The sequence below is a fragment of the Lissotriton vulgaris genome, chromosome 8 (genome assembly GCF_964263255.1).
Source record: "Lissotriton vulgaris chromosome 8, aLisVul1.2, whole genome shotgun sequence".
Taxonomy (NCBI): domain Eukaryota; kingdom Metazoa; phylum Chordata; class Amphibia; order Caudata; family Salamandridae; genus Lissotriton; species Lissotriton vulgaris.
Genome location: NC_141696.1, coordinates 720,838,803 through 720,982,981, shown reverse-complemented (window position 1 = coordinate 720,982,981; position 144,179 = coordinate 720,838,803).

Below are 144,179 nucleotides of genomic sequence, written 5' to 3'. Positions count from 1 at the left end.
ATCTTCCCTGAACCCCCAGGCAAATAGTTTAGCCGGCGTGTAATACAGATTAAACACCGTTTTGTAGTGCTGGGCCCGCAGGTTTAAGGCCCGGAAGATTTTTTATTCAAGAGTAGGGCCAGATCAACATCCACATCGGGGTTTCCCAATTTCCTAGCCCAAGCTACTTCTATCTTATCCAGGTCATCTTGGATTCCCTCAAGAAAAATATTATATATAGTCTTGATCTACTTACAGCCTCTGGTCAATACATCTAGCAGGGGGATATTTACAGGAGGCGGCGGTTTAGGTCTTAATGCCTTCAGGGACCGTATAATTTGGCCGTACACAAACCAGTGATTAGCAGGAATTCCAAACCTACTTTGCAGAACATCAAAGCTCGATGCCCCTTCTCCCTCCATAATATCCCGGAAAGTCTTAATACCCAACCCCCTCCAAACCTTCAAGGTCCTCTCTACCCCATCTGAGAGAAGAGGCTAGAATTGCATATATGTATATAAAGATTGATCTTGGGTATGTTAAAAGCCTTTACACTAGCTTTCCAGACTCGCCAAGCCCCGTCCAAAACCTTAAATCTGGCCTTCTTATAAAATCTCCAGTCAACTTCGCACAGCATTAGGCCCAGAGCCTTCCTTCCTAACAACAACTCAAAGATAGATGGGTGTGACTGGACTTCAGTGCTTACTTCACCGGGGCTCGTCACTGACTGGAAGAGCAGCGACATTTGTGTCAAAAGGCACGTCCAATGATAAAGTCTTACATTTGGTTGGTCAGTCCACCCTTTTCCCTTGGAAGAGACATCAAATTAGTAGAACGCCTAACCTTCCCAAATTGCCAGATAAATCTAATAAAAACAGATTCCAGAATTTTTAATATTTTCTCCTCAAGAAATATTGGTATGGCCCGAAAGAGGTACAGCACCTTTGGAAACATTGTCATTTTAACAGCGTTCACCCTCCCTATCAAAGAAAGATGTAGCACATCTATTCTTCTCAAGTCAGCCTCTATATATCTGATGAGTGGGGTATAGTTTTCTTCTACTATTTTATCAACTGAAGCGTTAATTTTCGCAACTAAATAAATAGCAGCGTCCACAAATCTAGAGTCTGCCTTAACTATATTAGTGGTGCATATTATCTGAGTCTTTGATTCATTTAATAAATATCCAGATCGGCCACCAAATCGCTTTGCGAGTTCGGACAAGACCAACATTGACTGCTGAGGATCAGTCGTAAAAACAGCGAGGTCATCCGCTTAGGCTAGGATTTTATTTTCATAGCCGTTAAAGACCACTGGCCTAATCCTGGGGCAACCTAATATTACCTGGATGAGAGGATCGATATAAAGAGAGAATAGGATCGGGGAGCAAGGGCACCCTTGGCGTGTTCCTCTCTTTATATTGATTAATTCAGATTTCTCCCCCATGACCGTCACTCTCGCTACAGGATCTGAATACATTGCCTTGAGCGCTCTGATAATTTTATCCCCAAAGCCTCTCCCTGCCAGGATACCCCAGAGAAAGCTCCAGACCACACGGTCAAAAGCCTTCTCTGCGTCGAGCAAGATCATGGCAATCTCTCCCCCCGTGGCAGCATGGGCATCAAAAAGAGCTATAGCCCTGCTAGTATGGTCCGTCGTGCCACGCCCAGGAACGAGCCCATGCTGCCAGGGGGAGACAAGACCATCCATGATCCTGCCCAAGCTTAAAGCCCAAATCTTAGAATACAGCTTAGTATCTGCATTAATCAGCAAAATTGGACAATACGATCCCGGATTCTCGCTTGGTTTCCCCTTTTTGTGGAATATTATAATATTCGTTTCTTTCCACGAATCCGGAATCAGCCCTGAGCACAGTATCCCATTAAAGAGATCCACAAGAAGCACACTGATCTCTGATTCAATACGTTTGTACACCTCCAAGGGTATACCATCAGGTCCAGCTGCCTTCCCCGAAGCTAACTCCTGTAACGCAAATTTGACCCTCCATCTCGGTAATGTCCTGATCCAATTCTTCTCTTGCTGCTTCATCTAAACGCGGGCCTGTATCCCCACAATCTTCCCCCTCACCTCCATCCCGTTCATCCTCATCATACAATCTCTGGTAAAAATTTCGAAAGACCTGTAAGATCTCCTTGGCCTCTGAGTACTCCTGACCGCTCTCTACTATCTTTGTATTTACATTTTTGGACTTTTCCTGTCTTAAACGAAGTGCTAGGGCTCTACCTGCATGTTCTTCAGTTTCATATCGTTTAGCTCTTGTTGCTTGAAACTCCCCAATTGCCTTCTGGGTGACCACTTTCTGTAGTCCTGCCTTAATAGCCAAGAGCGTCGTTTGGCTATCGCTACCATCCCTTCCAAGAGCAATTACCTTAGTATGTTCTTCTTCCGCGGCGGTTAACTTCTCCGATAATTGCACTATCTCCTTCCTATCTTCTTTTCTCAACTTGGCTGAAAAACTAATTGATTCGCCCCTTAAAGCTGCTTTAAACGTCTCCCAAACATTATTACGGGATGAGCTATATCTATTAGCTGCAAAGAACCCACCAGTCCACTTCATAATATGAGCTACAAATCTTTTATCCTCCAATAATCTCCTTTCAAATGACCAAGATGTTATGTTATGTTATGTTATGTTAATGGGTAACTTATATAGCGCACGGCTACTCCAAGGAGTGTCCCGGCGCTTTCTGACCCATTACTGAAAAAAGAGAAGGATAACAGACATAACAGTATTATTGATTAAAAAGCCACGTTTTCAGGGCCTTTCTAAAGGCAAGCAGATTGGGGATGTGGCGGAGATCAACGGGAAGGGAGTTCCATAGTTTGGGGGCAAGATGTTTAAAAGAGCGTCCACCAATTCTGGCTTTCTTAATTGGAGGCACCATTGCCAAGCCGAGATTTTCGGACCGGAGAGATCTGGTGGGCTTGTAAAAGGAAAGCCGTTTCCGAATGTAGGAGGCCCCTACCAGATGGAGTGCCTTATGAGCCAGTGTAAGAGCTTTGAATGTGATTCGCTTTTTAATCGGAAGCCAGTGCAGGGAGGCGAGCAACTCAGATGCTCTGGCTTGCCGGGGTAGGCCGAAGATGGCTCTAGCCGCAGAGTTTTGAACAACCTGGAGCTTGTGCAAGAGGTAATCCGGCAAGCCCAGGTAGAGGATATTTGAATAATCAAGCCTGGAGCAGATCAGAGCTTGTACTGTCATCTTCCTATGGGCAACAGGGAGCATAGGAAGGAATTTACGAATCATTTTTAGCAGACCAAAACAGGTACCTGTGAGACCTGTGATCTGTGTTTTCAAAGCGAGGGTGTTATCTATTTTGACCCCCAAGTTTTTAGCGACCGAAGAGGAGGAAGAAGGGGGGGACATGCTCACTGGCCACCATTCCTGCCAGGGCGGCTCTGCCTGACATCCGAAGAAGAGCACCTCAGATTTATCAGGGTTGCATTTGAGGCTGCTTCGCTGAAACCAGTTGAAGACAGCCCCAAGGCAACCACGGATGCTCTCCCCGTCAAATTCCATGCCCTTCTTGCAGGTGAAGAGTAGCTGGGTGTCATCGGCGTATGATATGATCTGGGCACCCATTGCCTCCGCCAGCACCGCCAATGGAGTCATGTCCTTTGCCTTTCAACCAAAACCCTTTCATATGTGATTCCCAGCGGATTATGGTCCGAGATCAACCTTGGTAATTTAGATATATGCCTACTTTATTAATTTCTGAGGAGGAAATTAAAAAATAATCCAATTTAGTGTGCTTCTGAAAAGGGTTTGAGAAGTAGGTAAATCCAGGATTATGATGCTCCTTACACCCCCAGACATCCATTAATAAAAGTGACCCCCATAAGGGCCTTTATTGCCCTAAAGACTTTAGGTTTCCGCCCTGCATAATTTACCCTATCGACCCAGTTGGCTGAGATATTTAAATCTCCACACATTATTAAAGGTGTAGGCCAGCTAACTAGTTCCACTTCCAAAAAATCGTAGATCTCTGGGTCATCTTTGTTAGAGCTAGAGACTACACATATAGTGTAGCCCATTTCCAGTTCAGCAATTACCCATCTACCGCAGCCAGCTGCCTTAACTCTTTTAACCGCTCCCAGAGACTTCCTGACTAGAATTGCAACCCCCCTAATTGTTGAGGATTGTGAGGAGCAGGCGACCAACTCAAACCCATTAAGGAACAAGAGATTCCTCTTTGCCCAAGGAAGATGAGTCTCTTGGAGACACAAAACATCAATTCTATTAAATTTCACAAAAAAAGCCAATCTTTGGCGTTTTCTCCAATCATTTAATCCTCCCACATTCAGTGTACAAATTCTAACGTCTGCCATCCTGGCAATTAACTTGTCCGATCATAATGTTATGAGCCTTCTTCCCCCTGACTTTTGTTAAATACACCCTTAGTCTGAATTGACCATCACAAACAGTAATGCACCTTTTACTCCCATTATCTCGTTTTACCCAACCAAACCCCAGCCACCCCCCTCTCCTCCCCTCCCCCCCACTGAACCCCCCCACCCCACCCCCCTTCGACCCATCCCCTGCTGCGCCCCCCCACTCTGTGAGGTGCACAGACCTAGTCTATGCATGTGATGGGCGTGCAGTGTTTGCGGTGAGGACAATGCTAAAACCCACTTGCTACCAACAAAAGAGCCCAAACATCAAAAACATCAAAACCCGGCTTCACACCCAGAAACCAAAATATCCTGCTATAATTTCTTTGTACATCAGCTTATACCATTGAGTGAGGCTATTTGCTCAGGCTATCGTGATACTCTTTGGCCTTAATTTCTGAGGAAAAATACACTGTTTTCCCGTCATTAATAATTTTTAGCTGCGCCGGATTTATCAAAAAGAAAATTACAAAAAACAATTTGATGGACAGAATGTAGATAAATGTCTTACATTCACCCCAGTACAAGGATCTGGGCCTAAATCCATCGGTTTTTTGCACTCCACACCACCCTGGGTTAGATAATGGCTTTATGCAAATCAGCTCTGACCCTGTGCCCCATGGGAACAGTCCAGTCCGAACTACAAAGCCATATCTTTCCCAGACCGGAATCAAGCATCCGAGGACCGGACCGGTTTCGAGGTAACACCTCTCATCGACCCGGCTAGCTTGACTCCAGTGGTGTGGAGGCTCTGGGACCCACGTCTGAGCTACCCCAGTACACTCAGGGAGAAAATTACAAAAAACAATTTGATGGACAGAATGTAGATCAATGTCTTACATTCACCCCAGTACAAGGATCTGGGCCTAAATCCATCGTTTTTTGCACTCCACACCACCCTGGGTTAGATAATGGCTTTATGCAAATCAGCTCTGACCCTGTGCCCCATGGGAACAGTCCAGTCCGAACTACACAGCCATATCTTTCCCAGACCGGAATCAAGCATCCGAGGACCGGACCGGTTTCGAGGTAACACCTCTCATCAGCCCGGCTAGCTTGACTCCAGTGGTGTGGAGGCTCTGGGACCCACGTCTGAGCTACCCCAGTACACTCAGGGAGAAAATTACAAAAAACAATTTGATGGACAGAATGTAGATCAATGTCTTACATTCACCCCAGTACAAGGATCTGGACCTAAATCCATCGTTTTTTGCACTCCACACCACCCTGGGTTAGATAATGGCTTTATGCAAATCAGTTCTGACCCTGTGCCCCATGGGAACAGTCCAGTCCGAACTACACAGCCATATCTTTCCCAGACCGGAATCAAGCATCCAAGGACCGGACCGGTTTCGAGGTAACACCTCTCATCAGCCCGGCTAGCTTGACTCCAGTGGTGTGGAGGCTCTGGGACCCACGTCTGAGCTACCCCAGTACACTCAGGGAGAAAATTACAAAAAACAATTTGATGGACAGAATGTAGATCAATGTCTTACATTCACCCCAGTACAAGGATCTGGGCCTAAATCCATAGTTTTTTGCACTCCACACCACCCTGGGGTAGATAATGGCTTTATGCAAATCAGCTCTGACCCTGTCCCCCATGGGAACAGTCCAGTCCGAACTACACAGCCATATCTTTCCCAGACCGGAATCAAGCATCCGAGGACCGGACCGGTTTGAAGGTAACACCTCTCATCAGCCCGGCTAGCTTGACTCCAGTGGTGTGGAGGCTCTGGGACCCACGTCTGAGCTACCCCAGTACACTCAGGGAGAAAATTACAAAAAACAATTTGATGGACAGAATGTAGATCAATGTCTTACATTCACCCCAGTACAAGGATCTGGGCCTAAATCCATCGTTTTTTGCACTCCACACCACCCTGGGTTAGATAATGGCTTTATGCAAATCAGCTCTGACCCTGTGCCCCATGGGAACAGTCCAGTCCGAACTACACAGCCATATCTTTCCCAGACCGGAATCAAGCATCCGAGTACCGGACCGGTTTCGAGGTAACACCTCTAATCAGCCCGGCTAGCTTGACTCCAGTGGTGTGGAGGCTCTGGGACCCACGTCTGAGCTACCCCAGTACACTCAGGGAGAAAATTACAAAAAACAATTTGATGGACAGAATGTAGATCAATGTCTTACATTCACCCCAGTACAAGGATCTGGGCCTAAATCCATCGTTTTTTGCACTCCACACCACCCTGGGTTAGATAATGGCTTTATGCAAATCAGCTCTGACCCTGTGCCCCATGGGAACAGTCCAGTCCGAACTACACAGCCATATCTTTCCCAGACCGGAATCAAGCATCCGAGGACCGGACCGGTTTTGAGGTAACACCTCTCATCAGCCCGGCTAGCTTGACTCCAGTGGTGTGGAGGCTCTGGGACCCACGTCTGAGCTACCCCAGTACACTCAGGGAGAAAATTACAAAAAACAATTTGATGGACAGAATGTAGATCAATGTCTTACATTCACCCCAGTACAAGGATCTGGGCCTAAATCCATCGTTTTTTGCACTCCACACCACCCTGGGTTAGATAATGGCTTTATGCAAATCAGCTCTGACCCTGTGCCCCATGGGAACAGTCCAGTCCGAACTACACAGCCATATCTTTCCCAGACCGGAATCAAGCATCCGAGGACCGGACCGGTTTCGAGGTAACACCTCTCATCAGCCCGGCTAGCTTGACTCCAGTGGTGTGGAGGCTCTGGGACCCACGTCTGAGCTACCCCAGTACACTCAGGGAGAAAATTACAAAAAACAATTTGATGGACAGAATGTAGATCAATGTCTTACATTCACCCCAGTACAAGGATCTGGGCCTAAATCCATCGTTTTTTGCACTCCACACAACCCTGGGTTAGATAATGGCTTTATGCAAATCAGCTCTGACCCTGTGCCCCATGGGAACAGTCCAGTCCGAACTACACAGCCATATCTTTCCCAGACCGGAATCAAGCATCCGAGGACCGGACCGGTTTCGAGGTAACACCTCTCATCAGCCCGGCTAGCTTGACTCCAGTGGTGTGGAGGCTCTGGGACCCACGTCTGAGCTACCCCAGTACACTCAGGGAGAAAATTACAAAAAACAATTTGATGGACAGAATGTAGATCAATGTCTTACATTCACCCCTGTACAAGGATCTGGGCCTAAATCCATCGTTTTTTGCACTCCACACCACCCTGGGTTAGATAATGGCTTTATGCAAATCAGCTCTGACCCTGTGCCCCATGGGAACAGTCCAGTCCAAACTACACAGCCATATCTTTCCCGGACCGGAATCAAGCATCCGAGGACCGGACCGGTTTCGAGGTAACACCTCTCATCAGCCCGGCTAGCTTGACTCCAGTGGTGTGGAGACTCTGGGGCCCACGTCTGAGCTACCCCAGTACACTCAGGGAGAAAATTACAAAAAACAATTTGATGGACAGAATGTAGATCAATGTCTTACATTCACCCCAGTACAAGGATCTGGGCCTAAATCCATAGTTTTTTGCACTCCACACCACCCTGGGTTAGATAATGGCTTTATGCAAATCAGCTCTGACCCTGTCCCCAATGGGAACAGTCCAGTCCGAACTACACAGCCATATCTTTCCCAGACCGGAATCAAGCATCCGAGGACCGGACCGGTTTCGAGGTAACACCTCTCATCAGCCCGGCTAGCTTGACTCCAGTGGTGTGGAGGCTCTGGGACCCACGTCTGAGCTACCCCAGTACACACAGGGAGAAAATTACAAAAAACAATTTGATGGACAGAATGTAGATCAATGTCTTACATTCACCCCAGTACAAGGATCTGGGCCTAAATCCATCGTTTTTTGCACTCCACACCACCCTGGGTTAGATAATGGCTTTATGCAAATCAGCTCTGACCCTGTGAACCATGGGAACAGTCCAGTCCGAACTACACAGCCATATCTTTCCCAGACCGGAATCAAGCATCCGAGGACCGGACCGGTTTCGAGGTAACACCTCTCATCAGCCTGGCTAGCTTGACTCCAGTGGTGTGGAGGCTCTGGGACCCACGTCTGAGCTACCCCAGTACACTCAGGGAGAAAATTACAAAAAACAATTTGATGGACAGAATGTAGATCAATGTCTTACATTCACACCAGTACAAGGATCTGGGCCTAAATCCATCGTTTTTTGCACTCCACACCACCCTGGGTTAGATAATGGCTTTATGCAAATCAGCTCTGACCCTGTGCCCCATGGGAACAGTCCAGTCCGAACTACACAGCCATATCTTTCCCAGACCGGAATCAAGCATCCGAGGACCGGACCGGTTTCGAGGTAACACCTCTCATCAGCCCGGCTAGCTTGACTCCAGTGGTGTGGAGGCTCTGGGACCCACGTCTGAGCTACCCCAGTACACTCAGGGAGAAAATTACAAAAAACAATTTGATGGACAGAATGTAGATCAATGTCTTACATTCACCCCAGTACAAGGATCTGGGCCTAAATCCATCGTTTTTTGCACTCCACACCACCCTGGGTTAGATAATGGCTTTATGCAAATCAGCTCTGACCCTGTGCCCCATGGGAACAGTCCAGTCCGAACTACACAGCCATATCTTTCCCAGACCGGAATCAAGCATCCGAGGACCGGACCGGTTTCGAGGTAACACCTCTCATCAGCCCGGCTAGCTTGACTCCAGTGGTGTGGAGGCTCTGGGACCCACGTCTGAGCTACCCCAGTACACTCAGGGAGAAAATTACAAAAAACAATTTGATGGACGGAATGTAGATCAATGTCTTACATTCACCCCAGTACAAGGATCTGGGCCTAAATCCATCGTTTTTTGCACTCCACACCACCCTGGGTTAGATAATGGCTTTATGCAAATCAGCTCTGACCCTGTGCCCCATGGGAACAGTCCAGTCCGAACTACACAGCCATATCTTTCCCAGACCAGAATCAAGCATCCGAGGACCGGACCGGTTTCGAGGTAACACCTCTCATCAGCCCGGCTAGCTTGACTCCAGTGGTGTGGAGGCTCTGGGACCCACGTCTGAGCTACCCCAGTACACTCAGGGAGAAAATTACAAAAAACAATTTGATGGACAGAATGTAGATCAATGTCTTACATTCACCCCAGTACAAGGATCTGGGCCTAAATCCATCGTTTTTTGCACTCCACACCACCCTGGGTTAGATAATGGCTTTATGCAAATCAGCTCTGACCCTGTGCCCCATGGGAACAGTCCAGTCCGAACTACACAGCCATATCTTTCCCAGACCGGAATCAAGCATCCGAGGACCGGACCGGTTTCGAGGTAACACCTCTCATCAGCCCGGCTAGCTTGACTCCAGTGGTGTGGAGGCTCTGGGACCCACGTCTGAGCTACCCCAGTACACTCAGGGAGAAAATTACAAAAAACAATTTGATGGACAGAATGTAGATCAATGTCTTACATTCACCCCAGTACAAGGATCTGGGCCTAAATCCATCGTTTTTTGCACTCCACACCACCCTGGGTTAGATAATGGCTTTATGCAAATCAGCTCTGACCCTGTGCCCCATGGGAACAGTCCAGTCCGAACTACACAGCCATATCTTTCCCAGACCGGAATCAAGCATCCGAGGACCGGACCGGTTTCGAGGTAACACCTCTCATCAGCCCGGCTAGCTTGACTCCAGTGGTGTGGAGGCTCTGGGACCCACGTCTGAGCTACCCCAGTACACTCAGGGAGAAAATTACAAAAAACAATTTGATGGACAGAATGTAGATCAATGTCTTACATTCACCCCAGTACAAGGATCTGGGCCTAAATCCATCGTTTTTTGCACTCCACACCACCCTGGGTTAGATAATGGCTTTATGCAAATCAGCTCTGACCCTGTGCCCCATGGGAACAGTCCAGTCCGAACTACACAGCCATATCTTTCCCAGACCGGAATCAAGCATCCGAGGACCGGACCGGTTTCGAGGTAACACCTCTCATCAGCCCGGCTAGCTTGACTCCAGTGGTGTGGAGGCTCTGGGACCCACGTCTGAGCTACCCCAGTACACTCAGGGAGAAAATTACAAAAAACAATTTGATGGACAGAATGTAGATCAATGTCTTACATTCACCCCAGTACAAGGATCTGGGCCTAAATCCATCGTTTTTTGCACTCCACACCACCCTGGGTTAGATAATGGCTTTATGCAAATCAGCTCTGACCCTGTGCCCCATGGGAACAGTCCAGTCCGAACTACACAGCCATATCTTTCCCAGACCGGAATCAAGCATCCGAGGACCGGACCGGTTTCGAGGTAACACCTCTCATCAGCCCGGCTAGCTTGACTCCAGTGGTGTGGAGGCTCTGGGACCCACGTCTGAGCTACCCCAGTACACTCAGGGAGAAAATTACAAAAAACAATTTGATGGACACAATGTAGATCAATGTCTTACATTCACCCCAGTACAAGGATCTGGGCCTAAATCCATCGTTTTTTGCACTCCACACCACCCTGGGTTAGATAATGGCTTTATGCAAATCAGCTCTGACCCTGTGCCCCATGGGAACAGTCCAGTCCGAACTACACAGCCATATCTTTCCCAGACCGGAATCAAGCATCCGAGGACCGGACCGGTTTCGAGGTAACATCTCTCATCAGCCCGGCTAGCTTGACTCCAGTGGTGTGGAGGCTCTGGGACCCACGTCTGAGCTACCCCAGTACACTCAGGGAGAAAATTACAAAAAACAATTTGATGGACAGAATGTAGATCAATGTCTTACATTCACCCCAGTACAAGGATCTGGGCCTAAATCCATCGTTTTTTGCACTCCACCCTGGGTTAGATAATGGCTTTATGCAAATCAGCTCTGACCCTGTGCCCCATGGGAACAGTCCAGTCCGAACTACACAGCCATATCTTTCCCAGACCGGAATCAAGCATCCGAGGACCGGACCGGTTTCGAGGTAACACCTCTCATCAGCCCGGCTAGCTTGACTCCAGTGGTGTGGAGGCTCTGGGACCCACGTCTGAGCTACCCCAGTACACTCAGGGAGAAAATTGCAAAAAACAATTTGATGGACAGAATGTAGATCAATGTCTTACATTCACCCCAGTACAAGGATCTGGGCCTAAATCCATCGTTTTTTGCACTCCACACCACCCTGGGTTAGATAATGGCTTTATGCAAATCAGCTCTGACCCTGTGCCCCATGGGAACAGTCCAGTCCGAACTACACAGCCATATCTTTCCCAGACCGGAATCAAGCATCCGAGGACCGGACCGGTTTCGAGGTAACACCTCTCATCAGCCCGGCTAGCTTGACTCCAGTGGTGTGGAGGCTCTGGGACCCACGTCTGAGCTACCCCAGTACACTCAGGGAGAAAATTACAAAAAACAATTTGATGGACAGAATGTAGATCAATGTCTTACATTCACCCCAGTACAAGGATCTGGGCCTAAATCCATCGTTTTTTGCACTCCACACCACCCTGGGTTAGATAATGGCTTTATGCAAATCAGCTCTGACCCTGTGCCCCATGGGAACAGTCCAGTCCGAACTACACAGCCATATCTTTCCCAGACCGGAATCAAGCATCCGAGGACCGGACCGGTTTCGAGGTAACACCTCTCATCAGCCCGGCTAGCTTGACTCCAGTGGTGTGGAGGCTCTGGGACCCACGTCTGAGCTACCCCAGTACACTCAGGGAGAAAATTACAAAAAACAATTTGATGGACAGAATGTAGATCAATGTCTTACATTCACCCCAGTACAAGGATCTGGGCCTAAATCCATCGTTTTTTGCACTCCACACCACCCTGGGTTAGATAATGGCTTTATGCAAATCAGCTCTGACTCTGTGCCCCATGGGAACAGTCCAGTCCGAACTACACAGCCATATCTTTCCCAGACCGGAATCAAGCATCCGAGGACCGGACCGGTTTCGAGGTAACACCTCTCATCAGCCCGGCTAGCTTGACTCCAGTGGTGTGGAGGCTCTGGGACCCACGTCTGAGCTACCCCAGTACACTCAGGGAGAAAATTACAAAAAACAATTTGATGGACAGAATGTAGATCAATGTCTTACATTCACCCCAGTACAAGGATCTGGGCCTAAATCCATCGTTTTTTGCACTCCACACCACCCTGGGTTAGATAATGGCTTTATGCAAATCAGCTCTGACCCTGTGCCCCATGGGAACAGTCCAGTCCGAACTACACAGCCATATCTTTCCCAGACCGGAATCAAGCATCCGAGGACCGGACCGGTTTCGAGGTAACACCTCTCATCAGCCCGGCTAGCTTGACTCCAGTGGTGTGGAGGCTCTGGGACCCACGTCTGAGCTACCCCAGTACACTCAGGGAGAAAATTACAAAAAACAATTTGATGGACAGAATGTAGATCAATGTCTTACATTCACCCCAGTGCAAGGATCTGGGCCTAAATCCATCGTTTTTTGCACTCCACACCACCCTGGGTTAGATAATGGCTTTATGCAAATCAGCTCTGACCCTGTGCCCCAAGGGAACAGTCCAGTCCAAACTACACAGCCATATCTTTCCCAGACCGGAATCAAGCATCCGAGGACCGGACCGGTTTCGAGGTAACACCTCTCATCAGCCCGGCTAGCTTGACTCCAGTGGTGTGGAGACTCTGGGACCCACGTCTGAGCTACCCCAGTACACTCAGGGAGAAAATTACAAAAAACAATTTGACGGACAGAATGTAGATCAATGTCTTACATTCACCCCAGTACAAGGATCTGGGCCTAAATCCATAGTTTTTTGCACTCCACACCACCCTGGGTTAGATAATGGCTTTATGCAAATCAGCTCTGACCCTGTCCCCCATGGGAACAGTCCAGTCCAAACTACACAGCCATATCTTTCCCAGACCGGAATCAAGCATCCGAGGACCGGACCGGTTTCGAGGTAACACCTCTCATCAGCCCGGCTAGCTTGACTCCAGTGGTGTGGAGGCTCTGGGACCCACGTCTGAGCTACCCCAGTACACTCAGGGAGAAAATTACAAAAAACAATTTGATGGACAGAATGTAGATCAATCTCTTACATTCACCCCAGTACAAGGATCTGGGCCTAAATCCATCGTTTTATGCACTCCACACCACCCTGGGTTAGATAATGGCTTTATGCAAATCAGCTCTGACCCTGTGCCCCATGGGAACAGTCCAGTCCGAACTACACAGCCATATCTTTCCCATACCGGAATCAAGCATCCGAGTACCAGACCGGTTTCGAGGTAACACCTCTCATCAGCCCGGCTAGCTTGACTCCAGTGGTGTGGAGGCTCTGGGACCCACGTCTGAGCTACCCCAGTACACTCAGGGAGAAAATTACAAAAAACAATTTGATGGACAGAATGTAGATCAATGTCTTACATTCACCCCAGTACAAGGATCTGGGCCTAAATCCATCGTTTTTTGCACTCCACACCACCCTGGGTTAGATAATGGCTTTATGCAAATCAGCTCTGACCCTGTGCCCCATGGGAACAGTCCAGTCCGAACTACACAGCCATATCTTTCCCAGACCGGAATCAAGCATCCGAGGACCGGACCGGTTTCGAGGTAACACCTCTCATCAGCCCGGCTAGCTTGCCTCCAGTGGTGTGGAGGCTCTGGGACCCACGTCTGAGCTACCCCAGTACACTCAGGGAGAAAATTACAAAAAACAATTTGATGGACAGAATGTAGATCAATGTCTTACATTCACCCCAGTACAAGGATCTGGGCCTAAATCCATCGTTTTTTGCACTCCACACCACCCTGGGTTAGATAATGGCTTTATGCAAATCAGCTCTGACCCTGTGCCCCATGGGAACAGTCCAGTCCGAACTACACAGCCATATCTTTCCCAGACCGGAATCAAGCATCCGAGGACCGGACCGGTTTCGAGGTAACACCTCTCATCAGCCCGGCTAGCTTGACTCCAGTGGTGTGGAGGCTCTGGGACCCACGTTTGAGCTACCCCAGTACACTCAGGGAGAAAATTACAAAAAACAATTTGATGGACAGAATGTAGATCAATGTCTTACATTCACCCCAGTACAAGGATCTGGGCCTAAATCCATCGTTTTTGGCACTCCACACCACCCTGGGTTAGATAATGGCTTTATGCAAATCAGCTCTGACCCTGTGCCCCATGGGAACAGTCCAGTCCGAACTACACAGCCATATCTTTCCCAGACCGGAATCAAGCATCCGAGGACCGGACCGGTTTCGAGGTAACACCTCTCATCAGCCCGGCTAGCTTGACTCCAGTGGTGTGGAGGCTCTGGGACCCACGTCTGAGCTACCCCAGTACACTCAGGGAGAAAATTACAAAAAACAATTTGATGGAAAGAATGTAGATCAATGTCTTACATTCACCCAAGTACAAGGATCTGGGTCTAAATCCATCGTTTTTTGCACTCCACACCACCCTGGGTTAGATAATGGCTTTATGCAAATCAGCTCTGACCCTGTGCCCCATGGGAACAGTCCAGTCCGAACTACACAGCCATATCTTTCCCAGACCGGAATCAAGCATCGAGGACCGGACCGGTTTCGAGGTAACACCTCTCATCAGCCCGGCTAGCTTGACTCCAGTGGTGTGGAGGCTCTGGGACCCACGTCTGAGCTACCCCAGTACACTCAGGGAGAAAATTACAAAAAACAATTTGATGGACAGAATGTAAATCAATGTCTTACATTCACCCCAGTACAAGGATCTGGGCCTAAATCCATCGTTTTTTGCACTCCACACCACCCTGGGTTAGATAATGGCTTTATGCAAATCAGCTCTGACCCTGTGCCCCATGGGAACAGTCCAGTCCAAACTACACAGCCATATCTTTCCCAGACCGGAATCAAGCATCCGAGGACCGGACCGGTTTCGAGGTAGCATCTCTCATCAGCCCGGCTAGCTTGACTCCAGTGGTGTGGAGGCTCTGGGACCCACGTCTGAGCTACCCCAGTACACTCAGGGAGAAAATTACAAAAAACAATTTGATGGACAGAATGTAGATCAATGTCTTACATTCACCCCAGTACAAGGATCTGGGCCTAAATCCATCGTTTTTTGCACTCCACACCACCCTGGGTTAGATAATGGCTTTATGCAAATCAGCTCTGACCCTGTGCCCCATGGGAACAGTCCAGTCCGAACTACACAGCCATATCTTTCCCAGACCGGAATCAAGCATCCGAGGACCGGACCGGTTTCGAGGTAACACCTCTCATCAGCCCGGCTAGCTTGACTCCAGTGGTGTGGAGGCTCTGGGACCCACGTCTGAGCTACCCCAGTACACTCAGGGAGAAAATTACAAAAAACAATTTGATGGACAGAATGTAGATCAATGTCTTACATTCACCCCAGTACAAGGATCTGGGCCTAAATCCATCGTTTTTTGCACTCCACACCACCCTGGGTTAGATAATGGCTTTATGCAAATCAGCTCTGACTCTGTGCCCCATGGGAACAGTCCAGTCCGAACTACACAGCCATATCTTTCCCAGACCGGAATCAAGCATCCGAGGACCGGACCGGTTTCGAGGTAACACCTCTCATCAGCCCGGTTAGCTTGACTCCAGTGGTGTGGAGGCTCTGGGACCCACGTCTGAGCTACCCCAGTACACTCAGGGAGAAAATTACAAAAAACAATTTGATGGACAGAATGTAGATCAATGTCTTACATTCACCCCAGTACAAGGATCTGGGCCTAAATCCATCGTTTTTTGCACTCCACACCACCCTGGGTTAGATAATGGCTTTATGCAAATCAGCTCTGACCCTGTGCCCCATGGGAACAGTCCAGTCCGAACTACACAGCCATATCTTTCCCAGACCGGAATCAAGCATCCGAGGACCGGACCGGTTTCGAGGTAACACCTCTCATCAGCCCGGCTAGCTTGACTCCAGTGGTGTGGAGGCTCTGGGACCCACGTCTGAGCTACCCCAGTACACTCAGGGAGAAAATTACAAAAAACAATTTGATGGACAGAATGTAGATCAATGTCTTACATTCACCCCTGTACAAGGATCTGGGCCTAAATCCATCGTTTTTTGCACTCCACACCACCCTGGGTTAGATAATGGCTTTATGCAAATCAGCTCTGACCCTGTGCCCCATGGGAACAGTCCAGTCCGAACTACACAGCCATATCTTTCCCAGACCAAAATCAAGCATCCGAGGACCGGACCGGTTTCGAGGTAACACCTCTCATCAGCCCGGCTAGCTTGACTCCAGTGGTGTGGAGGCTCTGGGACCCACGTCTGAGCTACCCCAGTACACTCAGGGAGAAAATTACAAAAAACAATTTGATGGACAGAATGTAGATCAATGTCTTACATTCACCCCAGTACAAGGATCTGGGCCTAAATCCATCGTTTTTTGCACTCCACACCACCCTGGGTTAGATAATGGCTTTATGCAAATCAGCTCTGACCCTGTGCCCCATGGGAACAGTCCAGTCCGAACTACACAGCCATATCTTTCCCAGACCGGAATCAAGCATCCGAGGACCGGACCGGTTTCGAGGTAACACCTCTCATCAGCCCGGCTAGCTTGACTCCAGTGGTGTGGAGGCTCTGGGACCCACGTCTGAGCTACCCCAGTACACTCAGGGAGAAAATTACAAAAAACAATTTGATGGACAGAATGTAGATCAATGTCTTACATTCACCCCAGTACAAGGATCTGGGCCTAAATCCATCGTTTTTTGCACTCCACACCACCCTGGGTTAGATAATGGCTTCATGCAAATCATCTCTGACCCTGTGCCCCATGGGAACAGTCCAGTCCAAACTACACAGCCATATCTTTCCCAGACCGGAATCAAGCATCCGAGGACCGGACCGGTTTCGAGGTAACATCTCTCATCAGCCCGGCTAGCTTGACTCCAGTGGTGTGGAGGCTCTGGGACCCACGTCTGAGCTACCCCAGTACACTCAGGGAGAAAATTACAAAAAACTATTTGATGGACAGAATGTAGATCAATGTCTTACATTCACCCCAGTACAAGGATCTGGGCCTAAATCCATCGTTTTTTGCACTCCACACCACCCTGGGTTAGATAATGGCTTTATGCAAATCAGCTCTGACCCTGTGCCCCATGGGAACAGTCCAGTCCGAACTACACAGCCATATCTTTCCCAGACCGGAATCAAGCATCCGAGGACCGGACCGGTTTCGAGGTAACACCTCTCATCAGCCCGGCTAGCTTGACTCCAGTGGTGTGGAGGCTCTGGGACCCACGTCTGAGCTACCCCAGTACACTCAGGGAGAAAATTACAAAAAACAATTTGATGGACAGAATGTAGATCAATGTCTTACATTCACCCCAGTACAAGGATCTGGGCCTAAATCCATCGTTTTTTGCACTCCACACCACCCTGGGTTAGATAATGGCTTTATGCAAATCAGCTCTGACCCTGTGCCCCATGGGAACAGTCCAGTCCGAACTACACAGCCATATCTTTCCCAGACCGGAATCAAGCATCCGAGGACAGGACCGGTTTCGAGGTAACACCTCTCATCAGCCCGGCTAGCTTGACTCCAGTGGTGTGGAGGCTCTGGGACCCACGTCTGAGCTACCCCAGTACACTCAGGGAGAAAATTACAAAAAACAATTTGATGGACAGAATGTAGATCAATGTCTTACATTCAGCCCAGTACAAGGATCTGGGCCTAAATCCATCGTTTTTTGCACTCCACACCACCCTGGGTTAGATAATGGCTTTATGCAAATCAGCTCTGACCCTGTGCCCCATGGGAACAGTCCAGTCCGAACTACACAGCCATATCTTTCCCAGACCGGAATCAAGCATCCGAGGACCGGACCGGTTTCGAGGTAACACCTCTCATCAGCCCGGCTAGCTTGACTCCAGTGGTGTGGAGGCTCTGGGACCCACGTCTGAGCTACCCCAGTACACTCAGGGAGAAAATTACAAAAAACAATTTGATGGACAGAATGTAGATCAATGTCTTACATTCACCCCAGTACAAGGATCTGGGCCTAAATCCATCGTTTTTTGCGCTCCACACCACCCTGGGTTAGATAATGGCTTTATGCAAATCAGCTCTGACCCTGTGCCCCATGGGAACAGTCCAGTCCGAACTACACAGCCATATCTTTCCCAGACCGGAATCAAGCATCCGAGGACCGGACCGGTTTCGAGGTAACACCTCTCATCAGCTCGGCTAGCTTGACTCCAGTGGTGTGGAGGCTCTGGGACCCACGTCTGAGCTACCCCAGTTCACTCAGGGAGAAAATTACAAAAAACAATTTGATGGACAGAATGTAGATCAATGTCTTACATTCACCCCAGTACACCGGTCCGGTCCTCGGATGCTTGATTCCGGTCTGGGAAAGATATGGCTGTGTAGTTCGGACTGGACTGTTCCCATGGGGCACAGGGTCAGAGCTGATTTGCATAAAGCCATTATCTAACCCAGGGTGGTGTGGAGTGCAAAAAACGATGGATTTAGGCCCAGATTCTTGTACTGGGGTGAATGTAAGACATTGATCTACATTCTGTCCATCAAATTGTTTTTTGTAATTTTCTCCCTGAGTGTACTGGGGTAGCTCAGACTTGGGTCCCAGAGCCTCCACACCACTGAAGTCAAGCTAGCCGGGCTGATGAGAGGTGTTACCTCGAAACCGGTCTGGTCCTCGGATGCTTGATTCCGGTCTGGGAAAGATATGGCTGTGTAGTTCGGACTGGACTGTTCCCATGGGGCACAGGGTCAGAGCTGATTTGCATAAAGCCATTATCTAACCCAGGGTGGTGTGGAGTGCAAAAAACGATGGATTTAGGCCCAGATCCTTGTACTGGGGTGAATGTAAGACATTGATCTACATTCTGTCCATCAAATTGTTTTTTGTAATTTTCTCCCTGAGTGTACTGGGGTAGCTCAGTCGTGGGACCCAGAGCCTCCACACCACTGGAGTCAAGCTAGCCGGGCTGATGAGAGGTGTTACCTCGAAACCGGTCCGGTCCTCGGATGCTTGATTCCGGTCTGGGAAAGATATGGCTGTGTAGTTTGGACTGGACTGTTCCCATGGGGCACAGGGTCAGAGCTGATTTGCATAAAGCCATTATCTAACCCAGGGTGGTGTGGAGTGCAAAAAACGATGGATTTAGGCCCAGACCCTTGTACTGGGGTAAATGTAAGACATTGATCTACATTCTGTCCATCAAATTGTTTTTTGGATTTATCAAAAAAGCTTGAAGTTTTCTGTCCTGAAAAGGCTTGATCATGCCCCTGAGGCGCCAGCGCCTCTCCACGATCGTGTGGCAGAAGTCTGGGCGAACAAAGAAAGACACCCCGTCACTGCTTCTCCTGGTGTCTGGTCTAGCCCTTTCTGCAATTGCCTATCGCAGAATAAAGTTTCCAAGGAAAATTAGAACTGCCCTGGGTTTATTTCCTTCTTTGGCATTCCTTCATACTTTGAAGGGAGTATGGTGCACTCTTTGTAACTTGTTCGACCAGTCCCAACTAGACAATTCAGAAGAGCTTAATAATATACCCCCTAATGTCCGAGCCCTCCACCCCCTCCGGGATTCCCAGGACCCTCAGATTATTCAGTCAGAGCCTATTTTCTATCTCCTCCAGCTTCCATTGAATGTCCGATACCTGGGAGCAGTGGGTGTCGACCTTAGAGACAGCTTCAGCCACCTCAGCTTCCGTGGATACCACCCGCTCTTCCAGATTTGACGCCCTGTCCCCGTGTTGTGTATTGAGGGGGGGGTTTACCCAAACATAGTCACTGGGACCTGGATTGTAGAAGTACTGAGAGGAAGGGGTCCCAGCGAGAATAAAACAACGAATTTACAAATTAGAAAAAAGTCAAAAAACACACTGAATGCATCCGCATTGTTTTATTCACAATGGGGAAGGATATATTAAATATAATACCAATTAAATTACATAGTATAGTAGGTTGTACAGTGCCCCTGGGGAAGGGAGGGACTGATTATGTGAGGATGGTGTGATCGGAAGGATTTGTGACAGTAAAATCAACCAATTCTCGAAGAAATATTGGTACGTAAATTATCATACGCAAGATACAAGGACCAATGGTTCAAAATACAAATAAACAAATGTCATCCTTCACAAATACATTAAATGTAACAATATTGGCGTGAAGTTGACAAGCGAGGAGTTGTTGTCGACGTTTCGACCCTCAATGTATCACAGGGATTAGTTGTATCCTTGCTGGGGGGTCTTCATCAGGACAGTGTACGGGACAGGCAACCTAGTTAATATATATAGTAATGAGTGGAATTATTTCCATAATTTATTATGTGGTCATGTCATCCAGCACATATTAGGTTTTAAATCAAAGTCATGCACACACAATTAGCGTACCAAGTGGTTAATGCCGATTATCACTAATGAATTAAGTTCATATAGTAGATGAAGATTAAGCATAATGTTAGGTTCATTAAAAGACAGGATATGCCTGATTGTATCCGTGAACATATAAAAAGTGACTTGCAAAGAAGATATACTAATATCGCGGTGGAAGTTGATACCGGCCCGAGACTGGTGGATGTAGCCATGTCTGAGCCCAGATATTACTATAGGATACCTAAAAAGGGGGGGCCATGCGGGAGAAGATATGTACTCTGTGATCAGTTTAAATAAGACTTACCCAGAATATAGGTGGAGTAGTCTTACAAAACGACTGAATCTAAATCGGGGTCACTTCGGGAAGTCTTAGAGAGCGCTCCGTTTGTATCTATGAGTAGCACATAGAGCAGATCACATAAAGTTGAAATGTAAAACATATTGTTAATAAGGACACATTGGATGGAGAGACTCACCATACGTTATCTAAATAGTCGCGCGCGTCTGTGGCCGCGAATTGGGCTTGCTAGTTGGCCCGTTGCTATGGTGAATTCATCATGTGACCTAAAGAGTCACTCGATATGGCAGTGTCTAGAACGAAATTAGTTAAGGAGGATTAGACTGGGGGGCCGTGCAGGTCTAATATATTATTACCAACTAAATCTAGTAAGGCTTACCCTCGTTGCTAGTACATGGAAATATGGGTCGGTGTGTTGGTTTACAGGGTCCGCGAGGGTTACTCCGTCGGACCTGGAGAGACACACGAAGATTGGGTCTTAGATAATAGAGTAGATAACATATGAGAGGTGGAATAGGGCAGGGATCGCATAAAAAGTAAGCTTACCGATCGCCGAGTGCATCTGGTGTGTAGTCTGGCTCGTTGCTGTGAATGGCGAACCGAGCTTCCTGGTTAGGTAGTTACTATGGCGACCGCAGCACGTGACTGCAGCCGAGTGTGAATAAGGAAGAAAGACTATTGTAATAGGCGACATACTTGATGTCACTAATATTATTATTGATAGTGTTGGAAATTCATGAGGTGGCAATTTGGACTGCTAAACACGCTAATGCAGAGCAATCGTCAAAATTAGGATGACCATTGAATTAGTAGATGCAGTACTGGTGAAAAGTATAATAACACCATTAAAATGGGTCAATTGATTGTTGGAAGCATAATATTGATCGGGATGCCATAAAGCCCGCACTATAAAATTGTTGGTTAGACATCATGAGTTTTCATAATGAAAGTCATGTTGATGGATTGATACTATCAATGAACAATCACAAATATGGAAACAAGTACGCAACATTGCAAATGTAAACACATTGGGTGGTTACTGATGCCGCATTGTCGGTGCTGTGACATTATTCTATTACCACCCTGTAACATAGTAATGACAGTTATATCCATCAATTGGTAATTAAATAAACAGACAATTACATAAACAGTCACATGTTACGGAAGAAAATAATTGTTACTCAGCATGTATACATATTAGGTTATTTCTGGTATGGCGTACCTCTCACACGAGGGTATAAACCAATTCAGATTCCCATACTTATATACCCAGCAGTTGAGTAATGAACATAGAGGAAGTATGGCGTACCTCTCGCACGAGGGTATAGGCCAATACATGTTAGTATATTCCAAGGAGGTATTAACCGAAAATTAAGGCAGGATGGCTAGTTGAGAAAAAGAACTGTCATGTTAATTTAGACCTGTGAGGATGGAGTCAAAAAAGAGCATCCACTTTAATTCACGTGTGTTCAGGATGTTTGATATATTGCCACCCCGGGGACCCAGTGCTGCCCTCTCTAACACAACCCATCGGAGACTTTCAGGGGGATGTGCCGCGGACTTGAAATGTTCTACAAGAGGTGCACCCTGAACCTCGCACCTGATTCTGCTCATATGTTGAAGGATTCTTGTTTTTACCTTCTGTTGAGTTTGACCAATATAGATCAATTGGCATGGGCATACTATCGCGTAGATGATATTAGAAGTATTGCAATTACTGTGCGATTTAAGCTTGATTTTATGTTGTAAATGTTGAAATTCCTTTGTTTGGATTGTGGTGTCACAAGCCTTACAGTGGCCGCATCTGAAGTGGCCTACAACTGGAGGAAGGTTCCACATTGTAGTAAGGGTAGGATCATCGGGTGTTTGCAAAAATGATCGTACCACCTCGTCTTTGACACTTTTTGCTTTCTTGAAAGCATGAAGTGGGGCACCCATCTGGTTGATATCGTCAGCTATTAACTGACAATGTTGGTTGACAATTCGTTTGATCTGATTGCTTTTTGTGGTGAATGTTGTTACGCACACAATCCTACTCTCTTGTTGGTCAATGTTGTCTTTGGGTGTCAATAGGTCCTCTCGTGGATAGAACCAAGCTCGTTTTCTAGATTTCTTGACCAAGCACCGAGGGTACCCGAGGGTACCCACGTTCCTGAAGGTGATTGGCGAGATCTTCGGATTCTCTGAAATAATCTTATTTGTTTGAGCAGTTCCTACGGATGCGTAGGAACTGCCCAAATGGTAGATTGTCACGAAGGGCTCGTGGGTGGTGGCTATTGTACTGTAGCAGCGAATTTCTTTCAGCCGGTTTGCGATACAATGTGGTAAGTAGGGCGCCTGATTTCTCGTAAATGGTAATGTCCAGAAAGTTTATGGTCTGATGATTTGATTGAATAGTAAATTTGAGATGCGGAGATTGTTGGTTAAGCCATATGAAAAAGGAAGACAATCCATCAGAATATCATCAGTGTATCTAATCCAGAGACCGAGTTGGTCTCTGAATGGGTTGAGTTCATTGAGGACAGTATCATCTTCGAAGGCTGCCATATATAAAATGGCCACATCAGGAGCAAAGGGAGCCCCCATTGCTACACCTGATGTCTGGAGATAGAATTGATTTTTGAAGATAAAAAAGTTCTTTGTCATGGCTAAATTCAAAAGAGCCACTATAAATTCAGTAGGGACTTGTACTGGAGCCGGTCGTTGTTGTAGGCATCTATTTATCACAGCCAGAGCTTCCTGTTGGGGAATACATGTATACAACGAAACCACATCACACGTAGCCAATAATTGATGTAAAGGGTCAAAGGGCATATTTTCAACGATGTTTATTGTGTGCATAGTGTCACGAAGGTATGATTGGGTAGACTCTGCCAGAGGTTTAAGGAAAAAGTCAATGTATTTGCCCAAAGGTTCCAATATTGAGCCGCATCCAGACACAATGGGACGTAGTGTTGGCACAGGCCTTGAAGAGTTTCCGCACCACGCCCTGCATTTTCCTCATGGCGGCCTGTGATTTGCGGTTATCTTGGCGCGTCTCCTCTATATGTGCTATTATTTCTTGGTATATTATTTCCAAGAGGGACATTTGTGCATATTCCTCCCGTGGACTACCCTGTAGAGGTAGAGCAGATGAATGGTCCCAGCTCAGTTCGCGTTGTGTATGTACTTGACCCCTAAATGCCGCTGAGGATTTTAATGCTGTTGCTGGCTGATCAAGCTCGAGATCACTGCCTGAGTCCAAATCTGAGCTGTGCTCCTCGCCATCCTCTGACCACTCTATTCCATCTGAAACTGAAAAGAAGGCTTCACTCGGGGCATTCACCTTCTCTAGATCACCGCCGCCAACTGCTCCACCTTCTGCCCATCCCGACTCTGACACTGGGGGCTCCAAAGTAACCATCACTGTAGTCTGCACACTTGTAATGTCTTTAGCATCCCCAGTACCCTGAGACACAAACTGAAAGTCATCCACCAAATGTTCCATCTGGGGACTCACATTACTCTCAGGGCTTTCTCCAATGCCTAGTGTTTCTTCAGCTGGGGTCACAGTCTCTGGGGTCGCAACCTCTGTTAAGCATTCACCTTCAACCTGGTTTTTTACTTCGGGCACCAAACTAGCTTGTCTTAATGGAGGGGCTAGATTAATAGGAACTTCGCCCAAAGATACCATTTCTTGGGCTGCCGGCACGATTAAATTGCCCCCCCATGTCTTTAGACCCCTTCTCCTTACCCGCTTTGGAAAACAAGTCTATTATGGAAGCGGTGGCAAGTCGAGTCTTAGGAGCGCCTTGTTGCCTCTTCCTTAGTTGCTCCACCGGGGGCACTTCTTCACCCCGTGTGACCTCCGTTTCATCTGATTCAGCTTCTTCCCACGGGGATTTTTTCCTCTGGTTGCCCATCTTAGACCCCTGATTCAATTTCGAAGCCATCGCCTTCCCAAGTGACCTCCTCCTCTGTCGAGGTGTGCACCAGTCTCCTTGTCCGTTAGAGCCGCTGCGAAGCCCCGCTCCAGGCTCCGCTCCACTCCGCTGCCTTCGCGTCTGACTCCGCCCTCCCACACCGGCGCAGCGCACTCGGCTGGGAGAGAGAGCCGCCAACGCCTGCACCAGCGCTCGGAGAAGCTGCCGCGCCAATCCTCGACACGTAAGTGCCATCAGCATTTCCTTCTGTCCCCCCAGATGGATGTATTGATCCTTCTTCTTTTTCGAGAATTGCCGGGCGGTCCTGAGGGTTCCGCTATACCACCGACCGGCTCCTGCTGCTATGCGTCCTCACCGCAGCTCTGCACCAGCCTACTAAGCGGCCGCCATCTTGCCTTGAGCAGACCTCATGACAATGTTTGTCTCTTTGGCTCTCCCTAGTGAAAGGTTTTTCATGTAGTTTAAACAGTGAGCAGACACCCATGGGCAGTGTTTCATCTGATTGTGGTGCATTTGGCCGCAAGCTCCTCTCTACCTGGGACTTTTGGTAACTGATGGAGAATGGTTGGAGAGTAGAGTTCAAGGAGAGACTAAGAAGTAGAGAAGCCGAGTGAAGCATTGTGGACTGAGGCTGAGGTGCAGTAATTGGCCTGCCACAAAGGTGGTTGGGCGTAATTGGTTAGTGCTACTTAGAAGTGGGAAGTTGAGTGCCTGCTTACTCTCTTACTCACACTGCACATTCATTAAGATCTTTCTATGTCTCTTATAAGACTCCAGAAGCTACAGACTACTCTCGCTAGCTACTGTACTCTGTACAACATACCTTTACTGTGGTAGGAAAAGAGAGAGGCAAACTGTAAGTCATGGAAAAGTTCCTTGACTGCTTAGTTGGCTTGCATCGCGGGGTGAATTCCGGTGGCTTGTTATTATTGCTGTCATTGTAACTATTTCATGCTGTTACAACTAGGCAAGGAATACAGATAGAATGGGGATAGCCCAATGCACAGAAATAATTCAAACTAGGCCACTATTAGCGCGGGGGCACACTGACTAGTGTAACCAGGCGCTTTATAAGCTCAGTTAATAATAATAAATACATTGATAAAGAAATTGATACAAATGGAGGGAGGTGGGGCAAATACTACCTTGTTTGTAAGGGAAGGCCTGGTAGAGTCAAACGAAATTGGAACCTATAAATAAAGGCCCTCACCTGCCTACAATTCGAAAATATAGAGGCCAAAGTAGTTATAAAAAGGAATGAATTGAGGAATACAATAAGGAATTAGAGATCAGATGATGAAGGAGAGTATGAGCACACAGAACGTCCTAGCATTTGAACTGAAATTGGTAGTGAATGAGGCAAGATTGAAATTTGAAAAGGACAAAGGAAGCATTCCACATAAAAAAATATTTAAGAAGGTGACCCTAGTTGAACAATACTACATTAGGATGCTGCCAAGACACTCGGAACCCTCTATATATGGCAGTTCCAAGCATCCTAATGGCAAAGTAACAATGGAGTAACTCGGAGTCGTGGCCTGAGGCGTCAAGATGGCGGTCGCACTCTAAGGGTGCTACAGACCCCTCCGTCATCCACCTCTCATCCCAATGTCTGTGGCTGCCATCCAAACTCCTTACCTGCATGCTGGGAATCCCCGGAGAGGGAGCGCTGCTCTGGCGAGTTCAGACTGTCGACTTCGGGCTCCTGGCACCTTACCGGGCTTTGGAGTTGGTGAGGCCCTCCGGCCGCAGCATGGCGGCCTCTGCCGAGACCCGCTGGTGATCGCGGCACAGTTCATCAGGAGGTGCCGGGCAGTGCTGTAACTTCTACTCAGCAGGGAGTCTGCACAAAGCGGTGGCTGGCCTTGGGGAGCTGCCCTGGATGTCCCCCAGCCTATCCGTTGCTCTGCCTCTCCCATGCCCCGCACACACAAAATGGCGGCTCCCAGCGGCCGACGAACCTGATGGTCCTGACAGCCACGCGGGGGCTCTACTTATCCTCACCCGGCCCTTGGAGGATCGGCTATAGTGTGGACAGAGGCAGGCAGAGGAACTGCATTCCAGAGCAGTGAGTGGCATTCCCAGAGGTTAAATCAGTGCGCCGACTCCTGCAGCTGAGGCCTGCCCGGTGCCCCAGGAGGAGGTGCTGCCTGGTGAGTGGGGACGGGACTGGGGATCACTGTCATGTTGGGCAGCGGTGCGGAAGGTCATCGCCCAGGCTTCCCCCCCGCATTCCGTGCTGTGGTGTGCCTGGGCCTGTCTAGACAGCCGTCAACGAGACATCCCCTGCGCCTGGGGGTCCGGCCGATCCGGGAGTGGTGAACTTGCCTAGTGGAGTGTGGTGGGTGCCATTCGACTGCGCACTCCAGGCCCCCGAATAAAACCACCACCATCCTTCCACCCCGTCCTGTGCCTTCCCCGACCTCTGTGCTGGGTGTGCTTGGTACGGGGCGGCCTTGACACCTTGGAGACTGTGCTGTGGGGGTGAAATTCAGATCCTCAGTCACCCGCTGGGGTAATCAGTCGGGCTTGCCCATCCCCCATGGTCCTGTGGTCACCCACGAGTAGTGAGCAACAAGCCTGGCCCGGTCCTGCCTACATCACCTAGCCCGGGGAAGGGCCTAGTCTTCAAGTCCCTGTTCTGGTCCTCGTGGAGTGGGGTGCCCTTTCTCCTTCCTTCGACCGCCATTTCAGATTGTGGCGTGGGGTCTGGCCTGTGCCCTCCCGGTGACCCCTGTTTCCCAGAGCGGCTTCTCCTGGGTGCACCCCTCGGATTGAATGTCACGTCCTTCCAGGGGTGCCATCTCGAGGGAGGAGGACTCTCTGCACCCCTTTGCTTCCGGCAGCATACTCTCATTTGGGGCATTCTGACTATCCTTGGGCCCATCCATCCGGCACCTGGACCTGTTGCTGGGAAGCTACCTGGCATCGACCATGGGGAGAGACAAGGCATCTAAATCCACAACTACCCCTACGCCAACGAAGATGGACCGGTTTATCACTTCAGAGCATGATCCCCCCAGACAGACTGATGGGCCCACCCCCTTCCGGACAAAGACTTAGCAACCATCCTACAGGCAATCAGCGCTTCGCAGGCTTCGGTGGAAGGGAAGATCAGAGAGGTCAACGTGGATGTGTCCCTTCTTCAGCAAGACCTCCGCAATGTCATGGCCCGAATAGCAGAGGCTGGGTCTCGCCTCTCGACAGCCGAGGATGATATCCTTCAATTGAAAGAACAGGTGGCCAGTTGCGCTCACACACCAAGGAGCTACATCGACGCGTGGAGGATGCAGAGAACCAAGCACGCCGCAACAACCTCCGCCTAGTTGGGTTCCCTCAAGGGGTCGAGACGAACCAGGTATCCACCTTCATCGAGGCTTGGCTCATGTCATGGATGCCCAAGGGCGCCCTCTCCGTGTGGTTTGTAGTGGAGAGAGCTCATCGGTCCCTCGCACCAAAAGCGCCACCCGGGGCCCCATCTTGCCCTATCATACTAAAGATTCTTAACTTCAAAGACCGGGATGCCATCCTGTGCAAGGCACTTTCTCAGGGACCCCTCAAGTTCCAGAACCACACCATCATGGTATTTCTTGTTTATACCAAGGAAGTACAAAACCAGCGACGCTCCTATATGAACGTTAAAAAGAAATTGCGAAACTTGGGCTTGCAATACCAACTCCAATTCCCAGCACGCCTCCGTGTCATTTTCCAGCGCAAAGTACAATTTTTTGACTCGCCCTAGGCGGCCTAGACTTGGTTGACGGAGGAACGTCCCCTCCGACAGTGGCAAAACCTGTCCACATGCCATCGGGCTCTCAGTCCGCGAGGCATCAGTCACCTGGGCACCAGCGCTGGAGGCGCACACATTCTCGCAGGAGGCACCAGTTTCAGCCAGCAACACCTCAATCATCGAACCTGGTTGCCCATGGAATCCGGGACTCTTCAAGCCCATCGGGCTCTTCTCCCCGCCTCAGACACCACTGCACTGGCAGACCATATATGGGTCCTCCGTCACCGGCTCAACAGGGCTCACCGACGCCAGATTGGGATCTTTACCGCAGCCCAACTTTCTAAGGACCCGGCGGGCGCCGCCTGATGCGTGGTCTCTATGGGGACATGCTCCAACCTCCGAAGGGGCTCAGAAACATGGCAGACTCATTGCTGTATTTCATTGTCTTTCTGTCGGGACATTACACATCCGCCTAAATGGAGGGGTCCTCCATGCAACCCGAGCGTTCTAGTTTGGTTCTTGTTTTCACTAGTGGGCCAACAGATGCTTCTAGTATAGGGTGGGTGGAGTGGGTAGGAGAGGGTTTCGGATTGGTTTATCCGAGGTTGTTGTTTCTTATTGTGTTGTTGCACCAGCTATCATGAGACACTGCGATTTTTTCTCATGTGGTATACATGGCCTCTTCACACACACCCGTTCACACAGGCGCGACTCCCCGAAACACGCCACCACCCTGCTGACCACCTTGCCCCTGGGTCCCACCATTATCAGGGGGGATTTCTTTTTTAAACATTTTTTTTATTTTCAGAACCAGTAGAGACAGCAGTCATAATACAGAGTACATAATCAAATAATAACAGAACATACAGTTACAATTGCGGTTAAGGTATAATCATTAAGTGCGAGAGAGCAAATCAACTTGTCAAACTAAATATTATAAACACAGGAAAGAAAAAAGGGTGCAAGGCTAATTCATCACAGCTTTAGGATATATGTGACCGAACCCCAGTCTTCCAAATGGTTATAGGCGAACAGATCGCCTCCCCACGCTTAGCAACCTTGATCCCTCTAGTGGCATATATAGCGTTCTCAAGATTGAAAACAGCAAGGAGACGGGCGAGCCACATTTGAAAGCTTGGTGGATTGGTATCTTTCCAGCGTGCTGCCAGTATGATTCTTATAACGGTGGTTCCAATAAATAGCAATGCTTCCTCCTTTGAATTAAGGTTATGGGCCATATGTATAAAGCAAAAAATCAGTCGCAAACGCTGCGAATCGCTAAAAATAGCGTTTGCGACTAAAAAATCGCTAATCCCAATGTATGAAGCCAAAAACGCATGCAAAATAAGGAATCGCTAATAGCGAGTCCCAAACTTTGCGAAAGTGGGAAATAGCGATTCCAATAGCGATTTCCAAATTTGCGCTGAAACCTGTTAGCGAAATTCGCAAATCTGGAAATCGCTATTTAGAAATTGCAATGGAATGTATCAACCAATCGCAAATAGCGATTTAAGGAAAATCGCAAAATAAGGAATCGCAATTACCATCAAGTGGGAGCAGGAGGTAACCAGGTGCAAAGTATAAATTCAAGCCCAGAATGCAACACACTCTCTACCACAATGTCTGGGCTCTACATGATAGTGAGGAGGCGAAGACTGAGAGCTGTGGCGCAGAGGAGGAGACGGCAGGAGAGGATATTCCGGTTGCGCACCACCATCTTCCAACGCACTGAGGAGGATATCTACACCCATTACAGACTGGAGGAACAGAGCATACTTGATTTGATTGAGGAACTCAGGCCCCACCTAGAACACCCCACCCGCAGGACACAAGCCATACCCACACAGATCCAGGTCCTGTGTTTACTACACCTGCTGGCCTCAGGTAGTTTTCAGGGGGTCATAGCCTCTGCAGGAGGTGAGGAACTCAGGCCCCACCTAGAACACCCCACCCGCAGGACACAAGCCATACCCACACACATCCAGGTCCTGTGTTTACTACACCTGCTGGCCTCAGGTAGTTTTCAGGGGGTCATAGCCTCTGCAGGAGGGGTGTCACAAAGTGCCCCGTCGCGCTTTTTCCATGCTTTCCTCGACGCCATGACACATAGGATGCAACACCACATACACTTCCCCAGCACCCCACAGGAACTAGCACAGACCAAGCAGGATTTTTACAACATTGCTCAATTCCCCCACGTCATAGGATGTATAGATGGAACACATGTTGCCATTTCACCCCCTCAAACATAGAGTATGTATTCCGGAACAGGAAATGCTACCACTCACTGAACATACAGATGGTGTGTGATGCCAAAAACATAATCACCGACATAGTGGCAAAGTACCCAGGAAGCACACATAACGCCTTCATATTCCGTCACAGTGGGCTATACCGTAGACTCTCAAGAGGGGAATTTGGAGAGGGATACCTACTAGGTAAAAGCACACAATGTCAGCCCACATTTCTCATGGCCAGCATGTGCATCACAGTGACTGACCTTTAAACATTTCCACCCACAGGGGACAGTGCCTATGCAGTCCGGGATTTCATCCTGACACCTACCGGAATCCTGCCACTGCTGGGGAGCGGCGCTACAACCGGGCACACATTTCAACAAGAGGCACCATCGAGAGAACATTTGGCATATTGAAGAGCAGGTTCAGATGCATTCACAAAAGTGGAGGAGCCCTCCAATACAGCCCTGAGACGTGTTGCAAAATTGTAGTAGCTTGTGCCATGCTGCACAACATTGCAACCAGGAAAGGGACACCAATAGAGTTCAGTGACTCAGAATCCTCTGACGTGGAGGGACCTGGACCCATACACATGGAAGCTGGCGTAGCTGCTGCTGCAGCTGGGCGACAGAGGCGTGATGAGATCATGCGGAACTACTTCTAGGTGAGTAATAATGATACAATGAAAACTTCTGCCTTTGCTAATGTGTTTAATTCCCAATAGCAACAATGTCACACATCCAAAAAAACATGAATGAACTCTCCTAAACCAAAGCACATGTTTAAATCACAGTGCAACAAAATCAGTCATTAATACAGCAAGTGCAACACTGTTGCTGGCCCTATTTCTCCCCTGTGTGCAATAGTCATTTTGCTGCAGTCCCTATTGCTGTGTCGCAGGCCTGGTGCTCCGGCCACTACGGCGCCTCTCAACAGTGGGTGGTGGTGTGTTGGAGCTCCGCACTGACTGTGAGTCCTCCTCACTGCGGGTAAGCACCCCTGGTCCAGCAGTACGCAGTGCACGCAGTTCATCCAGGGTGGCAGTTGACTGCACTACCACAGTGGCAATATCCTGGATTCCGTGAGACAACTCACGCTGGGTCTCTATGGCATGCCTTGCAAGCATATTGGTGGAGGAGGCCAGCCGGTTAATGGCGCGAGTGTAGTGGTCCATGCAGCCCATTTCTTTGTGCCTGGCTGCACGTTCAGCTCGCAACTCTGCAGTCAGCTCCTGCACAGCCCCCCTGATTTCTTCGCGTATTCCTCTGTTCCCTGCCCTGATCTCTCTCTGAATGGCCTTCATATGTTTCCCTTGCAGGCGGTGTACCTGAAGCATGTACATTTCGAGGCCGGCAAAACAGATTCATTCTGGTGCACACTGGAGCTGATGGCCGTGCGGGGTCTACGCCTGCCTCTGGTCTGTGGTCTAGACTCCTGCTGCTGGGGTACTGGTACATCAGACTGCACATTTTCATTGTCCTCATCCTCATCATCCATGATTCTGAATGGCCTCACGTTCCTCCTACTGTGTCCCTGTGGTCGGATCTGTATCGTGGCCATGGCTGGCTTCTCCTGAGGCTTGGGGTCCTGTGTCACTTGCACTGGCTGTTGCCTTTCCACTTGCAGGTGCTGTGGATAGAACAGCACACATTACTTATTTTTTCATTTCATGTGATGTTCAAATAAATGATTTCACAGTGTACCCTGACTTTACTCGTGTCATTCACCTTTCCTGACATGCACATGTGAAATTTTTAACATTTGGATGCTACCTCCAACATTACAGACTATTGTGACTACATCTCCCATAATGCATTGCTGTGACTGCCTGTGTACTTGCTCTAGGCTGACATGTGGTTCCCATATTCCCTAGGTCGCTGCAGGGGGTTGCTGGGGGTGGTTTAGGGTCGGGAGGCATGCTTCTTACCTGGTCTTGCAGCTGATTGTGCTGAGCTGTCGAGCACGGACACGCCCGCAACACTCTGTGGGGGCAGTGGGCCCTCTACCAGCTCCTCCAGTGGTGTAGAGTCTGAGACGTTGGAGGTTCCCCCACCGGTGAGCTGGGACTGCTCCAGCCTGGCAGCCAACTTCTCCTTGGAGCGCTGGCGCAGATCGTACCAGCGCTTGCGCAACACTTTCACTGTCCTGTGTGTCACTCCTAGGGCATTCACTTTGGCTTGGATGCCCTCCCAAATCCGTCTCTTGCTGGCTTCTGGCACCTTGTGGGAACTCCTCCCCGAATAATGCCTCATGGTGTGGCACCATTTCTGTGATGAGGGTTTCTAGTTCATCCTCAGAGAACTTGAGCTTCCTCTTCCTGGCTGCTTCCCCTTCTTGCTGCTCCTGCTGGCTTGCTGGGACATCCTTATTTCCACCATCTGCCATGGCTCCTGAGTAGCAAACAACACTCTCACACTCTCAGTCTCAATCCTGAAGCACCATGGGAAATCACTCACTTCCTGGATGGTGATGTCATCATAAAGCATCAGGATTGCGATTGGATGTTTCCAGAAAATCGCTAATTTGCGATTTTTCCCGTGGGAACATCGCAATTTAGCGATTTTCTGGCTGCGATCTCGCTATATTGCGATTTTTGGAATGCGAACTTGCACTTTAGCGATTTTTGCAGATTAAGGAATCGCTATTATCCATCTCGCAAATATTTAGCGATTTTGGGCGAATCGCTAAATATTTGTGATTGCGTTGATGCATCCCGATTTGCGATTCTGATTTTGGGATTCGGTAACAATCGCAAATTCAGAATCGCAAATCGTTTTCTTGATACATATGGCCCTATGTGTATTGTCATATCCGAGCATATAAAGTGTAGGAGATTCCGGAACCTTATGGCCAAACACCTCTTCCCAGAAATCATACATCATTCTTTTAATTAGGGTTAGCTCCCTGCACTCGCTAAACATATGTGTTAATGTTGCTGGGCCGAGTAGACATCTGGGGCAGTGATCATTCTCCCTCTTGCCCCAAGCATGCAGTTTTGAGGGAGTGAAGTATAGATTGAATATAGTTTTGTACGTCTGGGCTTTAAGGCTAGCTGCCATAAGAAGACGAGATGTTAATTCTAGGCTTTTATCAATGTCTATATTAGGGTTAGCTAGTTTATCTGCCCAGGTTACTTCAGTTTTTTCTAAATCATCTTGGAGTTTTACCATCAGTAATCCATAAATTGAGCCGATTCTAGTCGTTTTTCTAGTAATCGCTATAACGATATCGATTCTACCCATACAGACACTAGGTGCTTTTAGTTTAAGTATAGTATTTACCTGGACAAATTTAAGGTAGTCCCCATTAGATAGATGAAATTTTGTCTGTAAATCTAAAAAGGTGGTATCGTGGTTTTTCAGCAGGAAGTCCCCTACAGTGTTAATTCCTAAAGATTCTCATTTTTTTGAGATGACGTCAAACCCTAGGCCAGGAAGAAGATTAGAGTGCCAAAGGGGGGTGTATCTGTTTATTTTTAATATTTGCATATACTTAGTCATTTTGGACCATATTCTCCAGGCATTGGATATGATTTTAAATGTACTCTTTTTGTAGTAACTTGCTTCCACTTGCCTCAGGAAAAGACCTTCAGCTTTCTGCCCTAGCGCGAGCTCATAAATAGATGGAATCATTGTAGCTTCGGTTTCATCTACAGAGGGGATAGAGTATAGAAGCGGGCCATTTGTTGGAGGAACGAAGCCCAGAATTTAAATAGCATATTTGGGATCGCTAGGCCTCCCCTGTTCTGGGGGAGTGAGAGGAGTTTTAAGGACCTCCTGATCTTGCCATGCTGCCACATAAACTTGGACATAAGCAAATCTAGTATTTTTAAGGTGTTCTCTTCGAGAATCAAAGGGATAGCTCCAAAAAGGTACAATACCCTAGGAAGGATATTAGTTTTTAGGAAGTTTCCCCTACCAATAATTGAGAGATGTAAACTGTTTACACGATCAAGATCTTTCCCTATATGATTCAATAATGGCTCGTAATTAAGCTTGGGGATTAGCTTAGTATCTGGGCTAATGCTGACACCCAGATATGTACTTTCTTAGCTTTCCTAGGGTCTGTACACACAATATTGTCAGTACAAACCATAATTGTCTTTCTTTTATTTAGGGAATATCCAGAGTAAAATCCATACGTATGTGTTAGGTTCTCTATTTCCAACATTGCTTCTGTGGGATCGGGTGTAAATATCGCAATGTCGTCGGCGTAAGCCAGTACCTTGTTTTCGAATTGGCCAGTTATCACAGGTTTAATTTTTTGATCTTCAAGGAGCTTTAGGACAATGGGGTTTATATATAGGGCAAATAATATTGGTGAGCAGGGCACCCTTGCCTTGTACCTCTAGAGACGTTAATTGTGTCTGATTCAGAGCCAAAAAATCTGTAGTTTGGCTTTGAGACCACTATACATTGCTTTTATGGATTTAACAAATTTGGGGCCAAAATTGTTTTGTGTCAGAACAGCCCAGAGGAAGTTCCAGGATACACGATCAAAGGCCTTTTCAGCGTCAAGAAGGATCATCGACATCTGGCCCCCCGTTGCTGACATTATATCAGTCAGTCAGTCAAATATCTTTATTTCGGTTAATTAAAACCATAAAAGCAGTACACAGTTCAAAATTTAAAATATCCACACAACAAGCAGAGATAAGATTACAATTAAACAGATATACACATGATTGCAGTTCCAATATGAATTCATTAAAAAAGGAATATAAAAACAAGGAATATAAAAACAAGGAGAGGGCGTTTTTTAAAAAGATTAGATACAAAAGGGAAGATACTAAGCAGCCAAGAGTCACTTAAGATGCCAATTCCTGATGTATTTGAAACGTTTCTCCAGTACGTATTCCACGAAATATCTACTTTAGTGATTATTTGTCTGGAAGGGACTCATATTATTTGAACGAGCTGCTGCAACCAGGAAGCTAGCTACACCAAATGTAACCTGCACAGAGTCAAGCATTTGCAAGTGTAGAAGAGCAGGCCTCACCTGGACAAAGTTTAGGTTTTTTAGGATTGGACGCAAAAAATTTTTACGGGCCAACAGATAACGATCGCAAAGCATCACTAGATGAAGCGTGTCCTGTGTGGAAAAGCTATCACAGGTACATGGTGGGATATTTTCCGGAGTCCCCCACTTAGTGTAGGATCCAAGCACGAGATGTATGAGGTTGAACCTAAACCTTACTAAGAGAAAACGGTGGTATGGTTTGGTTACATACTTAAGGTAAGGTTCCATGGCTAGGGAGGTAGAAAGTTGGTATATTGTCCTCACCATTGGTTTTCTGAGCTCAGCCTCTTCCCTCTCTGTCTCCAACACATTTCGGAAGTGCAACTTGACCCACCTTGCATCCTCTTTCTTAAGGCCCTGTGGTTGGGAATACATGTCCGGACATTATATCAAATAGGGTGATAGCCCTTCGGGTGTGGCTGGTAGTGCCTTTACCCCGTATAAATCTGTGCTGCAATGGGGAGACCAGATGCTCGACAACCCTACCAAGCTGAATGGCCATAACTTTAGCATATAATTTGGAGTCCGAATTAATCAGGGAGATTGGGCAATAAGATGTCAATTGGTCTGGGGGTTTCCATTTTTTTGGAAAGACGATTATGTTTGTCTCCTTCCATAATTCCGGGGGAGTACCACTCCATTGGATCCCCAGAAATAGATCATGGATGAGTGGACCTAGATACTGGCTCAAGGATTTCGTACAGTGCGAGGGGAATTTTGTCAGGGTCTGCTTCTTTTCCAGATGCAAGTGAGGACAGGGCCAGCTGTACTTCCGCAAGGGTAATTTCCTTCTTGAGATCTTCTCGGGTAATATCATCTATGAGGTTGCTTGCCTCGGGGTTATTGAGAAGATTAACCAGAAAGGTGTCTGATTCAGCCCTGCTTGCTGTACTATCATCCTGATATAAGTTCTGATAGTATTGCTGAAATGCATTAATTATATCAGGGGTCTGCGTGAATGTCTGCCCTCCTGCCTGTATAGATCTAATAGCATTAAATACGTTTTTCTGACGGGTACGCAGCGCAAGTTGCTTGCCGACCCTTTCGCCATTTTCATACACTTCCTTCTGGTGTACTTTAAAGGTCTCTGCAGCTTTTTGACTTAGGCCTGAGTTAAGTTCGGTATTTAACACTAATAACTGATACATAGCATACTTTCCATCATTTCCTTATGCTATTTGCATTGACTATATTCATTACTCCTTTGTTTCTGAACCCTTGCTTGATAACTCATTGTTTCTCCTCTAAGCGCAGCTTTAAAACAATCCCAAACCACACTTCTTGAGGCACTGTATCGGTTGGTATCAAAAAATTCTTGGGCCCAGCTAGTAATGTAGTTAATATAGTCTTTATTGGCCAGAAGTTTTCTGTCAAACGTCCAGACCCGGTGTTGTCTTGTTGTGGTTGTGATGCTGATTGTGAGGGTTAGTGCATTATGGTCGGAGATAATTTTAGGAAGTTTGGTGATTGTGGCTTGCGTAGATAGATCAGTTGATACAAACATTTAGTCTATTCGAACATGTTTACTGTGAGGGCAGGAGAAGTAAGTATAGCCAGGGTCTGGGTAGGTCTTGGCATTCCACACATCAACTAGGCCCAAGCTGTCTACGAGCCTACTAATGGCCTTAAAAACACGTGGTTTGCGGCCCTTATATTTTAAATGTGTATGTCTATTAAACATTGGGCCGAGCGAGATGTTTAGATACCCACATTTAATAAGGGGCCCCTGCCAGGCTGCGAGTTCAAGTTCGAGTTTCTCGAAAATAGCTGGATCGTCCTGGTTGGACCCATAGACTGAACAAATTGTGATACCAAGAGCAAGCTTAACAATAACCCATCTGCCCTGTAGATCAGCTAATTTCATGTCGCTTGGCCAAGAGAAGCTTTGGCTAGTATGGCTACCCCTGGAATGTTAGCAATGTCCTCTTATCCCAAGGCAGATGGGTCTCTTGAAGACATATAATGTCTACAGGGTTCTGATTTATTATTTCGCTCAGGCGTTGGCGTTTATCTCTAGATAAAAGACCTGCAACGTTCCAGGTTTGAATAGTCAACCTCCCCATAAGAATGTATTAGATATATTAGATGTTACCCAATGCCTCTGCTGCTTAAGCTCATACTGCTCTTCATGACATACTTGTTCTACCTTGGTTGACATACTTTCTCAGACTAGTGCTGGATTAAGAAAATTAATGACTCCTATGTTGAAACTGGTTCTGTTTTCAATTTTTTTAGCTGCACCCCCCTCCCACCCCTCCCACCCCACAGCAAAGGGCCGCTAGAGATTGATGCAGTGTCTCGTAATGCAGATACATTCATAGCTGACCCCCCATTCAAGGATAGGTTGGCAAGGTTAGAAACGTTTGCCTCCGCGATTTGATCTATAACAATAGCCAAAACCCCAATGTCAGTGAGTGTATCAGGAGAGGAGCTAGAGTGTATGCATGTAGCCTGTACAGTTGGCCCCACCGTACTTACAGTTGAAGCGGACGTTTCTGGCAGCTCGGCGTTGGAAACTGAGTCCTTTTTGTGCTTTCCTTCATTGATTTGAGAGCTAACCCCTTGAAGATCGTTATTGCCATTTTGATGCATAGATTCATTGACAGCCAAGGCAGATTCCGGTAAATAACTCGTTGATGCTGCCTGGCGCTTCTTATCTCGCTCCGGAAGTGCTCCGTGATTTTTTCGGAGCAGGTCGATTACAGTGTTACCCGGAGCGGCTGTGGAACCTGCAGTATCTTTCTTCAGAAGCTTCCTTCGCGCTGCCAGTGCATCGTGTCTTGGTGAATTACATCCTTCGGCCTCGGATGGGGTCATCTCTTTCTTTCCCCATGCTGCGGGTGTCAGTGCGTTGCCGAGTCCACCTCCGCTCTGTGCTCCACTCTGTGCTTGACGTTTGGCATTCTCGCGGAGTGCCCTGGCCACCCTGGCTCACGCTACCGCTGATGCTGAGGTTGCAACAACTTTAGGAGGTATCAGGGCGGGAGTGGTAATGGCTTCGATGAGATTGGTGCTTCTTCCAGCGTCCGCGTCAATGGGATCGCTTTAGTTCAGAGAATCAACCGGTGCTCTCCGAAGGCAGACCGGTGAGTTCAGCAGTGCTTTAACAATGGACCATCCGATCAGTGAGTATAATGACGATACAAGCTTGAAGTCTTGACGGGTTGGCTTCTGGCAGCTGCTCAGCATTTTTAGAGTCTATAATGGTTATATTTCAAGGCTCAGCCTCATGGGTGTGCGGGAGATCTAGGGGGCGACATCCTTCTGATCATGGAGCGGAGCTCAAGTGAAGTGCCTGCATTGCGGTCTACGGACAAACCGCCATCTTGCCTCTCCACCACATCGATTTCCTATCAGGTGTGATTTCAACACGGTTTCCTCTCCACACCTTGACATGACAGGCCCCCCGTCTACCACTAGACTTGCGCTAGTGAATCAATTTATGAATTGGTCCGAGTCTATGGGCCTCTGAAGCCTGGCGTACCTGGCACCCTCACGTCAAACAATTCACTCACACCTCTGCTGCACACCATACACAAGCATGCATAGATGTGATTTTTGTTCCTTGAACTAACTGCATTATGATTCAAGATGTCCGTATACTTCCCAGGGGTGTCTCCAAACATTCTCCGGTTCTTCTTAGCATAGGCCCCCCCATCGGCACATCCAACATGTAGGATGAATGCTTGGTTCCTTCAAGATAAATAATTTCAAAAGGTGGTGGGGATGGAGCTTAAGCAATACTTCCTGACCAATGATGGGTCGGTGTCCTCTCCAGGTACCCTGGGGGAGGAGAGCAAGGCCACTATCAGGGACTTTGCTAAGGGCCAACCCAAGCGTCAGTGACAGGCGCAGCTGAAGCAGATCACCTCGCAGGAAGCACCGGCATTGCGCATTGAATGTTCCCCCCTACTGCTAATGACACTTCCCGAGAGCAACAACTAGCTCATCTTCAGGTGGAGATCAGGCAGCTTTATTAGATGCCGCCAAGCTCCTCTGGGGATCCTCAGTAGGAAGAGTATATGGCTGGGGGGACAAGAATAGCATGATTCTCCATAGACTAACCATGTACCCTAAGGCGAACTGTATTATCCCCGAAAAAGTGGACCTGGACGGGTCGGCACACCGATCCCCGGTAGCAATGGCTAGCACCTTTGCCTCCTACTACCATCAGCCCTATGCGGAAAGAACCCCGGAATTGTTGCTCTCTGCCCCACTAGAAAAGGGAGGCGCTTGCCTTCCCCAGCTGGGTTCGACTGCGCATGTGGATTTGGCCTGACCGGGACCCGAAGAGGCCGGGCAGGGCTACCCCCCTTACATCTTGCACCTTTTGTGCTCTGCAGGGACGAATGCTCTACAACGCATATTGTATTGTTGGGACAATTGCCAATTGTATTGTATGGAATTCCAGTTGAAGCCCATGTTAGATGTGAAGGACATTTAACCTGAGCTTCAATTGGAATACCATTGAGCATATTATCAAGCCCATTATCGCTGTTTTAGCGGAGGTTTGCTGCAGCTAAAGCGGCGATAATTTTATCACCTGTCTTGATAATATGCCCCTTAGATTTACCAAAAGCACAGTACAGGAGGAGGAGTGGTATAGGGAGGGAATAAGGGTTTGCAACAGAGGCAAATACCTTGGGTGTCCCGGGACATGATCAAAATCATATTACACAGGGGGAAGTGAGACAAACTATATCGAGCACTGAAGATAGCCGGATGGAGGGTGACATATTAGAGGATGTAACTGCAAAGCAACACACAAGTGAACACAGACTTAATAAAGAAGAAATCCCGAGTGAGATAGGGAGCACGTTAGGAGCTAGGAAATAAGAACTCAGTAACAAGTAAAAACATGTAAAATAGTATTGTGGAACATTGCAGGGCTTGCATCCAAGGTGAGAGACCCCTCCTGGTTAACGTTCATAGAGGATTATTTCATAATCTGCCTACAAGAAACTTGGGTAATCGAAGAAATACATATAAATGGCTTCCGTACCTTCCATACCTCTGCCAGTTTTAGCACGATTGGAACTCAATAAAGGGGGATTATGTACCTATGTGTCTAACATGGTGGGGACTTGATTGTGAAGCTTGAGAATGGGTCAGAGTTTTATCAGATATTGTCAGTGAGTATTGGGGAAGAGAAGGGAACAGTTTTAATACACTTTTATAATAATATCCCGAAAACCCAAATCACAAAGGTCCTAGTGGATTTATGTCAAACCTTGAGACACATAGAAGAACACTTGCCAGGGGATATGTGCATCATATGGGTCGGTGATTTCAACTGTTCTCTATGTCCAAATAGCCACCAGGGCATTTGTGGCATATGTGAAGACAAAGAGGACTCACTAACCCATTTCTCCCACACAATCTTGGGGGACTTGTGGAATAAAATAACTTTCCAATTTGATTTCGGTTATGCGAACAAATTATGCACACCCCCTGGACTTTTTGAGCCAACCTTTATTGGGAGGGGGTGTAATTCAGTAATTGACTTCGACCTTATGTCAAATAGGTACTCCTGCAAGGTCTGTATCTGTAAAACATGCAAAATAGCAATGAGTGACCATTACCCGATTAGGCTAGACCCCTTTCTTGCAGGGGACACAAAATCCTTCAAAGTGAAAGAAATAACTTATAATTGTAAAATAAACCTCGCAAGGATAAATGGATATATTATAAACTGGACTAAAGTGGGCCCAGCGGTATTCCTTGAAACCGTAGTAAATAAGATGAACAGGGACTTTGAAACCTGTCTCTTGCAGACAGGCGATGATGTACAAGGCTTCTAAGCCTTCCTTAGAGTAACAGAGGAAACACGAAATTTACTTACAAGAGTGCAGAAACAGGGCATGAACAAGGCACAGGGCTGGTTTAACAGAGAATGTAGCAAAGCCCATGCACATTTAATGAAAGATCTAAAAAAAAGAGATCAGAAGTAAAGAAGAGGTGAGACTGGCCAGAATAGATCACCAACAAGCAATTAAAAAGCAAAAGACCCAGCTGAAAACAGAAGCATGGCAGGCTTTACATCAGGCATGTATAACACAGGATAATCCTGGTTTCTGGAAGGCTGATAATGCTCCCTTTTTCATTCATATATAGGGAAACCGATATTATCGATGTGGTAATCACGGAAGACAAATGTGTCAATTTCTTTAAGGACCTTTATAAGGATAAAGTTTTAACCCAGAGCAAGGGAATTGCTGCTGCAGTAGAGGGAGATGCTAACGCACATATTACATCTTTCCCCATTAATATTGTAATCTCCTATGAAGAAGTCCTAACGGCCATTAACGAGAGTGCCGCAGGGAAATCCCCAGGACCTGATGGCGTCCCCGTGGATGTATAGAAGTCTAATATTGAGCTATGGGCCCGCTCCTAACAAATGTTCTGAATAGTTGTAACCGCCATAGGTTTATCCCCACTTGGTCATATGCAATCGTGATCCCTATTATTAAAAAGGGAGATAGAAATGAACCTAGGTGCTATCGTCCAATCTCGTTGCTGGATGCACTCATGAAAGTCGCTGAGAGGGTCATTTTAAACAAATTACAACTCTGGGTAGAAGAGACAGGCCTACTTTCCAAGTTTCAATACGGGTTTAGGGCAGGGATGGGAACGACTGAACAGGGATTAAATCTAGCATTAATTATAGGTAAATATACATCAGTAAAAAGGGGAAAGCTTTTCCTAACGTTTATTGACTTAAGCTCATCTTTCGACTTTGTAAATTATGACAAACTATGGAGCATATTAAGAATGATGGATGTTGACACCAGTTTGCTACTATTCATTAAGGAATTGTACAGGGGAGCGGGGACGAGGGTTCGGTATTGGAAACAGGGGGAATGCTCAACTAAATTTGGTATAAATAAGGGGGTAGGACAAGGATGCATACTTGCCCCGTTTTTGATTTCCCTGTACATAAGTAGTGAAGGACTTTACTTGGCAGAGGACAGGCAGGATTACCCATTCCTTAAGAATACCCCGGTCCCCATTTTATTGTTTGCGGATGACGCAGTCATTTTGGCGCGGACACAGATAGGCCTTCAAAAAGCTGTTACCAAATTCACTACCTACATGAAAGACAGAGGTTTAAAAGTAAATAAAAACAAGACCTATACCATGAGCTGTGGGGTTAAGAAAGGTAAAACATGTAACATTTTAATTGAAAAGAAAAAATAGACAATACAGACAGATTCTTCTATTTGGATAAGTCGGGTTCAAGGACAGCGGCTGTGAATGCGAGAACATTTTCTTATTCCAGAGCCATAGGTGCAGTGCGTAATTTCTCAAAACAATTGGGTGGTAGACCAGTTCCGGAGCTATTGGACATGTATAAATCCAAATGCGTATCTACTGTGACATATGGGGCAGGGATCTGGGGAATAGCGGATGTCCAACAAATTCAACGCTGTGAAAACGCATTTTTGCGTTATCTTTTAACTGTCCTTGGTTCTACTGCTACGTTTGTATGCCATAAGGAACTTGGCCTGTCTTACATATCTGATATCATCAAAGCAAATCCTCTTTTATTGTGTCATAAGGTGTGGTCTTCTGCTGAGACTAGTTTTAATAGAGACGTAATTGTGGACTGTCTCAAACTAGACGGGGTAGCCAGTATACCATCGATTAACTATATTGTATGATATTGGCCATCCTGAATACTTTGATTCACCAAGTTGCCTGGAAAGGATATCAAGAAAAAACCTGAAAGTTACTTGTTTAAATCATTTAGAGAACACGCGTTGGCTTTCTGAAAAAGAAAATAAATCAGTTATGGAGAATCACTTGATGTTGCAATGTCAGGGTAGACAACCCTATCTGTTACAGGTTCAGAGTTGCTTTTCCCGTATGCTTTTAACACGGTTTCACTGTGGGTCCTTTTTCAGAATGGTCACCTTCCCAGAAGCTAAATCTGTCACCATGCACGTGTGTTGATACTTCCATCCAATCCACTGCATGTTTTTCTGTAAATTCTATGATTTACCAAGGAGAAGGTTTTTAATTCCTATTCTAAAGAAGTGGGGACTTAGACAATGCAGAATAGCATTCTTGAGGCTTCAAATCTTAGAAAATGAACTGATAACCATGGTCACGTCGTCTTTTTTAAAAGCTATTATCAGACATAGGAACACTATGTATTAATTTGTTTTTACCATCCATTGTCTTTGTCAAAGATTTCTTTTATAATTAATATGAGCTGTTTTTTTTATAAATCTACTGTATTTGGTATAACATGTATTATGGAGTGTAATATAAATGTGTTTGTTATTCTGTACTGTGCTTTTATGGTTTTTAAGATACAAAAATCGAATAAAGCAGTATTTGATTTGTGAGGGGTTAATAATGGAATACTCTCTTACAGTTAAAGTTTCACTTTCTATTGACATGTTGCTTACCAACACTCGTCCACACCACATGACAAACACATGACAAACAGTAGGCTAACCCATTTAGAGCAGGTTATCCTCACTGCAGAGAACATCACTGCTGAGGTCCTCCTTTCTCAACCCTGCCACACTGTAGCCTTTGCCTGTTACTGGTAAAAAATGATGACAGGGTTGCCCTTGATTGCCTGGACATTACAGAATTGTGTACCGAGCCAAGATACAACATTTAAGAAATGCCTCTGAAAGAGCCTTATTATATGTTATTTGTGGACAGTTCTTGTTTAAGATGTGAACGAGGGATTTTGAAAGCAGCCTATGCCATTTGCACCTTAGAAGGTGTACTGGAAGTGTCCTGTTTGCATAAGGTAACCTTTGCACAGCTGGCCTAACTGATCGCTCTTCATAGAGCCTGTTGTGTCTTTGCCCATTTAAGAGTTACCATTTATGCTGATAGTCAATCTGGGTTTGGCGTGATCCATGATTTGGCGCAATTGTGTTCCCAGAAGGGGTTCATGATTTTGTCTGGCCACTATCAGAAATGAGAATTATGTTATGGATCTATGTGAAGTTCTGTGATTGCCCACTGAAATATTGGTAGTGTAGTGTACAGCACACAAGAGCAGATGTGATGTTTTGATAACTACTGGCAACCGCTATGCGGATGAACAAGCCAGGTACTGTGCTCTTGGGTCTTGTACATTCAATGGAGACTGTACAAATGAGTCTGAAACTGATGCTGCTGAAAAGCTCTTTTTGACTTTTGCTGATACATGGGAAGAGATCAAGGGATTGTAGGAGGAAATTCCAGAAAGTGAACAGCAGTTGTGGGTCAGAGCGGTGTATACAAAGAATCAGAATGATATCTGGTTGTCAACAGATGGGAGGCCTGTTCTGCCAGATGCAATACTGTCTTCTATGGCTAGAAAGTTTCATGGCCCATCCCATACAGGGAGAGATGTAATGGTGCCTTTGTTTATGTCACATTGGTTTAATTCCTGTTTCCATGTTATTGCTGAGAATGTGTCACCTGCCAACACAGAAGTGTCACCTGCTAACAGTTAAATGTGGTTAGACTTATTATAGTGACCATGGGTCATATTAGAAGATCAGGTGATCCTTTCACTTGTATGTAACTTGAATTTGTGGAGATGCACATATGTAATGGACTCTCTTACATCTAACTGTAGTGTGTTTCTTTTCAAATTGGATGATGGCTTACCTACCAGGAGAAATGGCAGTCTCACTGTGGCCAAACTGTTATTGAGGGCGTAAGTCCCTTGCTTTGGCTTTCCTGTTTCTTAGAGTCAGATTAAGGAACTTATTTTAATAATTAGTCTCTGATCCACTAGCCCTGAAGTGGATAAGAGACTTAATTGTAGCTACAGGCCTGAAGCTTCAGGTATTGTTAAACAGATCAATCAGACGCTGAAGCTCCAATTTGCCAAAGTGTGTACATTCACATCCCTTAAATGGCCAATGTCCTCCCCTTGGTACTGAGTCTCCAAAGTAAACCTCACTGGAGGACAGGAATGTAAGTGCCTGAGATTCTCATCAGTGGAGCCATGATATTTCAGTGCTGCGCCTTCAGCTGTGCTTGTGAGTATTATAGATGATATGGTTCTCACCCATTGCAACGGATTAACTAACACGGTACATTCTGTCTCTCATCAGGTTGAAGCAGCAATTCTGCTTCTAAGCCAACAGTAATACCACAACTCTAGTCCAGGGACTGACTTCTGGTGAAGAAACAAGTCAGGAAGTCATGTCTGAAGCCTCGCTGACATGGGCCTTTCCAGGTCTTCCTGGTGGCCAACATTGCTGTGAATGTATTGTAATGATCTTAATTTGGGAATATGCTTCTCACACCAGAAGAGTAAGACATGTTGGTTATTTTGCATATTCCTAGGAAGTTGAACATGAGAAAAGCATGCCTCTTGGAAGAATTCTCTAGTAGTCATAAAGATACCAAGCATGATACTATATCTTGAAGTCTATTTTTAGGAATCTTGAATTAAAGAAATACGCTGTTTCACAAAACTTGTAGTTTAAGTGTGGACTGTTTAAGGTAGTTGAGTTTGGAGAGTGTAGTCTACAGAGATTAAGGGCCATTTGTATGAAGGTACCGATTTGCGATTCTGAAATAGCGTTTTTTAAGAAATCGCTATTTCAGAATCGCAAATTGGTATGTATGTACAAATTTGATTTTTTTTAGCGAATTCTTAGTATTCCTTAATTGCGATTAGCAAATTGCGAATCGCAATTAAGGAACACTTTCCCATTCATTTCTATGGGCCAGGAGGCCTATAGGAATGAATGGGAAGGTATTCTCAATTTTGCGATTCGCAATTTGAAAATCGCAATTTGAAAATAATTTCAAGGGTGCAGGGGTGTCCAAAGGACACCCTGTTGCACCCCTGAAATATGCATTGGTGCACATGTGGCGCACATACATGCCCTAAGGGCATGTATGTGCGTCACATGGCACTTTGAAAAATGCAGAAATTTGCATTTTTCAAGGAAATCGCAACTTACTACCAACTAGAAGTTAGTGGTAATTTGCGATTCCTTAAGGACATTTTGCACATTTTTTTGGCTTCATACATTGCATTTAAGGAATCGCAAAATTTGCGATTCCTTAAATGCAATTGCAAAATAAGGAATCGCAAATTTTGCAATTCCTTACTTTGCATCAGATTTTACTTCATACATATCATTTCGCTAATTCGCATTCGCAAAGGCCGAAATTCTGCGATTTTTGGCCTTTGCGAATGAGAATTTGCTTCATACATGTGGTCCTAAGCTACTGTAAACAAACAAGATGAAAGATGTGAGGTAAAATCTATAAAAGGTGTGGGAAAAGGAAACATTTCTACAGAAAAATACTTTCAGCAATCCTTATGGGAAGCACAATTTAGCTGTTTTCACTCATTTACACCACTATAGAAAACTTGGGATTCCTGAGTAAGCTAGCAGCTAGGGCGGTCCTTTCCAGGATTGATGGACTCAACCCACCTAGCCCATCAGCAAACTTGAGGTAAACGTCAGTCCTTTTTTTTAGACACCAAATCCAGTCCAATCAGTTCCACAGCCTGCGTTATGGGCCATGCCAACTCTCTGCACCAGCTTTCTACATTGAAGCAGCATAGTCGCTTGCAACTCCAAGTTAGCTGTGTTGGAGTTCTGCTTTTTCTGAAGATTGTGGCTGCATAAGTGTTATGAGGAACCTTACAGGAAGAAAGCAACAGTAGTGAAGTACGTTTCGCCAGCTGTCTCTTTGATCAGGAATGGTGTAAGACTCCACAGATACTAGGGCTACTGTTTTCTTGAGTGCAGTCATTTTAGGGTTCATAGGTAATGCTGGCCCCATCCCAGAAGAAGGCTTCTGAGACAGTTACTTAAATGGTAGAAGAGGCTTGGACTGCCTGCGCAGAATGGTTCCCATGCTAGAAGGGGACCAGTGACACTCCCAAGTTACCGTCACTTAATCATCCCATATTCCCTATGTCGGACTGGGACAGAAAATGAGCCTAGGCCCCAAACTAAAAAAAAAAAAAGGCTTTGTAAATAAACGCTGTAAAGGTGTTTTGCAAGGTATGGAAGACCATGCATTTCTGCTTGATGCAGGCGCATTTGTGGTTTAATAGCAGGGAAATCAACAGCAAGAACCAGTCAACGAGAGCATAAAAACGGGTCATAAACTTCCAAAAAACTGCTCGCACACTGAAAAGCCCCAGACATGATAGGTTTTTAGGTCGAGCCTGGGCAGGACATGTGCTGCACTGCGAGGGCATGCTGTATTCAAGTATGAACTTGAAGCTCAGCCCTCTCTCCGCCCATATTTTTTTTTGGCTTGTGTCATTATCGACTGTAAACTGTGGCTTTTCATTGGTCAATAGGCTTAGCAGTCTCTCCTTAGCACCGCTTTGTCTCATTGTGTTACCTCCCATGAGGACACCCCCGTTATGTTTGTTGTTAGTGAATAGGCTTTATTTACAGCCTCTGCGCACTATTTTCTGAAATAGCTTTGTCCTGCCTGCTGTGCAGGCAAGATTAGCTCTCTCGTAATGCTTTTTTTATAATCTTTATAACACTGGCACCAAACGCATTTGCAATGCAATAGGTCTCGCTTTTACGACAGTTTAGCTTTTGGCATTGTAAACGACAATTCTTTTTACATATCTGTTATAAAAGCAACAAATACATAAAAGGCATTGTCATTTACAATGGCAATAGCTCAAACTCTCATAAATGCGAGACTTATTGCATTGCAAATGCTTGTTACAGTAAATATTCAGCCTCTGAAATAACCAGCTGGTGCTGGACAGGGCCGGACTGGGAACCAAAACCGGCCCTGGCAAAGTGCTCTGCCACCCCCAGGGCTTTATGTGGGATAAAAAAACTGGGGGGTCTCTCAAAGGGGCATGGCCAGTGTAATTAGGGGCGTGGCTTTAAAACACTTACGCTAAAAATCTGTGTTTAGCATAGTGTGCCGCCCAACTTGTATTTTCCTGTTTCTGTCACTGCATCCAGATATGTGATACAAGTAACATCATACCTACAGCAAGTCAGGACTATTGGCGTGGACAATAGGTGTTAGTTGCATAAGATAAACAAGCTGCAGCTATGGCTTGTTACATATAATATTGAAAAAACTTCCAATTAAAGCCCTGGTGACCCTACCACAATGTTGCTCCTCTTGCGTTTCAGAAAGAGAAGGAAAATCCAGAAAGAAAATGACTCTTTAAAGGATTTCCCTTCCCCCACAACGCTCACCTGGCATCACGTCATGCCGTAACTTCTCCGCTAGTGAGAAGTGAAGGCAGCACACATCCATGTGCCTGCTGTCTGGAAACGGGTCTCTATCGGGCTGTTTTGCGCCCTGGCACTTTTTTCTGGACTGCAAACTGTTGTCACTGTGCCAGGCCTCAAAACAGAGCCCGATAGAGACCTGTTTCGAGGCCCCCTGTAAAAAACTGCAGGTGCTCAGACCCCTTGAGACCCAGCCCACTTAAAGCCCTGGCCACACCCACCCTCTCCCCCCGGCCCGGGGAGGGGGGGGGCTGTGCCGCCGGGCTCTTTACCAGGGCCGGTTTTCGGCCGATTTTGTTACAGGGCCGATTTTGCAGCTATGCTGCAATAACGGCCCTGGGACAAATTCGGCCCCCAGGGGCTGCAAACCGGTCCCCCCACCCGGTGGCATACCAGGGGATTGCCCGGAGCCCGCTACGGCCAGTCCGGCCCTGGTGCTGGACCAACTGGCTTTCTTCCTAACTCTAGGCCCAAGACCCACTGCACAGGCAGCACTGCTAATAGCTACACCTCTACCATACACCAGTCGATCCTGGCAGACTCCTTGGCTTCTGAAACTCGGCTCCCTCGAGCCGCACACCAAAGGCAGCTGCGGGCGTCTGCCTTTCATCTGTGTCAGTTTGACGTCTCCTGCAGCATTGATAGGGGCAGGTCGCCCGTGTACTCACCCATGGTGACTGCTGCATTTCTTGGTTCTGCTTTGTGCTCTGGCCACACTGTCCTGGAATAATGTACGACCCGCCAGTCCTCTGTCATGGATGAGGGCTTCAAGCTCCACTTAAAAACAGCAGGAACGTGCTTTAAACTTATAATCTCCCAATGACAGTTCCAGATTTTGCTTTGTATTTTGCAAGTATCAGAATTCAAATAATGAATAAACAGTGGATGAGAAATTCACAACCTACATGAGACGATTTAAGAACCACGCTCTTCTGCCTTCATTGCTTTAAAAGAGATGAAATAGTCCCGAAGAAGGAGTGTGGCTTGGGAAGCCTTTTACACGAGGCGTGGCCTATGTAATTAATTTATTTTAAATAGTGTCATATGGTTGACAAATATATATATCAGGTCTCACTTTGCAAAGCATGTTCAAAATCTGCAGTATATTTTATTCAACATTCACATGGCATCCTAATCTAGAGTCAAAATCAATAAAAACATTGCCAAAGTAAGTTTAAAGGCAGTTATTCAGTTGAAATGAAATTATGCTTTAGGCCCTGGAATACCAATGGTAAACACCAGTAGCAATCTGTCCGTTAGTCCCTATGTCACACAAGGGACTTCTGATAACATTGCGTTGCAGTACTAGCATGTGACAGGCAGTAAGGTTTGGATTTTTCTCCTCAGCCAGTAATTGACAGACATAGATGGCCCGGGCCAGGGTTAGGCAGGGCACTGGTTCAATGTCTATATTTTAGCTTTCCCATCACATGGCAGTCCATGGCCCACTTGCTGCACTGTCTGATCCCCTTCGAGCTGTGACTAGTGTAGAAGCATCTACCAGCTATATTACACCTAGTGCATGCCTCACGTAACCTCTCTGTCCGATGTCATTCTCCTGCCACTTTGAACAGCGGCAGGTATTCTTCTCCAGGGTTTTTCTTTTGCATTTTTAACTTCCTTCTATATTTTCACCTTTACACCTTATCTCAAGTTACCAAGGCCACGTTAGCTGTCTCCACACTCCTACTACTCAGCTATTTACATCAACTGTGCACCAGCGAAGGAGCTACTTCCTTTTTGGCTGAATCAAAATGGATATCCATTTCACACATTAATCATGGGTCAGAAATCGCTCTTCCCAAAATATATGGTGCAAGAAGCCTAGCTGTCCTTTGGTAAAAAAGAACTGTAGGAGAGTAGGGTCCCCACTTTTTGCTGTGCTTCACTGGTTTTTCAACTTTAGTATGGCTGTGGCTCTGCTAATCAGGCCCACAGCCTAGCTGTTCTCTCTCTCTAAATTGATACCATGTACTTTAGGTTCATACCAGATTGGTTATTGATGCACCCTTGTGAGCCCCTGTATATGGTACCTTAGGTACCCAGGGCATAGGGACACCAGAGGTCTACCAGGGTCTGCAGCATGTATTGTGCCACCCCTGGTTAGCCTTCCAAACTGACACCATAGGTCTGTACTTACAGCCTGGGTAAGGTGGTGTAAGCACCCCTTACTTAGATATAGTATACCAACATATTCCTTATATATAGACACATAGTAACCTATAATTCACTCCTATGGCAGGCCTTGACAATCCTGGAGGCAGAGTGCTTGGTTTTGTGTGAGAGGGTGCCCTAGCATGAGCTGAGCTCCTCTGCCGCTTTCAGAACCATCTCCTTATAGCTGTTCTATGATATAGCCATACCATATACTCTTAAGTGCATTATAATCCTCGCGGTTAATGCTAACTTTGGTTTGGCATTATCAAAACATGTCGTGTAAGGTGTCAAACACTTTGAAATACTATCCCCCCCCTGCTGCCAGTTCTGGCGGCGGGGGTAGCATTCCACCCTTTCAGAGGTAGAAGACATGTAGTTACTGGTAAACCTGGTTAAAGTTAAACAGAGCCCCAGCATCACAAAATGGATGCTGCTGCCACAGACATGAGTCTGCCCTCCTGCTGCTGGACAGAACTCCGGCAGGGGAGGCCTGACACTAGGTTTCCTGTCCAGGGAGATGCTGGCACCTCCCCAGACAGGGTGGGTTGCATTCAGTGAATGATTTTCAGACACTGCCTGGGGCACACAAGGTGCTCCATGAATTTCCCAGTTCAAACCGGTTGCTGGGGTGCTCAGCCCCAGCTCTGGCGTGAAATTAGACAAAGGGGAAGGGGTGTAACCACCCCTTCCCCAGGTCCACCAATAGGAGGGACCTTAGAGTTAGTCCAACCACTAAACTTACTATAAGTATAGAACCCCAGTCCCCAGGACTTTAGATTACCCTGGACGAAACTCTGCAACATATATCTTGGACCTTCGACATTCCATTTCGACTGGAAGATGAGAGAAATCTCCCTTGTGGTCAAGGAGTGACCACCCTGTTCAAACAGGCACCAACTGCATCTTTGCCAGTCTGCATTTTTGAGGCTCCCACCGTATCCCGAAGAATCTGCAACACGGGACACAGACTTTCAGACATCTCTGATGCTGACCTGCGCGCCCAGCAAAGCTGAGACCTGTAGCGGACACGAGAGACGTGGGACCGGAAACTCCTGGACATCCTGCATCTTTGCAACTGCACCTACTTCCCGAGGTATCTTGAAGTTGTGTATTAGGGTATTTGAAGCCCCTGCCCGAGCACCTTTTGCACCAAAGCTCAGAGGCCTACACTCCACGAGTGTCCCGTGGGCCTGCTTTGTGCATTTTCGCTTGAGGCCCCTTTGAGGTTCAGAGTCTGTTGGCTAGCGAGCCCCCATGAAGGGCCATCTTTGATTTAGTGAGATTTCCTGGTTGCTCCAGATGTGCTTCCACTCCTCTCCAAAGGAGGAGTCCCTCCGACCTTGTTGGTCTGCACCAAAGTCAATATTGTCATCTTGCTGTTGCCAAGGCCTGTTGGGTCCAATCCGTATTCCGATACAGCAGTCAGCTAGATCCTTTGTGGGACAGCTCGAATTTAGCTCCTGGTCATTGTCAACTCCTTCTGGACCTCATGGCTGAAGAGTCAAGCTTCACCTCTGTCACCTGAAATCACCTGACATAGGCTGGCATCTTCTTCTCGCCATCCTGGTCCCTGGCTAGTGACCCAGACTCTGTCCCCTCTGCTTTCAGGTTCTTCACATCTCAGATCCACCCTTGGATCCACCTGGACACTTTTCCTCTGGTCGCCTGCAGTATTTCTTCGCAGCTCTCCATTGGAATCGACGACGAAACCCAACACCAAAAGACACCTATGCAACCGACTTCCCTGGTGAGGTAACACCAGTACTCCGGTGCTCCTGTGGGTCTTGACTCTCGAAGTGTCCTAGTCTAAAAGGGTTCCATTGTAGTTTACCTGGAAGTTCCCTTAATCTTTAAAATTGTAACTTGTTTGTTCTTCATAGAAAGTCAATGGTGAATTTTTTTATTGATGCTTTAAAATTGCTGGGACAAGGAATGTGTCATCTGGGGCTTTTAAAACAATAAACATGGTGCCCCTCACCCCAAGTCAGCGCCCCATGCGGTGGCAATGATCGCACCTGGTACTATGAGTGTCACTCCTGCCTGTAAAGCTTGCAGTGGCAGCAGTGGAGAAGATAAGCAAATGCGTCTCTTTTACTCGCTAATCATTTTCTGACTTCTGCAATGACCACAGAAGGGACGAGAAAATAATGTTCACAGCAATCTCCTACTTGCACCATTAATTGGTCCATCTAGCGTACCATGTATAGGGGTGGGTGTAACCGACATAATTCTGGGTAGCGTGCACTTAGGGTAGGATTTTTCTACAAAGTACTCGCGGCATATAAAACTAGTTTCTTAGTGCAAAATGCACTCTTGAGTCCAAAATGGTTGCAAGGATGCATTTTGCAATCAGAAAATGTATTTATTGATTTGTACGTTTTGATAGCGCGAACATGACCCAAGTGGGTATCAGAGCGCTTTACATAAGGGTGGCGAAGAAATAATAACATAGGGGCATATTACCAACAACTAGCGATAATTTTTGTCTCTAACTTGTTTAGAGACAAAAATTATCGGCGCACATCGGCGATTTTTATCGCAGATAAACCTTGCTATTAACAAGGTTTATCGCAAATGCGATAAAAAACGGCCGAAATGCATGAATATCGCTGAAAAGTCAGCGATATTCATGCATTATCGAGCAAATGCTCTTAGCCATGTTATCCACCTCCCATTGGATAACATGGCTAAGAACTGCTCAGGGCAGGTGTTAGCTTTTGGAGATATTCCCGCTTAGCGCGAATATCTCCAAAAGTTGGTAATAGGAGATAGCGATGTTAGCGACTGTTTTCAGTCTCTAACATCTTGGCACGCCCACTTTGCATCTCATTAGTGATAAATATCACTGACATGCAAAGTGGGGCCCAAGATGGTCGCTATCTCCTACTAGCTGTCGCTAACTGGTGTTAGCGACAGCTTGGTAATAGGGAGATAATTTTATCTCCGCTTTCTTGGCTTTTAAAGCCAAAAAAACGGAGATAAACCCCCTTGATAATATGCCCCATAGTTCCATAAAGATCAAGAACAAAAGGGACATTATGGCAGGCAAACACTAGGTTGAGACAGATGACATGTAATAGGTAGGATATCCAAAAAGTCCCGAGGTAAGAGGAGCAAAGTTTCTAGATCAGCGCATTGATCATTAGTAGTGCTTTCACTTCCCTTTTGAACGCAAAGGTGGATGGAATAAGCCTGGTCTCCACTGGGAGGGCGTTCCAGATTTTCGGGGCAATGCCTGAGAATGTACGGTTGTAAGTTTTAAGCTTATTGAATTTCTTTGGCTTGAGCAGTAAGGTGCCGGTGCTCCTTGTGGGCCGGGAGCCCCCAGAAAGTTACAGCTTATTTGCCAGGTAGAGTGGGGTATTGACGTGAAGAGCTCTCTGGGTCATACAAGCAATCTTTAATTGGATCCTTGCCTCAAAGGGAAGCCAGTTGAATGATTTCAGGTCCAGCGAGATGTGGTTGGTTTTCTTAGAACCCGTGATGAGTCTCATAGCCGCATTTAGCGAAGCTCTGATAGGAGCTAAACTGAGTTTCGGCAGTCCGCATAAAGTAGCACTGCCATATTCTAGTCTGGAGATGACCAGTGATTGCGCTGCCGATTTGAAGTCCTCACGGGGCATGTATGGTGTGAGTTTTCTTAGGATGCACAGCTGGAAATTTGCTCCTTTGGTAGATGCTCTGATGTGCTCTTTCATGTTTAGGTTTTTATCAAGCAGAATTCCAAGAGATTTTGTAGAGTCAATATGGTGAGGTGTGCAGTTCAGCGCGGTGAGTTTGGAGATATATTTCACAACAGTGGGGGTTTGCCTAGCCGGTGCAATGAGGAGGAATTCAGTCTTGAGGGTGTTTAGTTTGAGGTGGTTGGAGGTAAGCCAGTTTAGGGTTTTGAGCAGGGTTCCGTTGAGAGCAAAGATTTCTTCGGTTGAGGATATTTTCATGTATAGTTGGGTGTCATCGGCGTACATGTGAAATTGGATATTGGAGGCTTTAAGAATTACTGTCAGTGGTTCCAGGAAGAGGTAAAGAGCGTGGGGGAGAGTGAGGACCCTTGGGGAACACCCAGCATGCAGGGACTGGGGTTGAATAGAGACTGATTGGATTTGATTCTTTGAGTTCTATTGTTGAGGAAAGAGGCAAACCATTTCAGGACTGTGCCAGATAGCCCCATTCTGCATTCAAGGAGGTGGAGAAGATTGTCATGCTTGACAGTGTCAAATACAGATGAGAGATCGAGAAGAATTAGTAGGCAGGCTTGATTCTGGTCCAGTAAAGTGAGAGCGTCATCGACTATATGAGTGATGGCTGTTTCGGTGCTGTGGCCGGAGCGGGAACCCGATTGGAATTGGTCGAGGAGCTGGAATTGTTCAATGTGTCTACTCATTTGCTCATGAACACATTTCTCCAGTATTTTAGCCAGGGTAGGAATGTTTGTGATCGGTCTGTCATTGTTCAAGTCTTCAGGGTCAGACAAGGGTTTTTTAAGATGAGGAGCACTAGGCCCTCCTTTAAGCAGTCCGGGATCTCGCCTTGCCAGAGAGAGGCGTTGATGATCTTGGACCAGAGCGGTGCTAATGAGCCTATCATTTCTTTATTGAAGTTGGGGGGAGGGGGTCATTGAAGTGGTTTGAGGGTTTAATGGTCGAGAGAATGTTGAGGATGGTAATGTCATCGGTGGTGTGAATAGGCTCAAAGAGGCATTGTTTTTGGGAGAGATAACAGATTGGCTAGGCGATGGCGTGGAGAGGGAGGAGGCCGGATGGGGGGAGAGTAAGAGTGCAGCCAACCTTAGGTCAGATTCGATCTTGTTGGACTTTTCAAGGAAGAAGTCCGCCACCGCTTCGCAATTTGTTGAGAAAGGGTGGGTGCGTTGTTGGATTGTGTTTTAATCAGCTCAAATAGTCGTTTCAGGCGATTTCTTGCTTTGTCAAGTTGGTCTTTGACGAAGGAAAGTTTTTTGGATCTAATGAGTTTGTTGTATCTACTTCTTTTGAGTCTAACGATTTTTAGGAGATCGGTGGAGGGAGTGGATCTCCAAGAGCATTCAGCTAGTCTGAGGCTACGTCTGACCTCGTTTAGGTTCACGTTGAACCAAGGTTTGGAAATCTTGGTGGGTATTCTTTTTAGTTGTAGGGGAGCCGCAGCATTTAGTGCCTTGTGCATAGTGAGGTCGTGCACGTCGGTCATGTTTGCAGTCGGTGGTAGGGAGTCATTGCAGTGCGCTATGAGCTCATTAGCGCTGGTGTTGAAAAGCGATCTTCTCAAGTGCTTTAATTTTAGTGGTTGTGATCTATTGGGTAACCAACATTGGATACAGAAGTTGATATAGTGATGGTCTGACCAGTCACAGGGAAGGATAGAGTCATCCTTGCTAAATGTGCTCTTGCAGTAAGCCCCCCCCCCCAAAAACAAATTACACTTAATTTGACGAACAGGGCATAATCATGTTATTACTGGCATTTCTGTGTCAAAGAGTAATGCAGAATTATAGAAAATAATCTGATGCTTCCTGCTAAATTGAAATTTTATCCAGCCCTAACCATGTAATGCTCGGAATGGAATACATATGTACTAACAAGAGGGAAAGGCTTATTTGGTTTCATTGGACCCCCACCTTCAACTCACCACAGTACTATGCGAATCCTTTTCTATTAAACAGCACAGTATAACTGGTGACTGCAGTTTGATTAATCCACCCACACCAAAACAGCCATGCCTTCCAGCAGCCACCCTCCGCATTGGTGGTAGTTGGATACTGTTACTTTTGGCACAAGTGGAAGGCAAGAGAGCAGTCTTGCAATAATAACATGAGACCCTTCTGGAAATCAGCACCAGTAAGCCACCAAAATATTTCCATTAGTACTATATATAACAATCATTCTAACACACTGACTAAAATAATCAACACACACTGGCCATCCTCAATACCAGGCCCTGATCTTATTAAAAATCACTCTTTGCATTTAAAAGTGGAAAGAGTCTTCAAGACCATGACTATGTATCAAGATATCGTTTTGCGATTTCTAAATAGCGATTTTTTGCGAATCGCTATTTAGAAATCGCAAAACGGTATGTATGGACAAAATCGCTATTATTTAGCGATTTCTTATCATTCTTTATTTGCGAATTCGCAATTTGCAAAATCGCAAATAAAGAATGATTTCCAATGCATTCCTATGGGCCAGGAGGCCCATAGGAATGATGGTGCAATAATTCTCAAATTGCGAATTCGCAATTTGCTAATCGCAATTTGAGAATTATTACAAGGGTGCAGAGGTGTCTCAAAGACACCCTGCTGCACCCCTCAAATCTACATGTGTGTGCATGTGGCACACATACATGCCCTATGGGCATGTATGTGTATCACATACCACCCTCACGAATGCCAAATAGGGCATTATTATGAGAAATCGCAAATTACCACCAACTACAAGTTGGTGGTAAATTGCGATTCCTTAACACAAATTCGCACTTCAAAAATGTATCATACATATCATTTAAGGAATCGCAAAATTTGCGATTCCTTAAATGCTATGGCAAAATAAGGAATCGCAAATTATTGCGATTCCTTAAATTGCGATTGTATGATACATTGGAAATAATGCAAAAAGGCCGTTTGCGAATCGCAAAGGCCGAATTTCTGCGAATTTCGGCCTTTGCGATTCAAAAACGGCTTCATACATATGGCCCCTAGTGATAATCCCTAGACCAGGCTTCTCCAACAAGTAGCTCGTGAGCTACTGGTAGCTCTCCAGTTACCTTTGAGTAGCTCTCTTGTGTACAGCCCAAACTACTAAATTTGAAGTTTTTTTGGACTGAATTAATATATCAATCAATCAAATGATCTTTATTTCGGCAAGCTGCCATAAAAGAACAGATAAAAGCAAAAATTACACACTAAAACATTTTTGAATACATTCATTGAGAAAAATCAGTTTTGTTGCAATAAAAGGAACGAGTGAAGAGGGAAAAAGACAATAAAAACAATTCATTATGTAAGGCACCAAGGGCCAGATGTACGACGGCCTAAATAGCTCCTTGCCCCGCAATTTGCGAGGCTCTATGATGTACAACAGTGTTTAACACACTGTTAGTGATTCCCAATTGGGTCGCAAATAGAGATGCTCATGAATATTAATGAGCCTCTCGCAATTTGCGACCCCATTGGGAATGGCAGGCCCACCCAGGTATGGTGGCCTGCTGGGCTCAGCAGACCACCATACATGGGTAGGCAGTGGTCCCTGACCACTGCCCGCCATTAAAAAATATATTCCCCTGCGTTTGCAAAGGGGAAGGGGTCCCCTGGACCCCTTCCCTTTTGCGACCCCATTACCACCCTCTTGAAGAGGGTGGTAATTTGTAAGTGTTTTGCGCCCACAATTGCGGACACAAAACATCTGTACATAGGGTTGCGCACGCTATTAGGAAGGGAATGCCCCATCCTAATAGTGAGTCGCAAAACCCTATTTTGCGAGTCGCAAAAAAATGGTGATTGACAAAATAGGGTTTGTACAAAACCCATGGTGTTTTTGCATGCGCAAACGGGTTTGCAAACCCGTTCGCAAATGCAAAAACCGTTGTACATCTTTTCCCAAATCCCCTGACCAGGTGAGAGTGAGATATTGTCTTCTCTCCAAAATCAGTTAAAAAGCTGTGCAAAGTTATGCAGACTGTAATTTTCACCCTGCCTTCATAAAGTGCAATAATAGCAAAAAGGAGGGCAAATCAGTTGCAACACATTTTCTTAACGAGGAAAGTAGGTGAAATACAGATCTCCTCATCTACATAAGGTGCTTAATAGTTTAAAAAAAAATAAGAGTTTAACAATATGCTGGCTCAACCTTAATGTCACCTGAGTTGATTGTTGGTGAACAATGTTTTTTCCTGATTCGCAACATTAAGTATATGTACCTTGAAACAGCAAATACCATGTGTTTATAAGTTTCCTTTTGCTAAATTCTATAAACTTCCATATGCTGCTTAGTTCCTCAATTCAGACATACTGGAATTAACCATTTTGCTCTGGCCTTCTTGTATGCTGGGCGAAAGAAAAGGGCATGCTCCCCTGATTCATTTGCAGTTCCACAGGATGGACAAGTCCACTCTGTTGTTCTTAAAGAGCAGGCCCAATTAACAGTAAATGAGTGCAGAGGCAAGGCCCCAAGTCTGAATAGATAAATAGCTTTCTAGTCTGTGCAGGTTCTCTCTCATCTAGGTACTTCTCTACTTTGCATTCATCCTTCATCTGCAGGAAAGTATCTGTCAAAGAGCCCAGAGAGGACCTAGTCAAAAAGAGAACTCAGTTTATACCATTTAAAGTTTCTCTTGAGGACCTCTTTAGAAGTAAGAGTAGAAGCATCACTTGGGTCCTCCCACAAACTTTCGTTCCCCATCTTTCTCAGGATCTTTCTTACATACTTTAACCAGGGGAGATCTCCAGACCCTGGGAGTCTAAGGGCCTTATTGCAAGTTTGGTGGACTTCGGCTGGGACCACTGCAGTACCAGCAAGACCACCAAGCATGTGGTGCACCTGCCTGCAAGATTACTTTAATCTAGGGTGGGTAAGCGGTGCTACAGTGGTCTCATGGCAGCAGTATGTTAGGGTCATAGGAGAGTCTAAGAAGTATACCACCGCCATGAGAGCGCCTGCAGCACATTCCTGCATGGTGTGGCATCCAAGATGGGTTGCATGCCACATCGTGCAGGAACAAAGGTGCAGCCTCGTGCAGGACTCCCCTGGCCAGATTTGACTGCGGGCTCTGTTAGAGCCCCTCTTACCTGCATTTCTACAATCTTTTTCATGACAGGCTCCCCACCATGAAATGGGCGGTGAAAAAGAAGGTCGTAATATGTTTGGCGGTCTCTGCATCGGCACCCCCAGCACACGCAGACCCATTGAAGGCTGCCATCACGGTGGGATCCTTGATCTCAGCAGAGGCAACGGTCTTGTGATGGTCGCACCCCCATACTCATAATATGGCGGACGGGTGGTAGTGGTCAGACTGCCACCACAAGTACGGCAGTCCCAGGACTGCTGTACTCATAGGGTGCAGCACCCAGGGCTTGGTGGTTGTGAATTTGAATCACCAGAGAGATTGGTCAAAAATAGAAACTCCAACAGGATTTTGACAACCCCCTATATTATGTTTCAGTTTGAGTCTCTACCTTGAGATGTGTCTGGTCCACTCTAATTGCTCATTGAGAGTGATCCTGAGGTAATCGAAGGTATGCACTGGTGTAGGGTGGTCCCTTCAGAGTAGGGTTAGATCTAGTTCTGTGGCAAGGATTAAAACCATATATTTGTTTTTTGCCACATTCATTTCCAAACCCCTCAATATGTAGAAACAGCTGAATTATTCTAAAATTTTCTCTATCCCCATTGGAGATTTAGACAAGAGGATCTTGTCATCTGCGAACATTAAGGCAGGAACCTTCATGTTAGCTAACCTTGGGAATTCGCTATCGCATTGATTTAGATGTACTACCAAATCATTGACATACAGTGTAAAAAGGGTTGGGGCAAAGACACAACCCTGTCTAACCCCTCTGTTAACAAGAAATTGCTCAGTCAACCGACCACATCAGACCTGGGCAAAATTAAGCCTGTGTAGCCTTACAATGATTCCGACAGGTAGTTGGGGACCCTTATGTTTGGTAGCAACGTGGGCCTGTGGACCAGGTCAAAAGCAGATCGAAGGTCTACAAACACCATGTACAGTTTTCCACCCTTAAGGGTTACAGTTTCCAGTATATTAACTGGAGCCTAAACACCTGATCAATGGTGGAGGTGCAGTCACAAAAGCCCGGCTGTATGGGGTTAAGGATATCATTAGCCTTCATCCAGTCCTGTAGTCTGTCTAACATGATTCTACTATATAACCTTTGTGTATTATCGGGTAGGCTTTTTAGGCTTATAATTAGTTGGGAAAAGAGATTGATTGATTGATTGATTGATTGATTCATTAATTAATTAAATTAATATATGTATACAAATATTGAAAAGTGTGTATTCAAGGCAGAAATGCTTTTATTTCCACATCTCATAAGTTGATGTGTGGAGAGAAATGTTGAAATTCCAAAATATTTTTAAATCTTAGTGATAAATCATGTGGTTCTGAGGACACCTATTACTACAATTATTACCTAGGTGCCACAAGTATTGCAGCTATGACTGGTATGTATTATTTATCTACAGGAATTCCAAATTAACAAATGCCATTCCTTCTACAGGAACTCAAATATCTGCAATTTTATCAGTGCTGATAAATAAACCGATTTAGAATTAGGTTCACCTGGGGAGTTATACAAACATATGGACTGCAACACTAATAATGCGATTTATGTGAGCTGATGCTCATTTACATTAAGATGACAATTAGAATAGCTAAAACACTTATTAAAAGCACACAAGTAACAAAAGCTTCAGAAATGCTCAGGTAAACTAATAGGCCACTTTTTGGAATTAACGCAGATAGAGAATGACCTCAAATGGCTGATCATAGAATGGCTCACCATTCCTTGATCCAGCAAGAAGCCAGCAATGTACCCTTTACCAAAGACGAGAGTTGGGTCTTATATAACGACCAATCACTTTCATTACAACAGGGTCCTTAGTTCTATAATCACAGATGTGGCAATTGCCACGCATGTGACGCCGTTATCACCACTACTGAACTTGTGTGGGGCAAGAAAAAGTTTATCTCCAGGGAAATGACAAACTGCTGTACTACTAATGTTGTCTACCCCCTGCTTTGCCCTTGCCGGAAGGGTTATGTCAGTGAAACTGGTATGCAATTCAGAAGGCGGTTCAGCGAGCATAAGTCATCCATCCGTATTCATCGGATGGGAGCGCCTCTGGTTGCTCATTGTAATGATTTTAAACATACCATTGAGGACCTCAAATGGCTTATTCTTGAACAAGTGATCTGCCCCAAGGATGGTAATGTTGATGCCCTGAGAGGGAAAAGGGAGGTGTTCTGGATTTCCACCTTGCAGACAGCAACCACAGGCTTGAATGGTGGAGAAGTGTGGCTCAGGGGTTAGAGGCGGCAGACCCGGAATCTGAGATCGGTCCTGGACCAGGGTTCAATTCCCCGCCTCGGCGGGTCTTGGGCTAAAAATTCCACGGACTTGATAATTCTCGCTCCGGTGCCTTCTCGACTCACGGGTTCACACTCTGCGACTCTGGGCAATAGCTTGCTTAATCTCCACAACGGCCCCTCGCGGCGGGATGCCTGACTTTCACCTTGTGGATACCCGCTGGGGCTATCACACAGGGGAATATCAGGACGGGTTCCCTAAGCAAGCGCCGGGACACCCACTGCGGGTAGCGGTGCGCCATATAAGCTCAACTACATACATACATACAATGAATGTCTCCCGTGGGATAATGCAATTATCTAAGGTTTGTGTGGCTTCTCGCCCATTTGTATGCCTTAGATACTTCCTTTCCTTCGCTTTATTTTGACTGGAATTGACCCCTAGTAATGTTTTTAGATGGGGGTCACGTTTTTCTGATGAATCCTCTTGTATCTTTTTTCTGTGGGTATTGATTTTTTCTATCTTTATTTTTTTCATTTTCCTTACGTATATTAATTTTTGTTTTTGTTTTTGATCGCTGTGATAGTTGGTGGTTAGTCCATAATACTGGGTCAGCTCTCATCTTTACTAGTTTATTGGACCTGGTTGTGGCCTTTTCATCCTTTATGCGTTTCATCACATTCACGCTGTCTTAGTTTTATTTCTAGGATGGCGGAGGCTTGTTATGCCCAATGGACAACTATTCTCTTTTGACGTCATTTGGTACAAACCCCGTGTCTATTCCCTTCTTTACTTTTAGACACTGTAATATGACGGACACCTTTTACTCCATTCTTCCAAGTCCGTCATCGATCTCTATGTACGGGACATGGTCGCTTTCGGATATGTTACTTGATCGTGTTGCAAAATGCCCAACGCGTGGATACCTCCTTTCGGCAGTTACAGATGGTCTAGTTTCCTCACCGTCAGCCCAGGTGGAAGTTGTTTGGGCTCATTACGCCAGGTAGGGACTGCTTTAAAAAGTGGGTTACTTGGGTCTCTTCGTTATCGACATTCCCGTCGGAGGGACGTTTTGGTCTATCTTCTTTAAAGGAACCTCTGAATAAGGTAAGCGGTATCTGCGACGGTCTTTTCTCTCTTAGGTTTTTGGTTATATCCTTTCCCGCTTGCCTAGCTTCTATCTTAGCTTCCGCAATTTATTTTTAGGCTTAGGTCCTGAATGTAATCGCGCCGACATACTTTTACTTTGTGGCTATTTCCGCACTTTGCTGGGACCATTAAAGCGAAAAAATGTACTATCGATTTGACTACCTGGGACTTCAGGAAGTACAGGCTAGGTAAGCATTGCCTGGGGTAATCTGTCTTCAATTTTCTCTGCTTGCCCCCTCTCTTTTTCTGTAATTAATTTCTATTTTTGGCTTTTTGTTTTTGTACTCGCTTGTATATGTAGGCAATTAGCATCACCACTCCCAGCTTTCGCCTCTGATATCGATATAGTTTCATTTTAGGGTCCATCCTTATCATGATAATTCCTATTTCTCCAGGGGGGTTGCGATCGTCTATAAGGCAGTAAATAACCATTCCCTGTGGCATGATGTTATTGGATGCGTATGTATTTCCTTCATTTTATCTTTATTACTATACTGGCCCCTTTTTTCTTTATCCTTGTCATGTTGCCGCTAATCTGAGATCGTTCTCCTCCATGACACTTAGGCTGCTTTTTGTAGGCTACTCCGTCCAGACCTTTAGCACTTTATGTTTGATGCCTTATATTCACACTACTATTTTGTTTCTGTGATGATTAAGTCCTACCGATACCTTTCTTTTCTCTCCGATTTAGGAATCCAAGTCTTTTAGGATGCTTATTTTGCACCTTTGAATCTCCAGTTTAAGGAGGTACCTGTACCCCTAGAGTTGTAAGGTGTGTATTTTTTTATTTTGGTGACAGATATATATGTTTTGACCCTTACACAATGGAGTGGGATTGGGATATAAGGTTCCCTTTTGGACTGTTTTGTATACTTTTAGACATTATGGGCCCGATGTAGGTAGGCCGTTACCGATCGGTAACGGCCGAAAATACCGATTTTCGGCCCTTACCGATCGGTATCCAGCCATCGAGATGTAGGGCAATGAAAAGCGTCCAAATCGGTATATATACCGATTCGGAATGGCTACCGAATCGGGAATAATCCGATTCGGAAATACCCCGAATCGGTAAGAGAACGAATCGGTGACATACCGATTCGATAAAAATACCGATTCGGTACATGTACCGAATCGGTAGTGACACCGAATCGGAAATAATACCGATTCGGTACATGTACCGAATCGGTAGTGACACCGAATCGGAAAAAATACCGATTCGGTCCATGTATCGAATCGGTAGAGACAGCGAATCGGAAAAAATCCGAATCGGATAACCTACCGATTCGGTAGAGTTACCGATTCGGTAAATCTCCGAATCGGACAGAGAGAGAGATGTAGGGAAGCATAGAAATACCGATTTTGGCTCAAAATCGGTATTTCAAAATCGGTATTTACCATGGATTACAATCAGGTGGTAACCAACTTCAACCTATAAAAATAGACCCAAAATGCATTGCAACTTGCAGGATGGCAGCTTTTTATGTCATTGCAAGGCGGCTACGGCTACAGCAGGAAGGAGAGAGGGAATGGCAAAGAGAGGAACAGGTCTACAGACAGAGGATCACCCTGTTCATGCTCACAGAGGCAGAGATCCTACAGAGGTACAGGCTGGACTCAGACACCATTCTGGAGCTCATCAGGGACCTCAAACCACTGTTGGACCACCCCACCCCAAGGGCACACGCCATCCCAGCCCCCGTGCAGGTGCTATGCAGCCTACACCTGCTTGCGTCTGGCAGCTATCAAAGTGGAGTAGCTGCGGTAGGAGGGGTGACCCAGAGCAGCCTGTCAAGGTTTTTCCACCAATTCCTTGACGCCATGATACAGAGGATGGACCAATACATCTCTTTCCCTGCAACCCACGCGGAACTGGTACAAACAAAAGCTGACTTCTACCAGATGGCACAATTTCCCCAAATCATCGGCTGTATAGATGGCACGCACATTCCGATTTGCCCCCCTACTGACACAGAATACATATACCGCAATAGGAAGTCTACGCACACCATCAATGTTCAGGTGATCTGCAATGCGAAGTGCACCATCACAGACCTGGTCGCAAAATTCCCAGGGAGTACCCACGACTCCTACATTTTTCAACAGAGCGGCATCTATGCACGGCTGACGGCTGGCGAATTTGGTGAAGGATACCTCCTAGGTGAGACACATCATCAGACCCCCATAACACAAAGTAGCTAAGTGAAATACATGTATGCATGTGAGTAATGTTACCCCTTTTCCTTCTAGGCGACAGTGCATATGCCCTCCGCTCATTCATACTCACCCCCTACCTCAACACCTCTACACCCAGCCAAAGGAGGTATAACCAGGCCCACAAAAGCACAAGGAATGTAGTTGAATGGACCTTTGGCATCTGGAAAAGCAGATTCAGATGCTTGCACAAGAGTGGAGGTGCAAGGCAGTATACCCCCATCACCTGCTGCAAGATCATAGCTGTCTGTGCAATGTTGCACAACCTTGCGGTGAAGAAGGGCACTGAGGTGGAGTTGTCAGACTACGAGGACCATGACGACGACGTTGCTGTGCCACAAACACAACCTGCTGGGGTGTCTACGCCAAGTGATGGCAGATACAGACGTGAGGAGATTACAGAAAACTATTTCTGAGTGAGTACAGATGCACAGACAGGTCAATGGATGTTAGGAAATGAAAATTTATTAATGTTGCAACAACGTTACTGCACTGATGTGCAACAAAAGAAAATGTAAAGAAAAAGTGGTCAAATGTCAATTGTCTGGGTTGCCTCACCCGCCCTGGCAGTCTTATTTTTTGCTGCGCTTAGCAGCCCCACTGGGATGTGCCTCTCCCCATTCGGCATGTCCAGCAGCTTCAGCAGAGCGCCTGCTGCTGCGGCGCGGCTCTGACACTGCGCTGGCCGGGCTGCTGCGGCTGCTGCTGTCCCCAGCCTCGCCCAGGTCCAGGGCTGGATTGACAACAGTGTTCGAAATTATAAGTGCCTCCATGGCAGTCGTAATGCGGGCCATGCCCCTGGTGACCTCTGCCGTGTTCTGGGTCAGGCTGGCCTCCATATTTGCCCCACGTTGGCATAGCTGAGCGGTAGCAGCAGCAAGGCGGTTGATTGACCTATTATGCATGCGGGCATCCCTGCGGCGAGAGAGCTCGTGCTCATCCAGTTTTGTACATAGCTGCGTGATGGCAGTGGTCATACGGCCAAGACCTGTAGCAATGTCCTTATTGCTTTCTACAAATGTCTTAAACCCCTGCGCCATCTCTCCCATCTGCAGGTTATGCACATGCAACTGGCGCTGGCAGGCCATGATGGATTTAGCCTGCATCCGCTGGATCTTTACCATACTGCCCTCCAGCCCTTGAAACACGCTGCCCTCCCGTGCTGGAAGTGCACTGCTGGATGTTCTTCGCCTCCGGGGATTGCTGCTGCCCTGCTGTGTGGGCTGGGGTGCCACAGGTGTAACTGCGTTGGTAGCTGGGGCCTGACCAGCTGCTCCCTCGATGGGGTTCAATGGAGCTACAACAATACTCCTGGCAGGAGATGTGGCAGGTGCAGGGTGGCTCTGTGGTGGTGAGTTCTCTGGGGAGAACTGCAATGGGGGTGTGCCAGATAGTCGGGGGAGTGTAGAATTGTGAGGGATTGTCCAAGGTCTTCCTCATTTCCCAGGGCACTGGTGTTCTCATCCTCCTCCTCCTCCTGTGCCGGTTGACTGGTGCTTGGCCCTGCCACCGCACTGGCAGATGGTGCTGGTGCTTGAATAGCTCCTGCTCCTCCGCCTGATGGTGCCCCTAGGTATAAATAAGCATTTGTGAATTGTGTGCTGATGTATTACAGTCACTACAATTAAAGCATTGCACATATCATTTCAAATACTTTGATTTAGTTTCACAGTTCTTTTAATTATGCTTCTGCACTGGCATTTTTTCCTAGTTCTGCTGACTACATTTACCTTGATGCATTTCTCATGTCTGTTGGTAGCAGTACTGGGCTGGGGTTTGGCTGTGCATTGGGTCTAAAGGGGTGGTGTCTGGTAGGGTGTGTCATGATGCGCATGCTTCTTACCTTGAGCTGTAGCTCTGGCTGAGCTATCCAGGTCCCCAACTCCAACCACACTCTCCCTCTCGATGGTAGTCACCACTAGTTCCTCCAGGTCAGTGAGGGGTGGCGCCGGGTTCCTGCCTCCACCAGTAAGTCCTGCTTGCCTCTGCAGCTCTGCCAGTTTCCGCTTTGTGAGGCTGCGGATATCGTAGAACCTCTTTTTGAGGTCGTCAAGGCTCCTGGGGGTGACACCTACAGCGTTTACTTTCTCCCCTATTTCGCTCCACAGCCTCCTCTTAGTGGTCTCAGGTACAGTGAGGGACAGCCTCCCAAACAGCTGCCTGTGTACCCTCACCACCTCCTCCACCAACACTTGCAGCTCCATGGTGCTGAATTTTGGTTTCCTCTTCTGCACAGCCTTCTGGCTCTCAGTGCTGCTAGCCATGTTTCACAGTGCTCAGGATCCTGCTTCCACTGCTGCTCACTGTGAATGCTCAGCTCAGGCTGCCTCTCCAGAAAGTTCTAATGAGTTGCACCTGCCTGGGTAGCCACTCCCTGCTAGGGTGGGGGAGGGTGGTTCAACCTCATTGGCTGTTGTCTTTGGTTTCAGTTTAACTTGCTTGCCGATTCGGCATTCACCGATTCGGTATTTACCGAATCAGATTTTACCGATTCGGATTTTACCGAATCGGTAAATACCGAATCGGGATTTACAATGCGTTCCTATGGGCCTTTTGGCCATGGGGGTGTATTGCGATTACCGATTCGGTATTTGCCGAATCGGTTGTGGCCGATTCGGTAAATTCCGATTCGGTGAATGCCGATTCGGTACATATCGAATCACAATACCGATTACTACCGAATCGGTATTTTTCTGATTTTTTTTAATCTACATCTCATTTTCCGATTTCAAAATACCGATTCGGTGCGATTCGGTATTTTAAAATCCGAAAATGCGTTTTACCTACATCGGGCCCTAAGTCTTTGTTTTTCTTTCTTTTTTATCTTACTTCTTATTTCCCCTTTTAAGTTTCGGTACTTGCTTTTGAATTTTGTTTATGTCTTGCTCAATGTTTGACCCCTATTGGCCCTGTTTTTAACTTTTTAATTCCTTACATATTTTTTTTCCCACAGACAGCCTCTTCATCTCTGTTGTGCACACTGTATCTTACACCTATATAGTTTGATGACCATTCCTGGGTCACGAAAATCGGATAAAGCATGAAATGTGCGCCCTGATGAAGGAATTTGTATAATACTTTTTTTGGTACTTTCCGAAGCGCGCGTCAGTGCTTTTCTTCTTTTTGTGTTTTTGTATTGTGCATTTGTGATTTATTTATCTCTGTTTTTTGTAATGTCTGATTTTTTTCACTTTTTTGTAACAGAAAGTGCTTTGGATTTATTGGATAGGTTTCATGTATTTGCTTCTTGGTTATTGGATATATAGTGTGTATGTTTATTTCTGAATATTGCTAATTGTGGGCTGGGTTTTGTTTTGTCCTATGAAAAATTGTGCAAAGTCTATTTGAATATAATGCAATGTAATATATTTTGTGCACCTTCATGAATTAATTTATTTATTTGTTCTGTCTGAGGCTTTTTAAAGAAAATAATAAAATATTTGATGATGATAAATAAATTAATAAAAACATAGTTGAGCTGTTCTGTGGGTGAACTTTTCAATATTTTGGAGCTATTGCCCTGTATTTAATTAAGGTGGGGACATCTTTTTGAATGTTCTGTAGTTAACCTTACTTCTACAATACCTTCAATTCATGAAGACCTCCTGCTACACATACCAACTAATGAGTAAGGTTTTTCCATGACTTACTGTTTAATATGGATTAAGTAAAGTGTCAAGTTGATTCACCATCAATGACATTGCACAATAGCAACACTTTTTCTCCTTCAATAGCTATGTGGTGAATGACCTTGATATTGCCAAAAATATTGTCAGATGCAAATATCTTCCCCAAAAATATTGTGATTGTAAGAATTTCATTTTACAGAATATAATGCGTAAGAATATATATTTTTAAATGCTTCAGTCAAACCAATCAAACACCATTTGTAAAGGGTAAAACTGTCAACCCTAGGGGTATCCGGGCTCTGTGTCTCTGTCGAAGAGCCAGGTCTTGAGTCTCTTTCTGAAGTGTGCCAGTGAGGGGGCTGTACGGAGCTGAGGAGGAGGTCATTCCAGGTCTTGGCAGCAATGTAGGAAAAGGACATGCCATTGCTGCAGCTGCAACAGATGGGGCGGTGTGAGCAAGAGTGAGTGAAGAGGAGTATTCACGAATTCGCAATCCGCAAAATCCGCGAACTCTCGCAAATTTGCGGATTTTTTTCTTTTTTTTGTGTTCACAAGGGTTTCTGCCAGTTCGCAAGGGTTTTGTACCAGTTCGCAATTGCGAACTCACTTGTCGGCTCGCAACGGTCGCGACTATGTTGTTTCTACGTCTGGTTCATCATCACAGGTTCACAGCACCCTCTGTTTCACCACTGCCACCCTCGGGTTCACCCATGCCACCCTCTGGTACATCACTGCCACCCTCTGGTTCATCATTGTAGATTATGGGGGGGGGGAGCAAGCACACCTGCCCTGCTTCAACTGACATGAATTAATTTGGGGTTGATTAATGTGTCACTGAATTTAAACTTCCAGTCTGGCACCTGCTTCCTTATCTGTAATTTGCTTTCTGTTGCAGTGCAATTTTTTTTCACAGGACCTTTGTGGCCTACTTGTAGCTATTCTATGAGACTGCTGTGAGGGTCAGAGCAGGGTCATAGAATGGTTGCAAGTAGGCAACTGAACTCTGGAGGGGCCCCTCAGGAAGCACAACAGGGAATGGTTACTAATGATGAGTTTGAACTTTTGCACCTGCTGAGTGCTTTCAGTTTTGCAAAACTCGTTTTTCTGCAATTTTGCGGGATTCGCGGGGCGCGAATTTGCGCAAGATCGAATTCGGAAGCCGCGAATTTGTGCGAATATGTGATTTGTATTTTTTGCGGCGTGTTAGTTTGCAAGCTTTTGTGCGTTTTAGCAAGCCTCTCTTGTAGCGCAACGGCGCGAAGATACCCTCACGGTCGTTCACGGGCACGGCCATCTTGTTTGCATGACGTATTTCCGTTTCCAAGCACGATGTGTAATCTCGCAAAGTGTGCGGCTTGCTAGTACAATTTTGCGTGTGATCGCGAGGGAAATCTCGCGCGAACTTACCCACGCGGTCGTGAACGGACGCGGCCATCTTGTTTCTCATTCATTGCTATGGTTCTGGGCATGCTTTCTGTATCCTCTCTGAATCTCTGCCATCCTTTGCTTGTTTGAAGTTTTTTTTGATCTATTTTACTTATTATCTATCCCTCTATTTTTCTAGCTCTATATTTTTGTGTTTTCTGCTACTTTTGGTTAATTTTAAATAACTTTTTTAAACTCTTTTCTTCTTCCCTATTCTATTTCTTCTTTATTATTTACCTTCCTTTCTGCCCAGACCATGGTAAAGGGAGTCAGGAAGCATCCTGAGAAGGGGAAGGGTCCCGCACCCCATGCCCGGCTCCCGTGCGGGCGTTTGAGGGGGGAGCAGGTCACAGCCCGGGAGATCTTTAGCGCGGAGGAGGTGGCCGCACTAGTTTTTATGTTCAGCGCCGCCTCCCCAGGACCATCATGGCAGGCAGCAAGATCGCTAGCGGGTACGGGCTCCGGGTGCGCCAGGAGCGCCGGAAGCGGTGGGAGAAGGTGTGCCAGGCCATGTACCAACTTTCTCGGGTCGGCGCACCTACAACCAGGCCACCCACCGTTGGACGGATCTCCTGGACCGGGAACGCGACTTGATCGACCTGCTCGGCCTCGAGATCCCCGGGCTTGGTGAGTAGTAGTTGCTATTTCTTCACTACTCTGTTTTCTCCTGCTCTGTGTGTTATTATATCGCAAATTTTTGTTTTTTACCAAGAGCAATAATTCTGCTGATTACATTGTAGGTAAATTATATTTCAAAATCTTCTGTGCATTTCAGGTGCACTGCTCTCCTTCTCAGTAGCGTTGCTACTATGCTTATTTGTTTTTGATTTTGTGTTCATTTCATTGGCCTGAGAAATTATGTATGAGTGTAGTTTAAAGAACTGCGTAATGAGGAACCGGAATTGATTTCCGGTTACGCAAAGCATATAAACAACGCTTTAGAATTAGCATGATGTATCTAAATGACTTAATACACATACGCAAACACTAGCACGGATTCGTATTGCAGTATTTCAGAGTTCTAACTTGCATCGCTTTGCACGTTTTACACTTGCTTGACTTGACCGACGCCATTTTGTGGCCTCGCTCGATGCCCTGCTTTAACAGACCCATCCAATTCTTTCACCGAAGTCGTTCTCCTGAGAAATAGCACAACTGTTGCAAAACTGCTGTTTCAGCTCGTTAGGCCCGTCAAGGTTGTAGGTAGCAGGAGGAGGCCTGATAGGCACATTCCGGGAGGGGTGCGGGCGGACTGTCTCGGAGTTAGCAGAAGGGAGTCACCCGTCTGACCTTGCTAATCTAGGATGAGCTAAACCACGAGTGCTTTGTCTCCCATATATGGTCTTTCCTTTTGCACCAACCTGTACCAACTTGTATTTTTCCATCTTGGGTAACGGTTTGGAGAATGCAACTGTATATATGTGATGTTCTGATAATGTGCCAGCAGTCTTCCTGGCGGACCTCGTGGGGTTAGGTCGCAAGGAGCTCCTCTGGCAGAGTTTGTTTGTTATAATAAACGCTTGGACCTTCTACACTGCCAACTGACTGATTATTGGCAATGGGAATTGGATTGGTTGTGGATATAACTATAATTGGGAGGTGGTAAATAAAATTCAGGTACATCAGTTGGCGACTCCGCCGGGGCTCCGCTTTGGGGTCGTCCCTCTGTATTCACACAAGAAACAGGACATTGAAATGGGTGATCGGGGGGTTGCAGAATAGACCAACGAGAATTCGGGGTTTGCTCCGCTCTCCCGATCCCGAGAACCTCAGCTGCTAGTGGCCCCACGCCGGAGTCCTTCTGGTGTGACCCGAGAACCAGCCACGTTGGCCTTAACAAGAGTTGGCAGTGAAGAACGTGCAATCTGACCTGCGTGCACCAGGTGAGTGTCTTGTCTTGTTTTGTGTTGGATAACGTTTGAAATTTTGGATTTGGTACTTGGCATTTGGTGACCTGTGGTCATGGAGAAACTGTGAATAGGGGGTCTGACGGGGCAACATTGAAATTGCACGTGCAGATGCCTCTTGTTTGGTTTGTGTGGAATCACTAGAGATAGAGACTAGATGCCTTTGTGGGAGCTGCGGTTCTCACTCGGCCGGACTGCTCTCGGGAACGCCTGCAGTTGAGATAGGGTTGCACTCGAACAGTTCTGGAGCGGCGCTTGAAAAAGCGGGCTTAGCCAGCATAGTTCGGGAGGTGAACCATGAATGCTGTTGGATGGCCTGTAGGTTGGTCTGTAGTTTAGAAACCTGTGTAGCTATCTCTAGGCAGTCTAAGGACAAGACTGTTGTCGGGAGACGTTCTTTGCAGCTTTGAATATTTGGAAAAGGGTTCTCCATAGGTGGGAGTCGACGGGCTCCACCTTTTGTTTGCAAATATCTGTGTTTTCGTTTTTACGTTTACAAATATCTGTGTTTTCGTTTTTATGTTGAATTGAAGGTTTGTTCTGCAAGGAAAGAGTGACTTTGAATGAAGAAATGGCCATGTGTATGAGAGGGGTGTGATTAAATGATCATCAATGAACAATAAACCTTGATTTCTTTTCAGCTCGAATCAGGTAGAGAGGAGCAATGCCGTGTTTTAGTAAATTATGCTTTGGCTGTGTTCACCGAGGGAGCACGAGGTTGGACAAAAGCCAGCCAGCCCCTCCGGAAGGAACACCCAGCCACGATATGTATTGCAAGCACGGTATAGGCCCCCTTCTTTTCAATTCTTTGTGGCACAAGTATACAAAGGATAATGTGGAGCTACAGTGGCCGAAAACTGGGTCTCTTGACGAGAAAAAGATTCAGTATTTACAAGAGCGTCTTTTTGCTAAACGCAGCAGACAGGCCATGTTTGACACCCTTAACAAATGGCAGAAAGAGGCAAAGAGAAGACGCATTCGGTCCGAGAAACTTCTCAAGATACAGCAAGGGCAAACTGTAACTCAGAAGGCCATTGCCCATGACAAAAACAGGACAGAGAAGAATATTGAGTACGCAGATAGACAATTTAGGTTGCAGGTGGATAAGAGCTATGTAACACGAAATGAGGCCGAAGATGAGATAGAGGATTTGTTAGATAAAAGACCTCCCCCACCATATGCCCCGCAGTGCATATACCCCGCGGTGCCCGTTCAAGTGGTGGCTGTGCCCCAAGCCTCCGTGCCGGAGGAATGCGGGTCTCTCACCCCCCAGGGAGGTGCCAGTGCCCCCTCTACCTCAGTGAGAGACCTGGCCACCCTTGTCCCTGACCCTAGGCATGCTCTAGAATCACCTCGTATACAGTTAATCAGCCAGCACAACACCCGAAATGTCGGAACAGACACCAAAAGGGGGATCAGGAGGGTTGGATGGTAAACGACTATTCACTAGATCATCTGTAGAATATATTGAAAAGGAAGCATTAGCAGATCAGGCCGTCAGATGGATGCGGAGCGATGTATACACTGTGGCTGACATATGGAGTACCGTAAAAGATCTAGAACCAGTAATGCAGCAACACGTGTTGTTCGAAATGTCCAATTCCCTCATAGGGTCTTGGGAGGTCAGCTTCGAAAATCGAAGCGCCCCTCAGATACTATATAATATTCGAGATTGGACCCATAAATTTAACATGGTACCAGAGGAGGTGTACAAGAACGTAGTCACTTTGGTTCAATATCGAGGTAGGATGTTTTTAAAGAGCCCTCTTTGGACTTCTCAAGATCCCATGCGAGAAGTACACCCTATCTATCATCCTGAAGTTCCCGAACTACGCGATAATGCTCAGCAGATAGTACGGGCTCGGGTGGATGCCCGGTTTCAGGAACAATGGGTATACACTCTGTGGAAAAGGAGTGAGGTCCTCGCCCTGAAATCCCAACTACCTGACCCCCGTAAGAATCCTACTGCCTACTATAAAGAACTAACCGAAGCTGCGGCATCTGCCGTCATGACCTTGGCAGATGTCGAGTTATTCTTTGGGTTACTTGTTCCTGTTGATATATGGCGGCAGGTGCACGATGCTGATCACGCTGAACTAGGGGGGACCTGGGAAGACTTGGGAGGTTGGGACCGGGATCGCAAACCAGGAGAAAAGCCTAGGAATGAAATAACCTCTCTGCCGGCGAAAATATTAGCATTTATGCACACTTTGATACCTCCGCGAAAGGTTGACTGGGATAAACTGACGGCTTGCAGACAGAAAAAGGATGAAAGTGTATCCATTGACTTTAGTGGACAGGATTTGGCTACGGAGGCTGGAACTAGGTTGTTCGTGAATAAGTTTGTTACGAACTTGGCTCCGGAGATTTCCACACGATTACAGGCAGCAGAAAGTACCTGGACTACCTCCACCCCTTCCGTAATTTTGAGCATGGCCCAGTACTATGAACATCGAGAGAACAAAAGCAAGGAGAAGGTAGAGAAGAAGGCCAAAGACCTCAAAACGCGGGTGCTGCTTCAGCAAGTTGTCCGGGGACAAGAAGGGGGAGAGGAGGCAGAGGGCCCATGTCCAGAGGGGCGGGCGCAGGCCGAGACACGGGCGGGGCTCCGACTGTGGGTTTTAACCAATGTTCATATTGGAGAGAGGAAGGACATTGGAAGGCACAGTGTCCGTTGTTGCTTGCCAAGAATGGTGCAGTCCGAGGGCGAGGACGAGGACGAGGCGGCCCCGATCGGAGTGATATGCGCAGAGAGGAAGGATCAGGCAAGTCTGAGCGAAATCATTTCGATGGTCATCAAGGCAAGCAATATTATCACGAGGATTACGCATATGACGAACAGGATACGTATGTTCACGCACAGGACAGCCAGGGACAGAGTAGGGGCCAAGTGTCGATCCCGGCCAATCAACAGGGACCTTATGTAAAAGGGGAAGTGAGGAGGACTTCTGAGAATTTCCTAATTGACACAGGAGCAATGAATAGTTCAGTTGCTTGATCATTGGTTCCAGGGGCGGCTCTGTCCGGGCAAAATAATGTCTCAGTGGGATTCTCGGCAGTCCCAGTTGTCAGTCCCATCTCAAAACCTCTCCCCTTCACGATCGGTCCCGCCACTATTGACACACCTCTTCTGCTAACCTCACATTGTGGGGAGAATTTGCTGGGCTTGGATATGTTAAAGAAATTAAATGCAACAATACATTGCTCTGCTCATAGGGTTTATTTAACAATACAACCCTACGCTGGCCACATGAAACAATGTTTTGCTAAAAATGAACCTCTTCCCCCTGAGTTTGACGGCATTCCCGCAACCCTATGGGCAACAGGGGATGCTGACGTGGGTAAGTTGGATATCCCCCCGGTTCACATTACGTTGAAAACTGGTGCAAAATTACCACGCATCCCGCAGTACAAAATAGCACCAGCCGGTGAACGGGCTCTGCTGTCCATTATTCAAGATCTCATCGACAAAGGGGTGGTGGAAGAAACGGCTGCTAATATTTGCAATAGCCCGATCCTCCCGATTTTGAAAAATAATTCGGACTCCGGTTCACAGGGACATGGTGACGCTTATTGTTTTGTGATTTACCTTAGGGCCGTTAATAAGATTGTAGTACCACAGTATCCTGTGGTGACGGACATCACTACGATTCTCACTATGATTCCACCAACTGCCCAGTATTTTTCGGTCATAGACCTGAAAAATGCCATCTTCAGCATCCCTATCCATCCTGATAGCAGACAGATTTTCGGATTCTTGTATCTGGACGAAGCTTCCGCTTCTGTCGCGCACCTCAAGGCTATACTGAAAACCCGAGCATATATAGCCAAGCCCTTAGGGCTTTGCTGGACGACCTAGACTTGTCGGAAGGCAATGTATTGTTGCAATATGTGGATGATTTGCTCATTGCTTCGGACACAGAAGACGGCTGCAAAGCGGCCACTGTTAAATTGCTACACCATTTGGCAGACAAAGGGAACAAGGTATCCTTGTCTAAATTCCAATACTGTCGACAGGAGGTAACCTACCTAGGTCATCTACTGTCGAAGGAGGGTTGACGATTAACACCTGAACGTATTACTACCATTTCTAATATGTCTGTTCCTTGCATGCCGCACAAAGTTTGTGCTTTTCTTGGCATCACTTCTTACTGTCACCAATGGATACCTAATTTTTCTCTTCTCGCTAAACCTCTGTTGCATCTGACTACTAAGGACGTGCATGAACCCCTCCCCTGGACGGATGAATGTCAGCACTCTTTTGTACTACACGTGCATGAGGTCGACGGTTGCTCACTTTCAGTGTTAACGCAGGACTTTGGTGGTAAGCAAAGACCTTGCGCTTATCTGTCAGCCACACTGGATAATGTTGCCAGAGCACTTCCTAGCTGTCTGAGGACCACAGCAGCTGTCACGTGGCTATCCGGCAGTCGGAAGGACTCGTTCTAAATTCCAATCTGACGGTGATGGTGCCGCATGCTATGGACACATTGCTAAATAAAACAAAGACACAGCATCTTACAAGTGCGCGCCTCACTGGCTATGAATTGACATTGTTTGCACCACACATCACGATCACACGATGTGCAACACTAAATCCGGCTACACTGTTACCACTCCCTCCGAGTGAACCTACCAATGACACACATGATTGCATTTACCGTACTGAAGAAGAAACTAAAGGAAGAATTGACCTTACTGACACTCCTCTATCTGACCCTCAGGGGGAGTTATGTGTGGATGGGTCCTGTTTTAAACTAGCAGATGGAACAATAACAGCTGCATATGCAATTACGACCTTGAAGGCAGTAGTCGAAACATTCCGAGTACCTCACCGGTCAGCCCAAGCTGCTGAACTTATGGCTTTACTACAAGCCTGTGAATTGAGTGAAGGACTCGAAGTTAACATCTACACAGACAGCCAATACGCCTTTGGCGTGGCCCATAGTTTTGGGCAGCTGTGGAGGGAGCGGGGTTTCCTTACTTCCCATGGTCAGAAAATACAGAACGGCCCCCTGGTTTTGCGATTGTTAGATGCCCTCACTCTGCCCAAGAAATTAGACATCATCAAATGCAGTGCACACAAAGCAAAAGTGGGCAACGTGGGGGAGGGAAATGCTTTTGCAGATCAGGTGGCCAAACAGACAGCTCAATCCCCAATGTCAGCTATGTTTGTGACCTCCTCCGTGAGATGGGTGGAGGAATCTGAATTGTTTGTAATACTATGGAAAGTGTGAGAGAACTGCAGAAGGAAGCTACCCCCGCAGAATTAGAGAAATGGGAAAAGGAGGTAGGAAGACAGGATGAAAACAATTGTTGGGTCGATCTGACAGAAAAACAAAGGTGGTTACTACCCAATGCATTAGTACAGGCCGTTGTGACTATGGCACACGGCCCTGCCCACATAGGAGCAAAAGGTATTTGCGGGCTCCTGGACCCAGTTTGGAACAACCCTACTATCCAAAGGACTGCTGTCCGGTTGGTCCAATACTGCATGGTCTGTTTGCAACACAACCCGGGGAAGGGAGAAAATGTCCTGAGTGGGAATTTTGCACCTCCAACGTTGCCTTTTGAAGTACTCCAGATGGATTACATCCACATGGAGCGTGTTAATAACTTAAAATATGTCCTGGTGGTGGTCTGTGCTTTTAGCAAATGGGTTGAGGCCTACCCTACCAAGGAGAATACTGCTATGGCCACAGCAAAAGCCCTGCTCAAGGAATTTGTGCCACGCTTTGGTTTGCCCCGCTTGATCTGGTCAGACAACGGGGGGCACTTCCATGGGGCCCTTGTCAAGCATATTTGTGATGGTTTACAGATCAAACTGAAATTTCACGCAGCCTGACATCCACAATCAGCCGGGCTTGTGGAAAAGTACAATGGGATTTTTAAGCTCAAGATGGCCAAAATTCAGGAAAGCACAGGGTTGAAATGGCCTGACACCTTGCCCTTAGCCCTCAAGTCTCTACGGGTCACCCCACATTCTCGCTCTGGCCTTTCTCCATATGAGATCACCTTTGGTAGGCCCGCTAATGTATGGGGGGGGTACCCAGACCACGATCCTTTCCTGATATTGAATATCCTATGTTGATTGATTACCTGTATGCCCTGACTAAAGATCTCCGTTCTATTCATCAGCAGGTAGCATCTGTGCTGCAGCCTCTGCCAGAGGGCCCCGGACATCGCCTGCAACCCGGTCAGTGGGTTCTAGTCAAGAAGTTTGAACTAGACACCAGCTTGGCTCCGAGGTGGTCTGAGCCACGACAGATCCTCCTGGCCACCCGGACGGCGGTCAAAGTGGATGGGAGGAAACACTGGATTCATGTCTCCCATCTGAAGAAGCTGCCGCTTCCACTTCCATATGATCAGCAACGCCCAGGGGGAATTCTGACACAGGAAACTGAGAGAGCTGCTGCATTCGTACCCTTCTCCGACGCCTGCGAGATTGAACAAAGGCAAGAGGAGGGAGTGATGAGATCAGGTGAACCGGTCTCTGCTGAATCTGCAATTGCTTTGAATCCTGTTTTGAGTACCCTGGCAAGCGAAAGTTCTGATTCAAGAGAGATACCTGCAGTACTATTTTCTGATCAGGAAGTTCCAGGTCATGTGCGATACAACCTGCGGCCAAGAAAACAAGACGGTGCCTCAGACCCCACCACTAGGAGATAAGGAAAGACGCGATTATATAGATAGGGTTTGCTAGTTTGCGGTCTGAGGTACTGAGCGAGACACTGAACTGAACTCGTTGAGAGCTGGAACTTTGATCACTGTGCTCTGTTCAGAAAGAAGACCAGCTATTGTGAACTGCCAGGTTGCACAACAGAATAATTTTGACCACCACTCTTTGTTTGCTTGAGATGAACGATAGGAGTCTACCTGTGAGACTCTGACGGACACAGGGAGAAGAACCCTCTGGCAGAACGGACTGCTAGGCCCGAGCTTATTTTTGGACTTTTAGCTAGGAATGTACCCTTTTGGTCGTATTGTATTAGAAGAAGAATTTCCCATTGCACCCCGACACGTACCATTCTATGAACCAATGTTCTCAACCTGGACCACGAGGGTCAAGGTAGCCTTTGTGTTGGTTATGACTGTTATAATTGCTGTTTTTATGGGCTTATTCATATATCTAGAGCATAAATACCCCTTGCAAGAATTTTTACCCTCTACTGTTGCACCACCTGAGCATTTGCTGTTCACCCTAGCACCCTACAAAGAACGACATCGCCAGACCTATGCGAAAAATGTATTTGTTGAAATGCTTCATCAGACACACAGTGTTACCAACACTACTGATTGCTGGGTTTGTGGGCTTCTGCCTTCTGTTGTGCATAACCACAATCTGTTCCTCTCACTACCCCTGTCCTATCTAGGGAGCTGTGAAGCATGGTTTAAACTGTTTTCCGCCATGTACCATTACTATATAGACAATTGCAGGCATTACGATGTAAATGATTATAACATGATTTTAGCATATGTCGAGGAACATCGGGGATCGATAGACCCTCAGGCATGTATGAATAGGTACATGGAGGTTAGAAACAAGACCTGGCTGCAGGATGAACTCTATGATTTAAGTTATTTTAATGCTTCTCAATATTTCCAGCTTTTTGTTGAACGAAATGTTACAAGCAACCGCATTGTACCCATTCCTATTTTAAATACTTCTTCCGATTTCTGTGTACAGGGAATAGGGCATGTACAGGTTGGTGACAGTATCTGCAAGAAATAAAGTCAGCAGTCCACCATTGTTAATGCCACCCAATGTGTATTTTGTATGTGGAGAAAATGCATATACCTGGTTGCCACGTGATTGGGCTGGGCACTGCTATTTGTCCTTCCTATACCAGCCAGTATACATAGCACCGTCTGACTATCACAGAACGCATCAGCTACACCCAGCGAGTGCAGCACCCAACAGGCAGCGTAGACAGCTCACCGCAACAGAAGTCGATCAGACCGACACCTCCTTGCAGGAGTTCACAGATTTTAGCAAGGTTTTCATCCCATTCTGGGGGCCTATATTTAATAGTAGAGAAATAAGAAGGTTGTCCAGAATAGTGCAGAATGTCATTAACATCACTACTGATATCTTGGCCAATATTACGGTTGAGCTTCAGGCGACCAGGCTCGTTGCGCTCCAAAACCGTGTGGTTTTGGACGTTATCTTGGCTGATCGAGGCGGAGCATGCCGAGTGATTGGCAGCTCTTCCTGCGTGTATATTCCAGACTCCGCCCGCACTGTTCTTCAAGCCATTCAAAAGTTGCATGACATTGCGTCCGAAATGCATACTGACAATAGGTCCTGGTCACTGTCCGGCTGGTTCTGGGGCCTCCTGTCCACCTGGGGATGGAAGTTGTTATTAATTTTGGGTGGAGCAGCCGGTGTTATTTTTACCTGTTGCGTCCTGATACAATGTGGCCGGGGCTTGTTGCTCCTATTGTGCTTCCAGAGTGACGGCCCTGTGCGCGCCTGTCCCAGTTCCCGCCAAACTTCAGATGCTACAACAGGAGATTCATGAATTAATGGCCATTAACGAGTACGTTTTCAGAGATTAATACCTGCCTTTGGATTTAGCCACACCACGCTAAAAGGAGGGTTTGAGGAACCGGAATTGATTTCCGGTTACGCAAAGCATATAAACAACGCTTTAGAATTAGCATGATGTATCTAAATTACTTAATACACATACGTAAACACTAGCACAGATTCGTATTGCAGTATTTCAGAGTTCTAACTTGCACCGCTTTGCACGTTTTAATCTTTCTTGACTTGACCGATGCCATTTTGTGGCCTCGCTCGATGCCCTGCATTAACAGACCCATCCAATTCTTTCACTGAAGTCGTTCTCCTGAGAAATAGCACAACTGTTGCAAAACTGCTGTTTCAGCTCGTTAGGCCCGTCAAGGTTGTAGGTAGCAGAAGGAGGCCTGATATGCACATTCCGGGAGGGGTGCGGGCGGACTGTCTCGGAGTTAGCGGAAGGGAGTCACCCGTCCGACCTTGCTAATCTAGGATGAGCTAAACCAAGAGTGATTTGTCTCCCATACATGGTCTTTCCTTTTGCACCAACCTGTACCAACTTGTATTTTTCCATCTTGGGTAACAGTTTCGAGAATGCAACTGTATATATGTGATGTTCTGATAATGTGCCAGCAGTCTTCTTGGCGGACCTCGTGGGGTTAGGTCGCAAGGAGCTCCTCTGGCAGAGTTTGTTTGTTATAATAAACGCTTGGACCTTCTACACTGCCAACTGACCGATTATTGGCAATGGGAATGGGATTGATTGTGGATATAACTATAATTGGGAGATGCTAAATAAAATTCAGGTACATCAGTAATGCTAGACACTAAGGGTCAGATTTTTAATTACCGGCGCATCCCTGCAAAGTAGCAGGGATGCGCCAGTAATTGTGCGCCACGCCACCACCACCCATGGTGCGCCGTATTTACAATGCGGCGCACCATGGGACCAAAACGTCACCGAACCATTACGCATCTGTGCCGTAAAGGCGGCGCATTGCTGGAGTTGCGTCGCAACGATGGCGCAGCTCCAGCAATGCTCTGGGGTGCCCTATCTTCCCAATGCTGCATCAAGCCGTACGTCTGCTTCAAACAGGCTCAGGGTTTGAGTCACGCATCATTGTCCTAAAAGTGACTGATTGAAATCTTGTAGATTTCCCTCAGCCACTTTTAGGATGCATTCCTGCGCAGGAACGCCCTCCCTTGTGCCGGAACACCCCCTGATGGCACAGGGCTTTACAACGTGATGCATCTCCCATATGTGTCACGTTGTTAGTATACGCCGCACCATGGCGCCTCTTTTGTTCTGCCGCTGCGTCACAAAAGTCACGCAACAATGGAGCAAAAGACCCACAAGGGGCTTCTAAATCTGCCCCTACAGACTCAAGTCCAGTCCTTCCTTTGTACACCTGGCAATAAGAAGAAATAGTGGTGGTGGATTGATAGTTTGAGTATTTTAATTACTGGTTAATGTAGTAGGAAACTTTTTAGTGTTGTCACTGATCTGCAATCACGATGGACTTTGTCTGTCACTTCGCGTGCTGCGGACTGCTGCCTGCCAGTCCTAGGCGAACCTTTTTAGTAGTTTGTTTAGTGAGTTACATAACTTTCCAAGTCGACAGTCCACAAATCAAGCAATACTAATATCGTAGTAGACCACATGAGATAGGTCAATATATCCAGTGGAGTAGTTGTCTATTTGCTATTTCACCAAAATATTTTGTTATTGTTCTTTTGAAATGTTTGATTTGGTTGACAAATATCATCCATGTTTTTTGGTCTTTCTTTCTTTCATGTTGTACATCAGCTTCCCCCAGGGGCAAGAGGACATTGGAGGAGGCTGCTGCTGCTGCTCAACAAGGCCAGGATCGGTCAGGCGAGGGCTCCTTTGCTGGCCCCGGTAAGTTTTAATTTTAATATAGAGTACCTATTTTTTCCTAGCGTTCCTCATTTGATTTTTTCTAAATCGTCTTTGATCTTCTTGTAGACTGTATCTAAATTCTTATCCTGCCTGGACTATGACTCCCTGTGGTATTACTGGATTATTCTTATTAGTCTGTCTGTGTAGCTAACTAAGATTGCACATTTGGCAAAAGGTGTAAAACGGAACTCCCATTCTAGTCAGCAATATCTCTATGCACTGAGTGCAGTCCTCTGGTATTGTCCATAATGTCCTTTCAAGTCTTCTAAATGTTTATGCTTTGACAATTACCAACAATAAAAAGGTGAATGACCACCAAGAAAGAATAAGATAATACTTTACTTTTGGTTTGGATAGGAGGACAATCCATACTACTACTGTTGCAGGGACAAATCTGTACAAACAGAACTATGGACACTAAATAGTGCATTGTTTATCAATTATAATAGGCGCAGGTAGACTTTCCACATACCTCAGTGATATCAGACTTTGAAGAACCCCCAATCTCCTTACTGACTAGATAGTGTGGCAGAGTCATTTAGCTCCCAAATTCATCGATGATTGATCCCCAATGATGATTATCCAACGCAGGACAAGAGTACGGAGTCAGAGTCCAGAAGTGTCAGAGGCACGGACTCATGCTTGCAAATTGCAAAACCTTTTGCTCATTCACTCATGACCAAAAACCACAGAGTCTATTTAAGTTTTAAAGCTTTATTAAAAGTAAAAATATTTATTAAAATCAAGCTTGTCATAAAACATAAACGGTTGAGTAAAAATGGAAAAGTGCTTATAGTGATTTATTTCACACATTTATTGTGGGCGAGCCGAGCCCTCACCTGGTTTGAACTTTCATTTTTCTTTTTGGTGCTGAATCATTGGTCCCTTCGTCTTAGTTATGATGATTTGTTCTTAGAAGTGAAGCTTCTGTCTGTTATGAGAAAAATGGTGCGTGTTAAAAAGCAAGCATTCATCAGTTGTGCCATAAAATGCAGCAAGACAACACCCTTCCCTGGAAAAAGGGAAATTTTTTACTTTAGAGTAGACAGTCACAAGTTATTAGATTGGTTTCTGTATTCACATTTCTTCATTCCTAGACAAAATACTAGTGAGTGGTGTATGTCTATGAAATCTAACATTCTTAAATGTACTTTGTAGGTGGAACATCTGGTGCTGGGCCCAGCGCAGAGGTGGAGGAGGAAAGCTCTGGGGAGGAGGCAGTGCAAGTGCCGGACCCAACTGCTGTGCGGGTTGCCACGGTAGTGGCGGGCAGTGGTAAGCTCTTATATTCCTTACTTATTGAGATTGCAGACTGCATAGTGTGCTCCCCGTGAGAAACTGTAAGGTTTGTCCAGATGAGAGACATGAAGAAGAATGATTGACATATAGTTTGAATGAATGGATGCCTGGATCATGGTACTATCTGACTCTTAGATAGCATATGTGTATCTAGAGAGAGTAGACGGTCACTGGATGAAATAAGTGTTACTTTGAAGAGCATGTAACACCGCACCCGCACGTCCGTCCCAGTGTAGGAAAGGCAAGGAAAAGAAGTTGTAATTTTGTCCGAATACTACCATGAATAGTAGCAGTAGTTTGTATTGCAAGCACAGCATATATCCGGCTATTACGATGGCCACTCACTACCTCTGTTAATAAGTTTAGTAGAACTCAGTCATTCATGTGTGGATGTATCACTGTTCACTCAATAAAAAGCAAAGCACCTAAAGTCATCCCATATGTAAGCAAATACATACCATGTGCAGTGATAGATAATCAGATTATTTATCTTCTTAATTTTCCTTTTCTAGTATTCATTGGCACTGTAGGGTGAAACTTAAATTAATTAAGCAGTAGCCCTTGTAACAAGTTTTCTCAGTGCCACCCGTAATAGGAAAGAAAGAGCATCACCACCTGCATGTACTGGACTGGTACAGTAACGCAAGTCTGTCTCACTCATCATGGCGGGCGTCTGTTTTTCTCGGGTGCAAGTTGACTGCGCTGGCATTATGCCGGCTTGCAGAAGTTAATGTACCAATTTTGCTAAACAAGAGAGAAGAAGAAGAATAAGACTGGTGTACTGTCATAGTCGACTCTAATGGAGTGAGTCCATAGTGCTCGTAGAATTGATTCCTTAAACTCCCACTAATGTTAGAGCAAGGATGAAGAAGTGGGAGGTTAGATAGATACTGGCCACAATAGTTATGTACTGCGCTTGCAAGTTGCTAGTTCTACTGTGACACAACTTTCTGCTGAATCATTTTGTGTTAATCTTAAAGAGCCTTGGTTACAGACTATGTCTTTTTCTTTCTTCATATAGATGCTCCTTCCAAACCAACACGGAAGGAGCTGGCTAGACGGGCCTGGCAACGGAGGCTGGAGGCCACTGTCGCCGAATATCGGCGGCTGGTGGCCCAGGAGGAGGAGGACACGCAGAGTACGTCTACAACATCTACGGCGACACCAGCATCCTCCTCCGCGCTCCCTGGGTCAGCCAGTCAGTGCAGCAGGTCTCCAGCGGTACGGAGCTGGGGTACCGCAGCCAACCGCCACCGCCGAGCAGCAAAGAAATCAGCTGCCCCCCACAGCAGTTACAAAAAAGGATGCACCGCCTTTCCCCGAGGGTGTCCTACCTCGAGCAGGAGCTCCTCAACACCAAAACCCTTCTCGAGACCCTTCCCAAGGAGCATGCCGACCTGGCCCGGAAAGTCAACAGCAGCAGCCAGCAGTAGGAGGTGACTGTCCCTTGCCCCTTTTTTAAAGACTTCTGGGGGGTGGGAATTGGGAGTTGGGTTTTTTGGACTTTTCACGGACATTCGTTGGGGTTAGGGAGTGGGGGTGGGTTGGGTCTTGCGGGAGATTATTTTTGTTAGGGATATAAATATACTTTAAACTTTATCTTAGCATACGTGTTTTTTTTACTGCTTTTGAGGCTGGTGGGTGAGGGTTCAACAGTAAGTTTGTTTTCCTGAAACTTAAGTGGCATCTTGATTTAAGTTGTGTAATTAATTGCCCAAATGTTTTGAAAACTAAGTGCCTCTCACAGAGGAAGTGAATTCAATAGTCCTAGGACTTTACTAGTACTAGCGTCAGTCTCTCGTCTCTCCTAATACTCGATTATACTTCTTCCCCTCAAACGCTTATCTTACCTGTAATTTGTGTTTGGAAATAGGGCTAGGCACAGGGCTAGCTGCACGGCAAATGGCGATTAAGGTTGGCAATCCTGGGCGGATGAAATGTCATCATTGCGGTGGTACTAGTGGTGTTACCAAGTGGCAGTTGCAGCATCTGAAAAAAAAGAAAATGAAACCTTGTTTGTCCTTACCGTAGAATTAGAACGGTACAATAGAGAATATAGCAGGTGACAGTACACTAGAACAGTGCCACAATGTAGCCTAACAAATGGTAAAGTATTGAAAGTATAACTAGTACTTGCGTTGAATTTCTTTGACATTGGCTACTATTACAAGAAATAGTACCGAAGGTGAAGGACACGCAAGCGTAATAATTTGCCACGTCTAGGAGGAGGATGTTCTTGATGACCAATCAAGTTGATGGGGCACATGAAAATCTGCTTTCATTTGCCAATAGTGACTGAGTGTCAAGCTGAGTAGGAATAGAATATATCCTCCGATTCCTTCACCAGCCTGTTGCTATGACCTTATCCTCCCCAGCAAGTGTGTGGAATTATTGCTATCATTTATTCACAAATCAATCAAAACCACACAGCCCGGGGGAAGAGGGTTAGGGTTTGGAAAATGGATGGGAATGGGGGATTTTGGGAAAGTTTTGTTGAGAGAAGAAAAAAAAGCACAACATGGACAAACAAAAATTGAAGATAAAGAAATCTTTGGGTACAAAGCTAACCATAAATCTTTTAAGTGACATAAAGGAAGTGCATGCACTACTGCATGCATGGTTACTGAAAAGTAAGTAGTACTTTCGACAACCGTGAATGAAAGAATGAGACAGTACAGGGCTGCAGTACTAATTATGCGTTTTCACTTGCCTATCTCTGCACTCAGAGAAACACTTCTTACATTAAATTAGGTTTAAAAAATAGCACAAGTAAAACCTATAGAATGGCTGTAAGGATGAATTTAGAAGCAGAGATCAAAGAAATGCAGAGTCACACTCATAGAAGTTCACAGCAATAACATTACTTAAAAGATAATTAGAAAAGAACAGATGCTGTATCTATATGTTGTTGTAGTTGTCCTGTTGAATTTGGTAAGTTGCATGCATCAAACCATTCCTCTTATTAGCGGGACTCCTCCATTCCAGCTGACGCTCCGTCCATCAATGTTGGTGACCAGAAGACACCCTGTCCACAGCCTGCCTGGCGGATGCTGAATTGCGGCTCGCTAATGTGAAGCCTGACTTCATCCTTTTATTCCCATTGCACAGACTGAAACCCGGCCTGTAATTATTGATGGAAAAACAGGAAGTGATATTAGAACACCACTGACAAATAAATATAAGGTATGTGCGCTGTGTAGTGCAAAAAGTCACACTTTGAGCTTCCTAATAGACAGTACAATATTTTTGAAAGTGCGTACTCTGTCTAAGTCTCCTTTTAAAGGATAAATAAGTATGGGCGAATTAATTTAGCGGATCTTCCCCTCAAGCTAGGTGTACTGTAAACTGTGTTTTAGAACAAAATTAGACCTTCCCAGCAGTGCTCCCAGACCCTTACTAAACCCAGTCGCAAAAATGTAGAAGACCCCCAATCAGATCTCAAAAAACGAGGCCTAGTAGAAAAATGGTGACAAAACGTACTTTGAAAGTAAAGTAGGCCCAAATCCCCCCTTACCCACTGTGGATTGTATTCAAATCACTTGCAAGCAAGCAAAAGTATCCATACCCAGCATCGCTCCAAGACTCGCAAACCCCCCCCCCCACAAACAGCCCCCCGCCAAAACACATGCAATACAATACTGCTAACCCTAACAAGCCCTAAGTTAAGAATAGTGGCAAACGCTTTCTTTAACTAGGCCAAATCCCCCCTTTCCCACCATGGATTTTCTTCAAATCACTTGCAACCAGAATTACACATTCCCACGAGTGCTCTAAGACCCCACAACCCAGTTGCAAAAATCTAGAACACCCCCAAACACATGGAATACTGCTGCTAGTGCTAACCCTAACGAACCCTAAGTTACAAAAAGTGCCAATAGGCTTTTCAGCATGGATTTTCTCCAAACCACTTTTATCCGGTATTAGACCTTCCCAGCAATGCCCCAAGACCCGCCAACCCACCTGCAAAAAAGCACAACACCCCCAAACAGGCAAAAAGTAAAAATGGAAAATCTCATACTTACAATATTTTTCGGCCTTCTTTCAATTCTGTCCAAACGCGCTAAGCAGCTAGGCCCTAACTCCCCTTTTCCGCCATGGATTTCCTGAAAAACAAATGCAATCAAAATTAGACTGTGCTAGCAGTGCTCCCAGACCCCAAAACCCACCCACAAACACCCGGAACCCCCCCAAACAGTACCTCAAAGACAAGCAAGTCAGCAAAAACGCAAAAAAAATTTCGCCTCCGATTTTTGTCCAAACCACTTTTATCCGGTAATAGACCTTCCCAGCAATGGCCCCAGAGCCGTCAACCCAGGCGGACCCTAGTAGAAGACCCCCAAACAGCCAAAAAGCAAAACTTCAAAAATGGGCACTTAGAAATTTTCAGGCAAATTTCCAGAATCACTCCGCGCGCGCTCTGCAGCTAGGCCCTAACTCCCCTTTGCCACCATGGATTTTCTTCAAACCACTTGCAATCAAAAGTATCCATACCCATCAGTGCTCCCAGACCCCGAAACCCACCCACAAACACTTAGGAAGCCCCTCAAACAGGCCCCCGAAAACATGATAGTGAGCAAAAAGTCAAACACTTTTTCAAGTCTGATTTTCACCAAACCACTGTTATCCGGTATTAGACAATCCCAGCAATGCCCCAAGACCTGCCAACCCACCCGCAAAAAAGCACAACACCCCCAAACAGGCAAAAAGCAAAAATGGAAAATCTCATACTTACAATATTTTTCGGCCTTCTGTTAAAATGCGCTGTGCAGCTAGGTCATAACTCCATTTTTCCACCATGGATGTCCTAGAAAACAAATGCAATCAACATTAGACTGTGCCAACAGTGCTCCAAGACCCCAAAACCCACCCCAAACACCAGGAACCCACCCAAAAAGGCCCCCGAAAACATGATAGTGAGCAAAAAGGCAAAAACTTTTTCTAGTCTGATTTTCGCCAAACCACTTTTACCTGGTATTAGACCTTCCTAGCAATGGCCCCAGAGCCGTCAACCCAGGCGGAAACTAGTAGAAGACCCCCAAACAGGCAAAAAGCAAAAGTACAAAAATGGGGACTTAGTTATTTCAGGCCAATTTCCAAAATCACTCCGCGCGTGCTCTCCAGCTAGGCCCTAACTCCCCTTTGCCACCATGGATTTTCTTCAAACCACTTGCAATCAAAAGTATCCATACCCAGCAGTGCTCCCAGACCCCGAAACCCACCCACAAACACCAGGAAAAACCCCCAAACAGGCCCCCAAAAACATGATAGTGAGCAAAAAGGCAAAAACTTTTTCAAGTCTGATTTTCGCCAAACCACTTTTATCCGGTATTAGACCTTCCCAGCAATGCCCCAAGACCCGCCAACCCACCCGCAAGAAAAGCACAACACCCCCAAACAGGCAAAAAGCAAAAATGGAAAATCTCATACTTACAATATTTTTCGGCCTTCTTTCAATTCTGTCCAAACGCGCTGTGCAGCTAGGCCCTTACTCCCCTTTTCCACCATGGATTTCCTGAAAAACAAATGCAATCAACATTAGACTGTGCCAGCAGTGCTCCCAGACCCCAAAACCCACCCGCAAACACCTGGAATCCCCCAAACAGCACCTCAAAGACAAGCAAGTCCGCAAAAACGCAAAAAAACATTTCGCCTCCGATTTTGTCCAAACCACTTTTATCCGGTATTAGACCTTCCCAGCAATGGCCCCAGAGCCGTCAACCCAGGCGGAAACTAGTAGAAGACCCCCAAACAGCCAAAAAGCAAAACTTCAAAAATGGGCACTTAGAAATTTTCAGGCAAATTTCCAGAATCACTCCACTCGCGCTCTGCAGCTAGGCCCTAATTCCCCTTTGCCACCATGGATTTTCTTCAAACCACTTGCAATCAAAGTATCTATACCCAGCAGTGCTCCCAGACCCGGAAACCCACCCACAAACACCAGGAAGCCCCCCAAACAGGCCCCGGAAAACATGATAGTGAGCAAAAAGGCAAAAACTTTTTCAAGTCTGATTTTCGCCAAACCACTTTTATCTGGTATAAGACCTTCCCAGCAATGCCCGAAGACCCGCCAACCCACCCGCAAAAAAAGCACAACACCCCCAAACAGGCAAAAAGCAAAAATGGAAAATCTCATACTTACAATATTTTTCGGCCTTCTGTTCAAACGCGCCGTGCAGCTAGGTCATAACTCCACTTTTCCACCATGGATGTCCTAGAAAACAAATGCAATCAACATTAGACTGTGCCAGCAGTGCTCCCAGACCCCAAAACCCACCTGCAAACACCAGGAACCCACCCAAAAAGGCCCCCAAAAACATGATAGTGAGCAAAAAGGCAAAAACTTTTTCAAGTCTGATTTTCTCCAAACCACTTTTATCCGGTATTAGACCTTCCCAGCAGTGGCCCCAGAGCCATCAACTCACCCGCAAAGAAGTAGAACACCCCCACAAGTGCAGAGTCTTTCTTCATTGGGCGTAATCCAGCCATCTGCTTTGAGGGAAATAGGAGTCTGGAGGAGGAGGATAGAGGAGCATGTTCTTGTGAACTTGTGAACCTGAGGAATGCAGACTGCGGCACCTTCAAATCAATAAGCAAATAAGTGAAGAGAGTTCTGCTGATGGGCTTGTTTTTGTGATTAGGTGATTAAAGTTTTTATTTATATTGACTTTGCAAAACAAAGAAAGACAGACACACAGGAATAAAAGTGAATAAGGACGAAAAAGAAAGTTATTGATTCATTGGCTCATTTTCAGGGCTCGGTGTCAGGGAAGAAGAGTTCGTCCTCATACTGTGCGAATTCAGGCGGGAGTAGGTCACCTAACAGAGAAGAAATTCCCTCATCTAAGTTGGTGTCCTCCTCGTCTTCTTCCGGCGTTTATTCTTGTACTTTGTAATCTGGTGGTATGAGGTGCTGATTCATCTTGATCATTGTTAACCTCTCCACATTTTTGGGCGAGAGGCGGGTCCTCCAGCAGCACTGAAGACACGTTCAGAAGACACGCTTGCAAGTGGGCAAGACAAGTAGTTTATAGCCAGGTTGGAGATCTCTGGCCACAATTCTTTTTTCCCATGCCAATACGCCAATGGGTCATCATGAACATAGACCTCTGTTGAGTCATTCAGATAGTCCTGCACCATCGACTCAAGGTTCTCCACGGTTCCTCCACTTTGCTTACTTTTTGCTGGGACCTTTTGAGAAGCAAACCCAAGCTGAGTTAGCCAATCCTCTTCTTCACACAATGTTACTGTTGTGTCTGGTGCAGATGATCCGGTTGCTGGTGTCTTTAATGGCTGAGAGGGAAAATCACTCACTTGTGCAACAGCCACAGGTGCAGAAGTGGATTCTTTTGACTCCGGATGGCATGCTGATGCTGATGTACTGCCTTTTCCTTCAATTTCCTGCTGTTCTCTTTCAAACCTCATGGCTGACAGAGCTAGCCAACGTTTGTGTTTTTTAACTTCTGCGTCACCAAAAGGAAAGAATGCTCTGCCTGCCAGTGCCTTTTTGTAGCGTAGATCCAGAATGGTAGCACAAATGTAATGCTGTTCTGTGTGGATCTTTTGAAGACGTTCATCGCAAAGCAGGCGCTGTAATAATTTCTCCACCAAATCAAAAGCTTCTTGCTTTTCTTCATCTTTTTGAAACGTAAAAGACACCGCCTTCAGTTGGTGCTCTAGCATGTGCAACAATGGGATAGCTTTTCCCAAATTACAGTCCTCCCTGCTGACTGCACGCATGAAGACCTCAAAAGGATGAAGCATGTCTGTCAGGCTTTTAACTAGCTTCCATTGCTCCGCATGTATCCTCAGGTCCTTCATAGCTGTACCCTGTGTAAAGAAATACTGATCGACTACCGTACACTGCTCATACAGACGCTCAAGCATGTAGAAGGTTGAGTTCCAACGTGTTGCCACCTCCTGGATGAGTGCTTTCACTGGCAGTCGACGTTCATGTAGCAGGCCCCTCAGATGCTTCCGGGCCTTAAAAGAATGTCTGAAATGTGTGCACATTCTTCGGCAGGTGGTCAGTAACTCGCACACTGGACTTTCTTCACTCAAGAATTTTTTAACAACCAGGTTTATACAGTGTGCCAAACACGGCACTCTGAAATAGTTACCCATATCCATGGCCTTAACTACATTGGCGCCATTATCCGTGGAAACATAACCAATCTTGCGTTTTTTTGGGGACAGCCATTGAAAAACCTTTGTGTTAAACTCCTGCAAAATGTTTTCTCCTGTATGACTTGTCTCCATGCCAAACATGGCTAGTGTTGCATGTTTCCAAGCAGCTTTAAAAACGTTGTCCGGGTCAACACCTGCCCTTAGCTTTGCTGTAACTCCTGAAAAAGAGACCCAGTGTGCAGTGATGCACATGTAATCAGTGCCTGCGCCACTGGTCCACATGTCTGTTGTCACATGTATAGTGTGAACAGCACTCTTCTGCAAAGCTGCCCCAATCACCTCCAGCACATCTTCATGTAGTGCTGGAACCCCATCTCTGGCAAAATAGAACCGGCTAGGAACCTTCCATTTAGGGCAGAGCATTGCCACTAATTCAAGAAAACTAACCCCTTCCACAAAAGAAAAAGGGAGAAGGTCCAGAGCTAGCATTTTAGCCAGCTTAGTGTTATACAGACGTGTCATTGGGTGGTTGCGTTCAAATGGCGCATCTGAAAACAACATGCTTCTAATGGTGGGCTGGACCATGATTTTACGGGATGATGATGATGATGACTTTTTCGACCCAGTTACGCTCGGTGATGATGAACTTTTTCGCATTGGTGTCTCACTCTCTCCCACACTCTTAGTGTGGCTCACAGGGGGTGTGCTGCTGACAGGGGTACTGGGTGTAAGTGAAGTGTTTGATGCTTCTTCCTCCTCGTCATCATCAGATGAAACATCAACGGATAGAGTTTGTTGACTTGCAATTCGGGCTTCCTTGATCTCCTTTAGGTGCGCATGCCATTGGACAGTGTGCTGCCTCTCAAGATAACCTCTCTGGCCTCCGGTACCATAGTTGGTACCAAGCTTTCCAAGACTAACTGCAAGCTTACAAATGCTACAAATGGCTATGTTTTCCCTTGTTGTGCAAACACTAAAGAAGTCCCAAACTGCGGACTTCAAATGTCTGTGGGGGGCGGAGGAGGCGATAGTGGTCATGCTGCTAAAGCCAGATGAAGTGGAGGATGTGTGTTGCCGAACTTTACTACATTGTGCACTTGCAGCAGCACCACTAATTGAGGAAATGGAGGTCGAGGTGGATGGAGGTCCCTTCTGGTGAGAAAAAATATGGAAGCGGTAGGTGGGGTGTACTATTTAACTCCAATGATGGTGGTCCCATTGCCTCCTCGTCGACAACATCACGCTTAGCAGCTTTTCGGGCTAGGGTAAAAATGTCTGTTTGCTGCATGCCCGCTGAGGCTGGAGTGGTGTGTATTATGACTACGTCGTCGTCGTGAGAGTCTTCATCAGCAGGAGTAGTATACGCCACATCTTCAGCGTCATCATCACACCCCATAACTATGAGACTTTCGGGGACCATCCTTTTACGCTTAGCTACCTTTGTCAGATCATGGTGTGCCTCACTCTGAGACGGCAGTGGTGGTTCCCAAGTTGGATCCATATCATCAGAAGGAAGGGGGCTTGAAAAGATGTAGACACCATCCTTGATCTTTCCCTTGCTAGGGATGTGGAAGACAATGAATGATCAGGAGGAGTGGCTTCCTCAAATGATACCTCGGCTTGAATGTCGATTTCCTGATGTGCCTCTACTTCGGGAGGAACAACTATTGTGGGCACTTGTGCCCCTCCATGCACCTCTGCTTGCGCATCTCCTTGCGCTGCCTCTCCTTCCACATGTACTTGGGCTTGTACTTGCACATGTGGTTGTTGTTGCGGCTGTGGTTGTTGAACACTCGTCAGATGAGTTACAACAACCTGTATTGATTGAGGGACATTGCTGCTACTTTCTTGCGATAAGCCAACATCACTGGTCGATGGTGAATGAACAACTAGACTAACTGCCTCTGCAGCACTCAAGGGCTTGGACTTAAGTTGGCGTGGTGGTGGTGGCACTGAGCCCAATGGAGCGGGGTGCTGCTCCCAGCTTGGTTCCCAGCAGATCCCGCTGCTGCTGCAGGCGTACTTTTTTTTTTATTCCCAAAAGATGTGGCGGGCAGCACACCAGTCTCCTTGGTAAGAGCCGCCACTTGCTTCTTCTGCTCCTTACTGGCAACTTTCTTGCTAGAGGAGCTATGGGGAACTTTTTTTGGGGCCATCTTCTTCAGATGTCAGAACAGCAGGCCGCAGTTGCACGAGTTGCAGAGTTGTCTTGTCTGTGGCCACAGGTGACGTTATGCTGCATACACCGCTGCAGGACTTCTTTCTGGCACTGGTGGTGCTCTTGTGCACTTAAAAGCAATGGAAGACAGAGGAACATCAGTTATAATATACACCCCAAAAAGTCGAAAAACACACATAAATCAGCACAATCCCATGCCCTCAATGATGTTTAAATTCAAGACACCCCACAGAAAAACTAGGCCCATGCACCACTCACTACCCCTGGGCATAAAGGATGAAAGCTAGGCAAAATGGGTGCAGGCCTGAGAACACTGCCTGCCTTCAAAATGGCCCCTTGCCCCCCAGCACATGGCCAGGGCCTGCCTGTACCAGCACTCAAAATGGCAACCACCCACATGGCCAGTCCCAACAACACCCCCAAAAAGTCAAAAAACACATAAAATCACCACAATCCCATGCCATCCATGCCTTCAATGATGTTTAATTTCAAGACACCCCACAGACAGTCTAGGCCCATGCACCACTAAGTACCCCTGGGCATAAGGGATGAAAGCTAGGCAAAATGGGTGCAGGCCTGGGAACACTGCATGCCTTCAAAATGGCCCCTTGCCACCCAGCACATGGCCAGGCCCTGCCTGTACCAGCACTCAAAATGGCCCCCACCCACATGGCCAGTCCCCATCAACACCCTAAAAAATCGAAAAACACACAAAAATCAGCACAATCCCATGCCATCCATGCCCTCCATGATGTTTACATTAAAGAGACCCCACAGAAAGACTCAGTCCATGCACCACTCACTACCCCTGGGCAAAAGGCCCCAACAGCAGCCAAAGAAATCGATAAAAACACAAAAATCAGCACAATCCCATGCCATCCATGCCAACCATGATGTTTAAATTCAAGACACCCCACAGAAAGACTAGGCCCATGCACCACTCACTACCCCTGGGCAACAGGCCCCAACAGCAGCCAAAAAAATCGAAAAACACACAAAAATCAGCACAATCCCATGCCATCCATGCCCTCAATGATGTTTAAATCCAAGACACCCCACAGAAAGACTAGGCCCATGCACCACTCACTACCCCTGGGCATAAAGGATGAAAGCTAGGCAAAATGGGTGCAGGCCTGAGAACACTGCCTGCCTTCAAAATGGCCCCTTGCCCCACAGCACATGGCCTGGGCCTGCCTGTACCAGCACTCAAAATGGCCCCCACCCACATGGCCAGTCCCAACAACACCCCCAAAAAGTCGAAAAACACATAAAAATCACCATAATCCCATGCCATCAATGCCCTCAAAGATGTTTAAATTCAAGACACCCCACAGAAAGTCTAGGCCCATGCACCAATGAGTACCCCTGGGCATAAGGGATGAAAGCTAGGCAAAATGGGTGCAGGCCTGAGACCCCTGCATGCCTTCAAAATGGCCCCTTGCCCCCCAGCACATGGCCAGGCTCTGCCTGTACCAGCACTCAAAATGGCCCCCACCCACATGGCCAGTCCCCATCAACACCCCAAAAAATCGAAAAACACACAAAAATCAGCACAATCCAATGCCATCCATGCCCTCCATGATGTTTACATTAAAGAGACCCCACAGAAAGGCTCAGTCCATGCACCACTCACTACCCCTGGGCAAAAGGCCCCAACAGCAGCCAAAAAAATCGAAAAACACACAAAAATCCGCACAATCCCATGCCATACATGCCCTCCATGATGTTTAAATTCAAGACACCCCACAGAAAGACTAGGCCCATGCACCACTCACTACCCCTGGGCATAAAGGATGAAACCTAGGCAAAATGGGTGCAGGCCTGAGAACACTGCCTGCCTTCAAAATGGCCCCTTGCCCCCCAGCACATGCCAGGGCCTGCCCGTACCAGCACTCAAAATGGCCCCCACCCACATGGCCAGTCCCAACAACACCCCCAAAAAGTCAAAAAACACATTAAAATCACCACAATTGCATGCCATCCATGCCCTTAATGATGTTTAAATTCAAGATACCCCACGGAAAGTCTAGGCCCATGCACCACTGAGTACCCCTGGGCATAAGGGATGAAAGCTAGGCAAAATGGGTGCAGGCCTGAGAACACTGCATGCCTTCAAAATGGCCCCTTGCCCCCCAGCACATGGCCAGGCCCTGCCTGTACCAGCACTCAAAATGGCCCCCACCCACATGGCCAGTCCCCATCAACACCCCAAAAAATCAAAAAACACACATAAATCAGCACAATCCCATGCCATTCATGCCCTCCATGATGTTTACATTAAAGAGACCCCACGGAAAGACTCAGTCCATGCACCACTCACTACCCCTGGGCAAAAGGCCCCAACAGCAGCCAAAAAAAATCAAAAAACACACAAAAATCAGCACAATCCCATGCCATCCATGCCCTCAATGATGTTTAAATTCAAGACACCCCACAGAAAGACTAGGCCCATGCACCACTCACTAACCCTGGACAAAATGCCCCATCAGCAGCCAAAAAAATCGAAAAACACACAAAAATCAGCACAATCCCATGCCATCCATGCCCTCAATGAATTTTAAATTCAAGACACCCCACTGAAAGACTAGGCACATGCACCACTCACTACTCCTGGGCAAAAGGCCCCAACAGCAGCCCAAAAAATCAAAAAACACACAAAAATCAGCACAATCCCATGCCATCCATGCCCTCAATGATGTTTAAATTCAAGACACCTCACAGAAAGACTAGGCCCATGCACCACTCACTACCCCTGGGCATAAAGGATGAAAGCTAGGCAAAATGAGTGCAGGCCTGAGAACACTGCCTGCCTTCAAAATGGCCCCTTGCCCCCCAGCACATCGCCAGGGCCTGCCTGTACCAGCACTCAAAGTGGCCCCCACCCACAAATGGCCAGTCCCCAACAGCAGCCAAAAAAAACGAAAAACTCACAAAAATCAGCACAATCCCATGCCATCCATGCCCTCCATGATGTTTACATTAAAGAGACCCCACAGAAAGACTCAGTCCATGCACCACTCACTACCCCTGGGCAAAAGGCCCCAACAGCCCAAAAATCGAAAATTCCAAAATTGTAGTTGCAGCAACTGTAATGCCCCAAACAAACTTACTTGTGAAATTTCTAATCCAAAAGTGATCCAAAGAAAGTCAAAAAGGCCTCAAATCCAAATATCCAGCAGCATCCACAAAAAGTAATCCTTTCAGGTCAAGATCCAAATGAAAGTTACCAGCACATGAAAAAAGCACTGGGAGGAGCCTGCTGGATAGGAACAGGAAGTTGGAGACTGTGGGGCACTTCCTTCCTCCCACCCCCCCCCCAAAAATGGACTCCTTGTAAAAAAAGTGCAGGCAAATGTCAACCTGAGGAGTTATTCTGATAAAAATCCTCATTTTCAGAAGGTTTATGCTGCTTGCTGGTAGATTTCTTGTGCAGAATTGCAAATTTAGCAATTTCGCGATTGCGAGATTGTTGCTGCCCGCCGCATCTACGTGTTCGCAATTGCGAACTCTCGCGATGCGTGCTGTGCAAGGTGGCAAGCCGCGATGACGTAATCTCGGTCGCCAAACTCCAGCGGGATCCCGCAGCAAGATCCAAAATGGCGCAGCACACGCAAAATATGGAGAAAAACAACTCTGCAAACGCTGAAAGACGGTAAGTGAACGCCGCACGCCGCAATATTGTATCACCAAGCAAAAAAATCCGCTGCGTACGAATTTGCGGATTTTTGGCAAATTCGCGAGAGTTTGCGGATTGCGAATTTGCCGAAAATCCGCAAATTCCGCGAGCGGAACGGATTTTACACCCATGATTATTTATAGGAATGTGTGAGGATCTTAAACTCTCATCTTTTCTGGATGGGGAGCCAGTGGACGTCTCTCAGGTAGGGGGTGATAAAGATATTCTTGGGGAGGTCCAGGATGAGACTGGCTGCAGTGTTCTGTATGGTCTGGAGTCTTGTGAGGAGCTGGGTGGAGATGCCAGCAGAGAGGGCATTGCCATAAGTTGAGGTGGCTGGTGATGGGGGCCAGAGTCATTGTCTTTCTAGCATGGGTTTGGATCCATCTGAAGATTCAGCTGAGCATGTGAACTGTGACCGTGTTGACTTGTTGCTTCATGGTCAGTTGGCTGTCGAGGATGATGCTGAGGTTGCATGCATGGTTATTAGATGTGGGCATGGCTATGAGTTCTGCAGAACACCAGCTGTGGTCCCATGTATAGGTGTACTTCCAGAAGATCAGGACTTCAATTTTGTCAGAGTTGGCTATGGTGGTCATGGCATGTGGAAATTAGTTTTGGTGTTGGAGTGCTCCTCAGTGAGTGAGAGGATCAGTTAAGTGTTGTCTGCATAGGAGATTATGTTGAGTCTGTGGGATCTGATGACTTCTGTGAGGGGGTCATGAAGGTGTTTAACAGGGTGGAGTGAGGGATGATTCTTGATTATGCTGCTTGTTATATCTTTGGACGTGGAGAGTAAGGGAGGACAGTAAGGGAGGTAGTTGGATGCTCTGTGGGCCTCCTGTAAAGAAGGAAGTGATCGACTTGAGGGCTTCTTGCTATATGCCCATATTGTAGAGTCAGTTGATAAGGGTGTTGTGGGAGACTGTGTCGAACGTCATGGAAAGGTCAAGGAGGATCAAGGCCACAGTTTCTCCATGGTCGAAAAGTGTTCCGACATCGTCTGTGGTGGTAGCCAGCAGGGTCTCAGAGCTCTGGTTGGCACGGAATCCTGATTGATTGAGACACGTCCAGTATGTGGTTTTGTTCCAGGAATGTGGTGAGCTGCTGGTTGATGGCTCTCTCAAGAACTTTGGCCTGGTAAGGGAACAGGGAGATCGGACAATAATTTTTGAGATCGTTGGGGTCAGTGGAGGCCTTCTTTAGGAGGGGTCTGATGTCTGCGTGTTTCTATCTGTCTGGGGAGGTTGCTGTGGAGATGGTGTTGTTGAGGATGCTGGGTAGTTGCATTCTGTTTGAGTTTGATATGAAATTTTAGAGGTGGTGGGGCAGGGGTTGGTGGGCATCCCGTAGTGGATGGTAGACATGATGACTGAGGTGGTCAGGGTGGTAAACGGTGACCAGGTAATGATGGTTTGGCTAGTGTTCACTGGTTAGTGGAGGTTGTCGTGGTTGAGGGTGGCAGTTGTGGTCGTTGATGTGGAAGTTGAGATCAATAAGTTGGAAATAGTGATGAGAGTCGATTGCTAGGAGGTGATGTTGGAGATGTTGTTTCAGAAAGTTGCTTGGGGTCCTGGGGGTCTGTAGGCGAGGGTGCATCTTATTTTGGTCTTCATGGGTGTTCCATTAGAGGTGTGATGTTATCAATAGTGATTGTACATCTTATGGCTTCCATGAAGATGATGACTATGCCTCCGCCTTGGTTTATGGTGCAGCCATGGTAATGTTAGGGATTGAGGATGGGTTGAGACACGTTTTGGTGATGAAGGCGATGTCCGGGGAGAAGGTGGTGATGGTGTCCCAGATTCCCGCATGTTTGCAGAGTGAGCGGGCATTGAGCAGGAAACAATGGAGCATTTGCAGGGTGTTCTTTGTCTTGTGGGCGGGAGTGGTGTGGGATTTTTTGCAGGTTGTGTCACAGGAAAGGAGGCAGTATCGACAGGTGAAGGGTCTTTTGGTGGATCATGAGGAGGAGGAAATGCAGCTGTTTAGCTGTCTGGGGTCCAGGAGATCCTTGGTGGTGTACCACTGGGTGGCGGGAGGGCCAGGGGTGCTGGCACATGGCATTTTCCAACCAGCACTTTGTTGGTGGTGCTTCCACTGTGTGGTCGTGCGACAGCCTCCATTAGTAGTCCTAGTTGGACATTTGTGAGATATGGTAATCTGTTTTCTGTTGGTATACTTACCATCAGTGGTATCGTGGATGAACGATGACAATGACAACATTTTTTCCCATAACATCTTAGTTTCCACAAAGGTACTGTTCTGTTCCATCATTAGAAAGAGTTCCCTTAGTCAAGATCATGTCTTCTTTTTAACTGCACGTTTTCCCTTTTACCACACCTAAAGCATTATAGGTAGTTATAGGTTATCGTTACAAGAGGGACTGTGGCCCTGATGTTAGCCTCTATTTCTGCCTGCTGGGATGGGCCGAAATATGCTGACCTAACCACTTAGGGACACTCTCTACTTTGGAGCCGGTGTTTAACCTTACCTTTAGTAAGAAAGCAATAAAGCAGATAGAGTCTATTAACGAGGTAATGTTAACAGTCACTTTGATCCTCTGACCCCATATTAGGAGGGTTCAACCGGATAGTGTAGCAAGAGCTCTGGGCACTTACAACAGTGTTGAGTGCAGGAGGCATTATTCACAGGTTTCTAAGACCCATTTTAAGAGGTCTCATTAGTGAGCCTTCCCTGGTCAACTGAATATTAAGCCTGTACCAGGAGAGGAGCTGTCCCCAGGATGTAGCATGCCACCTTGGTGGGGGAGGGCTCAGCGTCGTTTAATAAAAGACATTGCCATCTCCTGTCTACATTGCATAGGGTGTAATTGCACCATTTCAACACAGAAATCTAACTTTTTTGAGATACACCTGCCATATTGTATTTTGTCACTCGTTTATTGACAAGTCTGGCCGAAGAGAATTTTTATATTGGTTAGTTTGTTCTAAATGGGACTGTCCAATTAGAGTTGTGGCACTTTGAGATTAGGCTCACCAATGAATGCAGATACCACACCTCTCATCATCAAGCTCGGCAAAATAGTACATCAAAGTACCCAAACTGTGATGCACGTAGAAGAAATTAGAAACAGATGCTTTTTTCCCCCCTCCCTGTACAAGGCACTTGTTCCTCTCTTCAGTCTTACTTACTATGCCACATGTAACAGTCCCCTTGAGAGACAATTTTTGGTGCACCGTTGTACGATGGGTAACTGGTGTACCTGTAGATCGATGTATGGACTCTGAACCACTTACAATATTGCCAACATTGTTGGACTAATATTCAAATTCTGCCAACACTGCATGAGTGCAGGATTAAAACTGAACACATTGACAAGGTACCTTCAAAACTTGACAAACTCGAGCAGGAAAACAATAACAGAGTACAGGAAGGTCACATGCAGTATAAGCCCAACTATGTATAATCAAAAGTCCACTGCACTTGTATTTCATGGTAACAGACTTTAAACAATTAGGTTAATTATTAAAGTGTGCTAGTCAATTAACCCTAGTTAATATTCAGCCCAATTTGATTCACGCTGTTGGTCACTATTTCTCCAGGCTTCCTGCTCAGGGCGACTTCAAGCCCCATCCGGCATTGGAGGAGTAGGGGCCGCATCCCGCAACACCACATCACACCAGTAGCGCTATAAAGCACCCTTCATCTCCCCATGACAAGGGCTGCGCGCAGGGTGCACCCGGGCAAAGCCTGTGCCAAGGACAGGCCCGTACTTGCCTGTCATTGCCAGGAATAGGCAGGGCAGGGACACCCCGCCTGTTATTGGTCATTCCAGATGGTAAGCTTCATTGCATTCTTCAGCTTTGTTCTTACTGACTGCTTGCTTTGTTGCGCCCTGATCTCTACTGATTGAGTTAACTGACTGGAATCACATTTTGAGAAGCGTGTGTCTGGGGATTTTAATTTTCCAGTGCACACTGCGACTGTTGTCAAAGAGTGTAAGACTGTCCTTGACCATCATCCTTGACTCCGAATTAGTGAGAGGCCTTTTGGAAGGCAAGGAAGCCAGCTTACTTCACTCATGTGCACAATGACTTGAACAAACTAGTCCAATTCAGCAAGCAAGAAAAGTGTTCAGCATATTCAACCTCCCGGTAGGGAAAGAAGAACTCAAACCTTTGAGCCCAGGAACATTAAAAACCTCGGACACTGTGCACAGTAATAAAGCAAATATTAACTTCTCTACCTTACAAGCAAACCCCAATAGCAGCAAAGTGGACTCAGAGAGATGTACGAAGCCCAATGGAAGAAAGAAACGGGCACAGCCGTCGGGAGCAACAAACGCCCCACCAGTTACGAACTCCACCAGCATCGAAAAATATTGTTTTCAACATCAAATTAACTCTGCCCCATCAGACCTGGAGCCTAGCCGGGCTGGCACAGCCACTTCAAGTAAAAGGGGGAAAAAAAGCTACATAGAACCACTACGACTCATCCCAAGCAAAAGGTTGAACTAATCCCGTGATACAGCTCGAGAGGGCCACATGACATCTTGAATAGAGGGTCTATTTTAAAACTCTTAGAAGAATTACCAGCCCTGCGTCATATAAAATCAGGCAATTTGGAATCAATTGAATTCAAATTAAACCCTCACCAATCAGGCCCAGACTCCACGATTATAACATGGACCGAATACAACTTTACAAAACAAATCCTGCAGCATAGGGAGGAATTTGCCCTATGGGGCATAGAGTTAATAAAGGTGGAGCCCGCACAATACCCCAGTCCGCTCCAGAAACAAAGTCCAACACGGAGCCTCCTAAAACGCACGAAAGGCCCAGACCAAAGAAGCACAATGACAGAAGAAGGTCTCCTACCTAGGCAAATTGCAATCACAATTGCTCACCATGAAGAAGTCACACTCGAGAGGCACCCACAACCTCCCTTGGTTCTAAACCAGAGGGGTGTAGAATGAATCCCAAGACAAACATCAGGAAAAGAGTAGGGTTGCAAGATCTGTTCTTGGAACGTCAATGGTTTAAGCACAAAGCTGGAGGAAGACGATTTCTTGGAGCTTATCACACAACACAACATGCTTCTGCTTCAGGAAACCTGACAGACAAAAAACTCGCCTCTCGTGGGATATAAAGAACATTTCATCCCAGCACAAAAGGAGGCACGACACGGTTGGGCAAAAGGAGGGCTATCATTCTTTATATCCACCGACTTTCTTTGAAGAGATGTCTGTATTGATTTAGATTTTACATGGATGCAATGCATCAAAGTCGAAATCTCTCCTACGGTGGGTCTAATAATTCTGAATTTATATATGCACCCAGCGGTAAAACATAAAGGGAAAATAATTAAGCAACTAATAGCTGCAATTACAGAGCTGAAAACCACCTACCCAAGTGACAATATGATAATAACAGGTGACTTCAACATGAACCTAATCCAAGGACATGGGAGAAATTTAGCGACCTTTATACAGCCACGACTGGGCAATCGAAGCAGACAAGATGCAATGGGGAAGAAATGTGCAGCAAAATTGGAATCCCTCTTTCTGCACACCCTAAATGGAAGGGGTCCCCTGGACAGACCTGCAGCCCTAACGAGGGTCACCAGGAACAGAGGCTCAACAATAGACTTTACAATAGTAGACCCTGATCTATTTCCTTACATTAAAGATTTCCATATCCTGGAACGGGTTGAAAGTGACCACTATCCCCAGAACTTTACATTATCTATCAATCCAAAAGAGTCGGAGCAGGCGCATCCCCTAACATTGAACACTCAATTCTTTAATTTACAATGATTAAATTGGAACGAAGACAACATCTCCAATTTAATGGAGACATGTCGCTCATTGCTCTCACTGTCAGTAGAAGCTCAAGATACAGTAAAGGCCTGGGAGTCCTTCGTAGTCAACATCAACAAAAAATACCAAAACAAATGCAGAGCACACAAAATATTAAGAAACAGAGGAGGGAAGTGGTACACGGCAAAAATGCGTTCAATATAAACATGGATGAATACATACCTAAGGTTATTTCGAAAAAAGGACCCTCAATTATCACAACAAACTCTCACATCAATAGAAAATTTAAAAAAGGAGCTTAAACATGAAACCAAGGTGGCCAAGCAAAAATATAAGGAAAACCTCGAGACCACCATACTCCATGCCAGCAAGCTGCGAAATTCCAAACAGTTTGGGGCAAAAATAAACCTTATGCTTAACGGTAAACAGCGGCAGTTCAACTCGGACATGACAGATCAAATATGGAGCACTCACATTGATGCAACATACAATACCACACTGGACAAGTGCAGACAATTCAACTGATATCCCAACAGAGCTCAATCCAACTCCCAGTTCGAGAACAACCCCAGAAGCTGGGAATCCCAGTAAGCAAAAAGATTCACCTCATGCCCTCAGTCCGGTACTGGTGGAAGCTTCAGCTCTGGACCCAATAAAGTCATTCCAAATCAAAGAAAACAGTAAGCCAGCCTTTCTGGAGCATAAAGGAGAAACAGAGCAGATAACTCAAAAACAGGTCCTGAAGACTATAAATCATCTAAGAGCAGACGGGGCTCCCGGACCAAATGTCCTACCCAACACTCTATTTAGGCAAGATCCTGTGTTTTGGTCTAGCCTCTTATCCGCCTTGTTTTGTAACAGCTTAAAGACGGGAATATTCCTGACTCCTGGAGGGGCAGCATCCTTCAACCTATTCATAAATCAGGGGCACGCTCAGACCCCAACAACTACAGGTTAATAGCCCTAATAGACGTTGATGCCAAGATCTACGAATCTAACTTATTGGCAGATCTGGAGACCTGGGTCAGAAGCAAAAACTTGATCCCAATGACACAAACAGGATTCCGGGCCGGCATGGACACCCTAACAAACTTATCAGCACTAACTCTCCTTTCTAAGAATGCTTTCTAGACCTCAAAACTGTGTTTGATGAAGTGCCAAGATCTAAACTATGGGCTAAAATGAAAGCTTGGGGCGCCCCTCCCAGCTTATTGGGAGCAATAATCAACTTATATACACATTCTTGGGTCCAAATAAAACAAGCATTTACAATGCAATGGTCTCTGCATTATGAAAGGTAGAGCTTTTGGCATTGCTCATGAATTTTTTTTTTTTTTTAAACCATAAATAAATGGCATTGTCATTTACATTGCCAATAGCTTAACCTCATCCATGCTGGTGACGATCTCAGCTCGTCATGGAGTACAGTTGAGCTGTACTCATGACGAGCTCAGCTCGTCACGGTCGTTGGAATGTTCGCATGCGGCGGTAATTACCCCGCTGTGCTGCACGTTCTAAAAACGGGTGCGGCCGTGACGAGCTCAGCTCACCATGAGGGCAGCTCCGCTGTCAACTTCCACCTTTCTTTCCACCTCCATGGTGAAAAAGTAGGCATTTAATGTAACAGCCATGTAGACATCCCTCATGAAAACTTAACATGGATTGTATGCATTATTAATAGTCAGGATGGAGGCTCTTGGTCAATGCAAAAATATATTTAAGCTTTTGGTATTCTCTGAGGCAACGTCCCCATCTCAGCTAAATACAGAGCACTGCCCCATGCCACATCTTATGCTCTTAGCAAGAAAGAACTGCCTCAGGCCATGGTCTTTGCTGGACCTGTGTCTCAGTAAATTATTGTGGTTTTGTTGCCACATGTCATACACTCTGGGAAACTTGTGACCTTAGGGTTCTATCCCTTGTGCAACAGAGTTACTAGGTTTACTGGCTGCATCAGGTCCTCAGCTGTGAACAAACGCTTTATGATACATCAGGTTTCCGCATGCTTTGGGCCCTAGGGGTCACACGCTTCAAAAGTATGTGGTTCGGTTGACTCCGCATTTGGACTATTCAAAACTGAGAAGGTAATTTCAACGTTGATTAGTTGCTTCAGGCCAATGTACCTCATGGTTAGTGCGCCCTAGCTGCAGAGGGACTTGAAGTGTCCATCCATAACGATATGCCCTTGGTGCCTCGTGGCAGAAGCTGCAGCGGACTGGCGCTTCAAGGGTTCATGCTAGCGCCGGTTTCATGCTCCAGGTTCTAAGGCGCTAGGGGCTAGGGCCTCTAACATTAACACTTAGTTGCCTCAGGCACTAAGTGATAAGCACCTTGAAAGGTTAACACAGACTTGTGTGCCTCATGTCCTGGTTCTCTAGGAGACTCATGCACAGTCTTAACAGCCCTGGCACCTCAGGCCCTGGCACCTCAAAGGGTTAAGTCTCTTTGTTTGCTCGCCCCCTGGATATGCAGGTACTCGTGCCTCTCAAGTAAATGTTTTTTGGCTTCCTCGTGCCCAGAATGTGCAGAATGTGCCAGGACAGGTTCTTCCAGTCCTAGAGGAAGAGCTGGGAAGTCCGCGGTGCCACTCCCAGGCCTGCCGCTGAACTCGGCCTCCCCTTTGTACAGGCCAAAAGACGTGCTCCGCTCCGCCCCGCGACCTAATCATGTGCACCTGGGAGGGCGCGCAGCGGCGCGGCTCCTTGCACAGGGGGTCTGCATGCGGGCACCATTCTCGTGCCACCCTAACACACACGGGCCCGGCCTGGTACAGCGGGGGTGGGCGACAGGCTGCCCCAGGCGCTTCAACGCAGAACAGGGTTGTGGCATTTGAGCGGGGGCACTGGGTCCAGCGGCCACTCCCATACACACGAGCGGATTACGCACTCCCTGCCCCTTGGGTGAAAGTGAGACGGCGCTGCGGTTGGCTCTACCCAGGTGTCTGACAAGCCACATAACTTGGCATGCTGGTACTCCTATGCTACGGAATGCATAGTTCAAACGGAGCCTGGCCGGGAGAGATCCGAGGGCTGCTAAAGCCGGAACGAAACGTGTTCTTGTTTCGCAATTGCATTTATATAGCGCTTACGACCCCGCACAAGGTGTTGAAGCGTTCTTGCTCGCTCACAGACATCCGGGGCTGTCGAGCCCCACTTACTGAGAGGAAAGGAGGCACTAGTTGAGAAAAGCATCTGCTGCACCAAAAGTAGCTATGCACCTGGTCCCGCGTTGCTCCTGCGCACCGTTTAATCCCATCCGACCGCACCAACCCAGGTTGTTGCTTGACACCCACTTTGTTGTTTTCGTCTTTCCACCATCCTACATCGCTGGACCAGATCACACCGATAACAAGAAAAATGGCACAATCAGGGGCAGAAGAAAACTTACCTGGAGTGGCAGCGAGGCTGTTACGGGCAACAACAACAACAACAAAAAATGGCGGCCGCAAACGTCCGAAATTTTCGGAATCGGGGCGTGTTTTTTGCGTTCTGAGTGACAGATGACGTCACAGGGCGAAAGAACGCAAAAAACACGCCCCCGAATCCGAAAAAGACGGGGCTTCAACCGAGTGATGCCCCTCTCCTCCAATGGCTGGCCTCTGTTTAGGAAGCCAGCCAATGGAGAAGAGGGGCAGGTTCAAGCCCCCCTAACTCAAAAACATAAAATCCTCGGACTCTGCCCACTGCTTAGCAGTGCGACGGTCCTCGACCTAAAAAGGGGACGGTCGGCGCTTAACAAAGAAATTTCCAACAATAAATGGGCTAAAGCAAGGATGTGTGCTGGCCCCCAGCTTATTTAACTTCTATACCACCGACCTACGCACAATCCAGGGTGACCCACCAAAATTGGGACAAACACCCATAGCAAGTCTGCAATACGCAGATGATATTGTGCTCCTCTCTCAAACTCCTCTTGGTTTACAACGGCTGATCTCACAACTTGCACTGTACATTTCAAACGCACAATTAACAATACACTCAAAAAATCTAATGTCCTATGTTTCTCCTGCACTCGTAAAAAATGACCAAAATTTGTTTGGAAGATAAATTCTGGGAATTATAATCCAGGTAGATGAATACAAATATCTGGGCATCTTAGTAGATCGCCAATTAAACTACAAACATAATTTAGACCTTGGGATTGCAAAATCGAAACAACTTCAATTTGCCTTCAGAATATTACTAAAAAAACTAAAGCGTAAGTTCAACCGGTCACCTGCTAAAGGTTGTAGCAGCAACATTTCTGCCTTCAATCACATATGGCTCTGAAATGATGGCCACCAAGGACTCTAGAACACTAAAACTTGCCCAATCAAGATTGTTTAAAAAACTCTTCACAATTCCACAACATATTTCCCCAGCACAAATACGCTTGGAATACGGATTAACAAACCAGATACCGGCCAGACAAGGTGCCCTGGCCAAATATTTTAACCTGTTATTACAGCACACCTCTTATCCCACAATGTCCTTCAAATCATAGCAACAATAGAACAAATAATAGGGCTCCAGAAGAATTTCTTGTCCTCTTTTATTCTTTCCAACTCCAATCCCCACAAGCCAACGCGTTTCGCCGAGGTTAACAAAGACCAAACAGCTTCATCAGGGCTGGAAAATGATACAAAACCATTTTTTACAAGAATATTCCCATACAGTACGTCATCATGTCATTACACAATGAGCCCCTGTGCAATCCACACCCCTGTGCTACCAGATCCCATCGATACTCAGTGCATCCTTCAAGCAAATGCATGGTAATCATAACTTGTGACCTTTGTTTAACATATCCATTCTCATATTACTTTTAAAAACAATCTTATATTTACATTTTCTAAGGTCATATTTGATTTTCATTTTCATTTATTCCATGGGCAAAGCCCCACACTTCTTAGGTGCCTAAAGTGCTGGTGCTTTGTCCAACCGAATTACAACTGAGATCCCTGTGTTCTTAATATTTATACTCCCCAGTGCACAACTGTGAATAGTAAAACTTTCCTTCAAAATGTACATTTTGTTACCATGATCTTTCTTTTCTGTACCTAATACAATGAAAATACCACGAAGCACATTCAGTTGCCTTATTAACATGTATTGCAAGGTTAGAAACAATGCGCTTTCAATCATTAGTTGCAATATTAAAGATCGATCCTACCTTTCTTCTGGCCAAATATTACTGGCGCATGAGGGATGCTGAAGACAACACGCTTGTCCATCTCTGTTGGGAAGAGGTCGAAAAACAGGCTAGGCAGACCAATTCCACATGCAAGTCACTTAGGCAAGCGCTCCTATCACTAAATCTGGAAGAAGCTTGGCATTCACCAATGTCACATCTTGCTTTTAAACAAACTACCAACAAAGCCATCAAACAAGCAACATTGCTAATAGACAAAGCATTAGTGGCTGGCAAAAGTCATGCCTGGATCATGATGCCAACATATAAACAACTGAAACAACAATCCTATTTACAAGGGATCACTATGAGAGGAAACTAAGCTTATTGAGGTTGGGGTGGTTTCCGAGTTAAGACCTCACCCCAAAATGGTTACGGACCTGGCAATCTCTGGATTGTCACCTCTGTGATAAGGGATTAGAGTCGTTATTGCATCTATTATGTATCTGTCCGGCCTTACAAAATCAAAGGAAGATCCTTCTGAGGCCACTCCCAAGAGAAACACAAGTCAGGACCTGCAGGGCGGCTGTGATAAAATGCCTCAGTGGGTCTTCGATACAACTTTCCTGCAAAACGATAACATTCCTGCCATTTGCTGCTCAAGAGCTCGAAAAAAAGGAAGGAGCAAAAGAGGAACTGGGACATATGGACACCTTGCAGCCGGACCCGGATCACCTTTCATCCTCTTTACAGCCCCCCTCTTCTTCTCTTTTGTATTAAGACACTGCAAGCATTTTATTTAAGAGAAGAGGGGACAGTTACATCTAATCAAATATAAGCCCTTATGTGTGCAGCACCCCTTGTTATAACTGTTATTTGCTGGCCCCAATCTTTTAATGAGAGGGCCACTGTTCTTATAAAAGCACTACTCCTGCTTCCTTTTATCTTTGTATATTTAAAAACGCTCTCCCTGTTTTTACTTATTATGTATATCTGTGCAAAGTCGCCCAGGACACGGGCATGTTTTATGCTGTTTTACTCTGATTCAATATGTTGATGTTTATCACATGGTGGTAAGTTCCACCCTTTTACGATTTTAACAAATCGAAATAAAAGTATTATATATATACAATGACTTGAACTGGGCCTAAACTCTGTGGAAGACTATTACTCGAAATTTGGTCACAGCCACGGGAATTTTTATATCTGGTACTGGGAGACTGTACTTGCGTGCTGTAGTGTGCGTTTGGTTATTGGGATAGAAGGATTGATTCCCACAGCTAGTGGTTAAGGCATGTAGGATCAAATCCAAGTTAGGTCTCTAGCAGGGTTATTATGATTGTGGAGGGGTAGCGACAGGGAGGGAACAGGAGGGCTAAGTTATCTAATTTGCAAAATAATTAGATCATTTCTAAGAACCTAATGAGGAAGAAGATCCGAGTCTTGATAATTAGGTATTATACTTCCCTTTGGCTGCTTGGACTATACAGCAATATAGGGAAGCGGAAGGCGGTAGAACATACCCAACGGGTTGCCAAATACATTAAACCCACTGGCAAATAATCAGTCAAACATTAAGTGAGATTGATCAGTTAATTGAGAAGGTGGATTCCACTTTAGGCACTGTTATTGCTCAAAATGAAGATGGCGCTACCAAAGTGAAAAAATGGCCACAAAAAATGTAAAGTTATTTAAAAAAATGAGTTCCATTACCCTCTACTCAATGCTCAAGATCTGACCAACCAGAAGAAATAGAGGATGTAGTGCTACTCCCTGACGCACCAACATTATGTCAAAATAGGTTCCTTCCCCTGATTGAGACCAGGGCGAAACTCAAGTTACTACTGCTACTAATAAGGGTGTACTGGGAACAGACCTAACATATCCAACCCAAGTGACTCTTAATATGACCTTCTGCCTCTGTCTTATTATGAAACTGAAAGTTGAGGTGGGAGAGTTGAAACAGATGCTAGGTTTGAATCTAAGGGGACACTGTTACAACAAGGTAGGCCACTGAGGCCTGGAAATGAACATGTGAGAGCAGTTACTCTACCTGCACTAGTACTTAGGCCCATGAACATTTTTGCTGATGCCAACTAACGTATTTGACCCAGGTAGCAACAAGTGAATCACAGTCCCGTAAATCATCGCCTAACTTTGATACCCCAAGATCAGTCTGTAGAAACGGATCACTGCCCTTACTCCTGTTAGTGGAAGAGAAAGGGGTTATATAAGGGAAAGGAAATATCTAAATAAGGAATTGTCAAAATAACCCAAGACAGGGTTCCGATTGACAGTGACTAATGTCCCCAAATTGTAGATCCCACGAATTTTGAAGACGAAGTGTTAATAAATAAACAAAGTAGCCTACTGGATAAGAAACATTAGGGTATGCTACTCAGTTATAAGGGACGACATACTGGTGGCTAGAAGATACACTAATGCGTCGACACCCCGGGATACAATTGAACTATGAGTTCGGTACAAGCATATCGCCGACAGCCTGGTCATGTTAGACAAACGGTCTTGCCCCCCTAAAAACTCAAGCAGAAAGTACAAATACATTGGAGCAGGAGGAAGGGGATTGAAGAAATCTGGAGAAATTGTCCATTAATCAGAGGCCAGGTCTGGGCTCAATAGTAATGTCTGACTTGGGGGAGGATCTTGGCACTCCCCCTAATTATAGACTTCAAGTAGAAAGGGCCTATACAGGCACACGTGTGCAAAAACCAGCAGGTACTGTCACTGGGGGAGCAAAGAACGAATAAGCCAACGGTCATGCTCAAGACTGTACCAGCTGAGGGGCGTGGATGAACCCGTAGAGACCCATAACCCACCAAGATCTACAGATACACAGATACCCCAGGAAAATAGTAATTTTACTAATTTAGGTAGGAGACATGATGAGGGAGATCTATCACTCTCCGCTAATACCAAAATATGGCCTACCCCTTCAAGTACTCATGTAGAATCGTTTATGAATAAGGACTGTCTATTCATATGTCTCCTTAATGATGCAAAGGGACATCATGTGCTAACAACAACCACAATAATCTCTTGTAATATCGTAGGACTGAACGCTAAGCTGACACTCCCCTATTGGTTTCACCTTATCGATAACTATGATATCAGTTTTTTTCAAGAAACATGGTGCACAAGCCCCATTCATAGACTGGGTTTCTTGACATACTTTTTCCCGGCAACAAATAGCAAAGTGGGGAGGCCAGCATGTGGATTGATACCATGGGTTAAGTCTTACCTGAAATGCAAAATACAACCACTTGAAATAGATAGTAAGGATATATTAGTGATTGAAGTAAGCTGCAGTAGAAAACCAATCAGGTCACTCTTCAATATTTATGTGAGAGGGAAAATGGGTGGGGCTGCTTCACCGACACTTCGATCCTTGGAAGCCTTCCTGGATAGACAACAGCCAGGGATACATCGGATCCTTGCTGGTGATTTCAGCACCACATTTGAGCCCCTTGGAAGGGATGATGTAGAAATCACAGCAGAGGAAGATGAAAGATGGGAAATTCCCCAATTAAAGATGGTCTCAGTTAAGAGATGGACACGGTCAGCTCTCCAGTTGAGGACCATTACTATTCTATTTGGTGTATGTGGTGTTAATGGAAGGACCAAATCTGATCGTAAGGGGGCATACACGTTTGACAATTCCAGATCAAAAAGTCACATTGATTACGTAATGGTGGATTTAAATTTGTGCCACCTTGTTACTGTATTAGCAAGGGAAGAGAGTGATCACAACTCTTTAAGTCGTATGATGGAGGACTAAGTTCCAAAGCGACTGCTCAACCCTTACCAGAACTAGGAACATCAAACATACAGCTGACAAGCACCGCCTTAAGGGGTGGGCAATAAGGAGAAACCAGAGCTCTTATCCACTACAAAGAATGCTGCCTTGTATTTCTTGCCCAAACTACAGCACAATAGAAAGGTAACTAAGGATACATGTGAGGTTACTGAGATGGATGCAAAGTTTTTGAAGGAGATTGCCGCTCAGACTGTAGTTTCATGTGCAAATAAAAAGTTGGTGTACAGTAGAGAGGATAGTTGGTATAATAGGGATTGCAGAAAGATAAGGTGGCTATTAGCTGGGGCCATAAAAGGAAAAGATTACACACAGATAGCTACTATTAGGAAGATGTATAAGAAGGAATTTGGCAAGAGCCAATAAAGAGTGGGATGACATGTGATGGTAAAATCTAGTGGAGACATGTGCGCCCAAGGATGAATCATGGTTCTGGAAGCTACTGGCCAGAGGAGTGCATTCACCAGGCTCCGAGACCCAGAACAATGTCCCCTCTGCTGATTTGGGTCTGACACTTTTCAGCTTTATACCATGATGATGGTACAATGCTGGGTGAAATATACTTGAGGCCTCGTTGACCACTTTCAATTTGCCACCCTTTACTAGGGAGGATGTTTTATACTCACTGGCCACCTTCTCTAGAGAGAGAGCTGCTGGTCGAGACAGTATTCCACTAGATGTCTACCTTCAAGCTATAGATGTGTTTATAGATTACATATTGGTAATTGCCAATGTGATAGCTTTAGGAACTCCCATTCCATCATCCTGGCAAGGAGCATAAGTGGTGCTGGTGTGTAAAAAGATGGGACAAGAGCTTGCCAGCAAACTCAATGCCAATTAGTTTAATTAACTGTCTTCATAAAGTCTTTTGCCAAATGGTATAGGTAAAGATCCAACAATGGGTAGAAAGCAATAATATTATAAGCCCACTGCAAGCAGGATTCACACCTATGACATCAACAATAGATCAGGTCTTCCGATTTGCTATACTATATTGGAAGACAGTCTTGATCCGCAAGGACAACTTATATGTCACCTTTGTCGACCTTAAATCTGCATTTGATCTGGTACCATGTGTAAGGCTATGGTCAGTCTTGGAAGAAATGGGGATGCCTCCTGACATATTATCTATGCTTGTTAGACTTCATGAAAATAACTTTGCCCAGATTTGGTGGGGCTCGCGGGGACAATTGACTGAAAAGTTTCTTGTGTCAAAGGGTGTCCGACAGGGATGTTAACTGGCCCCCACTTTCTTTTCTTTATATGTAAAAGGCCTGGCACACTGCCTTTTAACAACATATGCTGAGGGTTAGATACCCCTATTGTTATTTGCGGACGATACACTTTTGTTTTCCAAAACACCTAGCGGTTTGCAAAGACTTTTAGTTAGCTTTGGTGATTTTTGCAGGCAGCGCAGCTTAGAGATAAATGTTGAGAAAACTAAGTTGATGGCATTCAACAATTCTAAGAAGTTTAAAGGCACGTTATTGCTGGGTTGTGATTTATTAGAACAGGTGGACTAATTGACATACTTGGGCATCAGACTTGCACCAAATCGATCCTTGGACCAGCGTATTGATGTTGCAACCATAAAACATAGGCAGAGAACTGGAGTAATCTTAAAAGAACATTGTGCTTCTCACACCATGCGGTTGCACCTGCTTTGAACATTTAAAAAGCAAAAGCTTTGGAATCTGTTATGTATGGCAGCGAGCTCTGAGGGTTTGCAATATTACAGGCCTTGTACAATCAGAGACCACATTTATTAGAGAACTGGTTTCACTTCCAATTAGCAGTCCCTTGCATCCTCTCTTTATGGATTTGGGCATTAAAAACGAAATCCCCAACGCCCACTTGCGACCCCTCCTATAAAGGCGTGGGATATGGGTCATCCCGGAATTGAGGCATTATGCAGCCACCTTAGAGGAGATAATCCAGTTGGATAAAGCTAATTAAGTCCCTTGTCTGTCCTCAAATAGGCAGCTTCTGAAGGTAATTGGTCTTGGTGACCTAGGCCTCCTTCCTGAGGTTGAGAAGATTCCATCGAAAGATATGCTGAAAAAATTGCCCAGAGCACTCCATTGTTTTCAATGGAGCTCCCAACATTCCAATGTTCTAATAGAGCAGTATTGGGATTTGGTTATCACTCCTTTTGATAGAAAGCTCTACCATCAGTTTAGAGTGGTACACTCCCTGTGAAAGTGTTTACAGCGAAATGGAAACGTTCATCTAGTGAGAAGTGCCCATTTTGTGTAGGCCATAAAGAAACCATCCTGTATGTGCTATTTGTGTGTCCAGCATACACTAGATTTCGTTCTTTTTGGATTGCACCAGCTTGTCGGTTGCTGTGCACCTCTAGCCACATGATTGCTTGTAGAATACTACGTACTGATACTTCCCCCCATGTATGTATGTGCAGTTGCAAAATTCTTGAGGTTGGTGTGGGCAAAAATGAGGACTAATATTGCTGCTAAGTGATTTTAAGAGTTTGATTAGTGTACTATTATTAAATATTTTCTTAATGCTTTTTATTTTATTATATAATGAACATTTTGTATTAGAAATCTTACTGTAGCAACTTATCAATTCTGTAATTAAGGACATGGATAGCTGGGCATTGATTATCCTCATAACTTTATTGTGCTTAAGTATGACCTGTATTTATTTATTTATGTTTTCTCACTTTCATGGCTTAAGCCGAAATAAAGTTATTTGAAATTAAATGGTTCACAAACAATAATGCAGAACAGTCCTGCAAACCAAAAACATTAGTCTTCATCAATCATTTATTCAGATAAATAAGAGAAACATTAACTTGAGGGAGCGTTTGTGCATTAATCAAAATGTGCATTTTTTAACAGTGGGCAATATAATAATTTATACTTGATTTCATATGTATATATTATGATGAAACTATTTCCATTGAAACGATTTTGCTAAGTGTGTTTTTCTGGCTTTGGCTAATTGAGCCTCAATTAGATTTCAAAGCTAACTTATTCAAAATGAGTGCTACATCATGTTCATGTTTGGTTTATGTTTGTGCTGCACAAAGTCAAGCACGAGTTTGCTAATTCCTGAATTACACTGTTTTTGAAGAGATCTCTTTAGCAGGGACTCAGTAGTGTAACATTTTTCTAAGGGTCTTTAACTTGCACGCTGTAGTTTATTTACTCACACTGGTTCTGTTTATGTTAGCAACTTGTTCTGACACCTTCAGGTAACATTAGTTCGGCAGGTTGAACCAATAATTATGTAGTGGGTTAGCGCTTATGTGGGTAGGGCTGCATGATGATTTGAAAAGTCAGTTTTCTGATTTTTTTTAATTTATTTCTGTGCTCCCACTACATTGAATTAGCGTTTTCATGTTTCTCTATGGTGAAATTTGCTATATAAACCTTCAAATTTGGGCTGAGCCACAACCTTTTGGGTTACTACTAAGAATGCTCTCTGATTTCTTCCTGATTTTGCTACACATTTGGGACTAAACATTTCTCAGATTTTTTCACTATTCTGTATATTTCTGAATTCTTGGCATTTATGGCTAGTTAATTCTATGTAATTGAGCAATGTTTGCATCCCATTAACCTGTATTGCAGCTTTTGAATCTTTTGTAAGAAACCTTCATGGTTCCTCTAATATCTGTTCTAGATCTCACTTCGTGAGATCTTTCATATTTGAGAGTATTTTGAAATGCTGTTTATACCTTGTTTCTGGGACTTATTACACTGTCCCTAATGCACCTTACTGTTGGTCCTCTTGTTGAGGTGTTAGATTTTAGGGGTAGAGCACACCCATAAATATGTTGGAGCCAAGGATGGTTTCTGAGATAAGGGGTGGTTCCAGAAACTGCTCTAGGCCCTGTTCCTAACTTGGCCTTCTGTCTAAATTCCTAAGTCCACTTTTGGATCAGTTGCTGAGTTCTGATGATGGCATTGCAGCAGTGCTGTTCCTGAACAAAAAGGATTGTGGGTATTAGTAGGGCAAAACCATTCTTGAGATTGAGAGTGTTCAGTGTAGTAGAGATGCATTGTTAGATTTGTAGTTGGGAGGGTGGTTTGTAGAGAGTCATGGGTGTGAGATTTTTGGCTATGTGATGTTGATTCTTGATTCAGTTGGTGATATAATTAACATGATTTCTGATGAGTTTGTCATGTTTGTAATTTGTGTGAAAGGTATTGTTATTGTTTTTGTTGATTAAGGTAATAAGATGTGTTGCAATGTAAGATCTCAGGATATTATTTTGGAACTTGTCTTAAAAGTGGTAGTGTGATTCATAAGGTGTCACATTCATGCGGAATAGTTTTTTTTAAATTAACTAGGTTTCTTTTAGGTTTTGTGCGTTTTAATTTGGGTTGGTGTTACTTGATGTTTGGTGCACATAAGTATACTAAGAAGAGGTGAATTACCACTGGACAGAAGTTTGCTTCAGTGTGTAATTGTGAATGACAAGCGGCACATAGGTGCTAGTACCATTCCAATTGATTGCCAGATTCTTTTAATTTAATCTCCTGATTCCCTTATGTTTAGGTTGAGCAGCCTAGGTTTATTTTGTTTATTTGTGTGCATTTGGTGAACGAAAGTGCTTTGCATTGTTCTTCCTATTCACAGAAAAATCACACTACAAGTGGTTAGCTGACGCTGAGAGTTGTGCTAACATTGGTGAGACACCACAACAGAGTTGCGCTGTCATGGGATATTTGCTGTCGTAGCTGTGCTGTGATTGATTGACCCTTGTGATAGCCATGCTGTGATTGGTTGCTGTACTTTTATTCATTTTGGGAAGATTTTGGTTTATTGTGATTGAAAATAATTGGTGCTGTGTTGAAAAAGCCTAAAGCTCCTAGAATACCTGCTATGGAAGGAGAGAAGATTCCTTATGAAGGATTATCTGCATTCAAAATGTTTTCGGATGTCAGACTTTATAGTATGCATTCATAAGAAACTGGCACGAGTATATTTCCTGTGACAAGAATATGTAAGTTACTTTACAAGGTACTTTTAATATCAGAAAGAAGATTTCCCAAGACATAAAATGAATGTGAAAAAGCCACAATCTAGACCCACACAATTTGAAGCATTGAATAATTGGAGAGTGAGAGAGAGAAAGAGGGAGGAAGAGAGAGAGAGAGAGAGAACGTGAAAAGACAACTTAAAGGTTAATTGAGCCAGTGGTTAGAAACCAGGTGGGGTATTCATGAGACGTATTGAAAGGAGGATATTTTCGAATCAATGAAAGTTTTCCCTGGAATAATTATTGAGACGGACAAAAAGAGACTGAGTTTGAAGGTGACAGACAGTGAAAAACAAGGTAACGGAATTGATTCAGATGAGGAGGAGATGTTGTAGACCTCCTCTATACACAGAAGGTATACATGCCTAAGCACATAGACAACTGGTATCCAGTATGGGTGTGGGAGGTGAACCTTGTACAGGTGCACAGGGAACAATTGTGCTTAAAATAGCAAGTGAAAGTACAACTGCAGATGCAAGTCCTCTGCCTGAGAGTGCATTAGCAGCTTTACCCAGTACTAGTAGAGATCCTTCTGTGCCCACTGCACTTCCTACAGAGAGAGAGATTAGTGTTGCACTCTTAAGATGTTAGTATGCAGTGATTGATTTATGCTGAGCATTATTTTCCTTCTTTCTACATGACGATATTCAATATCATTTTGCATTCTGGTTCTAAAGTAAAGTTCTTGTGTGGTATTGAATTCCACTGGATTTTGTAGTGCACCCACCCTCCAAATACCTGATTATGAGAAATAATGTTATCTCCATTGCCATGAGTAGGCCGGGTGTGTGCTATCCATGTTGACCCAAAAGCATGGAGAAGTAATGCGTTCTGCTGATTGCCACTTTTTTGTGCTAGATCCAGTGACTGTAGCTCTTACTGGTTGTTTGAAAGCAGTTGCAGCTGTTTGCTTTCCAATAGAATAGGGTGAAGAAATTGTTATCAGTCATACACTAATTGGGTTTGTTCCCCAGTCAGTTGAAATGTTGTTGACTCACACCAGAACCCACCATTTGATAAACAGTTGCCTCAAAAGAAATGAGCAGACAACTTTGGTAGCTGAAAACATTTCAGTCAAAAGGTGCAATACCCTAATTCCTGCAATGCTGTTGCCCATTTCAGACAATGATGAAGATGATGATGAAGAAACTGACCAAATGTTGTTAACATAACAGAATTGTGTACCAAGCCAATGCAAGATAGCAAAGATGTTCCCTTTTAAATGGCTGATCTAACTGTGTTTACATATGGTTCCTGTATGAAAGACCATCAAAGCATACTAAAAGCTGATTATGCAGTCAGTTCTATTTAAAATAAATATTGAAGTATCATACTTGTTAGAAATTGGGTTTCTGGTTGGGAGAGGTCTGCACCCTGTCCAAGCAGGAACCATGATCCTAGTCAGGGTAAGTCACAGCAACACCCTAAATTAACCTGTGCTCACCCCTGGTAGTTTGGCATATAGAAGTCAGGATTAACTGAAGAGGCAATGTGTAAAGTATTTATGCAACACTTTAAACAATAAAACGGTGAAAATACCATACAAAAAGATACCACACATGGTTAGAAAAATAGAGCCCAATTTATTGTACAAAACAAGACTAAAACAACAAAAATCCAATAAGTTGAACCGGAGTGATGACTTTTTAAAACTGAGATGTAGTGCTTAAAGGCATAAAGCACCAAATGCAGCTATCTGGTCATGCAAGATTGGGTCAAATCCCAAAGTTCTCACTGACTATGTAAGACCTGCATAAGTTTTACCTTCTCAAGAGTTGTGCCAAGACTCCCGCTTGTGGGGAAAACGTTTGCTGGGAGCAAGGAAACCGTCACTCGTGGTGATCCGTGGAGCACGGAGAGCTGCCGGGTATCATGTCTGGATGGGCTGGAGCCTCGTGAGTGGTGATATTTGTTGTGGAAAGAGACAAACCTGAGGCTGCTAACCCTAGATCTTTGTACAACCAGCAAGGTTCCAGAGCGAATTGGCCCATTTGTGTTCACATAGAGCCCGAAAGGTTGACTTAAAGAGCCGAAAGACCACTTCTGAAGGCCGAGAACCTGAGTGGCACCTCTTAATGGTCAGGAGGTCATTGAAGATTGGTGCAGGAGCTGTGGAGAGCCTGTATTGCCTCTGAGGCTTAGATCACGAGGTCAGCAGACTAGCTCTTTCAGTCACTTTGCTGTCTTGGGTTCAAGATGTGGGCTGCATGTCCAGTTCTTCTTCCTGAGGCAATCAGGGCAGCAGGTCAGCACAGCAAGAAAGCAGTTCTTCCAGAGCAGCAGTCCAGTCATGTGGCGGTCCTTCAGCAGCACAGCAGTCCTTCCTTTCAGAGTATCCACAGGTCCAGACTTTCTCCTTCATACTCCATCTATCCCTCCTCTTTGCTCTCTAATTGTTTTCTCATTGAGACCTAGCCGCCTGACTGACACCCGATGGAGCTACCTGATAGCTATAGAGGTGATGAGCTGTGGACTTCCCCCTCGGCCGTCACCTACCCAGCCGGACTTTGGGCAGACTCTCCTTTGTCTTTCCATCCATCCTATCTCCATCCTTTCTCCCTCCTACATCTTACCCCAACTCCTTACCATTCTAAACTCCATTTATTACATCTTCCGATGCTCTTGAAATGTTCTCTTGTAACTGATGCAACTTGTAATTGGTGTAATTTTGTAATTTTGTGGAACATTATGTAAAGTGCTCTGATACCTCCGGGTCTAGCCAGTGTTATATAAAACTCAAATAAATAAATAAATGAAGTGTACTGAAGTGGTACGGTCTGAGGTTCAGTTCTTACAACCAGTGGTGCCTTTGAAGTGGGAGAGATTTCAAAGAAATGCTTTGAAGTACATAGAGGTCCTTCCTTCCTGCCTAGGCTCCAGACTCACTACAAGGGGCTATGATGCCATTTGTTTGGGGATAGGACAGAGCCTTTTCAGGTGTAATTGTGAGGCTGTTCCCAACTTTTTCCTTTCATCCTCCCAGGATGGCCCATTAAGTCACACCTAACCTCCCATTGTATGTGACTGTCTGGAAGGAATGCACAAAGTCCAGCTGTCACGCTTCCCTGATATGTATTGGAGACAGGCTGCATGCAGGCACTCAGGGCCAGGAGCAGAAAAGTGCCATCTTTCTAAAAGAAACTGATAGAAATACATTTCTCCATTTTGCAAGTTTTCACCAGAGAAACCTGAGAAAATTTACCACTGAGTCAATTCATGAGAGTACGTCGCAATTGTAAGAGAAAGGAAGACTACTTTGATAATGCCAAGGCCCTCCTCAAGAAATTGCTGGAAAGAAACTATCCTAAAAAACTCCTAAAAAAAGCGACGAAGAGGGCGTGGTACACACCAAGGGAAGCCCTTTTGACACCAGGAAGCAAGAATGTAACAACGCCCATGGTATGTGTCACAACTTTCTCTGGTGCCACAGAGGTACAAAAAATAATCAGGAAAAACTGGACCACGGTGAAAAGCTTGGAACCCTTTAGACAGGTTCCTATGTTTGCACTAAAAAAGAATTCCAGTATTAAAGATAAAATTGTAAATGCAAACTCAACCGTATAAAAACAAGGACCAACACTGCACTCCATGTTGTCTCTACCTCCCATCAAAGGACACAAGAAATGTGGCAACTGTGTCTCGTGCCCCAGTACACTAGAAGGTGCAAAATGTACTTACTGGAAGAAATATATCAATCACGAAGAATACACAAACTGCAATACTTAAAACATAGTTTACTGTGTAGTATGCCCTTGTGCAAAGGCATACATAGGAAAAACAAGCCAACGAATGAAAAAGAGAATTTCACAACATCGGTCACGCATAAAATGTAAAACACCGAATGCTCCGATGGATGCACACTGTATCACTATGGGCCACGGCCCGAATGATTTAAAGTGGACGGTATTGAGACACATTACTGGCAACAATGTGGAAAACATAATGGCGAAAATTGAAGCAAAATGTATTCTTTTCTTGGGCACAATGGAGAACGGCCTAAATGAAATGTCGGAACTTACGAATTGTGGATAAGGCTGCTGTGGAGAGCGACATCACCAACAGGGGCTAACATCCATTAAAACCCCGCTGAAAACATAAACTATGCCATAGGAACTAGAAGGTTACACCTGCCAGGCAAGGATAGAAATAAACACGCATATCCAATTGGAAGCAGAGGACACTATAAGGGAACACATGGGGTGCAAACTCAGTAATAAAACATGGCATATAAATGCAAGGAAATCAGGTGTATAACCATCCCAAGAGAACACAACACACAGAGAGATACGAAAAATAACGGAAAACGGGAGATTAAAATAGAAATAAATTCCTTTCCCAAATATTGAAGATGAGATGATAACTAATGATCATCAGCAAGATCAAATATATGGGGCTTTTTGAACAGGGCAGTAGAACTATTTTTGAATATCGGATGTATTCCAATAATGAAAACAAGAGGACTACAACTCCCAAGAAACCATGTTACACGCGACCGTAACAGGAAATAATGGAAGCGCTGACGTCAGACGCTTATCAAAACGAAAAAGAAAAGCCGGCAGATATGCTCTCCGCACTCAGCAAGCATTCTGCTGTGTAGATACCGCATCGGAAAGTCGAGAGATACTTAGACGGAAAGAAAAAACGAAAAAACAACAGGTACAGAACTAACTAAAAAATCGCGAACACCGTTGGCAAAGCTGGGGTGTCACGTAATAAAACATGCACACGGAATGGGATCACCTAATATCGCGACCGGGGTAACATAGAAGCAGGAACATCTTTTTGGTCAGAGGAGTAATTACACACGCTTTATCGACGTGCAAGGTATTAGTGAAACCGCAAGAGCGCTTATATAGTACTTTAAAGCACCCTGAAATCAAGTACCAAGAGAGCGCAATTGCAAGGGAAGTTACCATGACCACGGCCAGATGCACACTAGATGAGCGCACAAAACATACAAGTATTATTGCACTGCATGAGAAAAGTGAATTTACACAAACGCTCCGATAGCATGCCCCACCCCAGTACTTACATAGGGATCACAAGCATGCAGAAATAACAGCTCCATGTAAACTGAAGCCACAATAGTAATTCCTAAACCATTCTTTTTGTCCCTCAGCTGATCCAACCGGACTACAAGCTGGTAATTAAGATCAAGGCACAAACAAAAAAAACTCCATCTCCTTCAAACAAAAGACGAAGGAAATAGGGTAGGTATACCCAGCCCCCATGTTCAAATAACTTAGCCTGGCAACATAGATATACCATTCAATACGGTAACGACTACTCAATTCATACAGGTAGCATGTAAGGAGTACCCGGCTGCATCCACAAAGTTGGTATGTATATATTTTAGAATTTACTGGTGGAAATACGCCTTGGATAAACAATACACATTAAAAGTAGTTATTTTATCTTTGTAGACCGAGAAAATGTCCTACCACAATCCAACACAGCCCTGATGAAGACCTTGATGTAAACAAGTGTGCTGGTCCCACAGCTGCAAGGTCGAAACGTGTCGGCAAAGCCTATTGGTCTAAAACCAAAGATTGAAACAGAAATTGTTGCTTATTTGAGAGCAAGAGAAGTTAGAATAAGATAAATTCAACCCCATCGTATATACAATAAAATTGCAAAACCCTTTTAGACCATATAGATAGGACCACTGAATAAGAGAGTGGACAAGACCAAGAGTTCATGTGATCTTGACACTCTAGATCATAGTAGGACAATACAAACAAAAAAATGTGAAGGGATCTACATTGTGCTAATACAATTTTTTAGCGAAAAGCAGTATGAAATTTCTTCTCTTTAGAAACTGATAAAATGAAAACAGTTTTTTTCATATATGATTAATCATTGATATGTATTTATGTGTGTTGTGTTAAATGTTGAAAATGTATCATATGTAAGGTGAAAGGAATATCTGAATGTGAAAACTAAAAACTGAAGAAAAGATAATCAGAAAAGTACAGAGTCAATAAAGGGACTTCTGTAAAAAAGTAATTGCGATTTATGGTGTCAGGGGTACCGTGTTATGTTATAATCTTTCTAAAAGTTGCATTTTAGAAATCTTAATGATAAATTCGACTTTACTATCAAAGAGGATTTATCATTACAATTTCGTAGGTACTAAATATGATAGCTTTACCTTTTTCCAATTGGGAATGACAGCTTTTTAAGTGTAATAAGGAATCCCCAATGTTAACCTATAGGTGGGGTAGGCCTAACAGAAATGAAACATGAATTTGAGAGGTTTTCACTACCAGGACATATAAAACTTAAAAGCACATGCCCTCCCTTTCAATTACACAGCACCTGCCGTATGGTCTACCAAGGGCCTTCCTTAGAAGTGATGTATATGAAATAAAATGGGAGTTTGAGGCCTAGCAATGGGTTTTAAGTGCCAGGTCAACATGTCAGAGTAAACTGCACGCACAAGTTCTGCAGTGGCAGGCCTAAAACATGTTTAAAGGGCTACTTAGGTGAGTGGCACAATCAGTCCTGCAGGTCCAGTAGACTCATTTAATTTACAGACTCTGGCCACATGTAGTGCACTTTACTAGGGACATATATGTACATTAAATATGCCATTTAGGTATATGTCAATCTTAGCACATTTTAGAGACAGATCTTATGCCCTTTAGCACTGGTTAGCAGTGGCAAAGTGCACAGATTTCTAAGTCCAGTGAAAAAAACAAATTGTGCAAAAATGGGTAAGCGGGAGGGAAAACGTTTGGGGGTGGCCCTGCAGAAGGGCCATTTCCAACACTTGTCTGTTGTAACTTCAGCAGAAGTGGCAGAGATGATTGCTCTGACATGGATTTGCTGGCTAGCAAATTAATTTAATTTGGCAATGTTTACAGACAGCTATAATGGATTTTGAGTGGTACATGATTCGAGGCAGCTATGGTCGCAATGGGGCTTTATAATATTCTGTGGTACTCCAATCAGGAACAGTTCACAATCTTTCGAAACTAAGATTCTTATCTGTGAAACACAATTATTGTGTTCCTCTTACCAAAGTATCCAGATAAAAACATAGAGTCCTGAATTTATAAACTAAATAAATGAACTAAAAAACAACTGATGCGTGATTTTTGATTTTTAATTACCTTTAAAAAAAGAAAAGATTTAGAATTGTTTTGAAAAAAATCTTGACCCTGAGGGATTCTGTTTTTGAGTGGTTTGTTCTTTTTCATTCTGCAGTAAAAATGGCATGTGGCAGATGCTAAAAAATAGTTTGATTGGTTTCACTAATAGTGATATTTTTTGATGTAAGTGGTCTTTTACTGCACCTTACTTCTCCTGATTGAAATGTTTCATCACAAGCTGAATTACCTGCAATTCATAAAAAAGTTTATGGTTGGTGAAGAGCTAATACTGAGGGAATTTATTATGTGTGACAAGACAGCCTATTTTGACCTAGCTCGTGATTGGGTGGGTTCCTACTACCTGGCTTTGGTGTTCCCTTGGGTTTAACATGAGAATTAAAAGAGCTATGTGTTAGTTGTTAGAAAAGAGTGAAATTAGGTTTTAGGCAAATTTCTCAGAATGTATTAGCAACGATTTCATCTATTGGAGTGGCTTTAAATGTTATGACAAATACAAAATGGTCTACGTTTGTGGATTGGTTTACCTCTGACACTGCTGGTGCAGTAACTCAGAAAAACAAGGAGCTAATTGCTATGTCGCCATTGATTATTTAAAACTGCCTAGCGCTGGATATTCTTCTATTGAAGGAAGGCGGAGTTTGCAGGCTTTTGAAGGTGAGCGAGTGCTGCACCTTCATCCCAGATTACAGTAAGTTTATTGCAGCATAAATAAGGACCATGACTAATGTTTCTTTTGATGTCAAATCTTTTATAGCATTATGCTATATTCTCTATTTCCCTGCTTCTCTTACTTCATTCCCCATTTGACATCATTATGTTCTATGCCAGCCTTGACATTCTCTGTGTTGATTTTCTAGTAAGATTCTACATTGTAGATGTTATCTTATAAGTGAATTACTGTTAGTAGCTCAGTTTAATCTGGAGCTGTTACACAGAGGATTGTATATGCTGTGCTGAACTGAAAATAAACCTTCTGCTAAAACTTCTGGATATTGGATGAAATCTTACAAATGGCTTATGGGAATCTGCGGTTTCCTGGGTTGGCGAGATTGAGAAGGGGTCTAGTAAGGTTGGTGAGTGGGTTAGTAGTTTGGGTGGAGCACACTAAGGACTATACCAACACCTGTAATTTTTGTGTTAATTTGTGGAATTATTCTCGTTCTCTTGTTTAAATGTTCTGAATTAACAATCTTAAAATGTGGGTGTGAATAGAAATAGATGTCCTCCAAAATTAAAAGATGCAACATGGAGAGGCAATATGCCAGAGATTGACTCTATAATCAGCTAAAGATGTTGGAAGAATCAAGACGCTAGAGACAGAAAGTGATGAAGATTGTGTTTTAAATAGTTTGAGTATTTTAGTGATATTAGAGTCATCAGAGGGAGCTTTCGGGCATTGATCAAAAATGTGCATTATTGACAGCAAGCATAATATTGTTTACATGTAATTTCACATGTGTATTTTAATACAGTCCTATTGCCATTGAAGTGGTTTTAGTAGGACCTGTTAAAGTGTGTTTTCCTGGCTTCTGCTAGCTAGGCCTCGATTAGATCTCAACGCCATTTTATTCAAAATGTATGTTGTCTTTGTTTCTGCAATATTTTATCAACAACAATACCTCTGACACCATGGATAACACTCTTTCTTTTTGCCACAATAGTCCCTTTTATTGACTTTGGGCTTTTAAACACATAATTTCTCCATTACTTGTAACTTTTTTTATATTGGTATTCACCTTCATTTCAAAAACATTTCCGTTCAACTCTCTTTGTTTCAAATCCTACAAAACATTTAAGACATATCAATTTACATGCAACATCTATATACACAAAACATTGGCTATACACCATATATACATTTCCAATTATGTTGTAATTTCAGTCCTGACAATTCCTCATATTAAATCATCATACACATAATCAATCAGTGATTTTATCAAAGAGCGTTATTTTTCTCCACTCTGTCCTACTTTTAATATCAAAACTGTCTGGCTGGGGTCCAGACTTCTTTATCACTCAGTCGCATCTATTTGTGAAGTCCTATATAGGGTCGGGGGTTTATTTTATACAATTATGCTCTGCGGGGAAATTAATCCTATCCACTGTTCGTTCCCACAGGGGGGAATCTAAAGTGCATGAAGTCCTCTAAACCGCTATTCGTTGCCAACGCGTTTCGACCTTCTCATATTAGCACCAGATGTTATTTTCATGTGCGGTCTTCCTCAGGGCTGTGTGCTTTTGTTGTAGGACATCATAGTACACCTGTGAGATGTATTGATATGTTTCAGTATGTGTTATTTGTGGGATGCTAAGGAACTTTTGTTATTTTGGTGTATTTTGACTCTATGTTGTCACGTACCCGTTATCTTCTCCGTCCGTTGTGGGTAATTAGGTCCTCTCAATACTGGATCCTTGTGCTGATTTTTTTCTTTTTTTCTCAGTTTCGAAAAACACAGGGCCTTTTCCTGTAGGGATGATAGAGGAGGGTTTGCATTACTATAGAGGCTCTGTTGTTTGTTAATGTCTACATTTTCCCTGATTTTTGGGTGTTTATGGGCTCATTTACGGATATATTTGATAGGGCTTCCCTTTCTCTTGTTAATTGTGATAGTGGCTGCGGGTCGGTGGTCACCTCGGTGCTCAGTTCTTTGCATTTGCGGCATCATGCGGGACAGTGCCTAGGTTCACGGTAGTTCCCCACTTTCTACTGTCTCCCGGCGGGTTAAGTGAGAGCCCTCCGCAGTGACTTTTACGTGTTGCAAGTCTATTAGGATTGACATACCGGTTGGTTCTTCGCTCTTACTTCTGTACACAATTGCTTCCGGGTGTTGAGGCGTCTATGAGCGTGGCTCTCTTTGCGTTATCTGCGTTAGTAAGCCTCTTGTGATTGGCTGGAGGTTGCTCCTGGCTACAGAGACGATCTTGGGGCTCCGCCTCATATGTGTAGAGTCTTGTGTGGTATGTGAATGCGTACCTTCCCATTGGTTGGTGCATATTGTTGCTGGGAGACGTGTTTGTGTATTTTTTAGTCCATACTCGTTTGTTCCCTACGTCTGCTGCGGCGTTATTTTTGATTTTTGTTGTGCAGTTGACAACCGCTCGGTAGACAGAGTGGGCCCTGCGTGCCAACATTTTTTTAAAAGTCTCTACCAGTTGCCTCCTTAGTATGCTACCTTGTAGGTTCTATTCATACATAGTTTGATAGATCGGACATTTCCTTTAGTCCGTTTTCCATTGTGCCCTGGAACATGATGGTTTTAGCTTCATTTCTTGAAAGAGTGTTTTCGATATTCTTTCTTTTAATATGTTTAAGCACTGTCCATTTTAGATGATCTGGATCGTGGCCTTTTTCTAAGCAGTGTGCTACCATAGGTGCATTAGGTGTTTTGCACCTAATCCTTGAACTTGTTTTTACTGGTTGGCTGGTTTTCCCAATGTATGCCTTCGAGCAGAGGCATATAATGCAGTATATGACATTGTGTGTGTTACAGTTAGTAAAATCTTCATGTCGTATATACTTATTTCCATATGTGAACTTGGTGCCTTCGATGGTGCTGGCGCATGATATGCAGTTTCCGCATTTCTTATGGCCCCTGATGGGGGGTAAACTCAGCATTGATCTGAGAGAAATGTCTTGTCTTTGTATGGACTTGTCGGCTCTCACCAACATGTTCTTTACACTTCCGTTCTTTTTTAAAGCAAATATTGGTGTATTTTCAAATGGTTTCAGGCCTTTTACTGTGTTCCAGTTTTTTCGAACAATCTTCTGTATATCACTTGTTGCACCTGAGAAAGTGGTGACACACACCAGGGGCGTATCTTCTTTCTTTTTTCGCGGGGAGTGAACCAGGCTCTTTTCATAGCTCTTTTTAATAGCTTTTTTGGGTAATTCCTCTCCAGTAGTTTTCTTAAGAGTTCTTTTGCGTTGGTGAAGTAATCTTCTTTCTTGGAGCAATTTCTTCTCAGTCTGAAGAATTGACTTAGAGGTAGGTTTTCCTTGAGATTACGTTGGTGAAAGCTCGAAAAATGTAGGAACGTATTCCTATCTGTCTCCTTTGTGTACAGAGATGTGTGAATGAGACCATCTTCGTGTCTCACCATTAGATCCAAAAAGTTTATTTTGCTTTTGTTTGAAGATAGTGTGAATTTAATGTTGGGGTTCCTATTGTTCAGCCACCTCGCAAATTCATTTAGTTGATCTTCGCTCCCTCTCCAAAGCATAAAAACATCATCAATATAGCGACGCCATATTTTGATATGGCCGTCGTAGGGATTGTTATTGTAAATCCACTGTTCCTCATACAGCGCCATGAACATAATGGCCATCTCCGGCGCAAAAGGACATCCCATCGCCGTTCCCATTACTTGCAGGTATTGGACATTGTTAAAAGTAAAATAATTGTACTTTAAACATATCTCTGCCAGTTGGAGCAAGAAATCGGAAGGTACATTCTGTGGTCTTTCTCTTTTTTCCAGAAAAATGTCAAGGGCCTCTGGCCGTCTGCTTGGGGAATGTTTCAATATAGGCATGGTGAAGTAGTGTGGCTCACTGGTTAGAGGCGGCAGACCCGAGAGCAGAGGACGGCCCGGGACCAGGGTTCGATTCCCGGCGCGGCAGGTTTCTGGACCAGGGTCAGCGGACTCGATAATTCTCTCGCCTCGGTGCCCACTCTGATCAGCGATCACACTCGGCAACTCTGGGCATTAGCTTGCCTCATCTTCACTAACGGCCCCACCAGACCGCCGGGGATGCCTGGTCTCAACCTGGAGATACCCATTAAGGGACCATCTCTCAGGGAAACCAGGAAGGGTTTCGCAGCGGTCGAAGCGCCTTGGGACCCTCCGGGTAAGTAGTGCGCTATATAAATGCCTATACACGCATACTATATCCATTGATACCAGTATTTCATTTTTTTCATCAAAAGGTTGTTTTTCCAGAAAATTGATTGCTTGCATCGTATCTTTGATGTAGCTTGCTGTAGAGCACACCAAGGGTTTTAAGAATGTGTCAACATATTTGGCTGGACACTCTAGTATGGAATTCACTCCCGAAATGATGGGGCGTCCTGGCGGGTTCCTTGGGTCTTTGTTTCTGCTGCACATAGTCAAGCAAGACAGTAGTCTGTTTATTTTTGAATGACACTGTTTTCAAAGAAAACTCTCTAGCACAGACTGGCTATTGTAAGATTTTTCAAAGTTTCTTCTGCTTGCGTGCAGTATTACATTCATTCACAATGATTCACTAACACCTGCAGTTGATATTAGGTAGAACAGGCTGAATCAATTTTCATCTAGTGGTTAGTGATTGGAAGGTAGGGCTGTATGATGACTTTAAAGTTTGTATTCTTATTTAATGAAAATGTATTTCTTTGCTCACACCACAGTGACTTTGCAGTTTCCAAACTCTTGTATCCAGAAATTCACTATATAAACCCTCTAATTTGGGTGTGAGCCAGAATATTGTGGTCTGTACTACAGATGCTGTCTGATTTCTTACCAGTTTTGCTGCACATTTGGGACTTAGACATTCTCTGACTTTATTACTATTCTGTATAATTCTGAATTACTGGCCTTTATGGCAACTTCATTCTATGCAGCTCAGCATTTCATTATCCTGTATTATACTGTTCACATTTTTTGTAATAAACCTTCATGGTTTCTTTACATTCTGCAGTAGAAGTTACTTATTGTAACAAGCCTTTCTTATTTGACTGTATTTTAAAATGCAGTTTTATGCCATGTCTCTGTGGCATATTGCCTCATGTAATTGAGATTAGCACTTTACTCGATCCATTGAACAGTGCTTTTAAGGTGTAAGATTTTGGAGATAGAGCGGGCGCCCAAGTTTAAATCTCACAAGTAATTAACGTGAAATTCTAAAGTAAGCCCTGTTTGTAATTCACTTCACACTTTCTCTCACTGCATCTTTAAATAAGAGTTTTTAAATCAACCACATTATTGTGATGAAGATATGAGCTTTTGGTTCAAGGGATATTTCCGACTTGCATACAGGCAAATGCTGAAACTTACATGAAGAAGTATTAGTGCTGAAGAAGTTGAAGAAACATGACACAGAAACATACACCTATCTGGACCATGAAGGGAGTGAAACATGAAAAGAATGCTCCCAAACAGGCACTGTTCAGAGATATGCTTGGAAAAGGCACCAGCTGAAGAAGAGACAAACTCTGCATGCAGCCAGGCAAGTTTATGATATCAGTCCAAGAGAGACAAAGTAGTGTTTCAGCTCAGAGAGTAAATCAGACTTAGGAGCGCAGAAGGAAAACCCCAGACACCAAGATAAGGAATACAAACTGGACCATAGTTGATTAATAAGTGACCATTACCCTGACTAAACCTACTAGCCACCTATGTGGAAATCTTAAGTGCTCATAGCTGGTCAACGGTTTATGAATGTATCCTCCTAGTGCGAGTTCTATTACATGTACAGTTGCAGTTGTCCACAGTATATTTTCATCTGTGCTAATTTCTTCCCTTTAAAGTTTGTGTCTATCCTGCAGTCCCTCTTCCTGTTTCCTCAGAGCCACTGTGGTGGCTGTGGAGAGAGTCCTTCCCCTCCCGGTGTTATTCCTTCTCACTGTTGCCTTAGAGGTTCTGGAGTGGGGATTTTGAATCTCAAAATCCTAGTGTAATCATCAAAGAGGACTCCTCATTGGTCGTATGGACCTTCGTCTATAAACATGGAAGTGTAAGAAAGGAGTTAATATCAGCAAAGAATTTGAAGTGTAGTGAAACCCAGGATGTTCACAGAACCGGCAGAGAGGATGGTGTCAAAACTTAAGGGTTTTATTTGGAAATTAGTTCAGGTCACAAATTAAATCAATCAGCAAAATTGAAGAATGTACAGTAAGAGTATGCACATTTAAATGATCATACAGTCTGAATTTGTATATTATATGGAAAAAGACGCAAATTGAATTACATATAGTAGGCAAAATATCAACCAAATATGTTCCATAAAGGAACTTCCCTATTCTGAATAGTGCATTGAAAGTGCAAAGGGGAAAATCTGTGAGGAAGCTGTCCTCATCATATGAACCAAGTTTAAGGGTCAAGGGGAAAGGTATGAGTGCTCTATCATGAACCCCAACACTCTGACGGGGGAAATACGCAGAGTTGAGAAGAAGTATTCTTTCCACAAAGTTAGGACAAGGTCTGTTCTAAGGAGCATAGAATTTAAGCATAAAAGAACATTTGAGAAGACTCTCCATAGCAGCTCCCAACGGACCAATTGAGAACTACTATTCTCTGGGAGCAAGTAAACTCCCCAGTTTCCTAATGCCGAACAAAGTAGCAACTATCTGGGAGACCTTAGATGTAATGCCAGTCCGGTCTGCCTAGTACAGGAGGATCTCTCCCACCATCCTAGTCTCCATGTCTGAGGCCAACTTCTAACTAAGTTTCAGCTATTCAGCAGTCTAATGCAGTGAACAATAAGCGTATTCTAATGTAACAAATGCAGCGATAAGACACCTGCAGAGGAGAGAAAATCAAGACACTAGCAAAGCATTTAATGTAATAAAATTCATGTTACTTGGTCCTGGATACATGTTAGGCTAATGTTAAATTTAAAATGGTTTCCAAAAGAATACAGTTAGCATGGTTAAATACATTGGTTATAATTAAAGAAGATATACATTTTCTGTTTAATGTGAATACATTTGGTATAGCTCAGTTAGATATATAGTTTGCTTCTCATTAAGGTAAATATAGCGATCTACTACACTTGGTTAATATAAGACACACAGATTAATACTGTTGACCACCTGTTGAATATATATATATTGCATATAAAGGGATGGGACACTAAATTACCTTGCACCAGAGGACAAGCACCAAAAGCACTGTATGGCTGTTCAATGGGCTGTTCACAACTATGAATGACACTTCAAGTGATCAATGGCCAAAGGCTTACACAAAGCACATATTTACTTGAGTCCAGCATACGGTCAACACAGACCGAAAAAGTCTTTAATGTCTGGTCTATGTCCGTCAATAATCCACTTACGCACCAGATAAATAGCACACAATATGAGACCAACCCTAGAGGTTCAATTACCAAACACTTAGAGCACATACCACAGGGATTGTCACCCATTCAATCACTATAAAGTATACATGCTTACGTCCAAGAATTTGCTGTATCTTGAAATACCTGAAACATGGTCAGTCTCATCTATTGCATTCGTTTGTCATGTTTCGTTCAATGTATTACCCTGAGTGGTCGAATGTCATGTCTATTTACAAAAGTTCCTTAAATTTTTCATTAGCTAACACTTCCAAATTGTTGAAATCAGGGCACCTTGTAATGCACTTAAAATCTTTTGGCAATTGCAATTGAATGACTTTCAAAGAAGCTCCAAGAAGCATTCAAATAGAAGACCTTTGTAATTTATCAATGATGAGTGTAATGTCTCAGAGAATCTTCGATTGACTGTGCGTTTTGTGAATCCTGAAGCTTTTTCAAGGCCAAATGGGTTCTAATGGAAAAGCATCCATGTAAATAAATTATTCAAAATACATCCTTTTTTGAATTTTGGTTACTTATGTTTACACTCAGCATTTACAACCCTGCCACATCTCGTAGTTTTCTTCAGACACCTCAGTGTCTGTTTCAGTAGGACAGCCAACTTCTTTACTTTAAGTAATTAATGAAACAGCAGTTAATCATAACATTGCTGAAATGTGGATTAAATGTCATATTTTATTAAAGAAAGACTTTACTACAGGAGGGGTTGGTTCTGCAAGGATAGTGCATACTCATACCCCACATAAGCTGCCACAAGTAGGAAATCAGAGAGTAGATCAAATTAAAACCTCTATCGGGATGGAGTGTGATTCCCCGGTATCAAACATCTTGGTAAACGAGGGGTGGCCTGTTGTCTCTCGTGTCAGGCATTGGGGTAGGAAGCGAGACAAACCTTTTACTGCCCAGGTAACTGAGCAGAGTACCTTGCAAAAGCTGAATCTAGACCTTTGCAGCGCATCTGATTGGCCACAGACCGTTTTTATTTCAGATGATACTTACGACCAACAAGGGAAGTCAAACTTGTTGGCACCACCTCTTTTGAAGAAGTAAGGCCCAAAATAGAACATTTTCCAGTGCTCATCAGAATTCCTGGAGAAACAGAAACTATGATCACCCATTTTATGGGTGCAGTTTCAGTGGTATCTTGAATTCCTCAGCAGTCAACATTGCTCATATTTATCATTGTAACTGAGGCCAGGGGCGGAGTCAAGGAATTCATGTGCACTCTCAAGAAGACAATGCAACTTGCAAGGGATTCTTGCAAAACAACATCACTGGAAATGCAAAATATATGGAGTGCTGGTGACTGCAAGATTATTGATCAAATGTTCTTTGCCAATGCACTTCTGATACCGTATAGTTGTTGTGAACCTCCTAGAAGTTTTATGGGGAGGATGCTCTGTCAAAATACCAGCTTAAGAAATCTCCAGACCTGTTTGGTTTAGATTGGTTGTGAATGAGTTATGGTTAAATGTAAATGTGGGAGTGCAGCAATACTCATGGGCAGATCCTAATGTATGCATGTATTTAAGTATTATTTCCAGAACATGAACCGAGACAGAAGGCAGCAGAGCATTGTCCAAGATCACAGATAAGCATTAAGTCAATGATTAATAGGTGAGGTAATTACCTTGTGGAAAATTAATACATTGTGATGTAGTCTTCTTTAAAGAGGTGAGTCTTCAACTACTTCCTTACCTGGAGCAGTGTAAAGGGCTTGTCATGTAGTTCCTAGGGCTCCCCCATGTTCTGCGCGTTTTGGATGACCTAAACTGAGAGCTTGGTGTGCAGAAAGACTCTGGACACCCCCACAGGATAAGCCAGCTGTTAGATCAGCTAGCTCTTCAGTGCCACTATCACCCCTCTGAATTCCACAGTGCAGTGGGTAGTTTCTAGCAACCACTGAACATGACAACCCGATTCCTCAGGTATTGTGGAAACAATACCGTGTCTTTTGCTCAGTCACTCGTGCTTACTTTTCTCAGAATACATAGACTGAAGATTGAAAAATTGTTCAATAATTATTTATTGGTCAAGCGTCAGTCTAGTATGAAGCATGTTAGCTGCGACAATCAAAAGACAGGAGCAGACAAATGTAATTGCTAGTACCAATATTGTAAAAAGCAGATACATTTCTACCATAGTGCTAATAAGATGAATAAAAGCATATTACATAAAACAATAGCGTTGGCGTACTCCTACGATGTGTAGCCTAGCTAACCGTGCCTCAACTAGAGGTGTAGGTGAAGCATGTATGTGTAAGTGCTATGATATGCCCTAATGGAACCTAATGGAGCCAAGAATTCCCAGCGGAAGTGCTAACCCCTCACCTGATGGTTCTGAATGAAGGGCCCCGTCTCTGTGTCGAGGATGGCATCCCGCAAGGGATGTCAGGTCTCTTCTTGTGAAAGGATCAGCCTGCAGAGTCTCGGTCCATCCTGGAAGAAATTCTTCCTCTGTGTTTGTAAGGGGTAGTGAGAGTCTTTGATACAAAAGTGGTTACTCCAGGGTTTTTCTAGAATCCATATGTTTTGAAAACATTCACTAATCCCCTGCTAATCTTTTTCTAAACAAACATGAGCAAATGCAGCTGGCTGTTGGTCATGAATGAAAAAAATGGTGACCCTTGCACAGAAAAAATCTACTGTGCCTGGGGACATGTTCTGTGTACGTCAGGTACAGGGATTAAAATATGGTACCATGAGCCTGATGTCGGAGAGACAGTAGTTAGCTACTGGGTAAAAGGTCACCTATGTAAGACCGGTATGTCTTGTGGATGGGGCGCAATGTATGTAGTCGGTATGTACATGATGGAACTAATCTAAGGGACATGACACCAACTCCTCATAAAAAGGTCAACAAGTACAGCTAGGTGATGATAGTAAACGCATAAAAAGGCATACAACTCCTTTATATCAAAAGCATATTTAAAAGCGTTTAAAAATGTTCATAAAAAGTAAAGTCTATAGTGAAACTATTCTTCCCTACAAAGTGACAAAAAGGTCCATTATATATTTCGATATATTGTATTTTTGTTTTTATGAGCACCTTGAAAGTCTGTACACTCAGATAGAGTGGAGAAGAATAAAACAAATTCTGTTCAACCTTCAATTTGGTACATATTTAAAAATTGTCCAAACGGTTCCCAGTACAGGAAAGGTCAGATTGTTTAAGAATCTTGTGCTGAAGACTCAACATCACCGTACATGGCATTCGCAGGAGGCGGTCCCTCCAGTATTTCTAGTATGATATCATCGCTGTTTCCCATGGTAGCCATCGGGGAAGAAGTAGATGCCAGTATGCCTGAGGCTGATGCTTGCACATCTGTAGTAGAGCTGTTCTCCAGTCCAACAGGAGCTGGAATGTCCCTCAGAGGCTCTAGGAATGCCATCATCAACATGGGAATGCGCTGTGGACAACTGTGCACATGGGCCTGTAAAGATGCCAGGAGCATGTCTATGTCCGGCGGCGCAACCAATGGAAGTGTTAGACAGAGGTCTAACATGCGTCCGAATCCACAAAAGAGGCAACGGAATACTGGTAGGATGCAATCAAGCCAGGCAGGTCTGAAAGACAGAAAGCAGTGCTCACTCAGCTCTGGAAGCCGAGGTAACCCCATTAAGAATATCAATTGCTCACGACATGTATTGAGTGATGCTGACATCCATTGAAAAGCAATAGAAGTAAAATCAGGATGCCCGCTACTGAAAGCAGGACCAAAGGAAGCCCTCCAAAAATGCTTCCAAGAACAGAGTTTATGATGGATGGAATCACTCCAAAAAATGGTTTGAAAGGTGTTTTTTTTTTTTGAAAACCTTTATTGTGCAGATAGTGGCATACAAATACGGGCCTACAACCAATTAGGCCGGCCACGAAGCAATCTGAAAAGCGCGTAAATCAATAAGGAGGTTTCACGGCAGTCACCCAGTACATTGCGAACAAGTAGTTCAATCGTAGAGGAGCCGAGTGTGACCGCCGGACGTAGGATCAAAGAAGGTTAATTTTATAATAGAAATTATAGCAGGATCAGTTGCAGTTTAACCATCCGAGTGCCCATAGCGGGCCACAAATCAAGCAGCAAAACGTTAAGGCAGCAATAAAAACTGGTTTCAGCAGTAGTCTACAGCAATCAAAATACAGATGCCATATTTCCAATCAGTACCCATCGTAGCCCACCACGTGCACACAGACCATCAAATTATTATACTTGTACCTAACTGAGTAACCAGAACGGCAAAAGGAGTTACAGTCATTCTCTATACCGACCCAGAAGATAAGAAAAAGGGGGAACGCTAAAAAGAAAGAAAAGAAGGAACGCCGCGCTGCTGTACGCGCCCCCACAGCGATAAGGGTGAGCAAAGCGACTGGGGACCACGTTATTGGGGGTGGGGCATTCAAGTCAGGATATCTTTGCAATCAATATCGTATAAAGTGAGAATACCTCACCCCCACCCCCCATTAGCAATCACACCATGGGAAACACGCACAGCCACGGCGTCCTAAGAAAGGGACACAAAAGAGCCGTAGAAACCCCTGCAGAAGGCTATGGCCTACCCCCCCAGCAGCGTGCCTGTTGCCCTAAATTGGAAACCCGAAATATAGGAAAAGTTAGAGAAAGGGAAAGGAAACAAAATAGACAAAAAGGAAAAAGAACCAGGGGGAGAGGTGAGCCATCAATCGAACCATTCGGCCCCTACCCCCCGCCATCATACACATGAATACAACATCAAAATGAAATCGACATAGTCTCGGGTATCATAAACCTTCGAAGGAATCGTCCATAGTATCATAGTTGAGGGCTCTCCTCAACTCCATCCGCCAACCATTAGTCCTCCGGGTCCAGAACCGGCTCACCCCTGTCCTTTCCTAGCCATCGCTACCTCGCATGGTAGAGCAGTGGGTGGCAAACAAATCAAAGTGGAGAGGCCGTATGGTCGAAGCAGGACAGACCATGGGAGCAAACCAGAGGACTCCAGCAACCAGCGGCCAAGCAAGAACGTTGTGCGGCAGTCTAGACGTTTCAGCAACGACAACGGGAACAACAAACAGTGTGGGTACAGTCTCACCGCCCAGGTAAGTAGAGTCGTCCCCGCAGGATAGCACTGGGGTCCCGCCGGGGCAGTTCGAATCGGCAATCTACGTTGTTCCCGATCAGTCGAGCAGGAACGGGCTCCGACGCGGTGCCCACGCCCGCGCCCGCCATGTTCAAGGCGACCCCGAGATCCGGGGCCGCTGGTGTATAGTCATGCCGATGCACAGTGACAGCACTCCTCACGGCAACAGAGTGGGACGATACGGCACACACTCGGGGCCGAGCCGCGTCCATGAGGGATGGCCCGTCAGCAATGGCGGCCGTCCTTCTATCCAGCACAAGGGCGTCGAGGGCCAAGGTTGCGTGTAAAGGCTTCAAGGCGTCAAGAACATCCCCAAGCGCGGGCTCCCGCTCACATGACCAGACCTCCGTACACTTCAGCGACACAAATTTGCCGCCCTGGGTCAGTCCGTGACTCAGGGCGCTGGCCGCCATTTTGCAGAACCAGCCGCGTCCCTGTGCGCCTCAACTTCTGGAGCGGGCTCTCAAGCAAGGCCACCACGGGGGCCCCCTCGAGCCCCAGTAATGACAATCTGGGTGCAGAAAGGAGAGCCACCAAAAGGGGGACTGCCGGCGCCACCGCCCCACGGGCGCCACACGCCGACTTCGAGCGCAGTGCTTCAAGATGGCCGGACAAGGCAACAAAGGGGGGAGCCTCCTACACGGTCTTCCCCCGTCCACGGCATGCCGCACCTCACCACGGGGCCCTCCGCCCGCCAGACCGGGCCCGATCCGCTGCCAACGGCATAACCGCACCACGGCCTCTCCCAGCCGACCTCTCCTCTCCAGCGGGGGCCGCCGTCGACACCATCTCTCCGGCTGACCTCCACAGGCAAGTCCCCGGTCTCAACGCCGCGGAGGCCCCAGACCAAGCAGGGGTGTAACTTCGGATCCGCCGCTCGCAGGAGCCCCCGGGACAGATGGTGAGTACAAGCTTTCCTTTGTCTTTCCGAATCTTCCCAAGTATGTCATCTCGGGGCAGGATACGTAGCAGGATATATGTGTTGAGCAGGAAGGTTAGCGGAGCCGAGCTACATTGCGGCCATCACGGTCGCGAGCTTGGCTCCTCCCCTGAAAGGTGGTTAACAGACCTGATCCAATGCTCTTAAATAAGTGTATGATACCATTTGTATCAGACATGTTAAAGATACGATGGACTATTTCCTCCAAATAGAGAGGGAAGTTTGTAAGGACCAACACCTGTATCTCTGCCGAAAGGCTTTGCCACTTGGTGATTAAAAGTCTCTCAGGATGAAGTTAAGGCCATATTATGCTGAAACAGCATGGCTTTCAGTCTGCTCAGAGAATAATACTCTATGTTGGATACATTAAGTGAAGGCCACAGTGGTGTCTCCCTAACTGTGCAAGCAGGGGGAAATAACACTTGCTTAGAACAAACAGCCCTCGAGTTGACGGTCACTAGGTAAGCATCCCACAACAGCCTTGGTCATCCATCATCTAGTACCTCCCGTTTGAAGGTAACTCAAAGTCCGGATAAATTACAGCAGCTGGGGAACCCTTAAGGTAGCAGGACATTTTAGCTATTGACGGATTACATGCACAGTGCAGCAATATCTCTTTACACACTAAAGATCCACTTAAGGCCTTTTCTCAGTTTGAACCACTCAGAAAAACGTTCTTGTCTTTGTTCCTGCACCTATATGTGTACGGTAACTCCCAGGTTTCTCGTATGAACTCTTCACCCAATGCTTCATACCTGCCTACTGGATAGTATTTCAGGCAGCATTGGAACTGGAATGTTGTGATTGACACTGTGATACAGCCATTCTGTAGATGGTGACTCTGTTACAATAAAAGGTGACCTCTCTAGTTTTTCAATGAGCAGCATGGTGTACTTCGCTTCTCGTGCAATGGTCAATAGAGTGTCCGTCAGATTGTAAGCCGAAAACAGATTTGTGTCTTCAATGTATCGCCATGGACCGTGGCCAGAATGCAATGATTGAAGCGTCTAGCTTAGAAGCATAATAGCATGTAGGTGCGATTGCCAATGTTTTGAGATAGACAAATCTTGTTCCATTATGTCGATAGCTGAGGACACATTGTTGCCCAGTGAAAAAATACGAGACGAAAGTCTGGTCATGCTATTTTGTACCACAGCTAAGTCCTTTTCTATGTTAATTCTGTCTATTTCACAAAGTCTCTCAGCAGCTTCTTGTTGGGAGATTTTTCACAGTTCGTTATAGATGGTATACACATAACATTACCTACGTGGTTTCTTGGGACCTAACAAGAAATCCCTAAGATCCATGTTGTCTGTCAAAAGGGTCAAGTATTGTTTCACCTGTGATAGTGTTGAGGTCTTAAGCCAATCTAGGCACAACTTCCCGACACTATGGGAAGTCACTACCCCTGGGTCGACTATGTGTGCATAGCTTGGGTCGGGCCTTTGGATACTAAACCCTTTGGTTGTACCCCATAATCTTGACTGACACCTATTCGTGTCTACTGACCAAACTAACCAACCCTTCCAGTCGGGAGATGATGAATTGTATGTACTTGTACCATGTTTCCCTTCACTTGTAAGTGTGTCATTTGCAATACCCTTGATCGCGGCATGTCAAGGAATGATCGGTGTTTTCAGGTCTTGGACTTTCACAAACCCCTAACAAGTGGTTTGTTGAACTGTTCTGTTCAGGAAAAATCATTTGTAATGGTATTTGGCAAGCTCTAAATAATGCCTCAGTTTCCTGAACCTGCCACTCTATTGCCCCCCAGATAGATTTTGTGTCTATGGTGACTCTCCAGTAGTTGAAACCCTGTATAGACAGTTGGGAGAACAAAGGTACTGAGTATATCAGCTTAGTATTTGTAATCATAATTTTCTTCGTTGCATTTGTCATTGCAGGTTTGTAATAAGATGATTCTGGGTATGATGTATTGAACCCTGAAAAATATGCAAATATCTGTGTGAATGTGCCATAACTACCCTTTGGTGGTGTAGGGGAGTGTTTCCATTGATGGTAAACATTAGCAGTGCGTGGTACACTCGTTCTAAGCAAAAAGTGATGACCATAATGCAGGCAAAACATGGTATCGCTGTCAGTTGTATGTTCCCTACAATTCCCTGTAAGAAAATGCAGCAGCTTGTTCTGAATCTGTGAGTATAGTATTCACAGTTTCAATGTCCAAATCATCAGAGAGTGTACTGGAGTAATGAAATCATTTAAAGAAATTTAAACAAATGTAAGATTTTCAAATGTTCAGTGGGGCCATATATATCAAATGAAACTTTATCCCACACTATACCATCCGGTATTGGAATTGCTGTAATGTTCACCAGGGACAAGTCTCTTTGTTCACGAAATGATGACGAAAGTGGTTTCAGGACCAAGTTTACAGATTGTACTGCAGAGCGTTCTGAGAGATAATGTCCATTCAGAAGCAGAAAAAAGACAGTCACTGTGCCAATCCAAATGAAAAGGTATACAACCCCTATTGCGAACCAAATATTCAACCACAATGGCACTAAGTAAGTATTTGAACAAATGATAGAATAGGTGAAATTTTTCCTTCTATGAAGGGGGCGGCGTTTGATCAGGTTCACTTGGATCTGATGAGAAATCATTGAAGTTAATGAAATATCCAGATGCAGTTTGAACTAACTTTGTAGCTCCATTGGTTTTGTAGAGCTGGAAGATGTTTCATTTGAAGGCACATTAATGTAAACATCATTGTTGGACCGAATTGCAACTTGCATTGTTGTTTCTTCTTGATGCTTAATAATTTCAACTGCTGTGACCTGTACTCCATTATTTGTTGCTCCATCACTCTGTGTTGCAGAGTCTTGAAAGGTTATTAGTCTTTCCATCTGAACTTCCTGTATAGTAGCAAGCGGAGATCTGCAGCTACTCAGGACCCCACGCGGCCTACTGTTGAGAATTGGCCACATGATGCAATTTGATCAGATCAATGGAGACAAATCTTTTTTCTTTTTTGCCGGCAAGAGGTGTTACCACTAGGACAGGTACCACTGTTCTGTAAAATAGCCCAAACTTTCTTCTGTCCATGATCTTTTCCCTGACCAGGTCCCCAATATGTGGGACCAAGGCAGGCCTTGCCGAAATTAGTTTCACTTCCCCAGTTGCAGTTCGTTTGACTTGCATGTTGCTTGTAGTGCTCGGAATTAATTGAGTTCCTGTAAAACAGCCGAACGGTCATTCGGTTCAAATGGTTTTGTGTCCACCAATGTGCTGGCACAATCAAGATCAGGTACCCAGATTCTTGTCCCAAACAGGATTTCATAAGGACTTTCTTGGCATGTTGTTAAGTGCCCTCTGGACCCCATATAGGTGATTGACCCATGTGCCTCCCTGCCTAATACCCTTACTGTTAAGGATTTACTAGGTCCCAGTTTTTCCTCTCCACCACCGAATTTCCCTCCGGATGGTAGGGGGAGAAGTACTGCTAGGCCACACCCATACTTCCCATGGCTTCCTTGTAAGCCCTTGAGTTAAACGCAGGACCACGGTCGGAATGTAACGTGCCAATTATATAAATCATGATGAAGATTCGCAAATCCTTTAGAACAGTTTGAGCATCAGCTGAGCACTGGGGCAAAACCCATAGAAATATAGAGCATGAATCCACTGCCACCAAGTGTGAGAAGTTGGCCTGGTATGTGATGCTCACTAATTCTAGTGATCACCTTGTACCATGCCAAGCAACCCTTATGATGATCGGTTGTAAGTCAACCTTATAGACCAGTTATCCTAGTGGTAATGTGGACAAAGCAGTCTTAGGCTAAACTCTGAAAGGCATGTGAAGCCAGCTGTATTACCATACACAACCCCCTTGAATACCAGATGAAAGGACACCACACAGATATATATTGAAAATATATATATATTTATTAACTACAAATATCCCCTGGACTCTTTATGAGCACAGAAGCACAAGCGTTAAAACAAAACACAGTTGAAATACACAAAAGTTGCACAATATGGATGAGCCCTAGGGGCCACCTAAACCATATACTAAGAAAGTGGTATAAGAGATACCAATCGAAAAGGAAATAGGCCTAGGGCCTTGGGAATCACTGGAGCTGATTGGGACTAGCAGTGACTAAGTCGGGAACGGCCCGCGGGACTCGGGTGCAGTGTTCAAAATGCACGCACTCACCAATGCAATGTCTATGGTGCATAAAAGTTATAAAGTTAGTTAGTTAGGAACCTTCCGAGTGACCTAGAGGAGTAATACTTAAGACACAGACACTAGAGGTGTGTACCAGTGTGGGAACACTGGCGTTGCTGAGTTACCTCACCCACAGGACGCGGGTGCATAGGGTCGAAGTAGTGTCGGGTTTCGTCACGCAGGTCGACGGTGCTTGGAGCTGAAGATGCTGCAGGCGGCTCGATGTGAAGAGTTCTGGTGGATCCAAGGGTGGCTCTGAAGTTGTGAAGACCTGAAAGCAGAGGGAACAATGTTCAAAGTCACTAGCCAGTGACTACCGTGGAACCAGATTGGAACCAGGCGATGTCGGGTGCATACAGGCATTGAGGTATAGCTTCTCTCTGCAGTCACGTGGATACCGGGGGTCGAGGACGTCCAGGAGTCGAACACGAGCTGTCCTACGCAAGCTTCTCGCTGTTGGCGGTGTCGGCAACTTGATTGAAGCAAACAGGCCTAGGCTAATGCAAGCCACGCAGGAATCAAAAAAGGCTTATCACTCAGACCAGCAAGATCAGATCGGGTGCTCCCTTTTACAGGAGCGAGGGCAAGTCTGTAGCAACCAGACCCACAGTGTAGTTTGTCGGTTTCGTTGCCAAGATGGCCGCTGACCACGTGGCTAGTGG